Source organism: Cricetulus griseus, chromosome 2 (assembly GCF_003668045.3).
Source record: "Cricetulus griseus strain 17A/GY chromosome 2, alternate assembly CriGri-PICRH-1.0, whole genome shotgun sequence".
Lineage (NCBI taxonomy): Eukaryota > Metazoa > Chordata > Mammalia > Rodentia > Cricetidae > Cricetulus > Cricetulus griseus.
In genome coordinates, this window is record NC_048595.1 from 128,217,915 (window position 1) to 128,362,093 (window position 144,179).

Genomic DNA, 144,179 nt, shown 5'->3' on the forward strand with positions numbered 1-144,179 from the left:
GGCGTGAGCATTTGAAACTCCAAATCCCACACCCAGTGACACAGTTTCTCCAACAAGGCCACACTGACTACAATAAGACCACATCTCCTTATTCCTATCAAGTAGCACCACTCCCTAATGACCAAGTATTCAAATATGTGAACCAATGGAAGTAATTATTATTATTCAAACCACCACAATTGCTGTTATTAAAAAATTCAGAGATGTGGAGAAACTGAAAGCTTTGTGCCTTCTTGATAGAGATGAAAAAATGCAACTACAATAGAAGCATGGGTGTTGTTTCCTTGAAGAAGTATAAATAGAATGACTATACCATGTTGTAAAATACTATTTTAAGGTGTGTTACTTTTATGTTGCATTTTTAACTCTGTGAAGCTGTGATTCTTTGCCTAAAACACCTGATGGCCTAATGAAGAGCTGAATGGCTAATAGTGAGGCATGAGCAAGGATAGGCAGGGCTGACAGGCAGAGAGAATAAATAGAAGGAGAAATGAGGAAGAGAAGGAGCAATGAGAGAATAAGGAGAAGGAAGAGGACATCAGGGGTCAGCCACCCAGCCAGCCATGGAGTAAGAAGGAAGGTAGGATGTGCAGAAGTAAGTAAGATAAAAGGCCAGATGAAAAAAGTAGATGGTTAACTTAAGAAAAGCTGGCTAGCAACAAGCCAGGCTAAGGCCAGACATTTATGAGAAATAATAATCTCCATGTGTGATTTCTTTGGGATCTGGGTGGTGGGCCCCCCAAAAGTCCAAAAGCCAAAAGTTCAAAAACAGTAACAACAATAGCACCTCAGAAATAGAACTGCCATATTAGATAGAAATCAGCCTACTGGATATATTTAGAAGAACCAAAATTAGTATCTCAAAGGCATAGCTGCTCAGGTATTTAATAATGGCCCTCTTCTCAATGATGAAATTATATGGGATAATATTTGCTTATAAACAGATGAACAGACAAAATATTTACAAAGAGTATTACTTATCATAATAAGGAATTCCTGCCATTAAAAACAACATAGATGAACTCAAAGGGAATCATTGAGAAATTATCAAGTTCTAGAAGAGTAAATATTATATGACTATTTTTTGTTTTGAATTCATCATATATATGTATGAACTCATCATATATATGTATGAACTCATCATACATGTATATGAATGTTTTGCCCATATGTTTGCATATGAACAATATATATTCCTGGTACCTGTGGATAACAGAACAAGGCATTGGATCCCCTGGAACTGGAGCTATGGATGGTTTTGAGCCACCACATGGTTGCTGGGAATTGAGTCCTGTTCCTCTGAAAGAGCAACAAATGCTCTGAATTTTTGGGTCAATCTCTCCAGTCTCTCTGTTTGTCTTAAGTGTGTGTGTGTGTGTGTGTGTGTGTGTGTGTGTGTGTGTGTGTGTGTGTGTGTGTGTGTGTGTGCAGGTGCCCAAACAAACCAGAAGAGGGCATCAGACTACCTGGAGCTTGAATAACAGCAATTGTGAGCTGCCCAATTGTGTGCTGGGACCACTAAAATATCAGTTAGTGCTTTTAACCACTGAGCCATCTCTACAGTCCTGATGACTTCATTTTTATAAGAGATCGTTGTCAGCTTCCAACAATTCATTAGTGGCTGTGGTGGTTTGAATGAAAATGTCCCTATAGACTCATAGAGCATGGCACTATTAGGAGATATAACCTTGTTGGAGTACGTATGGCCTTGTTGGAGGAAGTGTGTCACTGGAGTGAGCTTTGAGATTTCAAAAGCTTAAGTCAAGCTCAGTGTCATTCCCTCTTCCTGCTGCCAGTGGATTCAGACATAGAACTCCAAGGTCCTTCTCCAGGACCGTGTCTGCCTGCATGCCTCCATGCTTTCCACTATAGTGATAATGGACTGAACCTCTGAACTGTAAGCCAGCCCTTTGTCACAATTTCCAGGGTCATGGTGTCTCTTCACAGCAATAGAAACCCTAACTAAGACAGGTGTTGTTACAAGCTAGGTGGGAAAGGGAATGGGAGTTGTTCAGTGGTTCTAACACTTCTGTTTCTGGAGATGAACTGTTTTAGGAATCTATTGTAGAGCATAATGCCTGTAGTTAATAATATACTACTTTTCAGGATTTAAAAGACTATATCTTTGTTAAGTGTTGTCCTAAGAAAATAAAGAAAAAGCATGGGGGCACAAAAATTCTGGGATGTGTTAGTGTGTTATCTTGAATGTGGTGATGGTAGAGAGTTTCAAGCTTATCAAATATGTATACATGAAATATGTAGTTTTCATAGCAGTTGTGCTCAAATAAAAGGTTAAATATGTTTTAATGAGATATGCTTCATTACATTATGCTTTATTTAGAGAAATATATGTTAAATTCTGGACGAAAAAAATCCAAATATAAAGCATGACAAGTACTAGCCTACACTGCATGAGAGGTAGATTTGATCTCTATTACCACATAAACCGATGTGGTAGTATACACCTATATATAATGTTCCCTTATATATATATCCATAGGTTGTTACATAGACCATGAAATTCTTAGTGTTTCTATTGCTTTGAAGAAACTCCATGACCCTGGCAACTCTGATAAAAGGAAACATCAAATTGGTGCTAGTTTAAAGTTCAGAGGTTTAGTAAATTATCATTATGGTGGGAAGAATGGTGGCTTGCAGGCAGACATAGTGCTGGAAAAGGAGCCAAGAGTTCTACATCTGGAATTTTGTCTCTTTGGAATTCTGGATCTTTGGAACATTCAAAGCCCCTATGTGAGACTCTGTTTCAACAAGTATAATGGGCAAAATTAAGAAAAACCCTTTTAGAAAAATTTCCTTTTCTCTCTTCCTTCTCTTTTTCTCTCCCATTATCCCTCCCTCCTTATTAAACACTGGGCACTATAGAAAGCATCACAACTGTATAGATACATAGGCAAAAACACTGGCATAATTTTTGTTTTTATAGCACTCATAGCTTTTATCTGCTTCTCCTCTTCCTGCTTTCCAATAAAGATCCATGGAATGAAACAACAGGAGGGACTATGCCTGTATGATTGAAAATTAAAAGGCTACACAATGGAGAGTCAGACTGACCCAGACATTGAAGAACAAATGACTTTTGATTATGTAGAATAAGAAAGAGAATTTCAGGCAACTAGCTCAGTATAGTGAACCATGGATTCAGGGCCCATCAGGAAATGACAAGGCATCAAAGAAGAGTAACTTGTTGATACCTTGATGTCAGATTGCCTGAAAATCATGGTACAAATCTGTAGGAAGGACTTGATTTGTTTGTTTGCTTGTTTTCTCCCCCAGAAGTGTGTAGGGACAACAAAAACCAATTGATAAAAATAACCTGGAATTAAATGCATGTGAATGCTCCAACCAGGCAACAAACTAGTACAAATTATTTCAACTCCAGAAGAAAGACTGATTTTAAATGTGGGTAGCAAATTCAGAATATTTTTCTAGATTGCCAAGAAAATGAATGGCTAATTCCTAGAGGAGCAAGTAAGATACTATGCTATCATGAATACTCATTTCCAACTCATATACAGTCGGAATGGTGGGTGGTGGGTTTAAGAAATGTTCTTTAAACTACTATTCCTTCCAGGTTGTTTCTTTTTTATTTTTTATTATTATTTTTACTTTAGAGGCACTCATATTTACATATCCATCCCCCCATTCCCTTGCCCTTCCATCCTACCATGTTCCCTACCAACCCATCCCTCACCGCCTCCCCAGGGATAGTGAGGCAATCCACGGGGGACCTTCAAAGTCCATCATATCATTTGGGGGAGGGACTAGGCCCTCCTTGCTGTATCTGGGCTGCAATAGTATCCGTCCATAGGGAATGGGCTCCCAAAGTCCATTTGTGCTCTAGGGATAAACATTGGCTCTACTGTTAGAGGTCCCATAGACTGTCTTGGCCTCCCAGCTGGCACCCACATTCAGAGGGCTTGGTTTGGCCCAAAGCTGGTTCTCCAGCTTTACAACTAGGGTCTCCATGCTATCACGAGGTCAGGTCAAGTGTTTCTCCAGCACCTCTTGGCTCCTTTGCTCATCCCTCTCCGCAACTGGATTCCAGGAGTATGGGTCAGTGATTAGCTGTGGGTGCCTGTTTTTGCTTCGAATTGCTACTGGATGAAGGCTCTAGGAATGGTAACCAAGGTAGACATCAACCTCATTATAGGGGAAGGGCATCAAAGGCATTCTCTGCACCATTGCTTAGATTCACATTTTCTCTATCCATTCATCAGTTGAGGGGCATCTAGGTTGCTTCCAGGTTCTGGCTATTACAAATAATGCTGCTATGAACATAGTTGAACATATGTCCTTATTGTATGAATGTGAAATCTTTGGAAATATGCCATATTTTCCAATTGCAGGATCTTGAGGTAGATTGATTCCCATTTTCCTGAGAAACTGCCTTACTGATTTCCAAAGTGGCTATATGAGTTGTCACTCCCACCAGTAATGGAGGAGTGTTCCTCTTTCTCTACATCCTCTGCAGCATAGACTGTCATTGGTGTTTTTGATTGTAGCCATTCTGACAGGAGTAAGATTGTATCACAGAGTTGGTTTGATTTGCATTTCCCTGATAGCTAAGGATGTTGAGCACTTTCTCAAGTGACTTTCAGCCATTTTGGGTTCCTCTGTTGAGAATCCTCTATTTAGTTCTGCACTCCAACTTTTAATTGCATTGTTTGGTGCTTTGGTGGCTAGCTTTTTTCCCATTCTGTGGGCTGGTGTTTTGTCTTACTGACTGTGTCCTTTGCCTTACAGAAGCTTCTTGGTTTCAGGAGGCCCCATTTATTAATTGTCACTCTCAATGTCTTTGCTACTGGTGTTATGTTCAAGAAGCCGTCTCCTATACCAACTCATTCTAGGGTACCACTTACCTTCTCCTCTGGGAGGTTCCGTGTGGCTGACTTTAAGTTGAGGTCTTTGATCCATTTGGACTTAAGTTTTGTGCAGGATGATAGATATGGATCTATCTGCAATCTTCTACATGTGTAAATCCAGTTATGCCAGCACCATTTGTTGAAGATGCTATCTTTTTCCATTGTATATATTTAGTTTCTTTGTCAAAGATTAGGTGTTCATAGGTATGTGGGTTATTATCAGGGTTTTCAATTGTATTCCATTGGTCAACCTGTCTACTTTTGTGCCAATACCAAGCTATTTTCAGGACTATGGCTCTATAATAAAGCTTCAAGTCAGGGATGGTTATGCCTCCAGAAATTCCTTTATTATACAGGGTTTTTTTGGCTATCTTGGGTTTTTTGTTTTTCCGTATTAAGTTGAGTACTATTCTTTCAAGGTCTGTGAAGAATTGTGTTGGGATTTTGATGGGAATTACATTGAATTTGTGCATTGCTTTTGGCAAGATTGCCATTTTTATTATGTTGATCCTACCTATCCAAGAGCAAGGGAGATCTTTCCATTTTCTGGTATCTTCTTTAATTTCTTTCTTTAAAGACTCAAAGTTCTTACTATACAGGTCTTTCAAGTGTTTAGTTAGCATTACCCCAAGATATTTTATATTGTTTGTTGCTATTGTAAAGGGTGATGTTTCTCTGACTTCTTTCTCAGCACATTTATCATGTTTATATACTAGGGCTACTGATTTTTTTTTTTGAGTTAATCTTGTATCCTGCCACTTTGTTTAAGGAGTTTATTAACTGTAGGAGTTTTTCAGGCCACTTATGTAAACTATCATATCATCTGCAAATAGTGAAAGTTTGACTTCTTCCTTTCCAATTTGTATCCCCGTGGTCTACTTTTGTTGTCTTATTGCTCTAGCTAGAACTTCAAGTACAATATTGAAGGGATATGGAAAGAGTGGGCAGCCTTGTCTTGTTCCTGATTTTAGAGTCATTGTGTTGAGTTTCTCTCTGTTTAGTTTCATGTTGGCTGTTGGTTTGCTGTATGTTGCTTTTATCATGTCTAGTTATGTTCCTGTTACTTCTTATCAGTGCAAGACCTTTATCATGAAGGGATGTTGGATTTTGTAGAAGGATTTTTCAGCATCTAGTGAGAAAATCATGTGTTTTTTCTTTTTCAGTTTGTTTATATGGTGGATTACACTGATGGATTTTCGAATGGTGATGCCTGCATTCCTGGGATGAAGCTTAATTGATCATGGTGGATGATTTCTCTATGAGTTCTTGGATTCAATTTGCCAGTATTTTGTGGAATATCTTTTTTTTTTTTTTGGTTTTACAAGACAAGTGTTCTCTGTGGCTTTAGAGGCTGTCTTGGAGCTAGCTTTTGTAGACCAGGCTTTTCTCAAACTCACAGAAATCTACCTGCCTCTGCCTCCTGAGTGGTGGAATTAAAGGCATGTGGCCACTTACTCCCAGATATTTGTTGGATATTTTTGCTTCCTTGTTCATGAGGGATGTTGGTCTGTAATTCTCTTTTTTAATTTTGCCTTTGTGTGGCTTGGGTACCAAGGTAATTGTAGCCTCATAAAAAGAGTTTGACAATATCCCTTCTGTTGCTAATGTGTGGAACAATTTGAGGAGTATTAGTATTAGCTCTTCTTTGAATGTCTGGTAGAATTCTGCACTGAGGCCATCTGGCCCTTGCCTTTTTTTGTTTGGAGACTTCTGATAATTGCTTCTATTTCCTTAGAGTTTATAGGTCTGTTTACGTTGCTTATCTGTTCTTGATTCAATTTTGGTAAGTGATATCTATCCAGAAAATTATCTATTTCCTGTAGATGTTCAAATTTTGTGGAGTACTGGTTTTCAAAGTATGACCTGATGATTCTCTGGATTTCCTTGGTGTCCATAGTTATGTCCCCCCAAATCAGAAATGTCTGATTTTGTTATTTAGCATGCTCTCTCTCTGCCTTTTGATTAGTTTGGATAAAGGTTTGTCTATCTTGTTGACGTTCTCGAAGAACCAACTCTTTGTTTCATTGAGTCTTTGAAGTGTTTTCCTAGTTTCTACTTTATTGATTTCAGCCCTCAGTTTGATTATTTTCTGGTGTCTACTCCTCCAGAGAGAGTTTGCTTCCTCTTGTTCTAGAGCTTTCAGTTGCACTGTAAATTCTCTAGTGTGAGTATTCTCCAATTTCTTCATGTGAGCACTTAGTGCTATGAACTTTCTTCTTAGTACTGCTTTCAAAGTGTCCCATAGGTTTGGGTATGTTGTGTTTTCATTCTCATTAAATTCTAGGAAGTCTTTAATTTCTTTTTTTTATTTTTTTCTTGACCCAGAAATGGTGCAATTGCACATTATTTAATTTCCATGAGGTTGTAAGGTTTCTGCAATTTGTATTGTTGTTGGATTCTAAGTTTAAAGCATGGTGGTCTGATAAGATACACAGGGGTATTCCAATTGTTTTGTATCTTTGTACGTTTGCTATGTTGTCGAGTATGTAGTCAGTTTTAGAGAAAGTTCCATGTGGTGCTGAGAAGAAGGTATATTCTTTTGTGTTTGGATGGAATGTTCTATAGATGTCTGTTAGTCCCAATTGGGTCATAACTTCTGTTAGTTCTTTTGGTTCTTTGCTAAGTTTCTGTCTTGTGGTCCTGTCTAGTGGTGAGAGTAGGGTGTTGAAGTCTCCTACTGTAAGTGTGTGATGTTTTATGTATGATTTGAGCTTTAGTAATATTTCTTTTACAAATGTGGGTACCTATGTATTTTGGACATAGATGTTCAGGATTGAGACTTCATCTTGATGGACTTTTCCTGTGATGAGTATGGAATGCCCTGTCCAGAACTGAGCTTCCAGGAACAACAAATAATCTCAATTTTTCACAAAAGTATTGTGCATTTTTCCATGGAGAGTGTCTGCTTGTACTAAGTTTTTCAGGGAGGTCTTGATTTACCAAAACTTAAGTACCAATTAACAAGTGAAAAAAGTGTTTGGCCTTGGTCTTTCCTATTTCAGACACAGTGGAAAGTAGGTCTTTGCTTGACTCTACAGCATGAAAACCATATGTGAAAAACTAGCTTTTAACTTAATGGAAAAATCAAGATGCAGTCAGCTTACCAACTCTAAGCCTTTCCCTCTAGCTGTGGAATGGATGATTCTAAATTCCACAGCAAAAACCTCTGGGAAAATTAGCTGTTATTTCAGGAAATATGGCAACTAAAATTACGTTTTTCTGATTATATTTTATATATATATATATATATAATTTATTATATATATAATTTTTTCAAGCAATCTGCATGTGAATTAAAGAATAAACAACATATATTAGCATATGGTAAACATTGTCCATCTTACCACTTTCCAGAGGAAAGGAAACAAGAAACACAGTTTGAAAGCATTAGCACATTTTATCATGGAGTCTGGGTGCCCACATTATCTCTGTTTTTGTTCTTGAAAACCAAGATGGCACACATTCTCTTTTGCACTTCCCTTATTAGCATCTGGTTGGAGTTTGATCTCTGCTCAGAATTCCAGATCCATGAGTGACTCATTAACTTCCCTTTATTCCAGGAATGTCTACATGTTTTCATTATAAATTCCCACGGTTTGCTTAACCTCCATAGCATGCTTATATTTTTTAGAGGGTGTTTTTTCTTCTTCTTTTGTATGTGGTAGCCTCAAAATGATAAACAGATAGAAATGTTGTCAAAATACCCATCTATCCTTTGAAAGAATGTCCTTGTACAAACTTTCTCTGTGATAACCATATGAGGCCCATTCTAATTTCCAACACTTACAACAACTTCTGAAACTCTAACTATTGGTGATCAGTTGTAGAGAAACATATTTTAAAAGAACTGGTCTGACATTACATATAATATTCACCATTTCATCTTGGTTTAATATATCAAGTTTTTTACATAGTTTTCCTATAATTTTGGCTGCTATCAAATCAATATTTTGTCAACTTTACAACCACTTCCCTTACATATTAAGTAGTAGAATGTTAAAAAGTTAAACAGCTTTTTTTTCTTTCAAAACTTTGGTAAACTATTTTACAAATGCCACAGAATGGCATACAGTGTTCATGTAATTTGAAGCATTCATTTGTAGCTATGCTAGTGTTCCTCTGGTGATCTGTACAGAAGCCTCTACTCCACAGAGGCTCTGAGAGCCCTGTCAGTTCTTCTTATTTCTTATCAATGAATTACACAGGCTATGAATCTAAACATCTTTCTTCTTCGGGTAAGAGCTGACTCCTGGGGCTAATGAATTTGTGTTACATGTAACCTACATTTAGAATGACCAGCCACAAATTATAGACACAATGCTGTTTGTAATGATCCCATGAGGAAAAGTACAAAGGAAGCCTGAGCCTCTCTCTTGCCAGAAAACAATGAAACACTCAAAACCTAATGGAGAAATGTCAAAGGTGACAGAAATCAGCCTGAAGAGATGTTCACCAGCCCAAATTGGGGTCATTTGAGAATGGATGAGACTCATGACTTAAATAATTGAAAAAACATAACAAATAAATTTTGAGTCTAAAGAAAAAAGGAACAAGAAAAACTTATTTACTTCATTGGAGCATTTTAAAAATTGGTAATGAAAGAGAAAAATAAGTCTCTATCATGATTATTTTCACACACACACACACACACACACATATATATATATATATATATATATATATATATACATATATATATATATATATTTGGGGAAAGTATATATGTATACACATTATAGGTCACATAGTAGTTCTAACTGAAAGGAATGATACAATTATAAAAAACTAACATTTTACAGCTTCAAATACAACAATGTATTCAGAAAGATCATTAGTGAATGCTAAAATCTTTAAGGGAATCCAGTTAGGACAGTGAATAATTCGTCCCTGACAAAGTGCTATGGGCTACATGCCAGCTGCAGTGGGAAACAGTACCTGTACAATGAGACTTCTGGTTCTTCTCACTCTAACGGAGAGATGGAATGCTGGGACAGAACGTATGCTATATGCACCCCAAAACAGGTGCTTATACACATTGTACAAATTACATATCCCATGCATTAAGCATTGTCTCAAATAATTTAACTAGATTGTAATCATTAATACAAATATCACCTACAACTTAAAGAAAATGAGTGGAAAATAAATTCAGTGACATTTGGAAATTTTTACCATATCTCATATGTGACATATTTTACAAGCCAGACAGCCTGGTTTGACTGTGTATAGCCATAGTGTGTCAAGGGGACTAGCAGGGGGAATATTTCAATGAAAGATACTAACAAAGGCAAAATATCCAAGTATAATATGCAAAATTTTATTAATCCTGGATGTTTAAGCAATAAAATGCATTTCAAAAACAAAGTTCCCAAACAATGTTTACAAATAGATGGGGTTTGAATACAGGCCACTATATGATAGCATGCAAGTGATACTAAGTTCTAATTTTGAAATGACAGACTGTAAAGGAAAATGCCCTCCTGTTTAGGAGGCATCTTCTGAAGTATCTTGATCTTCACTTGCTTGCATAGCACCCCCTTAACACTACACACACACACACACACACACACACACACACACACACACACGTGCACAAATACACATTTATAGCTGCATTTGCTAAATATGGTAGAAATTAACAATTAACTTTAAATGTTGGTCATATGTATACCATTGCTCATTTAAACATTTCAGTATTTTAAAATATTCAATATAAATCTGGAACAGAGAAAAATGGCATATGTGTTTTCTTTGTTTAATTTTGTGTATATGTAACTCAATCTCCAGAAATTCAACAAAAATGTTTGTTCAGAATTCCTTGTGTGTTCAAATGATGCTACTTTCTATTTGGTTTAGTGACCCCCAAAACAACTTGTGAAGCAAAGTAGGCTCATTTTGCATGGAAGCACCATTCCTTCCTCTAAAATTTGAAACGTATGAGCAGAATCAATGCACTGTCGCCAGTGTGATGGATGTTCTCAATACAATGAAGGAATTATAGACATATGTTGCAATCATAACTCCATAGGCTGCCATGGGATGAGAAAGAACAGGGCATGGCAGTGAAACTTGGGATGAAAGTAGAGATCAGAAATTCAAGAGCAGAGAAAAATTGTCAAAGGGTTATATATAAAGGGAATTCACAGAATGAGGAGCATAAGGAAGCAGAATGTATGGAAGCCATGTGGCAGAAGAATGTGCCAGATGGTGTAGGAAGGTGTCAGAGAAAGGGCAAGTATCCTGAAGAGATGATGAAGGCAACATCACATTGACGAGGACCAGGTGGAGGTCAGATGCAGCATGAGTGGGTGGCATTCCTATCACAAGATGATGGGAAGCCCAGAAACAATTCAAAGCTAGCAGGATGGTTAAAATAAAGGAATCAACTTGAACTGTTAAGTGTGTATGTTGCAGGGGGGCTGGGGTTGAAGTCATGAGAAGTCAAGTGATTCAAAGCCAGGTAAAATTGTAACAGTGAAAACAATATGAGCTTTGCAATCAGGTAAGTCTAATTTGAAATTTGTTGTCTAACTACCTGATCTTAGATCAATTACTTAGAATCTCAATTTTTCAAGCAATTATTTCAGAATTTTGAGGGAAACTTACAAGCAAATAAAATCAGTAAATAATGAACTTTCAGGTTTTAAAAAATATTTATTGTTTTATTTTATGTGCATAAATGTCTGTGTGTTATGTGAGCACCATATGAATGCAGTGCTTACAAATACCAGGCGAGGGCATCGGATTTCCTGGAACTGTGGTTACAGATGTGAGTTGCCATGTCGGAGCTGTTCCTGTACTCTGCAGGTATAGCAAATGCCCTGACCTGCTGAGCCTTTTCTCTAGCCTCAAACCTTCAGTTCTATTCACAGGCTATTCAAGAAGATGAAATAAAGTGATCACATTTGTTCACTTGATTTCTGCATATTATGATCCCATGAATATTATCATGATACAAAGACCTTCATCCGTTCAAGAATTTATTTTTCTTTTCTCATCAAAGCGAGAAATAGTTCAGTAAAGACCATGATTCCAATGGGGTAAAGTTTATTGACCTGATCCCATTCATCATTAGTTCATTCATTCATTCATTCATCCATCCATCCATCCATCCATCCATCCATCCAACAGACAACCCTTGAATACCTACAATTTATATAAGACAATATACTAGAACATTGGGCTTATTAGGATATATTATGTGGATAATATTATTATTATTAGAGTATATAATTAGGATATATTAGAGGAACAGTCCCTTATATAAAGTTTTATTTAGTTAATGCTTCAATAAATTTTGGGGTATGTTCTACATGGTTTTATTTAATACATGTTTTTAAATTGCAGGGTTTAAAAATTTAACTATTTTCATTTTGTGTGCATTGGTGTTTTGCCATGGGTATTGGGTCTCCTGGAACTGGAATTACAGACAGTTGTGAGCTGCCATCTGGGTGCTGAGAATTGAACCTGGGTCCCCTGGAAGAGCAGACAGTGCTCTTAACCACTGAACTTTCTCGCCAGCCCTTTTTAAATATCTTTTATGAAATCTTTTATGCCTTCCAAAAAGTATTCAGCATTTCCTTTGTCCCTCTTGTGTTTGATATAATTTAAGTGAAGAAAATTGGAGAAACTATGCTACAAAAATATAAATAAATAGAACAAGAAAGAAAGGAAGAAAGGAAGAAGGAGAGGGGAAGAAGAGGAGGAAGAGAGAGAGAAAGGAAGTAAAGAAGAAAGAAGAAAGTAAGAAAGAGAGAAAAGAAGAGAAAATGGAAGAAAAGGAAAGAAAAGAAAAGAAAAGAAAAGAAAGGAAAGGAAAGGAAAAGAAAAGAAAAGAAAAGAAAAGAAAAGAAAAGAAAAGAAAAGAAAAGAAAAGAAAAGAGGGCACATAACAGGCTGGAGAGGTAGCTTATAGGTTAAAAGAGCTTCCTGCTGTCCCAGAAGACTCAAGTTTAGTGTCCAGAATTCACATTATGGAGCTCAACATTGCCTATAATTCCAATTCCAGGGGATCCAACACCCTTTATTGGCCTCTGCAGGCACCCTACCCACATCACACACACACACACACACACACACACACACACACACACACACACACACACACACACACCACAATTAAAATACTTTTAAAGTTTTTTTTGTTCATTTATTGAAAAAGTTTTTTTTTCTCACATAATATATCCTAATTATGGTTTTCTTTTTCTCTACTCCTTTCAGTTCCTTCCCACCCCCACTCCTCATTAGAATCCACTTCATTTAAAAAAACAAACAGGTTTCTAAAGGATGGTAATAATTTTACTAATTTTAAAAGGCATGAAATGCATACATTATTTTAACATCATTCAGAATCTTAGCATCTGTTAAATACAGACTCACAAAATGGGCAAATTCTGGATTTTTCTACAAGAGTCTTAAGTAAAATTCAAAGAAAGGAGAAATCATGAAGGCAACCCAAAATGTCAGGTAGGAGCATGCACTTAGGACAAGCTTTCTGGGAAAATGGTATTGGAGGATTTTTGTAGACAGGTAAAATAGCAAGGTATTGAGAGGGTGCATTAGTTTCTTTAGCCCAAATTACCACCAAATGAGTGGTTTAAACAATAGCAAGTCATTTTCTCACCGTTCAGGATAGAAGTCTGAGAAAAGGGTGTTGGCAGGTTGGAGTCTTATGTAGGCTCTGGGTGCCTTTCTCTCAGCTTCCAGTAGTTACTGGCTATCTTTGTGATTCTTTGACTTATGTGTATATTATTTTAGTCTCTCTTGGCACTTGCACATGACTTATTTTGTAGTTTCTGGGTCTCTCTTACCCTTTTTATATAACCACCAGTACTCTTAGCAAGATGGCTTACATTCATTTTCTACTAAGTGGATCGGCAAAAAATGCCCTTTCCAACTAAGGCTCTGTTCTGAGGAGCTTCAGGTGAATTTGAGTTGTGGTCCAGGGTACACTTTAACACATTACATGTGTACTGGGAAGTCTTTAAATGAGAGGCAAAGGGTAATGAGAGCTGCTGTAATGGTGTGCTCTTTGGCTTGTCTGGAGAAGTTATAAAATATGGGAAGAGGGAGAGAAATGCAGCCTACAGAAACTCCTTACATCCAAAGGTAAAGTTTTGTTCATTTGTTTCGTGTTTTATGGCACTTATTTGAAGAATCTCTTTTCCTGTCCTGGAAGAATGAGTTGCAGCTTCCTTTATATTCTTGCCATGTTGGTCTTTGCCACTGTTATGGCACTCACCACAGTTTTAGTGTGCCTTAATGAATCCATATCCAGCTATGAAAGGTTGATTAATAAACTGGTATTTACTTCATTGTTTCCAAGTCCCAGCACAGTACTAGACACTATAATCATTCAGTGAGTTCTCACAGAAGGGAGAAAGGAGAGAGAGAGACAAGAAGGAAAGAACGAATGCAAAGGCAGAGGATGAGGTAGCTGGTTGCTCATTTGTTAGATTAGCACTGGATTGTGGAGAACAGTGAATGACAGATAGGGAATTTTATTATATAACAAAGTGGGCTCTGTATAGATTTCTGAACAGGAAAATATTAAATAACAACATGCTTTAAGGCAAAATACCTGATAGTGGCATTGCGTATGGGTTGAAAAAGAGACCTCAAAACAGAAATCAAATTTCTAAGTCCATGAAATGGAACAAAGACAGGAAGTGAGGACCTGGAAGAGGCCTGGAGTCATAGAAACAGGCAGACATGAAAGTCTGGGGCAACATTAATGAGCCTATTGTTTGGACTGTTGCTAACAACATTAATAGAAAACATTAGATAGAAAAAAGTAACTTTTATTTGGAAATGAGTATTTTGCCTTGGGATAACTAAGGTAGAAGGTTCCAGAATCCAGATTTTAACATCCATCTAGGTGCTTTGAATCACTTTGAAAGAATTAAGCTTGAAGTTTGGAATTCAAAGTGGTTGACAGACAGGAGGTTGTGTTGAGACTTCCCAGAATGAGGAGAAGGAAATTGCATGGAAAGAGAAGTTAAATGTCAGAATTTATTAGGGGAGTTAAAGAGGAACAACACTCAAAAGACTCAGAGGAGGGGGGCAGACAGTTTTGCCCATGTCCCCACTGCATAGAAAGGGATAGTTGTGTCCATAATTGTCTCCCTAATTCATCAATTACTGGTTAAATATTTCATTTTTTAATAAAATGGTAATTTCAAACAATGAAAAAAAACCCTGAAGATTGTTTCCCTCTATAACTTTTAAATATAGTCTTATGACTGACATGTTACTGGAAATAAGTCCTACCTACATTTATGTTACCACTTTTCAATCAATAAGATCACTGTCTTGTCTAAGGTCTATATATGTTGTAGAAGAATAGTTAAGAAGGTTGAAAATTCAATATAGCACCAAAGGACTACATGTGTTAGGAGGTAGACATCCAGAACTAGATCAGGTCCCTGAAAGCAAAGCAATCATGCACTAGAGCTCTGCATGTAGAGCCTTAGTTTGGATTTTCTTTCTTTTATAAACTCCTCATCCATGTTCTTACAAAGCTTTCTGACACTCAGCAAGAGAAGGAGATGGTATAATGGATTCATCAAAAGGATTCTGAAGACATAGTCTGTGAAGGAGAGGCACAATCCCAGCTTTTTTCTGTCTTGGCATAAGATGGCCATTAATCAGTAATACTGAGTAGTCCTGCTGAATCACTTCTGAGAATCCTTCACAATGTAGTATTTCAGGCTGTCAGTACCACCAATTGGGTAAGGATGAGTAACAGTTGGCATTAATAGTTTTATGAGGCCAAGGATTATATCCATAAACAGGAAGGACACCAGTAGAAATACTAGTTCCAGATTAACTTTTAAAGATCTCCTACTAAGAATATTGTGGGGCATAATTTCAATAAATAGATGTTTTGCAGATTTCTGGCTATCAGATGAGACCATATTCATGGTAACATGCCTGGCAGGCAAATCTGTAAGGCAGGAGTAAAAGGAGAAATCAAAGAGAAAGCATTGGTGGGCCAATAGTCATATTTAAGATAAAACTGATGCTAAAAGTTGAAAAAATGGGGGCTGGAGAAATGGCTTAGGCGTTAAGAGCACATACTGCTCTTCCAGACGTCCTGAGTTCAATTCCCAGCAACCCCATAGTGGCTCACAACCATCTGTAATGGGTTCTGATGCCCTCTTCTGGTCTGCAGGAATACATGCAGATCGAGTACTCATATACCTAAAATAATACAATATTTTTTAAAAAAATTAAAAATTGAAAAGTTAAATTGTCTTTAGGCAGAAAAGTATGAAATCCTGAGACAAGGGAGAGAAAGAAAAATAGATACAAATAGTTCTGAGTTTCCCATTTGCTTATGGTTCATGAATTAATATACTCCATTTTCAAGGTCACCAAAATCTGTCAATACATCTCGCCACATAGGGACTAGGAATTGGTTTTGATGTTCAAAAAACAGGCAAACCTATTTTTTAACTATGTTCCTTATGCTTTTTCTTTTAAGTAACCAACTCCATTTTGGTTTACTCTATAAATCATTTTGGTGCTGTTAAATGTTGTAGATGCTACTTAACTGCTTGCCAAGAAGTCACTTACCATGCATGTCCGTCCCCCTCTCCCTTCACCCAGTACAAATCAATGAATAAACAAAATCATGTTTCTGTTTCAGGTCTATTTATGTTGTAGAAGAGTAGTCTAGGAGGTTGAGAATTCCAGAAGGCACTGATGTTTCTTTTCTAAAACCTCTCATTTCCTTTTGACTAGACTCTGAGACTGTCAAATTCACTTCTGCTCTTATTGCCTCCCCTCCACTATGAGAAGGCATCTGAATGCTCTGTGTAACCATAGCTGGAGAGGTAGGGAGGCACAAATGCTCCCCTTTTTCTGAGTGTGATGTCAACTTTTCTCAGCTTCATCCAGTCACAGCTCCAATTGCTCTCTATGCCTAGACTTAATGGAAGAATTTAACAATCCAGTCTGCTATCCTGGTGTTTTCTAGTTGCTCATGGCTGGCTGTCAGCAGCTCATTTGGCAACCCGGTAGGAGAGGTTAATTAGCAGGGAGGGTTGAAGTGTGCTGCCCAGAGGGAGCAGGAGTGCTGTGCCCACTGAGCGCTTGGAAGACAAACAAAGAAGTTGGGAAGTATTTATTTTCTCAGTTGGGAAATCTTTTTCTCCATGGGGACTTGAGTTCAAACAGAGGCCAGCACCTTGTTGCCTCCACATGAGAGACACAGAATCAAAGTGCCCTGAAATTGAATGATAGTTAGAAAGGGTACCAGAGATTTGACTTACAGTCAGGAGACCAAAAAGGTTTTGTTGCTCTCCGTAGTAAACGGCTATTGATTGTTGCAAGGAAGGGCTTTCTGCTTCCAAGGGTTTAAGTTTCTTCCATCTTTTAACCTTTGAGAGACCCTTGCTGCTAGGAAATACTATGGAATTTATCACTTGTTTAATATAAAATGAATTATTTGAGATCTGTCATGTCAGCTCTTTCAAACTAGCTTTTACTGCCAAGGGCAAGGTGAAGGGTACATTATATAATGCAGATAAGTGGCCATCTTGAGAGGAGTCATGGGACAGCACTGGCGTGCTTGCTCGTGTGTTTTACCCTCACACTGATCAACTGGGCACCTGGACACCAGAAGCTCCCTGTGCAGTGCAAGAAGTCACCATGATGCTATTAATCTGGAAAGCGAGGGAGCAGTCTTCGACCCAGGCAGTATCAAGTAGGTTTGTAGTTGCAGATAAGCATGCCAGTGTAACTTCACAGTACTCTATGGAATGTGTCTGTGCCAGTGGTCTAGGCATGGCATTCACGATGCTGACAAGAAAGGTGCAGTAACTGTGGGTTATTCTTCTAACCCACAGCTTGATAGATAATTTTTTAATAAAATGATTGGATGTTTTATTCAGATTTCAAAAGTAATACTTAGCAATATACTAGTAATAATTTATTAGTTGAGCAGCTGAACTATGCCTCATGACTATATTTTAATAATTATTGTGGTAAGTATATGGTCTATTTATTTAATTTTTCCATTTATCCATGTTATCATTTTCATGCTTTAGTAGAATATGTACTAATTTTTTCAGGCTGTGCTTTTCTCAGACTTGCTATGTACAATGAACTTAAACTTGTATCATGAAATTGTGATCCTCCTGCCTCCTAAGTGCTGGGTTATAGGTTTATGTGGTTCTGGGGATGGAACTTGAGGCTTCATGAATGTTGGGAAAGCACTCTACCTACTGAACTGCATCCCTAGTCTTTCCCCAGTTTTCGAAACTCATTGAAATGCAATGTGTTACATTTCTTAATGGCATTGGGTATAGCTGTAATGTACAATGCTTAAGTCATTTTTATAATTAAAATGAGGTAGACTTCTACTCTGTGAACACAGACATTGGAATAGCTTTTCTTTACACCTGCTAGTTCTGTTTTTGTTTATGAAATGCTAAACTTAACATCCTAAGAATGGTTATGAAATTAGTGATCTGCTACTACACCTTGTGTTTCCTGGAGTAATGCCTGAGAAGTAGGTTGTCTATGTCTCACTAGTGGCGCTGCTTTCTCTGATCTCAACTAATAACATTCCCATATTTCAACCCTTTGCTTTCTCCTTCTGTTAGTCAGCTGGTGCACAATGTTTTGCTATGTCTAACTCGACCTTGTAGAGCTCAGTGGCTAGTTACCTCGCAGTGCCCCATTTAAAAATGGTTGCTAGATCAAATTGGACAGAATGAGCTATGTGGTTGGATAAATGAGGCCAGCTTAGGCTGAGGCTGATTTAATAGACTGAGAAGAATGCCTTTCGCCAAACTGTCTCCATGAAGATTTATTTTCCCATATCTTATTCTATTGTTTGTTTACTACCTTATCATTGAGCTCATCTACTTCCCTGGAAAGTTAGTAAACCAAAAGAAGATAAATGTACTATATGAAACTACTTATCAATAGAAAAATAATCATAACAACATTTAGAGATATTTAATATGTTCCAGGAAGCAGCTATGCTTTTGCTTTATATGTAGCACCTCACGGAGTCTCTGCTGGAGGGAAACTTACTGATTCTCCTCTCTGCACGAGGACATGTAATCAGAATGGTAAAGAGCTGGGTTAAACACCACACAGTGAGGTTTGAATGCACTGTCCCTTCTGTGCCTTGCCAGTCTCAAGCCCTTTACTTGCAACTGTCTGGATCGTGTGTCCACCTGCTCTTCAGTTCTTTCCTCCTCAATTCCTTGGAGAGAAAGCAAGGTGGGTCTGTGGATGAGACTGTGCTTCTCATTTCCATTAGTCTTATCAGTATGCATGCTGCCCTGCAGCCTCAACACCCACTGTGATCACAGGCAGGGTTTTCCTTCCTAGTATTGCTAAAGATTTGTTTCCCTCTGCAGACATTTTCTTATCCACTCAGCAACTCACAGAGCATCAAAAGATAACTATAGGACCCAGAAAAATGTACTAAAGTGTAGCATTCAGGAGGGAATGCAGCTAGAGATGGCAGAGAGCCAGTTCCCAAAGCAAAGAGGATCAAAGGAAATCTTTAATACCTGCTCAGGGCTGGCAAAGCCATAATTGTGTTGCTTATTTACTTTGTGCACTAGTGGCTCATATAAATTACAGGAGAGCTCATGTGATGTCCCCGGAGGTATATCAGTGCCTCTCAATATCCCCAGTTATTTCCACTGGAAGTAACAAAACTGTTGCAGTAACTATTAATACTACAAGGCATTACTGTTACTTCAGCTGGAAATGAGATGGAGGATTTAACTCACACCATCACACTGTCTTCAGGATCATTATATGGAATTCTGCTCACTCTTTGTCTTCATTATTAGCATTTAGAGACCCGAACAGTGTTGCTACATTTGTGAGTCTCCACTGCCTCACTGACTAGGCTTGCAATCACTTAGTAAACATAACTCAGGACAGGTTGCAGATGCTTTTAGAGAGATTTAATGGAAGAGGAACATTCACCCTGAGTATAGGTGGACTGTGTCATGGGATAGGGTCCCAGGCTGAAGAAAAACAGAGAAAGGAGAAAACCAGCATTCCTTCCTCTCTGCTTTCTGTCTGCCCACAGGTAAGGACTCACAGCCTTACACAACAGGCACCATAACACTGCTTACACACCAGCTATCATGAACACTGCCCATTAGCTATCCTTACCATATATTTGTGATAGCAACAAGAAATATTATTGATATTGTTGCCTCCACACAAGTACCTGTCTCAAAATAAATATTACTATATAAGTTTACCAAGCAATTATATTTTGGATCCCTTTTATTCAGTTACTCTGTAAGAACAGTGTCATATGGACAAATGTAAGCAATATGTGGTTGTTTTGTGCAGCAGATGAAAAACACAAGAACTCATTAACTACTATTTGACTCTCTGTGACATGACCAGCATCTTCTACATGCCATGTTGTTTGTAATTATATAACTCCACAAATCATGTTCCACTTCTCACTTTTTCCCAATAAAATACCTGAGAGACTCAATCACTTGCTGAAGATCACATAGCACATGGTAATATCAGCAGAAACTTACTCTGTCTGTAAAGTTCAATGTTATTCCATTGAAACCACAAACAACTGCCATTCCATTGTCTATGAAGCCTCTCTCTGCCATAGTAAACTATGAGTTGAATATGATCACTTGGTGTTTTTCATGTGGAATAATCATTTTTTAATTTTAACTTAAAGTATTGGACTTACACTCAGTTATAAATGGGACATCTTTATTAACCTTATCCCCATCACAGCTCAAAGAACAAAAGAGAAAGAAAAAAGAATGCAAAAGTCAGAGGATAGGGAAGAGTGATGTGAAATGCTATATTCTGGATATGACATGCTACTGCTCTCCAAGCTTAAAACAGTGGTAACTACTGTATGAGACCTACATAATATCAATCCAGACAAAGTTCTGGCACATGTGGGGAAGGTGTTCTTAGGGCTCCAACACTCACCTAGGAGATACCGGCAGTGAACAGCTGCTAGGGGAGGAAGAGTCTTCCCTCTTGGAGTATGGAAAGAAATGAACCTCTGGGCTGTGGAGGTAGGTCTGTGCTTTTAAGGCTTGCCATCAAAGTATGAGAGCTGGAGTTCACAATTCCCAGGATCCCAGTGAATTCTGGGTGTTGTATTAGCTTGCCTATAATTCCAGTTATTGGAAGGCAGAAACAAGGAATTCATAGAGCAAACTGGCTAGCCAGTCTACCCATATTTGTAACCTCTTCAGGAGAGACCCTGTCTCAATGCATAGTAAAATGAAGAGAGATCAAAGAAGACTCCTGTGTCAATCTTGGACCACCATATTCATATGTACTTACACACACACACACACACACACACACACACACACACACACACACACCACTTGTATAAACACTCATTTGAAGATTAATACACAAATATATATTATGTACATATAAATCATGCATTAAAAACACATTCTACAATTTACTGTTTGTATAGTCAAGCAACGGTCAAAGATATATTTTACAAGTGCACTTTGTTTAACTGGACTTCATAAATGTTAAAGTGCTTATGCTTAAACTTTGGGTATCAGCAACAAAGATCTGAGTTGGGAGTAGATCAACAATAAACTACACACAAATGAAAATAACCCAAGGGAAAAGAAACTATGAAAGTGTAAATAAAGGACATAGGGAAAGTTTAGAATTACTTTCTGTTTTATATCCATGGCCAGAGCCATTTTCCCTGAGGCCACAAGAAAAGAAATATTTATCATCTTTTCTGAAAACCCAGGATGCCACAAGAGACAGAGATGAGCAGATGCCCATGACTAAATCTCAAAGGAAATGTGTTATCAGTGAGAGTCTGTATTCACAACAAAGATGAGGGCAGATAAACTGATACTAAAAGCTGATTAATAGAAAGGTTACATGCAAACATCCATTTGATAGGACACGTAAAATATGATTTTAGGAGAAATTAATAAGCTGTCAACTAAGATGAGACAAAATACATAGACTTTAGGGAAGTAGGGAGGATTAGGTAGCAGATAGGGGAGAGGGCAAAGAATATGATTCAAATATATTGAATGGAAAACATATTTTATGAAAAACAGTTAATAAACTAATTAGTTTCATTCATATTTTGATGGCTAATTTTCTCTCCCAAAACCAGTTTGCTTTCATTTTATAATTTTGTTTATTATTAGTATGTGAGTACATGTTGTATGTGTGGGCTCATGTGCCCTATTATGTCTAGAGGTCAGAGGACAATGTTGTTGAGTTGGTTTGCTGCTTTCACCTTTATATGTTGTGTTAGTCAGGTTCTATAAATGAACAGAACTGATAGGGTGAGTAGACACACACATGCGTCACACAATACACATATACATAATAAAAGAGGATTTATTACACTGGCTTGCAGTCTCTGATCTGGGTAGTTCAACAATGACTGTCATAACAGAATGACTGGTAATCTGGCAGTCGCTCAGGCCACAAGACTAGGTATGTTCACAGTCCCAATAAGATGCTTGAGTCCTGGACAATTCCTGGAGATCTGATAGTTTCCGTATCTTCACTGAAATACTAAAAGGGTTGGATTTAATACCAAGTGCAGCTAAAAGACAGACAAACTTGCCAGTGACTGTGAGGGCAAGCACATAAAACCAAGTTTACTTCTTCCATGTCCTTTAGTGTGGGCTGCCACCAGATAGTGTAGCACACACTTAGAGTTGGACATCTTACTTGATCAGATTAAGAAAATTCCTCACAGTAACCAGCATTGTGAGTTTTAGTTGATTCCAGATGTAGTCAAGTTGACAACCAAGATTAGCCATCACATATGTGTACTGGGTACAGAATTCAAGTCATCAGGCTTATGGGGCAAGTGCTTTTGCATGTTAAACCATCTTTCTGACCATGGGAATTTGTATTCTAAGGAATAAAGTAATATATAGAATGGGGTCATGCCCTTTTATTCATGAAATGTGTATAATATAAGTAGGAATTTACCTTAATTACCTTAATTAGGTAATAAAATGTTACATTGTCTTCTACCTAACTAAGGTGTCTTAAAGCAGATGATAGTAACTAATACTTATTAAACACTTCATGGGCACTCAATGGTTCACTTACATTTCCTGCTACCCCCATTTGAATATTAATGGAGCCCCAAGATTCCTCTCTTTTATAACAGCCTTTTGAGCAAAGGCAGCTAGCAAGGCTAAGGTGAAGGCTGAGGCTAGCATGCCTCTGTGCATGTAAAGCAGCACATACCAGTCAATACCTGCCATTATAGCTTAATTCTCAGAAAAGTGAGTCAATGGCATCTAGTTGTCCTATTTTGAAAGTGGACACTACAGCATGTCAAAGACAAGAATGCAAGGCAGAGCAGAACTGGTATGTAAGTGCCTGATTCCTGACTGGGTCTCTGCCTCATGCTTACCCCTTTGCCCACCAGACACTGACGACTGTCGTATCTTCTCTGTGCCACACAGTGAATGAAATGATGATGAATACTTCCTATTCTTCAGTCTCCTAGGCTGGTGAAATATGGAAAGTCCCCCCAAAATGTGGGTACAAGAAGGTAGAAAGTCACATGGGCAAGAGAAATCAAGGTAAACAAGTGGCTTGAGAAAAAAGGACAAATGCCAGAAAGGAAACCAAAGTCACTAGATGCTCATGGATGAAGCAGATGCAATGTTTCATGATCCCTAAGTAACATGGCAGAAAAAGCAGTGTGAGAAAATAGGGCAGTAACTTGCATGCATCTAAAGAACCCTCAGCTGAAGAATGGATAGACAAAATGTGGTACACTTACACAATGGAGTACTACTCAGCAGAGAAAAACAATGGAATCTTGAAATTCGCAGGCAAATGGATGGAACTAGAAGAAACCATTCTGAGCAAGGTAAACAAGTCACAAAAAGCAAACATGGTATGTAATCACTCATATGTGGATTTTAGACATAGAGTAAAGGATTACCAGACTACAATCCACACTGCCAGAGAAGCTAGCAAACAAGGAGGACCCTGAAAGTGACATACATGGTCCCTTAGTGAAGGGGAAAGGGACAAGATCTCCTGAGCAAATTGGGAGCGTGGGGGGAGGGGAAAGAGAGCTAGGATAATCAGAAGGGGAGAAGAGGAGAGGTGAGGAGGACATGAGGGAGCAGAAAGTTTGAGTCAGGGAAAGAATATAAGAAAAAAAGAAAGGAGATACCATAGTAGAGGGAGACATTTTAGGTTTGAAGAGAAATCAGGCACTAGGGAAAAGTCTGGAGAGCTACAAAGATGACACCAACTAACAATCTAAGCAACAGAAGAGAGGCTACCTTAAATGCCTTCCCCTGATAATGAGATTTATGACTAACTTATATGCCATCCTAGAGCCTTCATCCAGCAACTGGTGAAAGTACAAGCAGACACCCACAACTAATCACTGCACTGAACTGGAATCCAATCACAGAGAAGGATGAGTGATGAGCAAAGGAGTCCACACCAGGCTGGTGAAACCCACAGAAACAGCTGACCTGAACAATGGGGAGCTCTTGGTCCCCCAGACTGATAGCTGGGAAACCAGCATGGGACTGATCCAGACCCCAGCAATGTGGGTGTCAGTGAGGAGACCTCGGAAATCTATGGGGTCTCCTGTAGTGGATCGGTACTTATCCCTAGCATATGAATGGACTTTGGGAGCCCATTCCACACAGAGGGTTACTTCCTGAGCCAAGACACATGGGAGTGAGCCTAGGCCCTATCCCAAAGGATATGACAGACTCTGAAGACCCCCATGGAAGGCCTCACCCTCCCTGGGGAGCAGAAAGAGTATGTGATAGGTAGGGTTTTAGTTGGGGGGGTGGTAGGTGAGGAAGGGAGGGAGAGGGAACTGAGATTGACATGTAACACAATCTTATTTCTAATTCAAATAAAAATGGAGAAAGAAAAAAAAGAACTTAGGTTTCTCTGCAGAGTTCAGCAGAATAGTGTAGGTGGAGTTTTTCATTGGGACCATCAGCTCCCCAATAACTACACAGAGACTTATTAATTATAAATGCTTAGCTGATAGCTTAGGCTTATTACTAACTAGCTCTTTCAACTTAAATTAACCTATGTATTTTATCAACACTCTACTACATGGCAGTACCTTCTTTCAGCATGGCATGTTCAATTTGCTTCTGGCTGCATCTGCCTACAACTCCACTCTTTTCTTCCCCACATTCTCTTTTTGTCCACAAGTCCCACCTAACTTATACCTGCCTAGCTATTGGCCATTTTGCTATTTATTAAACAAATGATAGTAACAAATATTCACAGTGTACAAAAAGATTGTTCCACTGCATAGTAGAGCTGTACTATAATTTCTCCTTAGGAAAATATATTTTACTGAAAATGTGGATAAATAATCACAAAGGAACACATGCAAAGCATCATAATACCACACAGATCACAAAAGTTTGTCCAGATGACAAAAGGTCAGTTTACAATACTAGCTACAAACAAAGTATGCCTTAATGTGTTTTCAAAAACCATAACTCCACTATATATGTGTATTTGTGCATGGGCATGGACTGTGATTTATATAATAAACTATTTTTTAAAAATCTTCAAACTTCTCTTAGTAGCAATTAGGAAACTATAACTGACAATATCTTTTCTAATTTTATTTTTAGCAATAAATCTTGAGTTTGTCAAGACTGACCCTAGATCCTGGTTCCTATCACTCTCACTGTGCAGTGTGGTACAACTTTAGGAAGGAGGTCTCATTTGTATGCAGTTTCACAGGGTCTAGCTCTTTGGGTATCTTTGGGTTTTTCCTTGATTTTTGTTGTTGTGGTTTTTACCATGGGTATTGGTGGCAAGCTATAGGGGCCATCTTTCCTGTGTCCAGTGGCAACATTTTCTAGCTGAGATGAGACTGAACATCTTTCTATAGGAAAATAGTGAAAATTCATAGGACATGAAATTCAGATCTACAGATCTCTAAGTACTATTTCTGAACTTATTGTTAAACCAATTGATCTAAGCCTACATTCAAATTTCATGCTAATATTGTGATTGACTTTATGCTTAAAATCAAAGTATTTCAAGTATATTTATATCACCATAATACTAACAATTAACATTAATATATTTTTGTGCAAATGATGCAGATATGAATAGTACAATATGTTCAGAGCTTTGGGATGCAATGTCAGCTACTCAACTCCACACAGTACAATCATAGCAGCCCTTACAAGTACTTGGAGAGATCTCATTAAACTCATTATGTCTGACTGTGCGTGGAATACTATGAACAGAACAGAGCAAATGAGAATTTATTCATGGTATTTTCAAGTATGAAATCTAAACCACCTTCCATAATGTCCACAGCCTTTTCATATAAAAAATAAAGACATTAAGAATTCCTGCTCCTCTTCCATCTCTTTCCGACGACCGACCCAGGAACTAGGTGAGTGAGTCTCTGCTCTTACCCAACTCCCGGCCAAAATATCACTCCATCATTCACCCCCACCACCACCACCCTGCGCCTGGCGGCTTGGAGTAGACACACCCAGGCAGGGAGGAGCTCCCTGCTCACTGAATCTGGTAGCACCCCTCTTCCATCCTTTCTGCCTACCGACCCAGGTGAGTGAGCCTCTGCCCTTACCCAAACCCCACCCTACCATCACTCACCCAGACCACCCCAGGCCTGCGCCCGCCTGCTTGGGGTAGACAGGCACAGACAAGGAGGAGCTCCCTGATTCTGGAAACACCCCACTCTTCCATCTCTTTCTGCCAACCGATCCACAAAGAGTGAGGAGACCACCAGGAGAGGCAAGACCATCCAGAGTTGTGGACATTGAATTCCTGGTACCCACACAATACTGGGTCACAAGAGGAGATAGAGAGACCCCACCTGCACTCACTAAAAGAAGATATGGGAAAAAGACAGAATAAGATTTCACTCAACAACAGAAAGACCAATATGACACCACCAGAATCTAGGGATTCCAGCAAGATCTGAAAAGCCCAACACAGAGCATGAAGATGAGATGGACCTCAAAAATTATTTCAGCAAGATGATAGAGACCTTTAAAGAGAAAACAAGAAAATCCCTTAAAGAAATAGAAGAAAAAGCAAACAAAAAATTACAGGAAATGGAGGAAAAGACAAACCAAAAAATTCAAGAAATAAACAAATCTCTTAAAGAATCTAAAGAAACCCAAGAAAAAACATCCAAACAAGTGAAGGAAGTTCTTGAAACAGTTCAAAGCATGAAAGCTGAAATAGACACAATAAAGAAAACACAGAATGAGGCGATGCTGGAAATGGAAAGGCTGGATAAACGATCAGGAACTAAAGATGTGAGTATAACCAATAGAATTCAAGAGATGGAAGAGAGAATCTCAGCTACTGAAGACTCGCTAGAGGATATACATTCATCAACCAAAGAAAACCTCAAGTCCAACAAATCACTAACACAAAATATCCAGGAAATATGGGACACCGTGAAACGACCAAACCTAAGAATAATAGGTGTAGAAGAAGGTGAAGAAACACTGCTCAAAGGTACAGAAAACATATTCAACAAAATCATAGAAGAAAACTTCTGCAACCTATAGAAGGATATGCCTATGAAAGTACAAGAATCTTACAGGACACCAAACAGACTGGACCACAAAAAGAAGTTCCCCCCGACACATAATAATTAAAACACCAAATCTACAGAATAAAGAGAAATTATTAAGAGCAGCAAAGGAAAAAGGCCAAGTAACATATAAAGGCAAACCAATCAGAATCACACCCGACTTCTCAATGGAAACTCTGAAATCTAGAAGGTCTTGGATAGATACCCTACAAGCACTAAAGGAGCATGGATGTCAACCCAGACTACTGTACCCAGCAAAACTTTCAATCACTATAGATGGAGAAAACAAGATATTCCATGACAAAAACAGATTTAAACAATACATATCCACAAATCCAGCACTACAGAAGGTTCTGGAAGGAAAACTCCAATCCAACGAACATAACTACACTCACAAATCACTGGCAATAGATAATCTAATTTTACCAAACACAAAAAGAAACAGGAGGGCGAAATCCACATGCAATGACACCACCAACAATAAATCCAAAACAAAGAAGAACCAATGAACAATGGACATTAATATCCCTAAATGTCAATGGTCTGAACTTACCCTTAAAAAGATATAGGGTAACAGAATGGATACGAAGACAGAATCCATCCTTCTGCTGTTTAAAGAAACACACCTCAATTTCAAAGACAGGCAATACCTCAGAGTAAAAGGATGGGAAAAAATTTTCCAATCAAATGGGATCAAGAAACAAGCTGGTGTAGCAATCCTAATATCTAACAAATTAGACTTTAAACTAAAAGCAATCAAAAGAGACGAAGAAGGGTATTTCATACTCATCACAGGAAAAGTCCATCAAGATGAAGTCTCAATCCTGAACAACTATGCCCCAAATACAAAAGCACCCACATTTGTAAAAGAAACATTAATAAAGCTCAAACCACACATAAAACCACACACTTATAGTAGGAGACTTCAACACCCCGCTTAAACCACTAGACAGGACCACAAGACAGAAACTTAACAAAGAAACCAAGGATCTGACAGAAGTTATGACCCAACTGGGTTTAACCGATATCAATAGAACATTCCATCCATAGAACATTCCATCCAAACACAAAAGAATATACCTTCTTCTCAGCACCACATGGAAACTTCTCAAAAATTGATCACATAGTTGGCAGCAAAGCAAACCTCCACAGTTACAAAAGAATTGAAATAACCCCCTGTATCTGATCAGACCACCATGCATTAAAGCTAGAATTCAACAGCAATACAAATTGCAGAAAACCTACATTCTCGTAGAAAATGAATAACACCCAACTGCACCATTCCTTGGTTGAGGAAGAAATAAAAAAAGAAATTAAAGACTTCCTAGAATTTAATGAGAATGTAGACACAACATACCCAAACTTATGGGTCACTCTGAAAGCAGTGCTAAGAGGGAAGTTCATAGCACTAAGTGCCAACATGAAGAAACTGGAGGAAAGTCACATTAGAGAATTGACAGAACAAGTGAAAGCTTTAGAGCAAAAAGAAGCAAACACACCAAGGAGGAGTAGATGCCAGGAAATAATCAACCTGAGAGCTGAAATCAACAAAGTAGAAACTAGGAAAACAGTACAAAGAATCAATGAAACAAAGAGTTGGTTCTTTGAGAAGATCAATAAGATAGACAAACCTCTAGCCAAACTAACCAAAAGGCAGAGAGAGAGCATGCTAATTAACAAAATCAGAAATGAAAAGGGGGATATAACAACGGACACTGAGGAAATCCAGAGAATCTTCAGGTCATACTTTGAAAACCTGTACTCCACAAAATTGGAAAATCTAAAGGAAATGGACAGCTTTCTGGATAAATATCACTTATCAAAATTAAATCAAGATCAGATAAACAGTTTAAATCGACCTATAACCCCTAATGAAATAGAAGCAGTCATCAAAAGCCTCCCAACCAAAAAAGGCCCAGTGCCAGATGGGTTCACTGCAGAATTCTACCAGAAATTCAAACAAGAGCTAATTCCAGTATTCCTCAAACTGTTCCACACAATAGAAGCAGATGGGATATTGCCAAACTCTTTCTATGAGGCTACAATCACTTTGATACCCAAGCCACACAAAGATATGACTAAGAAAGAGAACTATAGACTGATATCCCTCATGAACATCGATGCTAAAATACTCAATAAAATATTGGCAAATCGAATCCAAGAACATATCAGAAAAATCATCCACCATGATCAAGTAGGCTTCATCCCAGGGATGCAAGGATGGTTCAACATATGAAAATCCATCAATGTAATCCACTATATAAACAAACTGAAAAAGAAAAACCACATGATCATCTCACTAGATGCTGAAAAAGCCTTTGACAAAATCCAACATCCCTTCATGATAAAGATCTTGGAGAGAACAGGAATAACAGGAACATATCTAAACATGATAAACACAATATACACCAAACCAATAGCCAACATCAAAGTAAATGGAGAGAAACTCAAAGCGTTTCCTCTAAAATCAGGAACAAGACAAGGCTGTCCACTCTCTCCATATCTCTTCAATATTGTACTTGAAGTTCTGGTTAGAGCAATAAGACAAGAAAAGGGGATCAAAGGGATATAAATTGGAAAGGGTGAAGTCAAACTTTCACTATTTGCAAACAACATGATAGTCTACATTAGTGACCCGAAAAACTCTACCAGGGAACTCCTACGGCTGATAAACACCTTCAGCAAGGTAGCAGGATAGAAAATTAACTCAAAAAAATCAGTAGCCCTACTATATACAGATGAGAAATCCAATGAGAAAGAAATCAGGGAAACATCACCTTTCATAATATCCACAAGCAACATAAAATATCTTGAGGTAACACTAACCAAAAATGAAAGACCCATACAATAAGAACTTTGAGAGTCTAAAGAAAGAAATTAAAGAAGATACCAGAAAATGGAAAGATCTCCCATGCTCTTGGATAGGTAGAATTAACATAGTAAAAATGGCAATCCTGCCAAAAGCAATCTACAGATTCAATGCAATCCCTGTCAAAATCCCAACACAATTTTTCACAAACATTGAAAGAACAATACTCAACTTTATATGGAAAAATAAAAATCCCAGGATTGCCAAAACAACCCTTTCAATAAAGGATCTTCTGGAGGCATCACCATCCCTGACTTCAAGCTCTACTATAGAGCCATAGTTCTGAAAATAGCTTGGTATTGGCACAAAAATAAACAGATAGACCAATGGAATCGAATTGAAAACCCTGATATTGATCCACCCACCTGCGAATACCTTATTTTTGACAAAGGTGCTAAATCTATACAATGGAAAAAAGATAGCATCTTCAACAAATGGTCCTGGTACAATTGGATTCGGACATGCAGAAAATTGCAGATAGATCCATACCTGTCACCATGCACAAAACTTAAGTGCAAGCAAATGGATCAAAGATCTCAGCATAAATCCAGCCACACTGAATCTTCTAGAAGAGAAAGTGGGAATTACCCTTGAACAAATTGGCACAGGAAAGCCCTTCCTGAACATTACGCCAGTAGCACAGACATTGAGGTCTGCAATTAATAAATGAGACCTCCTGAAACTGAGAAGCTTCTGCAAGGCAAAGGAAATATTCAGTAGGACAAAACGACCACCCACAGAATAGGAAAAGATCTTCACCGATCCCACATCTGCCACAGGACTGATTTCCAAAATATATAAGGAGCTCAAGAAGCTAGCCACCAAAACACCAAACAATGAAATTAAAAGGGGGGGCAGAACTAAATAGAGAATTCTCAACAGAGGAATCTGAAATGGCTGAAAGACACTTAAGAAAGTGCTCAAAATCATTGGCCTTCAGAAAAATGCAACCCAAAACAACTCTGAGATACCACCTCACACCTGTCAGAATGGCTAAAATCAAAAATACCAATGACAATCTATGCTGGAGAGGATGTGGAGAAAAAGGAACACTCCTCCATTGCTGGTGGGAGTGTGAACTTGTAAGACCACTCTGGAAATCAGTATGGTGGTTGCTCAGAAAAATGGGAATCAGTCTACCTCAAGATCCAGCCATTCCTCTCTTGGGTATATACCCAAATATTGCATGTTCATACAACAAGGACATATGCTCAACCATGTTCATAGCAGCAGTGTTTGTAATAGCCAGAACCTGGAAGCAACCTAGATGCCCCTCAACTGAAGAATGGATTGAGAAAATGTGGTACATTTATACAATGGATTACTACTCAGCAGAAAAAAAGCAATGGAATCTTGAAATTGGCAAGCAAATGGATGGAACTAGAAGAAACCATCCTGAGTGAGGTAACCCAGTCACAAAAAGACAAACATGGTATGTACTCACTAATATATGAATTTTAGACATAGAGCAAAGGATTACCAGCCTATAATCCTCTTCACCAAGGAAACTAGGAAACATGAAGGACTCTAAGTGATAAATGGTCCCCAGGAATGGAAGTGGCATGAACTCCTGAACTAATTGGGAGCATGAGGGTAGGGGGGAAGGAGCTGCTACAATAAGAGCAAGAGAAGAGGAGTAGAGGAGAGGAAATGGAGGGGCAAAAATATTGAGTTGGGGGGAAGAAAAGAGGAGAGAGAGCAGGATGAGAGATACCATATCAGAGGGAGCCACTGTAGGTCCGAGAAGAGATCTGGAACCAGGGAGATCTCCAGAGACCTATAAGGATGACATGATCTGACAATCCAGGCAATGGTGGAGAGGGTAACCTAAAAGCCCTTCCCCTAAAATGAGATTGATGACTTCTCTTTATGCCATCCTAGAGCCCTCTTCCAGTGGCTGATGGAAGCAGAGACAGACATCCACAGATATACACTGAGCTGAAATCGGGAATTTAGTTGAAGAGAGGGAGGAATGAAGAGTGAAGGGGTCTGTACCAGGTTGGAGAAACCCACAGAAACAATTGGCCTGAACAAGGGAAAGCACGTCGATCCCAGATGCTGTTGGGGAGGCCAGTACAAGACTGATCCAGACCCCTGAACATGGATGTCAATAAGGAGGACTCTGCACTCCAGGGAGCCTCTGGTGGTGGATTAGTATTTTTCCCTGGTGCAAGAAGGGACTTTGAGAGCTCATCCCATGTGAAGGGTTACACTCTGGCCCTGGACACATGGGGAAGGGCCCAGGACAGCACAGGAAGATTTGGACTTTGCAGAGCCCCCGTTGAGGGCCCTACCCTGACTGGGGAGTGGTGGGTGGATGGGGTGGGGGGTAAGCTGGGAGTGGGGGAGGAGGGATGGGGGTGAGGGGAGAGAGAGGGAGAAGGGACTTACATGTGAAACAAGCTTGTTCCCTAATAGAACTAATAAATAAATTTAAAAAAGGATTCCTGCTCCATATATCCCATAGAATATATTGAATATCACTTGTGATAATAGGTGTTAAAGAGGACATGGAATAGAAGTTTTTATGGGCAAAGCTACTTGTCTTATAATTGAAGAAGGAAGTCCGTTTCTCTGAATAGGAAAGACTCCATATAGAGTTATGGATGGGGAAGGACCCAGTTTTATTTAAGGGACTGGCCACAGGGAGTTGATTATGTTATAGTGAGTATATTCGCAACACAAATTAGACTCCTCCTCTTCCTTTGTGAGAGGATGTGTTGAGAGACTGCAGCCAGCCTACCCAAGCCACAGTCACCCTGCCCCCAGTGCCCAGACCAGACCTCATTAGCATGGGCATGTGTGACAGGCACTTTCTCTTTGAGCCAAGTGACAAGCGTGCTTCAATGCCAAGACCAGGAGACACCAATGAGGAACAGCAAAGTCAGCCCCCTGAGCCAATAGGACTTTGGGGTGGGGTATAAAGACAGGTCTAACTTATTTAATAAACAAGTCTGTACCAGGCTGTGCCACTCATTGGACTCCCAGTGCCTGAGTCATCGGCGCTGCATCTTCTCATCCCCTCCCCCAAGGGGTGTCCAAGTAGGGTAACCCACAACAAGGATGTCCACAAGGGGGGGGGGGGAGGTGGACCTGGGACAACTGTGAAGTGAGTGTAATTAGAATGCATGATGTTGGCCCCTCTGCTACACCAGGGCAATAGAATAGAACAGGCCCTAGGTGCAGCCTTGGGAGATCTGACCCTAAGGAAATGAAAGCAGGAAAACTGGCTCTGCCCTTTGCTCCTTTGTGCAAGGGGTGAACTAGCCAGGGCAATGCTGGAGAGCTCACCCTGGTGGTAAGCACCAGGGATTGCTGGCAGGCTGACCAACCCTGCCATTACTGTGGCCTAGAACCAGAGTCACTTGTTGGTTCTCCCCAACATCTACCCCATCTGTGATCTGCTGGAACACTTGAAGGGAGCAAACCTTCAGACACAAACCAGCAGGATTTCCACTACACAGGGCAGCTGCAGGATAACCAAGAAGAATTCCAGTGAGAGCCCAGCATGTATTGCGTAGCAGAAAAACGAAAAGCCTGGAACCAGACCAATGACTCTGCAATGAACAATTGCAAGTTGTGGGGTCTGCACCAAGAGCAAGTCTAATGCATCTGGCGAAAGCCTGGAGATTTAAATGAAAGACAAGATGCCTGGACGTTTGTGCCAAGAGAAAGTGTGTGTGTCTCTGTCCGTCTCCTTTCCCATCTCTCCCAACATCTCACCCAACACCATACCCATACCCCACAAACACACGCACACAGGCACACACACATGCATATTCACACTGTGATTTTGTTATTATAAAAACATAAAAAATTTAAAGACCAAAAAAAGAATGCATGATGTAAAAATCCCAAATAATAAAAATATTGAGAAAAAGAGAATTTGGAACATCTCATGGGGTCTTTAGGCAATGCCTGTTGAATTACATGCATCACTGGAACTTTCGCACTCATTTTGGGGTATATTCCAGAAGACATGGAGAGTATTGGCATAGTAGGCTTCTCCACACATGAGGAAGGTTCTTCACGGGAGGTTGAGAATGTGGCCTTTGCTTTACATATTATTATGGCTACAGGGGAAACACTGAGTTTCCTGCATTCATCTCAACCATGCTCACTGGAAGAAAGGGTGGAGGCAGAATCCTCCTGAGTGCAGCCTCTGTAATCACACAACGATGTTTATTATATAATGGAGAACCGGCCTAACTTCCTTGGGCTTAAAATACCTCCTTAGCCCTGAGCTATCACTGAGTACTCTACAACAGAGTACTTTCATCTGAAAAACTAAAACAGCAGTATTTGTTATGGAGTCGAGAGCTACAAAGATTTCTTTATTTTCTTAAAATTTTTATTCTTTTAGAACCAATTGTTATTAGCTTTTTTTAAGAAAGCAAAAGGCTTGCAAATATTACCACCATTCATTTCATTGAATGAGACTTTCTCATCTCCCTATATACTTTTACTTTTCTCCATGTCTAGCACTCTAAACCTCACTACCTCTAAATGCTGTGATGAGGAAATCTCCAGTCCGAACTCAGCTTCCTCAAGACAACAGTCTCTTGCTGAAGCACCTCTGCTCTGGACTCCCCCTTTATTGTACTCTGTTCTGGCCCTCCTCTGCTACACTGTGTGTCTGGCAGTGCCAGCATCTGGGTAATCACAGGTCAGCCTGTGCAATTTGACCTGTGCCAGGCTTCAATGTATTCCTGAGAAGTAACAGGTAATTTGACCTAATTTGGCTTGAGCCTCTCCTGGGCTGAGATGAGATTACAAACTGAATATAATTACACATGATCATTTGGTACTTTTGACCTTACAGTCAGCTAGAGACTCAAGTTGGATCATCTCACCTATGAAATTTCCCCAAGGGCTTCCAGATAATGACTTTAAATGCTAATTACTACATGTAGTCAATGCTCTGATAAAATTGAGAACATTTTGATTTATGATGGATATTAAGCAAGAGCAAGAATGAAACCCAGTATATTTAGAGTATTTAAGTGTACTCTGAAGATTTGAACACAAAAAGAAAACTGCAGAGCACTTCTTTTTCTAGTAATTACGTTATTTTAGCTGGAAACTATGTTCCCCTTATTACTATCAATGATGCTACTGTTGGAATTGACCTAGTTCTGTCCAAATTGGCAATCTTAAAATTTTTTCTTCTTCAACTTGGCAGCACTTCTAGGTACAACCAAGGCAGGGCTGGCTCCCACACAGGACTTCTCAGGATTTGAGGAGTTCAAATGCTGAGCTACATCCAATTTAAAGGGCAATTCTAATCTATTGGTGGCCTTTGCTTAATCTAACTCAGCTGAAAGCACACCAAAGAGGAAGCAGGGGTAAAGGCTGAATGTTTCTCAGCTCATACTCACTGCACCCTAAAGCTGATTCAGTTAGATTATAAATTTTGATAGAAACAGAACGGAGTCTGGTGACATGAACTTGGGTAGGGAAGATTAAGTCAAACAAGATTTAGTAAAAACTCTATTATTTTGGCCTGTTTCCTGTTTTTATTCTTTCAACATGTCTATTTTTCAGCATCTATGAGGATGTTGAATATGACACTAATTCAGTATTAATTATAAGCTCTAACTGAATTCAGTGTATAGAACAGGATGAGTGCTTAGTATGTTCGAATATGTATAATGTGCTGTGATTCAGGAGAATGAGACTTGATTTTGGGTTTGATACAGCCTTAGGCAGTAAGTTATGTTTCAACCTTAAGGGCTGACTTCACTTGTAGACAAACAAGTGATGGAGGGCATTGATTAAAAGTTCTTAAACCTAAGGGAAGTGGGGAAAACAGGAGGAGTCGAAAGGAAGAGATGAAGTAATTGATGCCATTATAGTACTTATATATGAAATTCTCAAAAATGAATAATACACAAGTTAAGAAATGCTTCTCAAATCTTACTCTGTGGAACTGTCATATCCCATAAACTATTACCAAAACAATCAATTGACTGTCTTCTGTTCTTGATTTGTTTCTGCAATAAGGTCTCATTTTGTAGACCTGGTTGGCCTGAACTCCTATGTAGACCAGGGTGACTTCTGACTCATGAGATCGGAGGGCTTCTGTCTTCAGAGTGCTGGGATTAAAAGCAGGGTCTACCATTTATGGTTTGAACATCTGTTTTTAAAATATATTGATGAGTTTTAATAAATTGGTATGCAAATAAGTGAGTTATATAGTCATATTTTATCTAAATGAAGAAAACAACTAATATATACATGTTCAATTTAGAACATGGAAAATTTACATATTGAATGTCCAGTCAACTAGTAAGAGTTCTTATTAAGCTGCCCTTTGAAATAGAGAATTCCACTCCTGAAACATTTTGCAGGCCATGTAAGTAATTCAGTCTATGATTTTACATAATTAATTCTATGAAATTCAAGTGAAAAAAAAAAAACTTCTTAGCTGTTGTGAATAGAGCAACAATAAAGATAGATGTGTGTGTTTCTCTGCAGTCAGATACAAAGTCCTTTGGGATACCCAGATGTGACATACCTGGCATCACATGGTGTTCTATTTTTGTTTTTGAGAGACCTCCCAACTCTCAAAAATGGCTCTACTAGTTAACACTCCCACCAAGAATGAACAAGAGTTCCTCTTACCCATACCAGCATTGTTCATTACTTGTTATATCTGTTCTGACTGGAGTGATATAAAATCTTAAAGTAGTTTTAATCTGCATTTCCCTGATGGCTGAGGATGTTGAATACTTTTAGTTATTCACTAGCCATTTATATTTCTTCTCCCAGTCATTGCTAAATAAGCCTGTCTCTGTAGAGTGTGGTGGTGAATGCAGAGGCTATGGGTGCTTTAAGGTTCTGAGAATAAGTGGTGTCTGAATGCCCAGCCATAAATAAGACATTTATACATCCCTCCTAAGGCTCAGGAAACAGCATAGAAGAGAGAGCAGAAGGTAAGAGCAGGGGGATAGGAGAGGAGGCTTCAAAATGAACTCACAGCAGGTACTGTTATTTACACTGGGCCTGTAGGAAACAGGCCAGATAATCAGGAATGGATGGGAGAGTAGCTCATGGGGCCCCACTGTTCCCTTCAGAACTACTGGCTAAGGGGGATTCTATGGTATAGGGTCATTTTCTTCAGTTGTGTGCTCACTGGTGAGTCCACCCAGCTCCAGTGGATGCTTACAAACCCTTGGTCACACAGATGGCCCTGATTAAACTCCATGGGTTACAAAATAAAAGATGTGGGATGTGGGGAAAGGGTTTGTAAGGAGGATGGAGGGCTTGACAGGGCTAGAAATAGAAGAGCAAAGGTAGGGTGAAAGCAATTAGAATAGATTGTATACATATGTGAAATAGTCAAAGAACAAGTTTCACTTAATCTTAAAAGCACAAAAAGACAAAACAAAACAAAAACCCAAATAAAGAGTTCCCTAGCTTTCTCTTGATGTGTACTGTGTTTAGGAATACTGGAAGACATTTAAAACTCCACAACTCTAGGATCTTTCCCAGATGTGAAACAAATGTTCATTAAAGTTTTCCTGGATGTTTGTTTAATGATTTAGTCAGATAGAATGTATGTGACATGGTAATTCATGTAGTCAGAACTTCACAATTGGAAGTCTGAGATAAGCAAGCATTTCAAATGCTCTTTCTCCCAATAGTTTAAAAATACAAACCACTCAACACTGTTCTTATGAAGACTAGGCTTCAAGGTGGAGTTTATTTAAAGAACTCCCTAGACTTGCTGGATGAGAGGGGTTGCTGTCATTTTCCATATACAAATGAAGGACAAAGAGTAAAGAAAAGAATAAACTCTGCTTCAGTGAGGTTTAATACATGCAGCCAGTTACTTAACTACAGAAAAAATAATAAAATAAAATATAAAAATACAAAGAGGAAAGAAATTGTCACTGTATCTTGGTGAAAATTCTTTGAGAATGAAGTTAGTCTTTCTCTTAGGGACTATTTTCGTAAATCAATCTGTAGTTGAGTCCCTATGGAAAGTATATTTCATTTGTAAACTTTTAAAACGTCTTTTTGGTTGAAGACAAATGTAATTGGTTTTACAACACTGTTGTTTGATCTGATTAGATTATTGAATTATCCTTTTAAGACCACAATGATTTATTTGTTTCCCATGAAGAATTTATTTATTTTATTTTTGCTTATCCTTGTACTGTTTTTGAAGAGTGAAGAAAGCATGCAAGTGCATAAATCAACATTTCATTGAGACCGTGAGTTAAGTTGATAATGGAAGAATAGCCTGTTAATAATTAATAACAAAAAATAGAGAGATTTACAGGAAGACAAGATGAATTATATTATGCAGTAGCATATATCCAATCAGGTAAATGAATAAGAATTAGGTGTTGAGTCCCGCAATTTTAAAGAAATACGTATTTTTCTTTCCTATCATATAGGTTAACATTTGTCTTTGACATTTTTCACTGATCTTAAGGACATTAATTCCATTAAAATTTTTGGTTCTAAGGTCAAGGGAATCAAACTTGGTTTACCCTGCTATTTATTGAGATAAGTTAACTGTAGTATATATTGTTAAGGGCTTGGTGATATTATGCTTAGAGGAAAATTTTTAAATGGTAATATTTTCATTTTTCTGGAAAATAATTTCCCTTCCAAGGATTAAGTTTGTCATTTTAAAGCATTGTGAAATTGTTTCCCATGCAAACAAAATGTGTGATGTATATAACATTGGCATTGTAATGTGTGAGGCTACTACATGAAGGTTACTTTAACACAAGTACTACAATATTACATGACAGTTGACCTGGTAATAAAGGCACAGACAATTAAGTGGCTAATGGGAAGGGATCATGTTTGTTGAACAGAAGAATGGCTAACCTAACTTGATGTGTGTGTGAAGTATAAGAGCAGGAGAAATGACCACCCCATCCACAACAGCACACAATTAACAATGTCTGATTAGGTGTTTCTGGAATTTTCTATTTAATATTGTCATGTCACATCCTTTATGAGCAACTGGGATAATGTGAAGTGAAGATAGAAAAGCACTCATGTGCTTTGAAACAAAGACAATATTTTTGAGTTTAGACCTTTAGTTGTAAATGTGTATAATAGTGATTGCACCATGAGGAGATAATGAGATAGCTCCAGGAAGATGCCAGGTGATGCCTACTAAGTAACTCTTCAAGGAATATTGGCTCTGACCTTTCTCAGGAAAGCACAGATTTCCTAAGTGATGGAGTTATATTCATTGTTCATGTTTTCTTGTTTCTAAGTACAAATATACTAAGAATATAATGGCAAATCAAATAAACTACTCATTGCCTACCAACTCAAACAAATAGGTTTGTCTTCTATTTTCAAAATGTTGTTGTTATATATATGATAATACAATAATAATAGATAGTTTAGTGCAAGGTACTTGTAATTGTTTTAAATTTTTCTTAGGATGCGAGGATCCCTTAAAATACCTACATTCAAAGGTTTCCAAAGACATTGAGAAAACTATGATAAACATAAGTAAACAAAAACTGCTAATGCATTCATTTGTAAAGGCTCAGAGTTATGGAAAACATATTCCTGGGTAAGCTTGCATAGCTGTGAATACAGTTGCTAGGTGCTCTTTGGCAAAGGGACATTACGAGTTCCACAGTAGAAGAATTGGAGGACTGCCATTTTCTAGGGTAACATGGCACAGTAGAATTTGTTCTACAAAATATTTTAGTGGATAGTGTCACAGTCTTCCAAGTTCTAAATGATACCATGCTAGGTACTTTGTTGAGTTAGGATTTCCAATATCAGCAAGCAAAATAATTGCATTCACAGCTAGAGTTGTATAGGCCAGACATGGCTCTATGATGGAAGTAATATGATTTGAATGACTAGTCATTGACTAGGGTTCCCACCTGTTTTGACTTCCCTGGTACTCCTTTGTTGTTGTTTTGCAACACTAGGGTGTAAGCCTAAGATCATACTAAAGAAGCACTCTATGCCAGTCCAAACATACAGGTTTTAATAGTGAAACTCGTCCAATATTGGAACCTGCATCTCCCCATTCCCAGGCAAATCAAGATGACTGGACAATCTTCCTCACACTTCTGTCTAGATCCATCATCCAATATGACCACACACATTAAGTCTGCTTTATTCTATTCCACATTCGTTCTTCCACTGATATTCTCAGTATACACATCCATGGAAGGGGGCCATGAAAGACAGTGGTGTGTGGTTGCACTTATGAGTGTTGGTTAGTGTAATAGAACAAAGGAATTTATTCAGAATCTTGGAAAAGTGGGCTCTTGCCTACTTAAATTATCAGGAGAGTGACAGTCTGAGCCGTGCCTCATTTCTTAACCATTGGAAGAGAACTTCAGAAACACACTTAAGAATTGAAGATGGACATTTTTGTATGTTAGTGGGCAATGTGGCGTTTTACCTACATTGGTTTTTCACATCATAGATACACAATAAATTCAGCTCTCTGTAATTGTAACATTTAAATGCATTGCTGTGAAAGCTTATTATATGAGCTAACCTTGAGCAGTGTCCAAAGTTTCTGACTAAACATGCTGCCTATTGACATTTAGCTGCTTTAGTGACAAACTATCTTCTTGGACAAAGTCTGTGCATAATTTTTTGGCAAGAAGGGATAGAATTAGCTTAGAGATGGACCTTTGATCAAAACACATCTGGAGAAATTGTAGAGACTGGTGAGTAAACAAACGTCTGTTCTCAGATGTGGTGAGGGAGCTAATGAATCAGGCTTCCTGGTTACATAGTGATCAGATTCCATCTATCCTCTGAAGGCCATTAGGTGAATGCTGGTTTTATTGTCAACAAACTGGGCCCAAGTTTAGTTTCATACTGTTCTTTCCCAAAGATTGTTGTTATTCTCATATGTTTGTAATTTAATCATAAAGACTACCATTCATGAGACTTAATGGACTTACACAATTTTAGAAATGTTTACCGTGTAGCACTGGGCTATAGAAACCTGATTACAAGGTATCACAGAACTACTTAGTCAATCAATTATATCTAAATTGTATGAAGTTTAAAACTCCAAATTATTTTCAATTCATACCAATTGTTTCCAGCAATCTTGCTTTAAATACATAATTTTAACAGTTTTGTTGGAAGATTACCCACCTTCATACAATATTGAAGACACAATCTATAGACAACAGTCTCTTTAGTAGGGCTGTCATTCAGGAAAAAGAATGTATTTATTCAAGATGGCAACGCTCAGACATATCTGACTCAAATGTCAGTCATGTAAAATTCCCCTTTGGAAAAAACAGTGCTAGCTACCATCCAATATTCATGTTGCACTTTCCAAAATTCTGGGAAATCTGTGCAACATACAGAAAGAACAGGAAGTAGCAAGAGGCAAACTTTGCAAAGCAAAAAGACCACACATGAAATAGGCCATGAGAGAATCATTCACTTGTTTGCTCATTTTAAAACAATGTATTTATACACATATTTATTCAACACTTGGCTCAGAACAGGAAGTCAGGAAGATCAGTACATATTCTGCCCTGACTAGCTGATGTTCTAGTAGAAAAAACAAAATAATTTTAAAAGACAAACGGTAAAAGAAAATCAATTATTGTAAGAATTCTAAGATCCAGGAAATGCCCCTCTCCTCCAATCTTCTTTTTTGTTTCCCACATTTCTTTCTTTGCTCTCTCCCTTCCTTCTTTTTCCTTACTTTTGGAATATGTCCATGATTCTGTGGAATGTGTACTAAAATGAGCTTTAGTTTGTGATAGCAAAGTGTTTTTATATGCTAAAACATTCCAAGGGCTGAAGAGACTGTGGAGTTGATGAAGAGTGTGGACTGCTTTTACAGTAGCTTTGGATTCAGTTCTCAGCACCCAAGCCTTGTGGCTCACAACTAACTGTAACTACACCTCCAGGTTATCTTGCTCCTTAGGTAGCTGAACTCATACCTGCCTACCTACATAATTAAAACTATTAACAAAAGTCCAGAGATGGCTTAATACATAGAGTGCTCAGTTGGTAAAGTGTTTGTTGAGTTCAAGCCCCACAACTCACATTTTAAAACCAGGCATGATATAAAGTGTTGGTAATATTGTAAAGAAAAGACAATTCAATGGGTTCCTATGACTTGCTGGCCATCTAATTGGCAAGTACCAGGCCAGTGATGGATGCTCTCTCTGAAGAAAAAAAGGCTAGACAGATCACAGACAATAACTGATTTTGTTTTCTGACCTGCACATGCACACATCTTTAAGTACTGGCTCCTCCCCACATAAGCACACAACATCATGAGCAAAACTGGCATCATTGAAAATATTATTACAATTTAGACATATCAATTAGATAAGTTTGAAAATATTCCTCATGTAATGCATGGGCAAATATTCCCTCTTTTTCTTTCTCCATAAATGAAGGTATATACACACTGTTTTGTCTTTGCTTTTGACAACAATATATTGAAAGATTTAAGCATATTTAATTAATGGAATTTTAGTACATGAAAATTACTTTTTGCTCTATATGCTACCAATACTTTCTTAGCTTATCATCTGTGTTTCAACTTTATGTTTTTACCATTCAGAACTTGAAACATAATTTTTCAAGCTTATCAATTTCAATAGATTTTTCCTTTTGCAATTCTCCAAATAAATCCTTCTGTGTGTTCTTCAAAGGCATATATATTTTCCCCACAACTCTCCTCTTCCCCAGGTCAACACCCTCTCTGTTTCTTCATCAGAAAATAAAAGGCCTCCAAGAGACAGTAGCCAAACATGACAGACAATAAGACAAGACATAGGGGAAAAGGCCCAATAACAGCCAAAAGAGTGAGAGATACAGCCACTCCTGCTTTTAGAAGTCCCACAAAACACAAAGCTATGAGCCATAACATATGCATTGAGAAACAAATGCAGTCCCATGAAGGCTTCAGTCTCTGTGAGCCCTGCTTAGTTGATTCTGTGGGTCACATTCTCCTGGTGTCAAACATCCCCTCTGACTCCTACAATCTTTCTACCGCTATTCTCCAATCTGCTTCTGGAGGAAGCCCCTCTAAAGAAGAATGGCCAAGATACCAAGGGGTGAAGGGGTCCCTCCATATAGGGACCAGCTCTACCTCTCTGCATTCAATGAGCTGTGTGGATGTTGTCCCCAGCAATGGGCCCCACTGTCAGACACAACCTTCTGTCCTAGTATCATCCTGGGTAGTTTAGAGATCTCCAAGGGACCCCCCTCAGTCAACAAGTCAGGCTAATGTAGCCTTGTCCCACCACTCAAAGCCTTGCCTGACTACAAAGATTGCAAGGTCAGACTCTGCCTCCTCCATTGCTAGGAGTCCCACTTGGGTCACCTTCAAAGATTCCAGGAAGTTTCCACTCATATAAGTTTTCACATCCTCCACACAAGGGCTCCTCAGTTCCAGCTATCTCTCCATATACTCTCTGTGCCTTCATCCTTTTTATCAGCCACCACCTAATCCTTCCTGCTCCCATCCCCACCTGTCCCAGTCTATTTGCAAGATTTATTCTAATCCCCCCCAGGGAGATTCATGGGTCTCCCCTAGAGCTCTCCTCTTTACCTAACCTCTCTGAATCTGTGAAGAGTAGTTTAATTATTATTTATTTAACAGCTAATATCCACTTGTAAGTAAATATGTACCATATTTGTCCTTAAGGGTCTCCATTACCTCACTCGGAATGATTGTTTTCCTAGTTGCATCCATATCTATTTTTTTTAGTTCTTTATATATCTTGAATATTAGACCTCTCTTGGATGTAGAGTTGGTAGTGGAAGTTTTGCAAGTTTCATGATGTCATTTTTTGAATAGCTGAGTAAAACTACATTGTGTAAATGTACCACATTTTCTTTATCCATTCTTCAGTTGAGGAACATCTAGGTTGTTTCCAGTTCTTGGCTATTTTGAACAAAGCCTCAATGAACATAGCTGAGCAACTGACCTTCTGGTAGAATGGAACATTGTTTGGGTAAATGTCAAGAGTGATATAGCAGGGGCTTGAGGTAGAATGATCCTGAATTTTCTGAGGAGATGCCATACGGATTTCTATACTGTCTTCTACAAGTTTGAGAAATGACCTATTTCATTTAGATTTTCCAATTTGATGGAGTACAGGTTTTTAAAGTATGTCCTTATGATTCATTGATATGTCTTCCTTTTTGTTACTGATTTTATTAATTTGGATATTCTCTCTCAGTCTTTTAGGATGTTTGGATAAGGTCTTGTCTATCTTATTGATTTTCTCAAAGATCCAACTGTTCTATTGATTCATTGTATTTTGCTGTGTTTTAATTTTATTGATTTCAGCCCTTAATTTGATAATTTCTTGCCTTCTACTTCTCTTGGGTGTGCTTATTTCTTTTTATTCTTGATCTTTCAACTCTTAAGTTGTTAGTATAAGATCTCTCTAATTATTGTATGTAGTCATTTAATGCTATGAACTTTCCAACTAGCAGCTCTTTTACTGTGTCCCATAAATTTGGGAATGTTGTGTATTCATTTGCATTGAATTCTATACAGTGGTTAATTTCTTTCTTTATTTCTGTCTTGACCCATTTTTCATTGAGTAGAGAATTGTTCAGTGTCAATGAGTTTGTAACCTTTCTGTTGTTGTTGATATCCAGCTTTAATCTATGGTGGTCATATGGGATTCAGGGAGTTATTTCAAATTTCTCTTGTCTGTTGAGATTTTCTTTGTATCTAAGTATGTGGGCAATTTTAGAGAAAGTTTCATGAGGTCCTGAGAAGGAGGTATATTCTTTTGTGTTTGGGTGGAATGTTCTGTAAATATCTGTTAGGTTCATTTGATTTATAATGTCTGTTATCTTCATTATTTCTGTGTTTACTTTTTGTCTGGATTACTTGTTCATTGGTGAGAATGGGGTGTTGAAGTCTCCAACTCTCAGTGTTTGAGGGTCAATGTGTGTAGCAGCATTTCTTTTACAAAGGTGGGTGCCCTTGTATTTGGGACCTTGATGTTACAAATTGAAATGTCATCTTGGTGGATTTTTGCTTTGATGGGTATTTTGTGTTCTTCCCCATCTCTTTTGATTAATTTTGGTTTGAAGTCTATTTTTCAGATATTCAAATAGCTACAGCAGGTTTATTCTTATGTCCATTTAATTGAAATATATTTTTCACAACCCTTTACCCTTTATCTTGATGTTGAGGTGTGTTTCTTTTATGTAACAGAAGGATAGGTGTTGTTTTCATATCCATTATGTTAACCTATGTCTTTTTATTAGGAAATTGAGGACTTTGATATTAAGAGATTGTTAATTCCTGATATTTTTGTTGTTTGTGGTAGTAGTGGTGGTAATGAGGTCTATGTGTGTGTATGTGTGTCTGCTTCCCTTCTTTTGTTTTGCTTATATGCTATTGTTTATTTCCTGTGTTTTCTTAAGTGCATTTTATCACCTTGGCTTGAATTTTTCCTTCCAGCAACTTCTGTAGGTTGGATTTGTAGATAGATATTGTTTACAATTGGCTTTGCAATTGGATGCCTTATTTTCTCCATCTAAGGTGATTGAAGGTTTTTCTGCGTATAAATGTCTAGGATGTCATCTATGGTCATTTAGTCAGCACATCTATCCAAAGTCCTTCTGGCCTTTAGAGTCTCCATTGAGAAGTCAAGTGTAATTCTAATATGTCTGCTTGTATATGTTATTTTGCCTTTTTCCTTTGCAGCTTTCAACATTCTTTCTTCTGTATGTTTAGTGCTCCATTTAGTACCTATGGGCTGCCAAATAAAAACCACAGATCTAAGTATGAGATGCCTCGCCTCAAGTTGTTGGTTGTGATGTCCTGGAAATCCTTAAAACAAAATGATCTATTGTTATTGCTCTTGCTTTTTTACCAGAAACTGATGGTGGGACCCTACCATTGAAGACATCATATACTTTTCTCATAGAACATAGAACAAGTCAAGTTGGTACTGACCAGAAATTTCCCCTGCCCCATGGCCAGCTTTCCCAGTACTAGAAGGTTCTGGTTGACTACTAGCAGAATAATGTCATACACAATTTTACCTGGCTGTGAAACCACGAACTCTAATAAGTCTGAAATGGCAAGATATATACATGAGTACAATAGTGGCATGAATATTATGTGGGTAACTGACTGCTTTCTGACTGTATTATAGATTTAACTTTTAATTTTTAAATTAATTTTTCCATGTAGAATTTATTATGATTTAAGAATTAATTTTAATATAGTGACCAGTTACTAAACCCAGTGCCAATTTTGGGATTATAGATCACTCTTATCTCCATTGATATGAAATGGTAAGAATGAAAAAGTGAGAGGATATCTTTCTGAGACCACACAGCTAATAAGCATTGTATAACGACCATGCACTGCCTAGGCAATTGTGGTGATATATTATTCATGATTTATTAAAGCTTGTCTGAGAATTCAGAAAGCAAAGTCAGCCATAAGCTATAGAGGTCAGGCAGTGGTGATACACACTTTTAATCCCAGCAGCCACAGAATTAGTCAGTGGTGGTACACACTGACTACACAAAATTGATCCAGTCCTAAAAGAAAAAGCTCAAGTGATCTCAGCACCTGGGATCACACACCTTTAATTAAATCACTAAAGAGGTGGAGAAATGAGTGGTATGGTTGGGCAGAGAAAGGAATAAAAGGAGGAGCAGACAGGAACTGAGAGGTTTTTGCCTCTGAGGATTCATGGAGATAGGGTTGCTATTTGAGCTGGGTAGAAGTAAGATCTACTGGGTTGGCTGCTTTGCTTCTCTGATCTTCAACTTGAAGCCTGAACCCCAAAATCAAACTCTGGGTCTTTTATTATTCATGTTACAGGCAGTTAACCACAGTTTCTATACTCTTGAACCCTTGGTCGAAACTCAGCTTTTCCCTGAGAACATATTAAGTCTTTCTAAGTAATTACTGATCATTCTCCAATGGAGCAGATAGAAGAAAGTAGAATTTAGACTGGAGACTGAGATTACTTTGATACTTTTGTGAAAGTCCTGAAAGCTATCAGAGATAACACTGGCCAGATTTAGAGATTGGATCAATGTAGGAGACAAAAAAGAGAATTTAAGGATGACTCACATTTTTTATTTGTTGAATGAGTAGATAATATTGCCATCAACTGAGAGGTGATTGGAAGGATAATTATTTGTTAGACTTGAAAAAAAATGGGTGCATTATAGGCAATTTTATTTGACTTTAGAAACAAATGTAAGAGGAACTGAGGAACTAGACAGAACTTAGATGAATACCAGCAGTCAAAAACAATGGTTCACATGAACATAAGAAATTGGCAAATGTAGTGTCAACAAATTGCCCAATAGACTCAGATATAACCAAGGTAAATGATTTCAATAGGAACATATCATATAGATTGAGATTTGAATGTCATTGGTGATTTCAGTAAATTCAGCAGAGTAACGAGGAATCTAGATTACTGTTCAACTCTGAACAGAGAGGTAATGTTGAGGAAACAATAGAGAATTCATTTTCACAAAGCCTGGGAAAGGAATAAATGAATGGCAATTCAAGAAGAATGAGAGATCTGGAACTTTCTTAAAATGAGAAAGATATTTGATGATTGAAAAAAATAGCAGCTTGAGGTAATGAAAAAGATAACCTATTCTCACAAAAGGGAAGGGGGAAAGACTCAAAAAATATAGTATGGAAAGATTGGTTTCATCTTACAAGAAAAGTTGTATTGATGACTATAAGGTAGAAAAATGAGACTATAGCATAATTATTTAACTCAAAATTGATTAATTCACTTTTGATGTTCTTGATATTCATAATGAAATAGGAGAACTAATATATTGAGAATGAAATTCTGCTGTGGGGTCAGATGCTGGAAAAGAGCAGTGAAACCAAAAAAGGTGCCATCATTCCAACTAGGCAAAAGACTAGGTTAAAGGCATCTATCTTCAGTTCTGAAAACTTAGCTGACAAGAGACTGAATGTTTTTTATTCCAATTAATCTCATTGTCTCTTTTAGTATGAAAGATAAAGGCTGATATTATTTATTTTTGCATGTTTAGGGGGGATAAAGATGTACAAGAATCTATCATACCTGCAAGACAAATATTTTAGTAAAAGTATCAAGAAAAAAGGAAAGCAATAATGCTAAGCAAAAATATAGTAAAATATCAAGAATATTCCTCTTACTGTTATTTTCTGTTTACTGAACCTTGTTTTCCTTTGTGAGTAAGGGAATTCTAAATATCTCTGAAATTACTAGGAGAAATGAAATTCTGTTCCTCAGAAAGTGCGCCTTCTTCCTTTATTGCTCCTTTATTGCTTTTATTGTGTCTGGTAGGTGTTTTCTTATGAAATAATAAAAGAATAAGCTTACTAGTTTACTTAAGTAGTATTTTCTCCAAATTGATGTAGCCTTCTTGGGGTAATTCTCATCTGAGTGAATGTTTGGCACAATCAGGCTATTTGTTGCTGTCAGTATTTGAGTTACAGGGCTCTAGAGATGGCTCAGTGGCTAAGAACATTTTTTGCTCTTTCATAGGGACCCACATTTGGTTTCCAGCATACACATCAGACAGTTTACAACCATTGTTAGCTCCATCACAAGAGGATCTGATGCCTTCTTCCTCCTCAGGCACTTGCACTCATGTTCATATGCCCCCCCCACACACACACCACATACATCTACAAAATTTAAAATAATTTTAAGATTGTGGATTTTTTAAAAAATAGAGATTATAGTTGCTGAGGAACTCAGCAGAGACAAATGGCTCTTCCCAGTATGAACAGTCTATGATTGATTTGTGCTGTATGGTTACCTGCTTAGTACATCTTATTCCATCTCCTCATCTTGCTCAACCTTCCATTCATTGGTGATACTTACCTATATCAGTAAATGTAGATATAGTAGATACAGGTTTATGGTAAAAATGATCTTTGAAACACATCTAAGCTTCTATTGTATATTATACTGACAATCTTCATTGTTACAGATGTATGGTAAAATAACCAATGAAACACATTTAAGCTCCCATTGTCTATTGGACTAGTTAATCTTCATTGTCAGCTTGGCTGGATTTGGAAAACTTCAGAGCAATTTAATTAAGGAAGGAAGAACCACCCTGAAGGTGGGCAGAACCATACATGGGCTGGGATGTCAGAGTTAAAAAAGAAAGGAGCAAAAGAAGAAAGAGAGCCCCCACCCACATTTATATACCTTTTTGCCTGTTGAAGCTGAACACAGTGTGACCAGCATCCTCACACTCCTAAACCACTGTCACTGCCTGCCTCCCCCAAAATGATGGAATGCTCCCTCACATTGTGGGCCCCCCAAAAGAAAATCAATCAAACAAACAAAAAATATCACAACCTTCTATAAACTGTCTTTTTTCAAAGAGAGGCAATACATTCATTTAACACTGATAATTTCTTAATCTATGCAAGTTTCCCCTAAAGTACAGCCAGGTTTGAGAATGCCTTCCTAAGTTGTCCACACTGCCATGCAATCTCTTACATAGCCTTCCTGTGGTTTTATTGTTGCATTGCAGATGGAGTGAAAGCAAGCAACCATCCTCACTGAGCCACAACTTAATGACACTGTGTACTTATATTCTCAACTTATTGAGTCCACATTAACAGATAAGCTAATTAAGTTAATTCATTAATAAACTGTATCCATTCTAGTCTCTATTCACCACAGTTATGTAAAGGTTCTATCTTGACCATCCCCATTAATGACTTGGATGTCAATATGTTATTATTTGGCTGCTGTTCTACCCTATTAGATCTTTTCTGGTATCTTAGTTAGGGTTTCTGTTGCTGTGAAAAGACACCATGACCACAGCAACTCTTATAAAGGAATGTACTTAATTGGAGTGTCTCGCTTACACTCCAGAGGTTTAATCCACTATTGTCATGGTAGGAAACAAGCAGCATGCAGGCAGACATGATGCTGGAGAAGGAACTGACAGTTCTTACATCTTGACCCACAGGCAACAGGAAGTGGTCTGAACTACGCTTGCGTGTAGTAGACGCCAAAACCCATACTCACAGTTACACAGCCTCCAACAAGACCACACCTATTCCATCAAAGCCACACCTCCCAATAGTGCCACTCCCCATGAGCTTATGGGGGCCAATTACATCCAAACTATCTCATTTAACTCCCTGGCCCCCATCAACTTGTAACCTAATGCAAAATGTATTTAGTCTAACTTTAAAAGTTCCCACAGCCAATCACAGTCTGAAGACCAGAGTTCAAAGTTTCTTCTTAGATTCACACAATCACCTAACTATAATCTTTATAAAATAAAAATCGAAAGCAAATCATATACTTCCAACACATAATGGCACAGGATATACATTACCATTCCAAAATGTAGGGAAGGGAGCATACTGAGGAACAACTGGACCAAAGCAAAACCAAAAAGCAGCTGAGCAAACTCTAAAGTCTGTACTTCCATGTCTGATGTCAAAAAGCTCTTCAGATCTCCAACTCTTTTCATCTTTGTTGACAGAAACACACTTCTTTCTCTTGGGCTGGTTCCACTCCCTGTTAGCATCTTTTCTAGGCAGGTATCCCATAGTTCTGGCATCTACAACATCTTGGGGTCTCCAAGGCAATCCAGGCTTCTCCATCACAGATTCACACAGTGATCTCTCTGGATCTCCAATCAGGGACACCAGACACATACCTGGCCTCAGCAGCTTTCCTTGGTCTTAGAGGAATATTCCATATCACACACAGGAAGAAGAGAAAGAGCAAGAAGTTGGATGAGACTATAAACTGTCAAATTACTTCCTCCAGTAAGATGTACCTTCTAAACATTTATAATCTCCTGAGTCCAGAGTATGTAATTGTTTATCTACAATTTACGGCAAAGTACACCTTGGTCAGGCCTGGCTGGCTTAGTGCTTTGCACAGAGTTCACTGAACATGGCCACATCCATACATGTACATTTGGAGACAGCTGCTGACATGCAGACTTGGAAAAGGCAGAGTAGCTGTAACAGAAAATATCTTTGTTCTCCAGAACTATAGAACATTTAGTATGTGGCTATTTAGGGAAAGGTTGCTGAGTTCTGACTTCTCACATGGTTCTCTTTTCATATTTGTTGAGATACTGGATGTTTCCAGAAGCAATTCTTATCATTTCTTCCTTTACAGTCTCCTATACTCTCCTCCAAATGCTTCCAATTACTTCCTGTTTATGTTTGAAGTTCTCAAATCCCAAGTGCTTCCTTACATTTGCTCTTGTCTCCAAATCCACTGCCAATGCTGTAGTCAACTGGCTTTTGCCTTCACCTGTGCTGATTTTTATCTCAGCCTTTCTTGATGCCTGTAAACTTATCCTTCATACTGTGGCCAAAGTGGTGTTTTTAAAATATGGAATTCCTTTCCTCAACTCCCAGTGATGACTCTGAAGTAGCTCTGTTGGTTAGAATACAAACAGAATCTCCCACATGGTGTCTTGATTTATCTCACAATTGTATTATAATTTTGTCCTAGTTCACTTCTCTTATTACACACCTCAAAGTGGGTCACTTCTAATTTCCTCAGATTCTTCCAACCTCAGGGCCTTTGCACATCAACTGTGTGGAATATTTTCATGCTTTCCTTAATCCTTAGATTCCAAGCCATTAGTCTCCATCAAATAGGGCTCAAAAGTATTTAAACTTCCATAGATCCTCCTCTACTGTTCAGCATATTAAGAAAAAACTTGCTTAGTATTTACATCAGAATATGCCTTCTGCCCTAGGCTCTAAGTCTGAAAATATTTCACACAGAGACAACTCTTACATGAGGAGCTTCTTTGGGCAAAATCCATCAACATTTCAGGTTGGGGAATGAGTTGCAGAACATCTTTACTCAAGAGTTCCCTAGTGGTGTCTGTATTTGGATAAAACACATCCCCACTAATTATCATATGCTATTTTAATATAATGCCAGAGATCACCTTTTGCTTCTTTAATCCCAAGGGAAATATAGGTTAGACTTCTCATGTCTTGTCCCACTGTCATGAAAGAGAGATGCCCTCCACACACCTGTGTCCAAAGACTTCTGTTTGTGAAACATGGCAACTTGGTGCTAATGTGTGTGCTTCTGGAGCAAATGATATAGTCAAACATGAATCTTTTCAATCCCTCGAGAATTTGAAGGCCAAGAAGCACAGGGTTCCTGCCTTTCTGTCACCTTCCGGTAAAATGAAAAATTAAAATAACAAAGCATGGAGGGAAGCAGAAGAGGACACTGGTAGAATCAACATTAGAAAAGAAAAACCTTTTCTTCCTACTGACTGTGTTCTCAGATTTAGGTCTTGAGCAGAAAACTGTTTGGATAACAAATTTAAAGAATAATCCATTCTATCTATAAAAATGACCTTAACCGACATAGTAGTTTACCTCATTTTCAAACCTTTCATGATTAAGGGTTTTGTCTTTGATAATTCATTTTAGAGAATAACATCCCCCAAAGCCACACACTCTTGCTCTCATGTCTGTCATAATCCCTGGTTATATTTAATCTCATCTTTCCACCCAGCACAGAAAGGGGAACATCTGGGGACTTCCTTTCTCCTACAACCTTTCCTATGACTGAAGATGACTGAACAGCCTTTAGCCTTTCTCTTCACTGATCAGCTCAGCATTTCCATTCCTCCCTAGGGACCATTTGTTCCTGCACTTGTTTTTGTGTAGATTGTGCTTGCTTGTTATGGATACTTGGTATCCATTGGTTTTATTCAGGGTTTCCTTGTCTTGTTCAAGATGCAGTCTGAGGAATCACCCTCCACCCAGCAGACACACACGCAGATACACACACACAGACACACAAATACACACACACACACACACACACACACACACACACACACAAACACATACATACACAGACATACACACACAACACACAGACACACAAATACACACACACACACACACACACACACACACACACACACACACACACACACACTAAACGAGATAAACTGGGAGTGAAACATTCAAGTGTCAGGTAGTAGAAGTAAAGATGCTATTTTGGGGTTATTGACTTCAGAAAGCAAGCTAGTGTTGTTGAAACTAAAAACTAACCAGAGCACTTGGCTGTGTTCTGACAGGGCTGAGGATTTGCTTACTATTTAATCAACTGGTCACTGATGTAAAAGTGAAAAGATAGAGAAGTGGTGTCGACCAGTTTTCCACAAGCTCCAACAACAAGGGACCCGTGACTCTGGAAAGAACAAGGGAGACACTGAGAGAAAGAAGAATAGAATATAGGATTGATTACAGTTTGGAGAAAAATAACCTGTAGAAAACAAGAAATAAAGATGATTATACTATGAAATATACCCCTAAGAAGAGGAGAGGTAAGGAATGTAACTCAGTGGGTAAGTTCTTGCCTTGCTCGGTCATGATGATGAACATGAGTACCTGAATTTACTTCCTAATGTTCACATTAAATAAAATAAAAAGGCAAATGTGGTGGCACACACTTCTAATCCAGGCTTCCACAGTCAGAGTCAGGAGGATCCCTGGGGCTCACTAGCTAGCTACCAGTGAATCAGCCAGCTGCTGGACCCATTCAGAAACTATAAAATAATTTTCTTTTCAATTAAAATTTAAAAATTAAAAAATAAAAGAATATACAACCACAAAAAAGAAATTTAAAAAAGAATAAGATGGATGGCTTCTGAGGTTGACTTCTGACCTCCACATGCATGAAATGAGCACATACCTGCATGCGTACTGGGTCATACATATGCAGCCACACCCTTACACACACACACACACACACACACACACACACACACACACACACACAAATAAATTTAAGAGAGGGTTTTGAGACAAGGACTGAATTGTGGTACCTAACTGTAGTTAATTGGAATTGGGCCTGGAATGTTCCAGTAGCAAACTTCTGTGTTGCTATGGCTACATGACATGCTTTAGCTTCTCCTTAGCTTCTGATTTTACAAGCAATTCATTTAGGTTGCTAATTTCCTGACATTATTTTGATGGGAAAACCCCAAGCCCACATTTTCACCTCTATGTAATTATTTACTACACATTTATGGGCATCTGAATTTATGTATACATAACCAAATTTAGACATATATATACACATAATCTAAAATAATAGATATAATATTTTTTAAATATTCTACTTATTAGCTAGGTGGTGGTGGCACACAGCTTTAATCACAGCACTCAAGAAGCAGCGGCAGGCAGATCTCTGAGGTTAAGGCCAGCCTGGTCTACAGAGAGACTGCCAGGGCTACACAGAGAAACCCTGTCTGGAAAAAAATTCCACATATGAGAGAAAGTATGAGATACTTATGCATTTGTTTTTTTAAGTCTAGTTTATTAGGTTTTAAATATACATTCTTTTTCCCCCTGCAAATCATTGGTCTTTTTCTTTCCCTTTTCTTTCTTTTTTTCTTTCTTTTGAAATATGGTCTGACGATTTGTTATGTAGCACAGGCTACTTTAGCTTCAAGAATGTAATGCCACATCCATCACATTCCCTTCTTAATGGTTGAGTGTTAATCTATGTGTGTCTCTTCACACACACGTACACACACACACACACACACACCACCACCACCACCACCACCACCACCACCACCACCACCACCCACCCACCTCATATTTTCTTTGTCCATCTGTAGATAGGAACCCAGACTGATTCCAAAACTTAGCTATTATGAGTAGAGCCACAGGATAAACAGTATGTCTGGTGTATGTTGATTCCCTTGGGTGCATAGCCCGGAGTTATGGAACTGCATTGTACAATGGTGCTGCTTGCTTTATTCTTAAGGAGCTTCATACTAACTTCCAAAATGACTGTACTAATCTATCTTCCCACCTACAGTGTCTAAGGTTTCCTTTTATCACTATTTCAGGGCACGTGCTGAGTTTTTAAGTGTTCCAGGTTTAAATTGTTGTATTGTTTTTCACAACCTAACATACACATGGTTTCAGTCAGTTTACAACTGTGATTTTTTTCTCTTTGAGCATCTATTATTATATTTGCAATATGTCTTTTATACCTTCTATTTCTTTGTAATTCATGAATTTCTTTTATAAAACAATCAGATGTCTCATAAACTCATGAAAATATATCAATATTCTAGATTCCCCCAGTTGGTTTCCCTGCCCCAAGTACAATCTGCTATGTGAACTACAGCTCATAGTGGCTATCTCCTTCAAAGTTAATTTTTTATGGGAGATATCAAACCAGAAAATATAATTTGGAGTAAAGTAGAAGCAAGTCTATTTTCTTAAGCTAGATTTTAATTAGTCAAATGGGACATGTTAATGCTTTTCATTGGCAGCTCAAAAAGGGAACAAAAACACCAAGGCTTTTAGCTGGCAAATGATTCTATAGCAGTTCTAACTTCCAGGAATACAGGGTGGTGTGCCCTTTCATTTTAATGTTTTTTGGGCAGAAGTATCAGAAGAGAAAGAAAAACATGATGACAGGCTAAATGTTCCTCACACAGAGAGCAGCACATACATCACAAAGATGCTAAAGGCTGGAGTACCAGGCTTAACAGCATTGCTTTGAGCACAGTTGCTTATCAATGAAGCGTGTATGCAGTCTAATTAACATAATTGGAACGACTATAATTACACTATCATTTTGTTTGCTTTAGCACATTCTGTTGAGGTATATGGGTAGCAATATTTGCTATTGAAATATTGCCCTCTTGGTGCATGCTCCCTGGTTAACCATTATGTTTATTCTACTGTCCTTGTGGTGCTGCCCTGGCACTCAAAGGTGAGGGAAGTGTTAAGTCCTTGTATTCCTTGTAGAAGTAGAAGAAAAAGCACAATGAAGCTAATGAGGATCTCACAGCAACCACTGAGATCCAAGAGTGTGGGTAGTGTCAAAATCACACAATGGAAAAAAATCACCTTCCCCAGTCCAAAGCACTCAGTCTAATAAAATGATGAAGGAAATTGATTTCGAGCAGATGCACTCCTCAGAGCTGGTTTTGCTCCGTTTTAAACAATCAAAACAAGTTAGTTACTATTTTGGGAAACCAAGAATACAGTTCTTCAGGCCCAGTGGGGCTTGCACTGAAATGCCCATTAATAAACAGCAAAAGCTCCTGTTTGCTGTGACCTTCGCAAGTGAGGATATAGTCAGAGTTGGAAAATGTCCCTCACTATTCCTGCTCCTCACCCTTGCTTTCAGACAAACCAAAGATATTTTTCTGTCATGTCTCCTCAAAGCCAGGCAGGATATGAGAACCTCACATCACCAAGACCTTGTATAGTCACCACTTTCTATCTTCAGAGGAGACAGAGCAGAAGGCTAGATTTTCAGAATCGGTTTTACAGCACAGAAGAGGTTACACAGGTGTTTCTGTCTTTGAAGCATCCCTTTTCTCATGTTGTTCCCAGAGAGAAGGTAAGGGCTCAAATATTCCGGTTGGTTTCCTACTGGAGGCGTCAAGCCAAGGCAAGCAGCTGCTGGTGTCACATTCACAGCCAATGAGTGTAATATCTGGGTTTTCATAACCACTCGTTTAAAGAGCACAAACAGAACACAGTATAAAGATCAATAAAACAGGGGGAGGTGTGCTCTGTGCCCTCTCATCCCACTGAGCTCTCTGAATGACTCCACAGCCTCCTGCTTACATTTCCTGAGCTTCCTGTTAGGCACCAAAAGTCACTGAAAGAGCTGCTAATGTGTGCACTCTGCCTTAAAGGTATGTCACATGCTTTCCACCCGGGGTTCAGTGTGTGGATCTTAATCTTCTACCAGATGTTTTTATTTACTAGTTGTTATTTAAAATAGCTTGTAGGGTTCTATTTCATTCTGATCTCATTCCATTTGGAAGTCTTTAAGTGCATGCAACAACATGTGTATTCTTGAAGCCCAGACTCAGCAGCATAATCATGGCTGTGAAAGTGTCTTGTGAAAGCCACACAAAACCAGTTGACTGCACAAACATGTTGAACACTATTTCACAGTATTCCTAAGTCTCAGATACAATGGGGGATATTCCAATGGGGAAGGAGCACTGTGGATGTTGTCAGGACCTGGTCCAAATGCCCTTTTCCTTTTATATGTCTATTCCAGCATCTCCAAAAGCAGGTAGCTAATAGCTTGCAGTTTCCTGCTTCCCTAGAGGATTTCCATAAGCTGAATTAAACAGGAGTGTTCTTTCTGAAGGTTATGCACACACACCAGGGCAGTTTGCTGTCAATAACTGGGCAACAGGAGAATATAAAAAACTGGCCCCCTCTCCAGGTTCCTGTTGGATCAGCTCATAACTGAACACAGTTTGGGTGATATTCTTTCTTAAATCTTTCATCTGCCTTATTTCAATTCCCTCAAAATCATTCATTTAAGAATATTTATTGACACACCCATATCCTGTTTTGTGTGTTGTGAATGCAAGGGAAGCTTGCAGGGATATCTAATTAATCAACTACAAGAGCACCAAGTCTACAAATGAATAAAATACAGTCTATGCTATGAAATGAGGAAGACACTGGCACTGGGGAATTTGGTCTTTAGGTATTTTTGCTGTGTAGCCTTGGCCATAAACTGTTCTGCCTCAATTTCATCCATCCATGATAGTGACATTACATGTTACCATACCTAATTATTGCTTTTATAGTTGATTAACAAGTACACAAATAGTTGGAATACTTGATGGCTGTCATGAGGTCATAATCTAGTCACCAAGAGTGCTGACTCTGCAGTTGATGCCTGAATTTCAATTTAGGTCCCCTGGGTCATATGTGGTATAAGGAGTGAACCAACTCCTACATGTTGTCTTTTGATTTCTCCATGGTTGCTCATGCCTGTACACACACACACACACACACACACACACACACACACACACACACACTGTACTTTGAGAATTGAAAATACACAATTAAAGTTGATCCCTACCTCAAAATGTAAACCAGTTCTAGAAGTTATATAACTAGATAGTAAATGCAGAACATGAAAATCTATGCAAGTTAACTTGGGATGACTATTTTGTCACTGTGGAAATTTCACAATAGTGTCTCAGGTTGACTGGATGCAAAATAAATTATTGTTATTCTGAATCCCATTCAGATGGAGACACTCAATTCATCAGTACCCTGTTATAAGGTTGTTGGGGCCACAGAAGGTGAGATGTTTGAGACACACATGTATATATTTCCATAGCACTTTTATGCAGAACATGTGAATGTGTACAATCAACAATCATGAGTGCAAAAACTCAGAGGTCAATAGAAGAAACAGACAAGGCTTAAACAAGCACTTCCCTGTGGGGAAGCTAAACATCAGACTTCAAAAGAAGGGTTTAGTCTCATTCAGAACAGCATGAAAAATTCAGAAGCAACATTAACTTCCACTGCCCCCCTACCAGATGACTAAAGTTAAAAAGACTGATGATACCAGTCCTTGTGAGATGTGGAGCAATTAGACACTTATGTAAAGTTTCAGGGAATGTTAATTAGCATAATTAGTTCTGAAATCCATTTGCATACTTTCTGCCCCAGCAATTTCTTCCCTGAATATATATACCTAATAGAAACGTACACAAATTTGCTCCACAATTACTACCCAACAACATCCTCAGCAGCACTAGTCATTAATGGCTGCAGAAGAAAGTCGTGAAATGCTCTTGAACAGAAGAATACATGCAAAATAGTGGAATCATCAAACAAACTATTACACAACAATGACAAGAAACATCTCTTCGTACAGCAGCACAGGTGAACTTTGTGAGCATCACACTGAGTGTAAGATGAGAGTTGAGAGCAGTGCTTACTGGACAGACTGGCTCTAGAACTCAAACCTAAAAGAAACAAATCTATGGTGTTAGAAGTTAAGAGAATGCTCATATGGGAAAGAGCGGGGTTTCTGGGGAGCTGAGAAGTCTACTTTCTTGACAGATATTGATGATATTTAGCAGTGCAAATTTCTATGTGTATTTTTTCCAGTAAATGTTTATTTTGGGGAAAGTAAGCATATCAAAAAGTAGGCTATACTATTGTGCTTTGTAACCATATGTGCATATACCTATGCCAGGAGATGGGTTCTTTACATCCTCCCTCCCTCCCTTCCTTCTTTCCTCTCTTCCCCATTTTCTAACTCATCTACAACATACATAAGTTGATAATAAAATAATTTTCTTCATAACAACAACATCAATAAAAGACAAAAAGGAAAATGAAAGTAGAAGATGGAAGATCAAAGGGGGGCTTTCCTTTTTAAGATCCGTATCTGGTGTCTTTGTGAACAACACATAAAGAGTTGGGGAGCAGTAGAGGTGGCCTAAAGACCTTCAGTATAGTCTGCTGTTCTTTCGACTTAAGCAATCCCTTCATCCATTAGCACTTCAGGACAGATTTAAGTTTCATTATGCAGTTTGCCAGATTCAGCAACAGACAAAACTGTTGTGTTTATTTGTTTGCTCTTCTTTATGAATGTGGCCAGCATCCCCCAGTTGCACCTTTGAGAAGTAGCCTGGGACAGGGATAAAAGTAAATGCCCAACAACAACCTAAAACCAGCCCCAATCACTAGTGTTTTCCTTTGTTGACAGCATATGCATCAGTCACTTCAGCACAATGCCCAAGTCCCTTGAGACATAGCATCCACTTTCTTTTCTGCTCCTGTTTTCTGTCATTAATATATGCCCTTTTTCCTGCTGTGGTTGTGTTGAGATTCTTGCAGCACCTTGTGTATTGTGAGCAACGCCCTCCCACCCCCCGTTTCTACATAGCAAAATTTTCGTGCTGTTTTAGGTTTCATCTCTAATAACAGCAGTTTGGGGAAAGTTATATAAATTCTCCTATTATAACAGCCATCATGTCTCTAGGTGCTATTTTTTTAACAGTGAGAACTACATTTATACACCAGAAATCAGGCTTGATATCAATATCACGAATCTTCCAGACTATCTATTCTGTGTCTATGATTATGCCTCTGTATCAGGCAAGAAACTGCCCCAGCTTGCATAGCCAGTAAGTTCATGAGCCAGAATCTGACCTAGATCCGATAACTCAGAGCAAAAATCGTTGCACAGGTCTGACTCCACACTCTGTATTCATGCTGGTGTCTCCACAGCAGGCATGGCAATCACCTGCTTGGGCTGGTGAATTGGTTCAGTAGATAGTGGTGCTTAGTGGCCAAGCCTGACAGCTGAGTTCAATCCCTGGATCTCATGTGGAGGTAGATGGAAAACACTATTACCCCAGCCCTGCCTTTTGACCTCTATTCAAATGAAGTGGCTTCCATTCTCCTACATCATACACACATGTACACATAATAAGAATACATTTTTTAAAGTCCAAAAAGAAATTTATCTATTCTAAATAGTTATACATGCCCCACAGTGCTTAATTTCAATTGATTTCATAACAGGAACCAATAACATGGGTATCACTTTGTCTCTTGTGAATTTAAGTTTTGCAGTTCTATCCTAGGCTGCCTCCAGTGTAGCTGTGCTGGGGAAAGAACCTCTCTAGAGGTAATTAAGGTAAATTTGGTCTTCACATGAACCCTTGGCTATCATGACTCGTCCTGCAATATATGCAGCAGCCTAGGACACAGATATGCATACAAATAAGATCCAGGAAGATGTTTAGAAAAGGTGGTGACATACAGGCAAAGAAGGTCTCACAAAAGAACAACCCCTCCAATGATTTTAATGTCCAGCCCTCAGACACCCAATGAAATAGATTTCTGATGTGTAAGCTTCCACCATGTAATGTTCTGCTCAGAAGGGCCTTGCACACAAGTGTGGTTGCCACAGCCAAGTTGCTCTTTTATGTACCTCATCTGAGCTACTTTCTTTTCTTGTCTGAGTTGCTTTGCACTTCTGGATTTATGTTGACCACTCGTTACTCTTTGTAACCAACAGCTTCCAACCTCTGTTACATTTGAATTTTTATTTACAATTTCTGTTTTCCTGTATATAGTCCATTGTAATTCATCTAATGCTGATCTCTGACCAGTTTTACATTTTCTTCCTTCTTTCCTCTCTCTCTCTCTCTCTCTCTCTCTCTCTCTCTCTCTCTCTCTCTCTCTCTCTCTCTCTCTCTCCCACATCTTTCTCTTATGAGCACTCTTTCAGACTTGGCAAACCACTTTTGCCTTGTGATTTTTTTCTTTTGTTCAAGATGGCTGTCTAGTGACTAGCCACATGGCTCAGTAGGTAAAGTCACCACCAAGCTTGATGACCAGTTTAATGCCCAGAACCTGCATAGTAAAAGGAGAGAACCAACTCCTGAATGTTTTTCTCTGGCCCCACACACAAACCTTGGCATACCTGTGCTCACATACATACACATATACACAGAATAAATAGGTCTGGAGAGATGGCTCTGTCCTCAAGAGAGCTTGCTGCTTTTGCAAAGGATCAATGTTCACATCCTAGCATGCATGTGAGAAGGCTCACAGCCTGTAACTCCAGCTTTAGGGATTGCAATGCCCTCTGCAGGCATCCTCATGCATATACACACAACACACACAAATAAATAAAAATAAAAGCTAACAAAAAGCTAAATCAAAATAGAAGCATTTCTGAAAGACTTCAGTATTGACTGGGCTTGACAGGTTTAGTAACAGTATATATCCATTGTTTACTTGAAGTTCAAAACTTGCCAGGTATTTTGTAAGTTATGTGACAGCCCACTGTCTGATTCTTTACTGATCACCAAAGCCATCAGAGCCTTTATGGAGATAAGATACTTAAGAAATGGGGAGCAAGTTAACATGAAGCTTTAAAAAAGAATATTAGTATTCAGAGCAAGACATTGCATTCAAGTTGTGGTTTTCCCATAACTTTCCATATAATAGAACAAATTAGTCTACTACTGAGACTCTTTCCTAATCTGGCAACTTTCAGTGTACAGAGGGTCAAATACTACCCTCTATGCTAGAGAAGATGTAATCCCATTCTGTTTATACATGTCCAAGAAAATCCTGTGACATTTTTGGCTCTTTGTTATGCTTGAAATCTTTCAACATTCCTCCTTCAACTAGAACTGAAGCCATGTCAAAATGCTCCATCCACCCAACCCCCTCCCATGGAATTCCGAGGCCCAGTTTTGTCCATATTCATTCCTTCAGTATGAGACATTGGAAACATGTTTGGAAACCATTTACAACCACCACCACTCCCTTGTAACTCTACTTGATACTCCAGCTTTGGCATCATCTACAAACAATCCTCCTGGAAAAAGAGGCCAAATTGTTTACCAATTTAATAAAGTTCTCCTGTAAATAAGCCGTTTGTGCTTTGCTTGTGCTCTGTTGTTTTATTCAAAGACTGAATCAATACTATGTTTTGTGACTCTGTTTAAAGCAGACACGGTTAAGAACACTAATGGAGACAGCATGGCCATACAGCAGTTGCCCGGGCTTGGTAGATGTCGATTAACTCCCCAATGTTCCTTTTAGACAGATGTTCCCCAAGAATCTTGCCAGAACACATGCATGTTCTGTTAGCAGTGAAGAAGTTAAATACAAAGCCACTTCCTTCTTTCCCTGAATGCATGCCTGAAAATCAGAAACCATAATTGAATGCATATGTGCCATTTTTCACAATATGTTAGGCTGGTGGTTCTAATTATTATCACATGTACCACATTTGATCTGGTAGAACATGTGAAAATGTTTATACACTTTTACATTATGGTTTTACAACACATATAAACATTTAGGTACAAAAGGATTATAAATTTTGTTAAAGGCATTGAATTACTGTCAAAAAAGAGAGAAACTTTAGCAATTATGCCTGTTCTTTTTGCAAACCTTTTGTCATAGGGAAAGCTGAAAAAGTAAAACTGCAGGAGAGCTCACATTAGAGAAATGAGGCTGAAATGCATCTAATAAATAGAGTGCGTTATGTTGAAGCAGGGTGTAAGGAGTCTACAGCAACCTGAGAACTCAGAGCCTAGGTCTGGTCTTCATCTGTCTCTTGCCCCATGCAGAAAAGAAGAAAAGTGGAGTTAAGAGACAGAGGCGTTGGCCAGTGTTGGAGGTAAGCTGTCCCTGGTGACTATTGAGAAGTCACGCTGGCCCAGTCACTTTGCACACACATATTCTGATCTCTTTAACAATCGGGTTCTCTCATTACAGATGAGGGAAACACTTCAGATGCTTTAGGAAATTGTGCCGATGTTTTCCCGTTGATTGAATGCAGAAGCTGGGGTGCTGGCCAAATCCATGTCGATGGGTAAAAACCCTTTACTCTGCATCCAGAAGATGAGGATGGGCTTTGTCTGAGCTGTTCTTCTGAAGTGTCAGTGGGAAGACTGAAATCCTTACCCACTGACACATCTGAATCAGGACTGATACCTACTCTGTATTGCTCACTGGAGAGAACAATATATGTGAATCAATGCTTCAGCAAATACGCCTGGCATCAACTCATTAACTGTCAAAACAAGGAAGGCCGTGGAAGGGCATCTGGCCCATTTTCTTCATTTTAAAGATGAGGGATCTGAGGTCAACTACCTCTGTGACTCGGGACCAACAGCAACAAGAATTTGGGAACACTGCCCTCTGGCAGCCTGAAGGAATTGGGCAAACGTAGCTAGAGAGCTGTTAGCAATCTCTGAACAGTAGATAATGTGTCCTCTTACACTGTAGTCAATGGGCATGAGCTGGTTAGACAGCCCGTGGCTACTGCAGAATTAGGAAGATATTTCCCCAGATGTGTAAGTATCTAGATCACCCAGACAATTAGGGCCATTTCTTCTAATGTCTTTTTTTGTCTAATGCAGACCAGTTAATCAATCTCAAACTGCTCCAGCTATGGTTAGCTATTTCCTACCTAATTGGAAGAGCTGGAGTGCCCATGGGAGGGAGCCTCTCCAATCCCCACTTGGGGCTGCAGATGAGTTCTGTGGTTGGAATGAAGTTAAGATGCCCTGAAGTCTAGACACAGAGGCTCACTTTTAAAGGTAGAATAAGAAGCCATGGAAGAGGGATAGTTATAAAAGCACAGCTCAGGGGTCTGATGGACTAATAATTCGTGGAAGTGACTGCCCTAGTGCTCCCTTCTGACTTCAACTATTAGAGGTTCCCACTGATTTATAGAACCATGGGAGTAGTGATTGGCTTCCTTCCTTCCTTCCTTCTGCCAATTCTTCTAAACTGTTTGAAGGTGAAAATATCGGATCTTATTTCCTTCATTTCTGGCTGTGGAGATCATAACTGCTCATTATAGCTGCAAACAGCTTTTACAAAATCACATTTTTGAGAGATTTTTAAAATACTAAATAGTTGAGCACTGACAGAGTATGGTACAAAGATGGAAGAACCGTGGCAGGTAGTAGAAAGTTAGCCATTAAATCCAACTTCCAAACTCCTATTCCACATTTGGATGGTTGTTTAGGATGAAGTGTAATGGATGTGCTTAGGACAGGATCTCACAAGGACTGAAACTTACAAAGCAGAGAAGATCTGTAATAGACTGTCCAATCACAATGATGAATAGTCGGAAGTCTTAATTAGACTGTTCTCCAGACTGTCAGTCCCATAATCTGCTTTTGTTATTTCCTTATCAAAACATCCCATAAATAGTGATGGGAAGATACTTAAAAAATAGGACACAAGAAATCTCTCTCTCTCTCTTCCTCTTGCTCCTACTCTCTGCTCTGAAGCCACCAAGTGATCCCAGCAAGACAGGACAATTCCGTTGGAGTCCTCCATAAGATAAGTCTTATGATTATGGTTGATACTTAAGACAGAGATAGCAGATAAGAAATCCTAGTCATTGGCCAACAGCATTGCAATTAATATAAGACTCTGTGTGTTATTTTGGGCAGCTACATGGCAGGCGGTTGATGGAAAGATGTACCGTTACAGTCACTGGCATGTGTACTGAAGTGATTCCTGAAGACTTTCCTCATTTAGAAACCATGCCATTGTCAGCATGGACTGCTGGTGCCTTGGAACCTCCCAGAATCTATTCTACAGAGAAAAACACCAGTTCTCTCAATTTACAAATTGGGAAACCAAGCATAGAAAAGTGAGATGATTTCTAAAAAGGTACAGTGCTAGTCAGGGTAGAACAATAGAATCTGATTTCCAAGTTATGCTTCACAATTTAATTGTTAATGTGTATGCAATTCTGTACTTCTGAGGAAACACAAAGCTGAATACAGTTGTGTCTTTATTCTACAGTAGCAAAAAGCACACAGGGATAATCTAGGGAATTTGATGGGCTTCAAGTCAGGAAACAGGAGAATGAACAAAAGAGCAGAACGAGGACTCTCAGAACACTGCCTGGGCAAAGAACTTCTGCAAAGGCTACATTGGGCTCCCTGTATCATCTACTATAAAATTGCAACACTTTGGACCAGAGGTGTGATTACCTGCAGAGGGATTCCAGTGTTTTGACTCACAGTCCCTTTCCATTGTCTCCATGCAACCAAACATAAAATTTAGTTAATAGAACCACAATAAATCTAGTTTATTTATCTCACTTGAAAATAAAAGATTGAACAGTGGCTCACATCAATCTATGGGTGGATTATTTTAAAAATCATCCTTAGATAAGCAAAGGCTGCTCTTTGTGGGGATGAGCATGAAGAAATTGGTGCACTTTATAACTAATACAGGCCAGAAGAAAGAGAAAATCCCCAAGTTATTGCCAACATCTTCCTTTTAAATATAATTATGCCAAGAAAACCTTAGGGTTACTAAAAGAGAGCACAGCATTGAATGAAATGAATTCTTAAATTATAGAGAAAGAGGAAATTTTGGAATAGAAAATAGATACAACATCAAATTCTTGGTTTATGATAAAAACGGTGTTGTGGTGTCTTTTAGTGGCTTACTGAATATAACAGCCAATAAGCTTTGTAAAGCAGAAGCTAGACTAAATTTTTGTAATAAGAATTAGAAGAGCCAGGTAAAGGAACACTCACTGAAAGATGAGTCAAGGGGACCAGGTTCAGTTTACTTAATAGGTTATGTGTTTAGGCTGCTGGTTTCTGTATTCAGTCACTGAACAGTTCATATGTTCAGCAGAGTCAGAAAACACAATGCTTCTATACTTCTGAAAATTGTTCCTGAAAACAGTTATTTGAACAAAGTGTCTTAAAAATTCAGATTCAAGTGAAGACTAGAATACTCTGGACACAAAGGCAAGGGATAGGGGTAAGCAATGAAGACAATTAAAGAGTGCATACTAGGGTTTTTTGATATGCTTATAAAACATAATGCAAATGTGAAAATGGTGTTTGAAGACTAAATATAAAACTAATGGTAACATCATTTAAATGAGATCTCAACATACATGTTGTAAATGCTACATGTCAATGGATACACACACTCATTAGCTTAAGTATCTGCTTCTCCAGATATCTTGAGTTGAATCCTTACTTTACCATTTAGCTTTGTGTGAGCATAGACGAGCAGCTTTACAATATCTATCTACATATGCACATCCTTGCACCTACATGTATGTTTTACGTACCTACAAAATCCAATAAAATTATTTTCAAAAGTAGTTCTCATTATTATGTAAACACAACTTTTCTCTCTTACATAATACATTCCTTGACTTACTAAAACTCATAAGCTGGGTATTTATTACTTTGATAGAAAAAAATCTCACTAAGTACAAAAAACAGACACTAAATGATATGACAGACTTTGAAGATCCCCCCATGGAAGGTCCCACCCTTCCTGGGGAGTAGAAAGGGGATAGGATAGGGGGCCAGTAGGGGGCATGGGAAAAGGGGAGAGAGAAGAAACTGGGATTGACATGTAAAACCAGATTGTTTTTAATATAAAGAAAAAAAGAGACACTAAAATTAAAATTATAATGCTTGCTGAAAGTCCAATCTACAAGGTTAAGACCTATGTTGTCTTCTAGTTGGATTTGTGTTATTAATTCTATTATCCCATTTGATGTTGAGATACAGATTGGAATTTCAACATTGCATCATTAGAATTACTGACCCAGCTGAATATGCTTTTAGTTACTGACATCACGAAAATGTAGTGTAAGGGCTGCTGGGAACATGGGCAGCATGATAACCTCCTTCAGCATGTTTTCTGTTGTGTTCTTGTCCACCATGGTCACATTACCCTGAGAAAGTTAGGCATCTTCTGTACACGTAGTGGCATCTTGTTCTGCCAATAAATTTGAGGTCCTGGCCTCAGGGTGTGGCATTGGTGTGCAGACATGATCCGTTATATGGAAGAGGAGGGGCTTTGCTCTCTCGTGGGTTGTGGTCTGAGCATCCTGCATCTCAGAATTCTGTGTCTGCATGGGCAAAAGACCATGGCAGCTACTTACCTTCATTGTGTGAGTTTTCCCCAAAGAAATATGTTATTCTTCATTCAAGGGTTCATGGACCTACTTTACCATGCCTTCAGTTTCCTGTTGTGTTCTTGTCCACCCTGGTCACATTTCCAGGATAAAATGGACAACTTTTGTGCCTATTGCATTTCTAACTTGTAAACTCTAAGGGATAGTAGTAGTTTTGGATTGAGCATCCAAAACTCCAAAATCTAAAATGCAAAATGTTCCAAGTTCCAAAACATTTGGGCCACAACATCATGCCACTGTGGAAAATGCCATACCTAACCTCACAGTCTAAATGTAGACATACCAAAAATACCATAGAAATTATCCTCTGTCTCTAAGCATAAGACAACATGTATGAAATATAAAGAATTTTATGTTTTCCTTGGATGCCACCCAAAATATTGTATATGCAAATATTCTATAACTCAAAACTGGGAAAACTTCTTGTCTCAAGAATTTCAAGTTACAATATAGGTTAGCTGTGAGAAAGCAGCCAGCTGGTCAGTGATGAGTAAGTGGAAGGTTGGGAAAGCTGCATCTTGCTTGCTTTCAGAGTTAGAACTGGCTGACCCCATTGCCTCCATCTGGGGCCCGAGGCTTAAGACTCCTGCCATGTCTTCATCTTCTTGACTAGACTAACATCATATCAGTACTTCTACTGACATCAGGGTTCTTCCACTAATCCAAGAATTGTTTATCTGGAGATCTTAGAAGATCTACACATGACATTTGTATCTACTGTGTTCTGACCTGAAAGTTTTCATTCAGCACCACATCCATGCTTTATGAATGAAATGGGGAGGAGTATATGATCTTCACTGTAGTTCCCAGAGTCATGTCATACAGACAACACCCACTCAGATTTCATTAAAACTCCTATAGTAGTAATAGATACTCTATGCATAGTGAATGGATCCATGAAAAAATGGAAGATGAGCTGTACTTGTGTCTAGATCCTTTGGGATTTGTTTTGTAGTTATGTTGGGAATATTCACATTTCTTATCCATTACTTGGCTGTTTAGTTCTTTGTGTTTCTTTCCCTCTTGCCCAAATAGAAACGAGTCTGAATACTAATTGCTGGCTAATGCTAGGCTACCAGGAGAGTCAATTAATTTAAACAGCAATCATAAGCCTGGCATTATGAAGTTGATTTTTATATCACTTTTGTGTTGCTATTCTTGTAATAAGTTGGGTGTACAACCTGTAGGTCCTCATCTGACAGCCCAGTGAAACACAAACTTCCGGACTGTATCAGTTGAAGACTTCAGGGTGTTTTTCACTTAGCGATCACTAAGCCAATCACTTCTCTTCTTTGTTCTTCTGTGTTGTTGGTGTTTTCTACTCTTTACTCTTTGGGGGGTCTGCCACACAGCCCTCAAATAAATTGCATGCAGAGGCTTATTCTTACTTATGAATGCCTGGCCTTAGCTTGGCTTATTTCTAGCCAGCTTTTCTTAACTTAAATTATCCCATCTATCTTTTGCCTCTGAACTTTTACATTTCTCTGTGTCTGCATATCTTTTCTTTCTTTCTTATTCCATGTCTGGCTGTGTGGGTAGGTGACTGGCCCCTTCTTTTCTCACTCCTTCATCCTCTTTTGCTTCCTGATCTCTCTTTTTCTCCTTCTATTTATTCTCCCTTCCTGCCAGCCCCTCCTGTCCTTTCTCCCACCTTGCTATTGACTGTTCAGCTCTTTATGAGACCAATCGGGTGTTTTAGACCAGAAAAGTAACACAGATTCACTGAGTTGAACAAATGCAACATAGAAAATGCAGCACATCTTTACATCATTAAAATAAATATTTCTCAGCATAAACAAATGTAACACATCTTAAAATAATATTTCATTACACTTTTGTCTTTCCAAGATGAACAAACTCGCAAGAAAAATTAAATCAGAATAGAACTAGAAAAGGACATGGCCATTTTTCTCACATTAGAAGCTGAAGACTACTATGACTCATCATTTTTATTTTCTTTGTCCTTTTTTTTAATTCTTTTTATTTCATTTTACATCCCAACCACAGTTCTCCCTCCCACCCTTTCTACAACACTCCCTCGCCTCCTCCTGCCCCCTCAACCCCCCCATCCCACCCCAGTCCACTCTTCCTCATGGGTAAGGGCTCCCATGAGGAGTCCACATAGTCTGGCACAATGCATTAAGACTGAGCATGGCATCCCACCACAGGAAATGGGCTCCAACAAGATAACTCATGTACCATGGTCTGACTGTCATGAACCCCCCTGATAGTCCAAGTTTTACAACTGTTTCCCACATATAGAAGGCCTAGTTTGGTCCCCTGAAATCTTCACAGGTAGGTATAGAGTACTTGAGTTTCCATGAGTTTCATTTAGCTGTCTCTGTAGATTTCTCCATCATGATCTTGACCTCCTTTTTTCATATGTTCCCTCCTCCCTCTCTTCAACTAGATTCCTGGAGCTCAGCTTGGTGCTTGGTTGTGAATCTCTGCATTTGGTTCCATCAATTACTGGATGAGGGCTCTATGATGATAGTTGGGGTATCCATCAATCTGATTGCAGAGGTAGCCCAGTTTAGCACCCTCTCTACTATTGCTAGGAGTCTTAGCTTGGGTCATCCTTGTGGATTCTTGGGAGTTACCCTAGCACCAGGTTTCTCCCTAAGCTCATAGTGGCTCTCTCTATTAAGATATCTTTTCATTGCACTTCCACTGACAAACATGGTATGCACTCATAAGTGAATATTGGGTATAAATCAAAGAATAATCAAACTAAAATTCCACAGCTCCAGAGAAGCTCGGTAACAAGGATACATGGATCACTCTGGGAAGGTAAATTAGCTGTTATCTACAGGGCCAACTGGGGATGGGGCTGTGGTAAGGGGAAGAATGGGGGGGATGAGAACACAAGGGAATGAGATGGCTATTACTGATCTTGAACACATAGTAATCACAAAACTTATACATTATATTTAAAAAGAATGTATTTTCTGTGAGTGGTAGTACACACCTTTAATCCCAGAACTTGGGAGGCAGAGGCAGGTAGATCTCTAAATTCAAGTCCAGCTTGGTCTACATAGCAAGTTCCAGAATAGTCAAGGGTACACAGAAAAACCTTGTCTCAAAATAAATAAATAAATAAATGCATTTCGTATCAAGGGCCTGCTTGATCAGATCTAAAATTCCACTATCTTTAAGAAGCACACAGTCCTTAGAACATTGCTCACCATATGTGTTCACAGCATTATATCAATTGCTTTGAAAAATGGTGAAATTTGCAATCAGCAACTAAATATTCTTCAAGGACGTCCTCACAAGAAGAAACCATATTTCCAAAGCTGAAACAGATGTGCAACTACTTGAGGTACAGCTCCTTGAGGCTTTTTCTGTACTGCGCAGTATCACCCAGATGTTGCTACCCAAAGGCCTCCAATGGCTTCCATACTTTAGCTAACATAATGCAAGAATGACTGGGTTTCTTAGTTCATCAGGGCAGCACAAATGTAGCAGAAAATGCAATCACACAGCATGGTGGCCGGTTACTTGTCTCTGCTTTCACCTAGATAATAAATAGAATCATGTCATCTGACTAAGGATGGGACTCTTGTGCCCCATTTATTTTTTGTCACACTCTGCTGTCACACAGTTAGTCAAATGGACAGAAGTTAACCTCAACCTCTTCTTCCTCCAGAAGTTTTTCTGTTTCATACGTTTTAACTTCACCCAGTATATGTTATACAAGTCGCTACTAAAGACTACAAACCTTAATGGTTGGAAGGCCACTGCTGAACTAGATGAATTAAATTGTAGACAGACGAACATCAAAAATTTCATGAGATTGCTTCTTTTGAATATGTTTTATTAGGCAAGACTATCAAATGAGGATTGCATCAAAGGCAGTGCTACCTACAAAGGAGAAAGGACTTTGCTTCCAACATATGCTTCACAGCTGAGCCATTCCCTCAATTTTGAGAAGCATTTCATGTTGTGCTCTCTCTCTTGCTCTCTTCTTTGGCCTCAAGTCCAAACAGATTTGAAGATACCTTCGATATCTTCCAAGCTTGAGATTCAGACACCCTCCAAGACATGAAATTGAACATGGTAAAGTATTAGTATGAGATAATGTCTCTGCATAACCAAGAACCCCAAACCACACATATCCAGGGGAGGGGGAGCATTTATTTTTGTTTCTGGGAAAGCACCTGGGAGCATTGTGTGAACTCCCCTAAAAAAATTCCTTCCTTCTCATCTTGCAAAGTGAACAGGTGAGAAAGGAAATGCAAAAAAATGGAAGAAGATGGAGGATTTTTTAAAATTGGCAGAACAAAACATGAAGATTCAGTGGTGTTGATAGATAGAGAGAGGAATGTCACAGTAAAAGGAACAGCGGTTAGCTGTTAACAGCAATTTTTATGGTGGGTGTGCATCTGTGTTAATTCCATTGAAGTACATAGAGCTTTTTGGAGGATGAAAAGGTTAAGGTTAGTGTCTGTGTGTTCTGCTAACCATATGTCACTGGTTTCCAACTAAAATAACTACCTCAGTGTTTCATGCACTCAGGAAGAGAGGAGGTAGAGAGGAAAGAAGAACATATGTGGATTTGCTCTTTCATGAGGTTTTTTGATGATCCTTTATTGGACAATTTTGAATCTGATTTTTCCAAGTTTCCTTTCGATCTCAACAACAGTTATCTTAGGCTTTGTCATCTAATGGGCAGCAAATGAGCACACAAAAACACTTGCAATGAAATTTCATGAATTCACAATTCAGGTCCTTTTGTGTAGCACATTAGTTCTTCTAGTTTCTCCTTTGCACCATTACATCTCCAGTTTTCATGAGAAGGTCCCAGTTCATGAATCTGCCTAGAATGTGGTAGCCATGGGGTTTTAGGATGAAATACCACTGCACTGGTGATGTGTCAAGCATTCTCCACACTCTTGCAGACATAAGAAAGTCTGTTTATTGATCATGGCTGTTTTTTCAGGAATGCAGGCATAATCTTGCTCTTCAGATCCTTACAGTTGTGAGTTCTATTCTTTCCTACGAACTTGGAGTTGTTGCTGTTTTGTTTTGTTTGCCTAGATCCTTCTTTAGGTCTTTTTCTATAGCATAATTGGTCACATATTTTAGAAACACTAATGAAATAGAGTTGTATCAGCCATAGTGAGAATAAATATTGATGAACATACTGTTAAGTTTTTTTGCTACATTCCCTAAAATTCATTTGTTTCCAAAAAACTGAAGTTAGAAGTATATTCATGTTTCAGACAATGTTATTTAAATTTATGATCATATCAAATTACCCACTGTTAATATTTCTCATTTTCCTGTTTTCTCTGAAATATTCCTCAGCACTCCTACATCAGTAACTTATCTTTTAACATAACTAAGGAAAACCATAACCATAACTATCTGTCATCAAAGACCCCAGAAGGATATAATATAAATTCTAAAATTGACAGAGACATGTTGCTGCCAGAAAAGTCACCCAAAATTCTTCTGTAATGTTGGGGCATCCATCTTCAGCCTATAGGCCCAGGGAGTCTGACAGAATTTTAATGAAGCAGGAATCTTGAAGGACCATCCTATCCCTTGGCAAGTTCAATAGTCACTTTCTTTTGTAACCCGCTTGTCCACTTTGAGGTACATAGCTAAATTCTGCCTATTCATTGGCTGAAACAGCTTTATTCATCAACCAATAAAAGCAACACATATTTGTGGCACACAAAAGGACCTCCCACATCAATGGAGTATGTGCATCAAGAGACATGATACACAGCAGGGGGAATGTGTATCAAGAGTCATGATACACAGGAGAAGGAGTGCAGCATCCCAGACTGTCGAGGTAGATTTTGCTCATACATTGTTGCTCACTCATCTCCGTTTTTGGCTACACACCAGTGCTTTGCTTTAGCACATGTAGTTGACAAGATGCAGAGAAAGATTATAAACCCCAGATCCTGGTTTGTCTGTTTTATTTTTTTTCTTTCCTTTTTTTTTTTGTTTTCTAATTCCTTTGTTTAAATTAGAAACAAGCTGGTTTTACATGTCAATCCCAGTTCTCTCTCCCTACCCTCCTCCTCTGCCTTCCCCATCCCATCCACTTTCTGCTTCTCAGGGAGGGGAGGCCTTTCATGGGGGATCTTCAATGTCAGTCATATCATTTGGATCAGGGCACACATTCTCCCCTGTATGTTTAAGCTGAGAGAGTATCCCTCTATGTGAAGTGGGATCCCAAAGTTCATTCGTGTACTTTACACAAATGCTGATCTACTGCCAGAGGCCCCATAGATTGCCAAAACCTCCAAATTGGCGCTCACAATCAGGGGGTCTAGTACAGACCTATACTGTTTTCCCAGATATAAGTCGGGGGTCCATGAGCTCCCCTTTTTCAGCTACCTGTTACTCTGGGTCTCTCCAGCCTGGTCTTGACCTCTTTGCTCTTCACTCCTCCCTCTCTGCAACTGGTTTCCTGGAATTCAGTTCAGTATTTAGCTGTGGGTGTGTGCTTGTGCTTGATCAGCTACTGGATGAAGGCTATAGGTAGTCATCAATCTCATTATTGGAGAAGGACATTTAAGGTAGCCTCTCAACTATTGCTTAGATTGTTAGTTGGGTCATAATTGTAGATCTCTGGACATTTCCCTACTGCCAGATTTCTCTTTAAATCTATAATGTCTCCTTCTGTTATGGTATCTCTTTTCTTGCTCCCCTCTATTCTTCCTCTGACTTGATCTTCCTGATCCTTCATGTCCTACTCTCCCCCACCCACTCTTCTCCCCTTCTCTTCTCCTAACTCCCACTCCCCTACCCCATGCTCCCAATTAGCTCAGGATATCTTGTCCCTGACCCCTTCTCCGGGGAAACATTTATGTCTCTCTTAGGGTCCTGCTTGTCTCCTAGCTTCTCTGGCTGTGTGGATTGTAGGCTAGTACTCTTTTGCTCTATATCTAAAATCCATTTATGAGTGAGTACATACCATTTTTGTCCTTTTGTGACTGGGTTACCTCACTCAGAATGGTTCCATTAATTTGCCTGGGAATTTCAAGACTCCATTGTTTTTTTGTTGTTGTTGTTTTGTTTTTTGTTTTGTTTTGTTTTGTTTTTCCAATGAGTAGTACTCCATTGTGTAAATGTATCACATTTTGTTTATCCATTCTTCAGTTTTAGGGGCATCAAGGTTGCTTCCAGGTTCTGGCTATTACAAATAATGCTGTTATGAACATAATTGAACAGTTGTCTTGTTGTATGAATGTGCATCCTTTGGATATATACTTAAGAGTGGAATTGCTGGATCTTGTGGTAGACTGATTCCCATTTTCCTGAGGAAACCCATACTGATTTCCAAAGTGGCTATATGAGTTGGCACTCCCACAAGCAGTGGAGGAGTGTTCCCTCTTCTCCAGATCCTCTCCAGCATAAACTGTCATCTGTACTTTTGATTTTAGTCATTCTGACAGGAGTAAGATAGTATCTCAGAGTTGTTTTGATTTGCATTTCCCTGACAGCTAAGGATTTTGAGCACTTTCTTACATGTCTTTCAGCCATTTTAGATTCCTCTATTGAGAATTCTCTATTTAGTTCTGTACGCCACCTTTTAATTGGATTATTTGGTGATTTGGTGACTAGCTTCTTGAGTTCTTTGTATATTTTGGAAATCAGCCCTCTGTCAGATGAGAGGTGGGTGAATATCTTTTCCCATTCTGGGGCTATTGTTTGTCTTGTTGACTGTGTCCTTTGTCTTACAGAAGCTTCTCAGTTTCAGGAGGTCCCATTTATTAATTTTCAATCTCAAAGTCTGTGCTACTGCTGTTATGTTCATGAAGCGGTCTCCTGTACAAATTCGTTCAAGGGTACCTCCTACTTTCCCCTCTAAGAGGTTCCATGTGGCAGGGGTTTACCTTGAGGTCTTTGATTTATTTGGACTTAAATTTTGTGTATGGAGATAGATATGGATCTATCTGCAGTCTTCTACAAGCCAGCATCCAGTTATGCCAGAAACATTTGTTGAAGATGCTTTCTTTTTCCATTGGATAATTTTAGCTTCTTTGTCAATAATCAGGTGTTCATAGGTGTATGGGTCCATATTAGGGCCTTCAATTCAATTCCATTGGTCTACATTTCTATTTTTGTGCCAATACCAAGTTGTTTTCAGGACTATAGCTCTGTAGTAGAGCCTGAAGTAAGGGTGATGCCTCTGGAAGTTCCCTTAATGTACAGGGATGAGACCAATGTCTCATCGGTATATAGTAGGGCTACAGATTTTTTTGAGTAAATCTTGTATCCTGCCACTTTGCTGAAGGTGTTTATCAGCTGTAGGAGTTCCCTGGTAGAGTTTTTTGGATCATATCATCTGCAAATAGTGAAAGTTTGACTTTTTTCCAGTTTCTATCTCCTCGATATCCTTTTGAATTAGCTCGATATCCAGCTAGAATTAGTAGCGCAATATTCAAGTATAATATTGAAGAAATATGGAGAGAGTGGACAGGCTTGTCTTGTTCCTGATTTTAGAGGAATCTATTGAGTTTCTCTCAATTTATTTTGATGTTGATTATTGGTTTGCTGTATATTGTTTTGTTATGTTTAGGGATGTTCCTGTTATCTCTGATCTCTCCAGGATCTTTATCATGAAGGAGTGTTGAATTTTGTCAGACTTTTTCAGCATCTAGTGAGATGTTCATGTGATTTTTCTTTTTCAATTTGTTTATATGGTGGATTACACTGATGGATTCTTTTATGTTGAAGCATTCCTGCATCCCTGAGATGAAGTCTACCTGATCATGGGGGATGATTTTTCTGATGTGTTCTTGGATTCAATTTGCCAGTGTTTTGTTGAGTGTTTTTTGCATCAATCTTCATGAGGGATATTGGTATGTAGTTCTCTTTCTTAGTTGTGTCTTTATATGACTTTGATACTAAGGTTATTGAAGCCTTGTTAAAAAAAAAAAAAACAGTTTGGCAGTGACCCTTCTGCTTTTATTGTGTGGAATACTTTGAGGAGAATTGGTATTATCTGTTCTTTGAATTTCTGGTAGAAATCTGCACTGAAACCATCTGGCCCTGGGCTATTTTTTTTTTGTTGTTTGGGAGACTTTTGATGACTGCTTCTATTTCATTAGGGGCTATGAGTCTATTTAAATTGCTTATATGTTCTTGATTTAATTTTGGTAAGTAAAATCTATTCAAAAATTGCCCATTTCCTTGAGATTTTCAAATTTTGTGGAGTACAGATTTTCAAAGTATGACCTGATGATTCTCTGGATTTCCTCAGTTTCTGTTATTACATCCCCCTTTTTCATTTCTGGTTTTGCTGATTTGCGTGTTCACTCTTTGCCTTTTTGTAAATTTGGGTAAAGGTGTGTCTACCTTGTTATTTTCTCAAAGAACCAACTCTTCCTTACATTGAATCTTTGTGTTATTTTACTAGATTCTATTTTATTGATTTCAGCCCCCAATTTGATTATTTCCTGGTGTCTACTCCTCTGTGGTGAGTTTGTTTCTTTTTGTTCTAGAGCTTTCAGTTGTGCTGTTAATTCTCTGGTGTGACTATTCTCCAATTTCTTCATGTGGGCACTTAGTGCTATGAACTTTCCTCTTAGCTGCTTTCAAAGTGTCCTATAAGTTGTGTCTTCATTCTTATTGAATCCTAGGAAGTCTTTGGTTTCTTTTTTTATTTCTTCCTTGACCCAAGAATAGTGCAATTGGGCATTGTCCAATTTCCTTTAGTTTGTAAGTTTTCTGCAATTTTTGTTGTTGTTGAATTCTAACTTTAAAGTATGGTGGTCTGATAAGATACAGGGATTCATTCCAATGTTTTTGTATCTGTTGAGGTTGGCTATGCTGCCAATTGTGTGGTAAATTTTAGAGAAGATTCCATGTGGAGCTGAGAAGAAGTTATATTCTTTTGTGTTTGGATGGAATGTTCTGTAGATGTCTATTAAACCCAATTGGGTCATAACTGCTACTAGTTCCTTTGTTTCTTTGTTAATTTTCTCTCTGGCTGTCCTGTCTAGTGGTGAGGGTGTGGTGTTGAAGTCTCCCACTATAAGGTTTTATGTGTGATTTGTGTTTTAGTAATGTTTCTTTTAAGAATGTGGATGCCTTTGTATTTGGGGCATAGATGTTCAGATTTGAGACTTCATCTTGATGGATGTCTCCTGTTTTGAATATGAAAGACCTCCTTTGTCTATTTTGATTATTTTTAGTTTAAAGTCTAATTTGCTAGATAGTAAGATTGATACAGCAGCTTGTTTCTTGGGTCCATTTGATTGGAAAATCTTATACCAACCCTTTACTTGGTACCATCTGTCTTTGAAGTTGAGGTATGTTTCTTTTATGCAGCAGAAGGATTCTGTCTTTGTATCCATTCTGTTAGCCTGTGTCTTTTTATAGGCAAGTTAATACCATTAATTTTGAAGGATATTAATGAGCATTGATGTTCATTCTTGTTTGTTTTGGATTTGTTGGTGGTAGTGGTATTGTGTGTGGATTTCCACCCCTTTTTTTCTTTTGGTTGTTGGTAAAGTGGAATTATCTATTGCCTATATTTTTGTGGGTGTGGTTGACTTCCTTGGGTTTGAGTTTTCCTTCCAGAACTTACTGTGTGGCTGCATTAGTGGATATGTATTGTTTAAATCTGGTTTTGTCATGGAATATATTGTTTTCTCCATCTATAGTGATTGAAAACTTTGCTGGGTATAGTAGTCTGGACTGGCATCCATGGTCTCTTATTGTTGGTAGAAGAGCTATCCAGGACCTTCTGGCTTTCAGAGTTTCCATGGAAAAGTGTTGGGGAATGTACTGTGTATGTTCATCTTATTGATTGTTGAATAAAATACTGTTTGGCCAATGAGACAGCAAGTTAGACAGGACTAGGAGTCAAAGAGGATTCTGGGAAATGTAGTAGAGAAGTGGTGATCCAGGCCGGAAGTGACATAGCAAGGAGACTCATATTTAAACAAAGGAAACAGAAAGTGTCCCCTTTTCCCCTTCCTCCTCCAGCAGCACCATGTGAGCCACTGGCAAGAGAGGGTGCCAGCAAAAGGCATCCTCTATAAGATAAGTCTTATAACATATATAGGTTTATGATAATTGATACTGCGCTAACAGTTGCGAATCCTAGTCATTGGCCAAGCAGCATTTGAACCTAATACAAGTTTCTGTGTATTAATTTGGGCCCTAACTTGGGCAGGCAGCTGGCATAAAGCGCACATGTGGCGGTGGGGCTCGGCGGCTTTTGGCAGAAAGATTTATCGTAAAAGAGAAGTCAGGTGTAATTCTGATAGGTTTGCCTTTATATGTTACTTAGCCTTTTTCCTTTGCTGCTCTTAATATTCTTTTTTATTCTGTATGTTTGGGGTTTTGATTATTATGTGGTAAGGGGACATTTTTGTGGTCTACTCTATTTGATGTTCTGTAAACTTCTTTTACTTTCATTGGCATGTCTTTCTTTAGGTTGGGAAAGTTTTCTTCCATGATTTTGTTGAATATGTTTTCTGCACCTTTGATGTGGGTTTCTTCATCTTCTTCTAATCCTATCATTTTTAGGTTTGGTCTTTTCACAGTATCCCATATTTCCTGGATAGTTAGTCTTAGGGTTTTGTTGGACTTAACATTTTCTTTGGTCGATTAATCCGTTTCTCCTAGTGTATCTTCAATGCCTGAGAGTCTCTCTTCCATCTCTTGAATTCTGTTGATTATTCTTGCATCTGTAGTTCCTGATTGTTAATTCCAGCATTCCCTCAGATTGTGAGTTTTTTCCATTGTCTCTATTTCAACTTTCAAACCTTGCACTGTTTAATTGTTTCTTGCAGCTTTTGGTTTGTCTTTTTCTCCATTTCTTGAATTTTGTGTTTGTTTTTTCTTCCATTTCTTTAAAGGATTTTCTCATTTCCTCTTTTAGGGTCTCTATCATCTTCATGAAGTTGTTTTTAAGGTCATTCTCTTCTGCTTCATCTGTGTTGGAATGTCCAGGTCTTTCTGGTGTGGAGTCCCTAGACTCTGGTGGCATCATATTGTTTTTTCTGTTGTTAAATGTGTTCTTATATTGTTGTCTTCTATTCCTTCTTGCAGTGGGTGCAAGTGGGCTCTCTTCATCTCCTGGTGGGTACAGGTCCAAGGTTCTCTTCCAGTGGGTGCAAGTAGGTCCAATACTCTGATGGGTCTCATGGTGTTTGCAGGCAGGTCTGAGACACTCCCTGTCCCCTGAGTGGGGACAAGAGTAGCACAGGAATATCAGCAGATTCAGGGTTGCTTGGTCCCCTAGAGGTGAGTCAACCTACCTGCAGTTCCCAGGAGAAGAGATTGAAGAGTAGACAAGCAGAAGTCGAGGCAGGGGGAGGGGGGGCACGCTCACCTCTCTCCCGAGTTGTTTTGTCTACTTTAAAACTTTCTTTCTTACCTGCACTTCTATACTGTGATGTAACTTTGTTAAAGAAATAAAAAACTTCCTCTTATATTCATTTTACCAGAGGGAAAAAAAAAACAGTTGAGTCAGATTTAATAAAGTCTACAAATATAAAGAACTTTAAAATCTCAATATATATTGAGTTTCAGTATAATAAAAAATTAATCCATTTTGAATATTTTCACTAGATCTCCACCAACTTATTTAGTGAGTTTTATTGAAATTAAGAGACCAGCTCTTGATGAAAATGGAAGAAAGTTGGTACTAAGGTCAGTACTTTTCACTGGATTCTTATCCGAAGTGGTCTCACCTTAGTTCATTATCATTTCTTTCAGGTTCTGGCTGTATAGCAATGCATTTGACTTTTCCAGGGCTGTTCAATCCTGTTCATATTGCTATTCATTAGACATCAAAATACCTTAGAAACAGGCTGATTTTTTTCTGAAATAAGTTACAAAAGACTAGCAATGTTTTTCACACTTAGTTGGAAAAAATTGCTTTGCAGCTGGGATACTGTCTTCTAATTTTTAACAAAAAACGCACACACAGGGAAAATGCTGATACATTTTTACTGTACCTAGAGTAATGGTCTTTCAGAGATGCTTCAACTATTATTTTCAGTAAAGTTAAGAAATGAATAGCTACTGCACTGTTACTTGTAATTCAGAGCTAGCTGATTTAAAAAAGAAAAGACATGTGGCATCCGGAAAATGTAATTAATTTGATGGTATAAGCCTTCATAAATTATCAAGAATTCCCAGTAGCAGGCATGAAAAACTTGGAGAGAACATGAGCTGCCTTTAAATTGCTTCGTTTCCTCACAACCAGAAATATGTTAAGGTGGTTGCACCTCTCTTCATAAAAAGGATGCTCAAAATGTTGTCTCCCCTAATGGTCAATTCCACCTTTAAATAAGGTGATAGAGATTTAGTGTCACACATAAGCATTAGCGGCTCCAGGCTGTCATTCTTCTCGCTAATGAACTGCAGCTTACGGAAATTAATTATTGGGGAAAGGTTGCTATTAGCCTCACCAGGAGTGAAGTCCCCCAGCTTACACATCCAGCAGGAAGAAGAAGGAAGTGCAAAGGGTCCTGGGACTCCAGTTCCCAAAACACTCCTCTTTTTGTGCTCATTCTGCCAGGCTCAAGCCACAGGGACAAAAATGACAGTTGGATGAAATTTTAAATATCTACAAGAAAAGGCAGTGCAAGAAAGACAGACAATGTGGCAGCTAGAAGAATCCCCAGGGAAGCCAGGGCTCTATGTTCTGCTTCAGGGTCTCTGGGAAACCATGAATCTAAATCAAGTATTTATGTGTTATTTCTAAAATATATAGATAGCTGGCCTTTCAGACATTTCTAGACATAAGTTACTTAATTAACATAATGTGTAGGATAAATCTAACTTCTAAAATAATAAATAGCTGAGATTTATATTATGCAAATTACTTAAGTGAAACTGAAGGTATTCTCTATTATCCTTTGTTATTCTGCCATGGGAAACAAATGAAGAAACAAACAAACAAAAACAAGTTATTCATTGTCAGCCTAAATTTTCTGCCCTTTTTCTGCAATTTATATGGAAGTTTTTAATGCCTGCATGAAATTTTGAAGTCCGTTTTATTTTATTTTAAGTTAATTAGTGTGTTGGGGAGTGGTTTATTCCACAGTGTCTGTGGTGTGGTCAGAAAACAACTTTGTGGAATCAGTTCCATCCATCTACCTTTGTATAGGTTCTGCGAATGGAACTGAGGAATCAGCTATATTCAGTAGGCCATCTAGTAGGCCATGTTGCTGTCACTGAAGTCTTTTTATTCTTATGATTTTTTTCATTATGAAATAAGACATTTGTGTTGTGAGGTATTAGACAATTAGAAGAATAAGTTATGTCACTTTGGCCAAAATCATCAAGGTCACAAGAAATTATTTTAAGAACCATCCAAAGCATGTTCTGGGTACAGAGATAAGCTGTGGGGATAGTATTGCCTGCATCAGAGATGGAATTTGAGGCTTCCCAAGTTAAACTGGTCAGTAGTAGTGCAATTGCCTAAGGCTGATTTACAGGAAGTTTTACAAAAACATCCTTATCCTCTAGTTTACTAGGGTTGACAGGAAACAGAAGATCTGAGGTCCACGTTTTCTCAACAAGCATGCTGAGGTAAAGAACACTAATATTAACACTTTGGCTACTGGGCTGCTTAGATGGCTGAGTGAATAAAGTCCTAGCTATGGAAGTTTGAGGAAAATTTAAATTCTCACAATCAATTTAAAAGCTGGACAGCCCCCCTGTGACAGCCCAGAAGAGGCAGGGATTCCTAGAGGCAAACTGACTAGTGAGACTAGCTGGAATCCACAGGTTCTGGGTTTAGTGAGAGAACCCACCTCTGTAAACAAAAAGAACAGTTGAGGAAGATAACAGACATAGACTTGAGTCCTCCACACTCACTCACACATGCATGTACCCCCCCAACACACACACACACACACACACACACACACACAGGTGTGTGTGTAAATACATATGGATATCACACACATGAAAAAAAATCTGTTATTGACGTAGTCCTGACTTACTGGTGACATCAGAGTGGAAGAGGAATTGTAAAACTCTGAAAATGCTTATTGAATGGCCTCATAAAAATGCTATAATCATTGGCACCTGAGTATTGAATGAAACAATTTGGTTGTGTATTTACTTAATTTCAACATATACTGAATTGGATAGCAACAACTTCTGAAACACATTGCACATTTAAATAACAAAAAAATGAAGACACCCAACTGTAAGAGTTACTTCCTCTGTGAAAATAAGTTAAGATGATGGCAATGTGTTATACCTCTGCTGTCAGTCATCCTGGCTTACTGTGAGCAGCAGATCTGTGACTTTGGACAGAAATACCTGCTGTTCCTCAGACTGTGCCAGGCTGCTGACACTGTGATCAGCAGTGGCTCACTGGTGGACCAGCTTTAGACACACATGCAGGAAACCACAACCAGTTATCTTTATCAGAGGGATGGAACTATCTCCCAAGTATTTATCTATCTGCTATCTATCATTTATCTATCCATCATCTGAATGTCTCTATTTCTCTGCAATCTGTCTCCATCATCTATATTATTTATCATCTGCCTCTATTATCTATCATCTATCATCATCTATCCATTTTGTCTTCTCTCGGTGTCTCCATGTCTCTGTCTCCCATTCTGTCTGTCTGTCTGTCTCTGTCTCTTTTACAAACACACACACACACATACACACACACACACTGTCTCTGTCTCTGTCTCTGTCTCTGTCTCTCTCTCTCTCTCTCTCTCCTCTCTCTCTCTTCTCACACACACACACACACAACACAACACACCACACACACACGCACACACGCACGCACGCACGCACGCACGCACACACAGTGGACCCAGCTATATCCAGCTAACTTTGTCTCACAAATGTTTCTTATCCACAATTGTCAGTCATAGCACCCCCAGTTGCCAGAATAAGCCAGCAAGATACTGATGTCATACAAGCTTTCTTCATTTTATACATATAAATTCAACTTCCTTTCTTTTTCTTAGAAAAAAAAAAGAATACCCATTGGAAGTGGGGAAGAAATAATAAAATAGCATCTAAAAAGCAGGAAATAAGGGACTCTTCCCAGATTTGGTGAGAAATGTAAATGTAAAAAAAAAAAGCCATTTTATCCAGTGTTGAAGGAAGGAGCTATTTATAAATTATTCTAAAACCACATTGACCTTAACAGAAACATGTTTAAATAGAAAAGAAAAATATTTGAAAAGGAGTTATTGGTATACTTTTAAAATCTGTGCAAACAACAAACCAGTTAAAGAGATTGCCTAAATGTCTCAGTTTAGTAAGATACAGGACTAGGTTTGATTTCCTATCTTTTCAAATAACTAATTTGAAACTGGATGTGAATAGAAGATAACACATGAATTTCTCAGATACAAACAACAGGAGCTATATTTGGGAGTGTGGATTCAGATAGCCCCAGGATGGGATTAGGGAATACGAGTCTAAGATGCTGAACTCACAGATGAAGATGACAATGATGTTCAAGGAGGCAAAAACATGCTTTCCAAACTCACATTCATAAAACTGATATGTGAAATGATAATTTGGATAGGTTGACTCTGTAGAAGCACCTGAACCCTGCATTTCTCAGAAGACCATGATGCTGCTGTGCCTGACCTTGACGGTCTGGATCTTTTTCTGTTGTAGGCACCAGAAGAGAGAAAAAATAAATAAAACTTCAGTATTTCCTTTCCCACCTAGGGTTTCAGGCTGTATCTCTTGACTCTCCCCACCCCTCTGTTTTATACCTGCTCTCGAAGTTGTACCAGCATTATGTCCCCACCCCTCATATCATACCTCCATTCTTGTTTGAGCTTTCTTGGGATTAGCCACAAATAAGCAAGTCTCTTAAGAATTAGTGGGCAACTTGTCTCTGATGATTTTACAGGTGAGCTGAAGAGGGGATTTACATGGGAAACACTTCAGCAAACTGCTCCAGCAATCTTCCTCTAATCTCTCCACCCTGCTCACTGGTGTCATTGGTTCCCTGTTTGTTGTCTCAGATTATCAGTGGCATACTCAAATGGGCAAGTGTCCCCCTTCTTCTAAAGGTAACCCCTCGGTGCTCACCCACTGTTCCTTTTTAGATAAAATTAAAAGTGCATCTGTTTAGTGTGGGGATGTGTAGGTGTCATGTGCACAGCATGGCATACATGTGGAAGTCAGAGTACAATTCAGAGGAGCTCTCTCCTTCCACCTTGTGGAACCGGAGAATGAAACTCGGGTTGCCAGGCTTGGTAGCAAATACTTTTCCTAAGGAACCATTTAACAGGACCTCCCCACTTTTCTCAAGTAGCCTCATGTAGAGAGCTTATGCTCTCTGTCTAACTCTGGACATATGTTGGAGGTGCAGTTAGCGAGACCAACCTATTCTGGAAGATGATTACTATCTGGCTGTTTGTTGCCAATCATCCTTCCTCTGCTTCTGCCTGTCTGGCATGAAACATTAGGGGTCATGCGTTTGTGTCAGTGCTGACTGTTATACTCTCCCTAATCATGCAACAGTGCTTATATATTATTACATTAAAATAAGTGTCTTGAAAGGGTGGGCTCGGGGATAGAGCTTTCTTCCTATTGTACACACTAGCTCTGGGTTCTATCCCTAGAACAAAAAAAGTTTACAAAGAAGACTTGTGACTGTGTTGCTGTGAGTTGGGAGTGGGGTTCCACATGCAAGCGCTTATCTTTACTTCTTACAGTATTCTTGGAGCATTTTAAAACAAAACAAACTGTAAGAAAATATTTATTATTCACATGTATTCAAATAGACGAATCTGCCTTGAACTGCATTACCTTCACAGTATTTGTGCCTGCTCTCCATTTGTTGTGTAGTTAGCGCCTTAACAGCAAGCGGTTACTTCTAGTTTAATTCCAGTTCTTCGTGCGTGCTGGAATAGTGCCAACAACATCACCGATGGCAGATGCTTGTTGAATGTGTGAGAACAACTCCTGAGATGGGGTTAAAACCAAGCTTCAGCCATGCCTGCATCTTTCTATTAGGTCAATAACACAACCAGCGTCCACCCTACAGTGGCAAGCCATTCTGTGCTCCAGAAACACGGCAGGACAGGTAAAGATTTTCCTTCTGATGGCTCAGTAGTTGTCGCTTCTACTCCCAAGTGGAAGAAGGGTGAGTCACAAAGTGACCAGGCTCCCTCCACATTGATTTGCAGTCTGCAGCAGCCCAGCTCTTTCCCGATGATGGCAGGTGCCACAACTGCTTCCCTGCTCGGTGGGAGGTGTTGTCCTGATGCCCAGGACCTCAGAGACATCAGCAGTGCAGAAGGAGAGCTGGCTCTCCCCACACAGGTTTAACTGATTAAGCCTCGAGTCCCCACAGCGCAGTGAGAGAAAGGCCCCTGGGACCCACCGCAGCCAACTTTCTCATTTATAGGTTTCCTTTTCTGTGATGCTTGACATTTTTAAGGCCGTCCTGGCAAACACTCTAGGATGCTAGCCTCCAGAGGAGAGAGTTGTATTAAACAGCTGTAATAGGCAAAGTGTAGAGAATCCTGCCCCGCACGTAGTCTTGCTTTATCCTCTCCATGTCCCCTTCATGGGAAGCACAGACCATTCCCCACCCCTGTGAAAGAAACTGGAGCATATACAGATCAAATGTGCTTCTGATTAAATAAAATTAAAACCCAGCTGTTCTGATTTTCTGTTAAAGACATTCTCATTCTAAAACTTGGAAATGAAAGGAGATTTGTTTCGTATCAATGATAACATTTTTGAGGACTTACATATGTAAGTCACAATGTAAGATGCCAGGCACCATTTTTAAATGGAACTCTGTGGATCTGGTGTGGTTCTTTCCCGAATTCTTATTTCATATTGTTAAGCTTGGTCTTAAGGAAGTCATATTTGGATGCCCGGTTGGAAGAAGTGTGGGGTTTGTTTTCTTGTTCCTTTACTTCCCCCAAAGACGTTGGATTTATTATTGGCTTTAATCATTGGTCTGTAGGATTTTTTTTCCATTTTAATTCTGAGAAATACCGAAAAGCATTATGACTGAAATTACCAATTTATAGATCTTTAAAATTTTATTACAGCATGTTTTTACTTTTAAAATGTATTTACATAGTACAAAGACATGAAGAGGGGCAAAGAATAGTCTCTACATAAAAGGAAATTGAACAACACACCATATCTTAAAACAAATTTCAGTTACTAATGGTGCTTTGTCTTATTTTTTTAAAGTTGTTCTTGCTTTAATAATTCTCGAACGTTGAAATAGTTCTATTTTTATTTATCAGTTTCTCCTCATTTTCCAGATGGACCTGGGAGTTAATATTAATTTTTATCCACTGAAAAGTACAGAAACAAGTAGAAGTCAAAATAAATGGAATTGGATGTCTAGCTCCTATACAGAGCCAGCTGAGCATCAAGTGCATCTCCCTCCAGTGAGCCTTTAACCACTTCCAAGATCAGTCATGGTTTTGCATCACGGGCAAAGAAGCACTCATTGGTTCTCTGTGTAGATATTAAAAATAACTGCAATGTATTTGTTAGTAATTTTCCATCAAATCATCCAGTACTCCATACATGTAAATGCCAGTCCCCTCATCGACCTACAAAGAAAGGCTCCTCCTTTTGAATACTCTGAAGAAATGTCACTTAAGCACTCAGGACTATCTTGCTTAAGTTTACTGTTCTAACTTTCCAGCTTGCCAATCAAACAGGCCTCTAAGTTCACTTTGTGCAGTCACCCCTGCCTCACGTAGGCTTCTGCCCCTGGTAGTGTGAAAACTGACTCTTTGGTGAGTATCTCTGATCTGTTACCTGCTAATTTCACTGTCCAATCTTCCTTGTGTGTTTGTCTTGCCAGCGTCTCATCACCAATGCACCTACATGCACCTGTAGTCATTCTTTTTTTTTTTCTTGGAAATATTGCATTGAATCATCACAGGTTTTGTATATATAACAGGAACAAGAAATGATATCAGAATTTAACTCCAAAAAGAACATTAAAAACATAAAAGGAGGCCAGGTCTCATGTTTTGTAGAAGCAACATTTGCTGCTTGGGAATTTTCCTAGATATCCTCTCACTAAAGTAGCTGACCTTCCTTCCCCTGGACACATGGACCCACAAAAGTATTCTGTCTGAGGGACCTAGAACATCACAGTCTTTTAAAACCAAGTATGGAAAATACTAATGGAAGAGTTTTCTATTAACTTTGGGTGTTTGTAAATTTGTTATGGAAACCAAATCACAGTGATAAACATGTGGTGAACATAGCAAAAAGGACAGGTTTCACAGAAACAGCAAAGGCAGACAGATGTGATTGCTGGGGTGCTTAAAGCAGTGGTGAGATCCATGCAGCAGGAGATTAAGTCCCAAGAAAATCATTACTATATTTTTAAAGCAATCATCAAAAATAACAAAAGATACTCATTCCTAGTGACTCATACAAATCAGCCTGAAGAAAAGTCACAATTCCAATCCAGTCAGACTTCCTGGGAGGCCTTGGGCAATCCTTCACGGATTTCTAAAGATCAATATTTAAGCAGCTTCAAGAAAACAAATATAGAGATTTTTCTTCTCTTTCCTATTTGTGAAATCACCACAGGCCTCATAGAACAAAGTAGGAAATAAAAAGAAAAATCATTTCCCAACATGAAGAGAAAATAAGGCAATGGGTAGGGGAGGTTGGAGAGAGATTTTTATAGATCATACCAGTAAGTTTTACTGATTTTCAGAGCTATTTCTTAAGTGATTTAAAAGTAAATCTCTAACTCAAATGGCCTTGCTATGAGCCTCTACCTAAAATGTCTCCTACAGCTGATAATGCTGTTTTGGTGTTACAGAGCCTTCAGGAGGTAGGGACCAGGGAGAAGAATATAGCGCAACATTGTCTACTTATGCTTCCCCTGCCATGATGGAACCAGTCACTTCATGCTCCATAGCACACAGAACCACTCCTGTGTGCATGCTGTTCTCCAGCATAATGGGTTTAATACCTCAAACCTTGAGGCAAAATATATCTTGCCTCCTCCTTAAACTGCTTCTGCTAGGTATTTTGTCACCACAATGAGAAAATTCATTAATATGTGTCTTGTCACTAACTCTCCAGGGATTGGAACCATAGGTACAATTTTTATGTGCAGGGTCAAGAAATGAGAGCGGTTGGTCCCATCTGAGTCAAGGGTCCTCCCAGGAACCACACATCCACAGCTCCCTCAGAACGAAAATTCTCACATCTCCAGAATTCACCAAGGCAAACTAGTGTGAATAAAAATCCACAAAGATTGAGAATTTTTGTACTTCAAATGATCCTCCAACTTATGGCTTTTTTCCTACTATGAATTATGGATTCTTATATCCCCCCACCACACAATGCTACTTATCAACTGGCAGAACGATCCAGAGGCCTACAAAATGTAATTTGAAGAAGAAACCCCTCAGGTGGTAACCACCCTCATCCTCACTGCTTGTGAACCATCTACTTGGATGCTTACCCTAAGCTCTAGTATGCTTGTCTGTTTCTCATTATTCCTTCCCAGCATGATATATATCCCACTTGAATGATTCTATCCATTTTTATGACTAGAGATGGCTATTCAATTGTCTAGCAAGTATCTCTTACCCAAATGCAACTATTTATCTTCAATTAGATATTATTGTTTTTGGTAGACACACAGGTCCACCAATCTCAGCACATTCAAAATTAACCTAGCATATTTTTCTGTAAATAAGAGAAGATTATTGAAAGGTACTCATATAAAAAGGCATAAAAAAGTACATGGACCCCCCACAGAGACAAATATAATACAGAGTCAACATGTGAACTAGAAAGCTGGGGGTCAGGCTTTTTCCTCTAAGGGGTGAAGATTCTTTATGTCTTGTCAGGCTACCAATCCTTGTTTTCCAAGGGAAACAAGTTCTATGGGAACTTCAAATTGGGCTTCATATTGATCTTACTCTCATATTTAACAGTCTATTTGACTATAGTAATAATAAATAAAACTGTGAGGGATGAAGGACAAAAGTGACCCAGAATAAGGCTCCCAAGAGAACACAGGTCCCACAACCCATGACTAGAAACTGAGGAAACTGACAGTACACTTGAGCTAACCCAAAGTAAGGCACACAGAGAACCACATGAGACAGTGGCAGAGGTAGCAACCATCCTGAAAAGAGGTTCTGAGCCTTGGATAGCTACTGCAGAGAGCCATAGAGTCAGTGACTTTGAATACCAATTTCACCTCCACACTCATGAGTTTTTCCCTCTCATAAATGGCTTTTTCCACTCATAAATGCCTCAAATGCCTCCACTAAAAGAAGAAACATTATCTGGTAGTACAGATCAAAGTGGAGAGAATAAATGACTTTTGAGTGTTCAAATCCTAATAGAACACCTACAACCCAATCTCAATGACCTTGAAAAGGGGCAGAAAAGCTGTAAAAAGGGAAAGAACTGAGAAGACTGCTACAAAATGTATTGTCTTCTGGACAAGGCAAGGATGTCATTCCAATGAACTTTCAAAAATATGGTTGCCACATAAGACCAAGCTAGTCAATATTCCACTATATATCAAGCCCAAATGGATCAAAGACCTCAACATAAATCCAGCCACACTGAACCTCTTAGAAGAGAAAGTGAGAAATACCCTTGAACAAATTGGTACAAGAGACTACTTCCTGAACATAACACCAGTAGCACAGACACTGAGATCCACAATTAATAAATGGAACCTCCTGAAACTAAGAAGCTTCTGTAAGGCAAAGGACACAGTCAACAAGACAAAGCGACAGCCCACAGATTGGGAAAAGATATTCACCAATCCCACAACCGACAGAGGGCTGATTTCCAAAATTTATAAAGAACTTAAGAAGGTAGTCTCCAAAACAACAAATAATCCAATTGAAAAGTGGGGTACAGAACTAAATAGACAATTCTCAATAGAGGAATCTAAAATGCCTGAAAGACACATAAGAAAGTGTTCAACATCCTTAGGCATCAGGGAAATGCAAATCAAAACAACTCTGAGATACCATCTTACACCAGCCAGAATGACTAAAAACACTAATGACAGTTTATGCTGGAGAGGTTGTGGGAAAAGGGGAACACTCCTCCACTGCTGTTGGGAGTGCCAACTCGAACAGCCACTTTGGAAATCTGTATGGCGATTCCTCAGGAAAATGGGAATCAGTCTACCACAAGATCCAGCAATTCCACTCTTATGCATATACCCAAAAGAAGCACATTCATACAACAAGGACATCTGTTCAATGATGTTCATAGCAGCATTATTTGTAATAGCCAGAACCTGGAAGCAACCTAGTTGCCCCTCAACTGAAGAATGGATAAAGAAAATGTGGTACATTTACACAATGGAGTACTACTCGGGGGGGGGGGGGGAGAAAGGCAATGGAATCCCTGAGCCTAGACACAAGGGGGTTGGCCTAGTCCCTATCCCAAAGAATATGACAGATTTGAAGACCCTCATAGAAGGCCTCATCCTTCCTGGGGAGCAGAAAGGGTATGGGGTGGGTAGGGCATTACTTGAGGGCCATGGGAGGAGGGGAAGGCAAAGGACCTGGGATTGACATGTAAAATAATTTTCATTGTAATGGAAAAAAAAAAGGCCTCACAAGAGCCTTCAAGTTGGCTTCTGAGTGAGAGAAAGTCAGTGTTTTGCAGGGGCATGTCTTCTGAGAGGTTGCCCATGCATTAGTAGTCAGTACTACATCCAAGTACATATGAGTAACACTAATTGAACTGAGTAGGATACAACCAGACACAGATATAGGCACATGCACATGCACTTGCACACACATCTATAGAGAAAGAGGACATAAATTTGAGAGGACAGTATTTAAGAAAGGGGACATGTGAGGAGTTAAAGTGACAGTGTTGAATACTGCAAAAAATGCATTGTATGTACTTAGAAAGTTCTCAAAAATGATAAAATTCTTTTTAAGAGAAACTCAAACAATAAACTAGCTCCAGATAAACAAGTCCAGACATAGACACAAAAATCAAGACAAGCCAAAGACCAGGTCTCCAAAACCTACTAATACACTAGTAAGGGACACCAATAAGAACTTGAAAATAAAACTCAGATAATGAATTCAAAAGAATAATTATTACCACGTTAAAACAGTCAAAGAAGTTATGAGTATATGTCAAGAGAACAAAATCACAGAACTTTATGAAATGACAACATCCATTTAAGACATGATTATAGAATTCAGTAAAGAGAATATCTAAAGAAGAGCCAAACTGAATAAAAAAAACACAATAAGTAAAATACAGATTCAGTGGAAAACCTCAATGATTAAATGGATCACGTGGAAAATGGTGTCAGTAATTGAAGACAAAATAGAGGAACTGGATCACTTAATAAAAGTCAAAGATAGTTTTTTTAAAAGTATGAACACATAGGAGAAATTTTTGATACCTCAAAAAAGACAAAATCTTCAACTTATGGACATAGGAAGTAAAAAGCACCATACCAAAGCATAGATAATAATTTCAATAAAATTCGTAGATGAAAATTTCCAAAGCTTAGAGAAAGAGATGTCCAGGCTGGTATAGGAATCCTGCAGAACACCAAAATGACAGTGTCAGAAAAGAACTCCCTACAGACTAGTGTAGTTAAAACACTAAAAACAAAATTTAAAAAGATAAAAAATTAAAAGCCTTAAATATGTCTATTTCCGTTATCTTGGTTACTTAATAATTTTTTTTCCTTTCTGTGTTTTTTTTTCTTCTAGCTTCTAACTCAATGACCATGAATAACTAAGATGCATTTCTTGACACACTAAATTGCAGTCAGTTTTACTGTGGTGAAAGTGTCTTTGCTTCATTAGCACCCTTGGCTACCTCAAAAGTTAGCAATATGTTTCATGATGGCAATAGTTCATGTGATTTTCTAAGACTATCTGTGTCAAGTCTATAGTTATATTAATTCAGTCAAGCACAATATGCCATATTCTTTTTGTATAATGAAATTGAGGCTGTGGAAAATTCCCAATTTACAGTTTCTTGATAGAGCATTAGATATTCTGAATAAACAGAAATGAAAGTTCTAAACACACATACAAAAACACTGGAAATACAGAATAAATCATGGGTGCTGTAAAGTAAGAAGAAAAATGGTTCAAGTCATTTATAAAGATGGGCCTAATCAGAATCATGTATGATTATTTTATAGAAAAATTTCAAGTCATACACACCTGGAAATTACATATTCCAACATCTGAAAGCCTATAAATGCCAAGCCTAAGAGTTATAACCAGAAAAACTAACTATTAAAATTGAAAGATAAATAAAAATCTGTTAGGGGGCCTTGTATGGTGCTTAACACCTCTAATTCCATCAATTTAGATGAAGAGATAAGTAAATATCTATGAATGCTAAGCCAACCTGGTTTACATAGTGAATTTCAGGCCACCCAAGGGTACACTGAGACCCTGTCTCAAAAAAACAAACAAAAGAATTTCCAGGATAATGATGAACTAAAGGGCAGGAAAATGATAAACTAAAGGAATTGGAGGCAGGGCAGTATTTCAAGACAGGGTTCTCTGTGTAGCTTTGGTTGTCCTGGAAATCGATCTGTAGACCTGGCTAGCCTTGAACTCAGTTCAGGGAGACCAGCCTATTTCTGCCTCCTAAGTGCTAGGATTAAAGATGTGTGCCACTACTGTCTGGCTGACTAAAGAATTTATGAACACCAGTCCAGCTGTAAGGAAGATACTGGGAGAAACACTTCAGACTACAAACATACTGAAGAGGCCACAGGGATAAGTAAAAAATACCAAGACAGTTAATCAAGTGTCCTAAGAAAAGAGCTCAAAATCAAGAACATAACAGGGATTAATATATTTTTCAATAATAATGTTGAAAAGTAATGGACTCAATTACCCAATTTAAAAAGTATAGACTAGCAAATTAACCAGAAAAAGAGGAAATGAGTCAGAACATCTAAATTAACAAAATTAGAGATTAAAAAAGGAGAAAGTACAACATAAACAATGATTTTTTTTTAAAAAAAGAAATACCTTAAATGCCAATATTCTACTACCCTGAGTAAATAAGACAAGAGAAGGAAAGAAAGGGATATAAATAGGAAAATAATTCAAAGTGCTCCTGTTTGTACATGGTATGTTTTGTACATGAGACCCTAAAGATGCCACCTAAACACCCCTAGAACTGACCAACACTTCCATCTAAGTTTCCATCTAAGTTGCACATTAAAAAATGAACACAAATATCAGTAGCCTTCCTGTTTATCAGTGACAAACATACTGAAAAATAAACCAAGAAAACAATTCAATTCACAATATCCAGAAAAACAAACAAACAAACAAACAAACAAAAACTTGGAATTAGTCTAATCAAGGAAACAAAAGACAAGCACGATAAAAATTTTAAGACATTGAAAAAAAGATATTGAGGAAGGAGAGTAGAGGATGTAAAGACTTCATATATTCATTGATTGGAAGAATTAATATTCTAAAAATAACCATGTTATCAAAAGCAACCTATATACTCAATGCAATTCCAATAAAAATTCCAGGGCATTCTTCATAAACAGAAATAACCTCAAAGTTCACAAGGAATAACAAAAGACCTTTGGTAGCCAAAGCACTTTTGAGGAAAATGGATACAACTAGAGGTATCACCAAACCTGATTTCAAATTACACTACAGAAGGATAGCAATAAAACAGGGTGACACTGGTACAAAAACATACACATAGATTAATGGAATAGAATAGGGGATAGAAATTCATGCAACCGCAACTACATGATTTTTTATTTATTTTAAAGAAATAAAGGACCAAAAATATACATTGAAGAAAAGACAGCATCTTCAACAAAACCTGGAATTCAAAATGGAGAAAAATGAAACTAGATCCTTATCTACCACCCTGCACACCAAATCATTCAAGGACTTTAACCTGACACTGATTGCAGAAAAATTAAGGATTATCCTTAAATTTAGAATTATCCTTAGGTAAGGACTTTCTGACTAGGACTGTGATAACACAGGAAATAAGGCCAACAATTGACAAATGGGATAGCATGAAACTAAAATGCTTCTGTACAGCAAAGAAAATGATCAACCAAGTGAAAAGCAGCCCACAAAATGGTAGAAAATCATTCCCAGATTTTCATATGGCAAAGGACAAAGGATTAGTATCTAGAACATACAGAGAAGTAAAATAAAGAAAAAGAAATTGAAGAACCCAAAACATCAAGAAAAAAACAATCTAATAAAAATGGTCTATAGAACTGAGCAGAAATATCTCAAAAGAATGGGCACAAATGACCAGGAAACACGTGGAGAATTTCAACATTACTGGCTATCAGAGATATACAGACTTAAGCTACCTTAGGATTCCATCTCACCCTAGTCAGGATGGCTGTCATCAGACGCACAAAGGAGAATACATGCTAGAGTAGATGTGGGGAAAGAGAAACCTTTATACCTTTGGTGGCAGTGGAAAACAATTCCAGGTATTACAAAAATAAAAAACCTGGAAATAAATGTTTATGTATCACTCCTGTATGTATACCTAAAGAATTTCATATCTTTCCTACCAGGAGATACTTGCATATCCATGTCCATTGCTGCTCTAGTCACAATAATTATGAAATAGGATCAGCATAAATATCTATCCACTAAAGAACAGAAAAGGAAAATGTGATTTGTTTGTACAATGGCGTTATTAAACTGTAAATAAAATTTTACTAATGAAATTTGCAGGCAAATGAAAGGAACTAGAAAAGGAATGCTGAGTGAGGTACTACCCAAGGCCCCAAGGTGAAACACCACATATTGTTATTAATATTTGGGTCTTAGCTTCAAATCTTTTGTTTTATGAGTTCAAGTTGGAACAAATGTGAAAGCTAGGAAGTTATAAAGGAGCCATTTGAGGGTATATTAAGAGAGGGGAGTTAACAGCATATTGATAAAATGAAAGTGGGGCATGGGAATATGAGGGAGAGGATAAGCAGAGTATGATGGGCTTCTGGATAGGGGAAGATGGGTATGGGTCAACAAAAACTAAAGAAGCATTTGAAAAAGCTTTATGAAATTTCACTATTTGTAAGCTAATTAAAAATATAAGCTTACAAATGAAAATGAAGGACTGTGAACCATGATACCCTACATGGGTGGAAAATGCTTCTCCTTGAAGACATGGGTTATTAAATGGAAATCTCAGTGCCAGGAGTGGTGTATCTCCCTATAGGAGTGGTATACCTCCCCACAGGAGTAGTATATCTCCCTACAGGAGTGGTATATCCCCCTACAGTTATTGGTTGTGGAGGCTGTAAAGGTTTTCAAAATAACACAGGCTTTTGCCATTGATTTTGGTTTACTTCTAGAACTAGAAGAATAAACAAACAATGACAACAAACATTGCCAGGTGGTGGTGGTGACAGTAGTAGTGGCCATGCACATCTTTAATCCCAGCATTCAGGAGTCAGAAGCAGGCAGATCTATGAGTTTGAGGCCAACCTGGTCTCAAAAGTGAGCTCCAGGACAAAAAGTGCTACACAGAAAAACCCTGTCTCAAAAAAAAAAAAAAGAAAGAAGGAAGGAAGGGAGGGAGTGAGGGAGGAAGGGAAGAGGGAGGGAAGGAGGACGGGAGGAAGGAAGGAAAAAAGGAAAGAAAGAAATGAAAAGACACATTTTGTTGCATCACACAGCACTGACCTGGAAACATCCTCATACTGGATAGTTTTCATCATGCAGGAAGTGGTCATACAGGCCACTAAAGAAGAAATGGCATCAATGGATATAAACCCAGAACGTTAATTTAATGACCAGACAGACAAAATACATCCATAGGCTCAGTGACATAATTGGGGGCTATTGCGTAGGAGCAAACTTATGCCTGGTACTGTGGACCCGCTCAGAAGCTTATCACTGTGGATGTCACAGGCCTCAGTAGAGGAACCTACTCTGATGTTTTACTAAATAGACATGACAAACTGTCTCCAAAATATTATGTTCCTGCTCTTAATTAGTGCTGCTCTCAGCCTGAGTCAAAGAATATTCTTTTACAGTGGGCAGCAGTCAAAGCAGAGGGTCATAATTGGTCAGAGTGATGAGAAGAAGCAAACAGTGAATGTGCAGATGTAAACTGGGCAGATAAATTAACCTCCACAAGGCTTAGGAACTTGAAGAAGAAGGAGTGGTAAAATATAAGAGCCAAATTTGGGATGAATGTATGAAATGCTGTTCCCTGGCAATTACATTCCTGAAGTCACAGTAGCTATGCTAACTTTCACTGAACCTCACAAGATCAGGTCAGTCAGTAATTTCAGTATGGACAAGAGCTGGAATCATGTGGCTAAATCTCTAAGGAGCCATTGGCAATTGTGGACTACTGGGAAGGGGGAATCATTCCTTGGGGATGTGGCACCTGGTACATTGCCTACTTCCATGCAGGTAGCACTAATTAAACCTTCAGTAGGATATACATACATCGTACATACATAAATATATGGATAGGTGTTGTCTTGGATGGTTTTATGTCAACTCAACACAAGATAAACTCACCTGAGAAGTGGGAGCCTCAAAACGCCCCCATAAGATCAGGCTAAAGGCAAGCCTTTAGGACATTTTCTTAACTATCAATTGATGAGGAGAGCCCAACCCATTGTGGGTGTGTCCTCCCTGGGATAATGGTCCTGAGTTTATAAGAAAGCAGGCTGAGCAAGCCAGTAAGCAGCTTGGCCTCTGCATCAGCTCCCACCTCCTGGTTTCTGCTTGTTTGTGTTCCTTCCTTCAGTGATGAATAGTAATGTGAAGTGCAAGCCAATAAACCCTTTCCTCTCCAACTTGCTTTTGGTCAGGGTGTTTTGTCACAGCACGAGGAACCCTAACTAAAAGAGAGATAGTTGGGAGGTTTGAGAGATAAGGAGTTAGGTGAGACTGGATAGGATGAAGATGTGTTTTATGTATAAAACTGTCAAAGAATAAATAAATATTATTTATCAAAAACTCAATTTAGTCATCCTCTACAGAAAATTCTGCTATGCTACATTACAGAAGTAACAAGATAAAATTGGCTAATTCAGCAAAACACTGAGTTCTCTGAGTTCCTTACTTCCACCTTTTCACTTAGTCATCCTTTCTCAGCTCTTAGGCTCACCATTCTCATCATCAATTATAAGGCTGCAGCAACTCCAGACAGACGGAAAGAAGAAAGATTCTAGTTTGTTTCCTTTCAAAAGTGGGGAAATTTTCTGAAAACAAACTCAACTTAATTTTACCATACATTCAGTTAAATCTGGTTTATTTTTCCATCTCCAAACCAAAAGGAGTACATTTGATAATACTTAACCTATGATAAGGAATCCTAGGGTCTCTTGGGTCTCTTGGGTATAGCCCTGGATCTCAATGAACAATCTGAAGTTCTTACTTGGATCCTTACTGTCTTCTGTCCTTATTTCCTGCTGTTTATTTTGTTCACTATAATTAAATCAAAAAAATTTTTAATCTGACAAGCAAGTTTTCCTCTGGATTTTGCTTATACTTTCCCATATTTCATTCAGACCTCTTCTCAAATATCATTTCTTCAAATATTTCTCTGTTTCCCTATCTAATCTGAAAATAACACCCTGACACATTCTGCTCTCATTTTCATGGTGTTCACCACTAGCAGGCATTATAGTGTTATGTGCTTTTCCATCTAATTTTCCACTGGATGGTAACTCCAAGCCAGGGTTTTCTTCCTTACTCTTCTGTCAAAATTCATCAGAACTTGGAAACTTTCATGGCATACAATTAGTGTTCACTGTGTATTTTTTTAAAAAAAAACTAAATCTCAATTTCAAATTATTAGCTAAAATGGATAGGTGGTTCCTGACAGTCGAGAAAATTATAGTGGAGTAAGACGTGCTTTATCTGTGGGTGACCATGTGCCCTGCTTTATTCTAGATAGTTTCTGTTGGAATATACTATTCCATTTTTTTTAAATTAAATGATTATCAATCATCTTAACACACTGTGCATCCTATTTCAGAGTCCACACACATTGGTGTTTATAATCCTGTTAACAACACGAGCAGTAAGTCTCTTCATCCTCCTTTAAGAGGGAAGGAATTGAAGTACAAAGACATTAAAAAATATCACATTACAGTAGAGTGATGAGTCAGTAACCTTAGCCCTTATGCTGGGCCCTGAAAGGGCTATCTGCCATGGCTTAATGACTTTCTCCTCCATATCAATCCAACAAACTCTTGGTAAAACCTCAAATTCATTACCATGCTATGCAAGGACTTTTATAATCTATATTTGCTCCTTATTCTAGTGTCTTATTTCACCATAGCAACCTGCCTTCACCTTTTATAAAACTTTTATAGAATCAACTTCTTTTTATTGTTTGCCTTTTGGAGTTTTTGTTTGTTTGTTTGCTGAGACAGTGTCTCTCTAGGTACCTCTGGCTGTCCTATAATATCACTATGTAGACCAGGCTAGCCTTGAACTCACCGAAGTTCTGCTTCTGCTTCCTGAGAAATGGGATTAAAGGTGTATACCACCAAGCCCAGCCTTTTAAAAAAGCTTTCTTTTCCTAAACAATATATGCTTTTCTCGGGTCTACATCCTTTTGCTTACAAAATTCCTTCTATCTACCTCTTCCAGGTTCTTATCTGTTCTTATCTCCTTCCTATTTCCATAGTACCCTATATCAAAACACATTACTTCTACTCTTGAAAGCAGAGTTTAAATCTTGGTCATTTTTGATACTTTTTATAAGGAAATGTGATTAAAATAAAACAGGGGAAGGAGAAAATTATAATTACAGGGTCAAATGTTCAGAGAAAGATATTCTCCATTGGACTATGATAAAATAGAAATAGATATTTACTCTCTATGATAGGTTTCAGTAAACCATGACCTACAGGTTACATCTATCCTGGACCTATTTTATTATTGAAACTTTATCCTTATCCATATAACCAGGTTCAGTCATCTATGCACAGTTGATGACTTCTTTCAGGCTACAATTTCAGATCTAAGCAGTTGTGACAGAGACCATATGTTCCACAATACTGAAAATAGTATCTGGCCCTGTGCAGGTGAAACTTGGTGACTCTAGCTTTGCAGTATAATGTTTAGTGAGTGTCATACAAGTCCCATTTGTTGTCCTCCTCTAGCATCTGTCAATCTGTGCTTGCTACCACTGGGTAAGTATGGGCATTCCTACAGGAAAGGAGAATAGATGAAATTCAATGTCAAACCATTACACTTGCTTCCATTCAAGGATGACAAATTTATTTCTAGACCTCAAGAAGCTAATTTGTACCTATTCTATTTTCAGGTTTGAGACCTGGATGAAACTAGGACACAGATGTGTGAGAACCTAACCCCAAACCCATAAGTTGCATTTGGAATTATTCTTTTTACTGATGAAGACCTTGGCCTTCTGTGTGCTTCACGATGACATTGGATAAGGAAGGATGACCTTCTTCACCCGTTACTCATAGCACAAGTTCTGGTTTGAGCTCTCCACTGTACCCCCTAAGCTCACCTAAGAGGGAAACCATAGGATCAACTTATTTTGCAAAAAAAAAAGCCAGCCATCTTCAAAGAGCAGATTCTAAGTCTCACCTAATGCCAAGAGAGTGAGGAGGGGCAATGATAGTCTAATCTAGAGTTTTAGGGAGGATGGTGCTGGAAGAAAAAAAGATGGTGACTATATGCACATCTTTATATCCATGAATTAACAAAATAAACTTCTACAGTTTCCATGGGGGGAAAACTGAACTCTTACTTTGTTCTCTGAAGTCTTGGTGTCAACATTTTTTAACAAAAATAAGTTTCCTCAGTGGACTCTTGTCATCCTAATGTGGAGAGTACACCTAAGGTACTTGGTGTACTATTAAAATAGCAATCTATTTGTGGGGAGATGTCTTTTGCAGAAGGAAATTGAACCATTCACTCCAACCTCTGCCATCATCCCTATGCATTTTCCCAGATCATAGAACAAAACAGGACTGGAGTTGGCATGCCAACAGAGTTTGTTCACTTTCAGTCCCATAGACATTTGTGTTTTGTGTGCAGTAACATCTGGACATACGTGGGCAATGCTAGCAGGCCTTTACAAAAGCAGATGTTGTGTGAACCATTTTGCACTACTCACCAGTAAAATGGGCAGGCAAGCAGAACAGTGCTGTTCTTTGCCTGGCATTTGGCAAGGAAAAGAAAACAAATGCATTTCTGACATCTGTTCCTGTTCTTTGCAGCTTAGCTACACCAACCAAGCGGACCTGACCAGGCACAATTGGCAATTATTGACAGCCCCTGACAAGGAAGCTGATCAGGCACAGTTGACAATTATTGACAGACCCTGACAAGCAGGCCAGAAAAAACTAATAGAAACAAGGAGCAAATAAATCATAGTCATCAGGTACTTTGAAAGAAAAGCTAAAAGGACAACTTTTTTAAACTTGGGGATGTTTTAGCAAATTTATTCAGTGCACCATAAATAACTTTGTTCTTCATTTTCTCTTCCCATGAGTCATTAGGAGCAGGCTGAAAAGTTAAATCCTTCATATTGTGAAATAATACAGCTATAATTTATTGAGGACTTGGCCTGATACTGTATCTCTAAATCCATGACAGACAGTTTCTTTTCCTCTGTGTAAGGAGGAGTCTGGGATAGTACACAGGAGGACATGATCAAGAAAATGATCTTATGTCAGAAGTAGAGTAAGAAAGCAGCCTTCACCTGACTTTTCCAGCTAACACATTGTTCCATTGTCATCCTATACATAATTATGTGTACCTTTTGAGAGTTACGGTCTAGGAAATAAAAGCTGAGACTTGGAGCCAGAAACTCAAATTTCCTCTGAGTAATTTCAGCCTCAGGATTCGGTTTAGTGATTGAACTTTGAAACTTGAGTTCCTTTTTCTATAAATGAAGAGTAAAATTGATTTAGTTAAGTATTTGTGTGATTTAAATGAAGAAAAATAATATATATACATATGTATATATTAATATCTATAAACATAATATTTACATCCATATTAATATAACTATATATATGCATATATATATATATAGCCATAAAACATCTTGCATATAACAAAGTTATCTGCTTCCCTTCCATTCTTTGAGGAATCATGCCTTGTGAATTCAGCTCAAATTACCATACAAAGACAGATCGTGGTGACTAATCCTTCAGGATACAACTTTAAAAAGCTGTCTTAAGCTGCCAAGTTTGATAGAAAATGTTTCAGTTACAAATATAAGTTTGTTACTGCTCAGATCATGCATCTTGGCATTGATTACAATACCAAGCTTACCACTTACCAGCATCTTGACACTATTGTTCCAAGGTGGGTCAGAATTTCCAAACCTTCATTCTCAATGAAAAAGATTAAGACAAAGGACCAGGGCAAGAGACAGAACTCAATATTCTGACAAAGAAACCACTACAACTTTGAAAGAATACATCCAGCATTTATTCCTTTTGTGGAAAGTAATCTCCATCACATGCTTTTTTCCTTCTGGCTTACTTATAATCCCTTAGGGACTTCCAGATATATTCATGTTTTAAACATAATTCCATTTATCAAATAAGCATTAACTCATTATCCATTGACATGTGACAAAATTCCAATACCTGACATTCTAAGAAATAATTCTTTAAGGTCAATATCTGTGACCAGTTTGGTCAAGCAGGAAGAGAAAGTCCTAGGAGTGAGGCTCACCAAGTTCAAATTTACCCTTCAAGTTCCTCTTGTCTGTTGAGAAACACTTCTAAAGTATCTCCCTTGTCTGTGATGACACCTGGGATGACTACTAAGAGCAATCAAGACACAATAGTAAATTTTCCCTCAGCAAGGTTACATTTGCTAATGTGAACAATGTTTGAAAGAACACAAATCCAATCAGAATTAATGTATGTAAGGAGACTAATGTGGTTTAAACATGAACCATCTCCCACAGACCTGTGTGTTTTAACACTAGGTCCCCAATTGATGGCACTGTTTTATAAGGTTGTGGTGCCTGTGGGGAGTGGGTGGAGTCATACTGGAGGAAGTAGGTTACTGTGGGCAGGACTTGATGTTTTATAAGTCACTCTACTTTGTCAATTCTCTGACATCAGCTACAGTGAAGCCCACTGTCACTATGCCCTCTCCTCCACAGTGGGTTATATCCATTCAAGCTGTGAACCAAATAAATCCTTCTAAAGAATTTTAAAGTAATTTAAAAGTTACTTCTTGAATGGATGGAGAAAATACGGTACATTTACACAATGGAGTATTAGTCAGCAGAAAAAAAAAATGAAATCTTGAAATTCACAGGCGAATGGATGGAACTTGAAGAAAACATCCTGAGTGAAGTAAACCAATTACAGAAAGATAAGCATGGTATGTACTCACCCATATATGGGTAGTAGACGTAGAGCAAAGGACTACCAGTCTACAATCCACACCACCAGAGAAACTGGGAAATAAGGAAGACCCCAAGAGGAAAAAAAAAAAAAAAAAAAACATGGTTCACCAAAGAATGGGAAAGGGACAAAAAGCCCTGAGCAAACTGGGAGCACGGGAGGTAGGAAAAAGAGAAGAGGAGAAGAGGAGGTGGGAAGAGAACAAACAAGACTGAGACAGGGAAGGAATAGAGGAAAGCAAGAAAGGAGATACCTTGATAGAGGGAGTCAATATAGGTTTAGAGAGAGATCTGGCACTAGGAAATATTCATGGATCCACAGGGATGACCCAACTAAGAATCTAGGCAGCAGTGGAGATGTTGCCTTTGATGCCCTTCCCCTATGAGATTGATGACTATCTTAGTTGCCATCCTAAAGCCTTTATCCAGTAGCTGATCAAAGAAAAAGCAGGCATCCATAGCTAAACACTGAGCCATCCTCCCAGAATCCAGTAGAGAGGGAGAAGGGTAAGCAAAGGAGCCACAACCATGCTGGAGAAACCCACAGAAACAGTTGACCTGACCTAGTGAGGGCACAGAGACTCTAGTCATAAAACTGGGGAACCAGCATTGGACCAAACCAAGCCCTCTGAATGTGGGTGCCAGCTAGGAGGCCTGGGAAGTCTATGGAACCTCTAATAGTGGAGCCAGTGTTTATTCCTAGTGCACAAATGGACTTTGGGAGCCCATTCCTTATGGAGGGCTATTGCAGCCCAGCTACACAAAAGAGGGCCTAGACCCTCTCCCAAATGATGTGACAGACTTTGATGATCCCCTGTGGAAGGCCTCACTATCCTTGGGGAGTTGGTTGGGGGTTCGGTTGGGGTCATAGGAGGATGGGAGGAGGAGGATTGAAATGTAAAATAAGATTGTTTCTAAAATAAAAATAAAAAACAAAATAAATTATAGCAAAAAAATTGCTTCTCATCACATATTTGGTAACAAAAAATGAGAAAAATAATCAACTTTTATGAAATATTAACTGGTTCCTTTATATTTGCATTCCCACCATTTTTTTCCTCATAGCAAGGTAGTCAGTTAATTGATTAGGTATTTAGAATTGAGTTTTCAGTGGGATGCTGCTAGGATTAAAATTAACATCTCAGGAAACAAGACCAAGATATCCAGAACTGAACTTGTAAACTATTTGAAGCTAGAAAACATAAACTATCTCATTACCATAGCAATCTGAAAATATTTTCTTCTTTCTAAAAGCCATGGAATTTTATTCCCATAAACTTGTATTTCTTAAAAGAAACTCGATATTTAAGATATATTTGAGAAGATATATCAGTATAGCTGAGAAGAAAGAGACCACCGAAGGCCTACTTTTACATCTACCAAATATTCACAGGCAGTTCTATGTTTTTAATGTAGAAAAGAATCCATGGATCTTGGAGATAAATTTCATCGATCACTATATCTGTATTATTTGTCTAATATGTGATCTGTTAGGAAATTCTATTACTTTATTTTTTTAAGGACATAATAATTAGTTCTTACTATGAAACAGACTATCCCACTCGGCAATTTTGTTCATATATCCCTATTCAGGCCAGACCTACCAAGGACTATGTTTCTACTCCATGCAGTATCATCTGGGTAATAAGGGGCTACAGATAATTTGACATGTGGTACTTCAGTCACCTGAGGGCTTACAACTCATATGCAGAGGTGGTGGCTATGGAATGTGTACATTGGTCCTCGTCTACATAAGTCACTGTCATACGATACTTGAGTTTCCTGATGGTGTAGGTGTTGTGCTACAAGAGCAAGTTCTCCCATAAAACTCTGTTAAGGAGAACACATTTTAAATGGGAGCACTAGATATCACCCCCTATAGTGCCTGCTATTGTCAGGAGTTTGCCTACATACAAAACATAGGGAAAAAAATCTCATTTCTCCATGGGAGAAATGATCCAGTTCCATAACAAGAGGAGGACCTGAGGTGAGAGATATTACTAGGATCCTTACTGCAATCTACCACAGTGGTAAAATATAGCATTAAGATATAAGGCCTATAAGATATTTATATGCCTTTATATATGATTTTATAAATTTCAACAAAATTCTCAAATAGCAAATACATTAAAACTCAGCATTAAGCTCAGTGTCTAATTCTGCATCTTTGGCTTTTGAAGGTATTTTGAAAAATCACACAGTTGTGTTAGTGCACTATCAGGCAATCTGGACAGTGGTTGAAGTACTCTTTGTTGCCATTGCCTTGAATTATAAACATTCACAAGGGGAACTTGGCTGGTGGGGGGAGGAAGGAAGTCTACTGCTTGGACTGGAATGACGCTGAGTAGAAAGCTCTTGTCTATATGTGTGAAACCCAAGTTCCAATTCAGAAAAGATAATGTTAAATAGACTATGATTATTTAATGAAGATACCTTATATCTAAAATCTTTTTGCCTAACATCTCTCTTTACTGAATCCTTTTTGTTAAAGAAATAAGGTCATAAAGCAAGGATTAGAGAAATTGTCTTCTTGAGAAGCTATTACTGTATTATTCATGATGATTTATGTGAAGGCTACCCACTTATTGACAACCAAATCTGCAATTATCAAGAAACCTACTGTTAAATCTGTGAGATGGTTGGTTCAGTGGGTGAAGATTCTTGTTGTCAGGACCAATGACCTGAATTTGATGACCTAAGAACCCACAGAGTGGAAGAAAAGAATGAATCCATACAAATTATCCTCTGACTTCCAACACACACACACACACACACACACACACACACACACACACACACACACAGATGAATTAACCAAGACCCAACTTGGCAAGTTAACATTGCAATTATTAGTTTGCAGCCAAATGGTCTCAACTCTGATCAAAGGACTCACATATCAGACCAGTTGGGAGAAACAGAAAGCTCTGGCAGAAACTTGCACCAAATGTCTCCAGTGCTTCCCCAAATGTTGTGGCGAGCCTACAAAAAGAACTTCCTAGATGTTTGTCTTCCCATCAAAAAGCTGTTATTATAATTCTCAGTGCCAAATATTCAAGGAAAATAAACCACCAAAATTATTTATAATTCCACAATTTCCTAACTCCAAGATACTTAACATCACAAAGACTCAAAAATCTGTTTACCTCCAAGTTTCATTTTGGCATTGATCTATTAAACAAGAAACTGAGAAAAATCATTGAGAATTCCAGAAGAAATGAAGTGCATTATTGAACTGTCAGTAAAACTGCCAGGCATATTTTTCTAATTTGTGGGAAAAAGAAAAATAAATGTAGTAAACAGAGTTTTCATTACTTTCCTTAAACTGTTGCTTTTGCTTATGGCAAAGCTACCACAGGGAATTAGAAAGTTGGAGAGAGAGACTGAAGATTCTGATTAAACAGCAACTGCTTCCCAGCTATGTTTAACCACCTTTCCCAGTTACTATTTCTGTCATAGCCATTTCTACAGTAATAAAATCAGTGTTGGGTTTTCTGTTCCCGTCAACAGAAATATAGACCTAGAAGTTTATGTTGGACCCTGGAGATCACTTTTGATCTTGAAAAAAATGCATTTTAAACTTTATGGGGAGAAAACCCCTTTCTATTAAATGCTATGTGCATGTTATAGAGTTTAAATAGCTGGACACAATTACCAGTTGAAACATAACACTGTATTTCACCAAAGATGATAAGACAATTAAGGTAATTAATCCGTATAAATATTTTAAATCACCAGATTGAAGATGCCAACTAAATGAACAGATTGGTGTGTACTGAGAATGTAGACCTGAAATACAGAAACCTTGGGAAGTACAGAACCTCTAATGATATGCAATCTCTTCATTCCTCAACTAAATAACTTCAGATTGGTATCTGTACCTCTAGGACAAATTGAAGATGCTAGATGAAGGCCTTGAACTCCATCATTTTTACAAATGGGGCAGTGTGAAAAATGTCAGTGACTATGGGTCTTGGCAAGCAGCTGAGGAATGTACACTTCTGCCAGAAGAGGGATATGCTAGCTGGTGAGGCTGGTTTCAGGGATTGGGTTCATTTGCATGACAGGGCCTCTGAAATCCTCCAATAGGAGAACTTTAGAATGAGGGTAGCACATTTGCTATTTGAAGTTTACTGTGGTTCAGAAATGTGGGTACAGCTTCCTTGAGGCCTCTGCTTCAGAACTTCCTGCAAAGCTTCACTCTATGTATCAGCCAGGGATGGGTTTCATTTGAAGGCTCAAGAGATGACACATCTGTTCCTGAGACCATGAGTCATCCACAGAGCTGGTTCCTTATGGCCTTAGTGTTTTGCTGACCAAAACCTATTGCAGTTTCTCAAGATGTGGGCCTCTCCATGTAATTTGCTATAACAGCAGGTGTTATAGCCCAAGCCAAGAAAATAAGTTTAACTGGGAAGATGACAATCATGATATATTTACAGCCTCAGCGTGGAAACAACATCCCATAACTGTTGCTGCGTTCCATGGTCCAGAAGCAGTCCTAGCTAGGGAGAAGGCAGTTATATGTAGAATCAATGCCAAGAGGTAGGGATTTAGGGGGGCTATCTTGTCTTTCCACCTCAGAGTGGTTGTGACAGTGGGACTGGTATTGGAGCAGTGTATTTTGTCTCTCTGGGAGATTAATTTCTGCATCCATTTTCAAGGTCTAGGCTAAATCTTCAGCAAGCAAAAGGGAAGAGACTTTACTTAGAAGGATTCATAGAAAGTCTACAGGAGTGGCATTCTCTCTATACATAGACACGAATGGGAACAAATATGGGCACCTTCTTCCCACATGTCAAACAGCATCGCTTTGTCATTACCAAGCATGCATTTGCTGTAGTAACAGCAGGTGTTATAGCATTGCTCCTTCAAGAGGGAAATATGGGAAGGCTAGGAGACCTGTCTGTCTGTCTGTCTCTCACCCTCCTCCCCAGCAGTGTGTGTGTGTGTGTGTGTGTGTGTGTGTGTGTGTGTGTGTGTGTGTGTGTGTGTGTGTGCATATGTGCCTATGAATGTCCGCATGTGTCTCACTGAGGAGAAAGAAGTGAAAGGTGAGAAGAAGGTTCCCTCTGTGCTTCTGTTCTCCTGTGAAAGAAAGTGTTAAACATTTGGGAAATGTCTGATTCGGCTGCAGCTTTGTGCATGCTGGCTCTGTAATTAAATGGTTTTTCTTTTAAGAAATGTATATGGTCTGTTTAGCAATTCCTCTATGTCGTTACTCTCCTTTATTCCTCTGACTCAGTGAACAAACTTGCCAGAGGCTTTAGCATTCTAATTTATATGCAAAAATAATAAGAAAAGCCAAATATAAGCTAATTCTCCAAGTTTCACAGCAGAAGACTCGTGGGATGGTGTTTGGGGAGGGCTGTTAATCAGACCATGCCCAAAGATAGGTCTGGAACAATACTTATGGTATTCTCACATTATTTTAAATGAGTAAGTGGGTATCAGCATATTAATTCTAAATTTAGAGAAGAATTTTCTGGCCACTGAAGTGTGTTTATCTATCCATGCACATCCTAATATGCAAAGAAGCTCTAAGTATTGATGACTGTCAAGTCACAGTAGGCTGAAGAAGAATAATGTAGCAAAGAAAACAGACAGGTGGAGGGAAAGCAAGAACAATGTGAAGGAACTGTTTTTAAAAATAAACCTTATCAGATTTTGTCTGAGAAATATACCCCAGGCACTGTTACAAAGTGTTCACACATTTTCTTTCTTCTGAACAATGTACCTCAAATTCTTCCTGGAAAGAAGGGAAGCCAACAGGAAGGCACAATCTTAGGCTTTGTCTACTGAATTGGCCTTACAATTTCCTTAGCAAATAGTTTTATAATGAGCTTACAATGGGCTATTTTCTCTGAAAATCTACAGATGTGAGGACCGTATTTCAGTACCACCTTATGTCTAATATTTATGGGAACAGGACAGACTAAAGGATTAAAATGTCTAAACGTGATCACACATTTGTGTCTGCGGGCAAGACTCGAGAACAGTTGCTAATATCAAAAACGAGATAAAATATGTTCTAAATTTATCTTATCAGCACCGTCTTTCAACACAATGAGAGTCGCTTAACACCATCACATTGTTTTTCAGCCAGTTAAAACAAGTCTGAAGAGACACAGATTCATTCAGAAGCCATGGCTTAGAATATGGAATGTTGCCAAATGCAAGTGTTCATTCACCTGGGAACCGTATTTGACTCACATTATGATGAGGTTGAAAAAAAGGACAATGTTCACATCAATTTACAAATCATACTTAAAAGACCTCAGATGGAAACTATATATTTTTCCAATATCCATATATAAATTAATATGTGCCATCTGGGTTACATCTGGCAACATAAAAATGTTGTCTTATGAGCATTAAAGGTGTGAGAAGCATCAGGCAGCTCGGAGTTGATTTGGCACACTTGCTCCCAAAGGATGAGATTATTTAAGACTAACCTAGACAGTAAATAGAAGTTTAAGGATTCATTTCAAAATACACAACTTTATAAAAATACAGATTGGCTACATTAATATGATGAAACACACAGATCACATTCTACAACATAAAATTATAGATAGTAAAAACAAATTTTAAAATATACAATCTGTATTTGGATCTTTCAACCAAGAATGAGTTGTGATGGATGAGGGGTTTAACTCAACAGCATAGTGCTTATTCGGCACACATACCCTTGAGTATGATTACAAGTAGTAACATGAAAGAAAGAATGCATTCTACCCAACTTAGAAATACAATATAATATGATGATCAGAAATTATGATTCTTCAAAATTGGGAAACTGGGATTTGGTCTTCTATCTTTCTGTTTTGGGGTCTTTGTTCTACATCTTATAAGTTCAAAGCTAATTCTATAGTTTGAATCTTAAATCTCGATCTAAGGCTGATATTGTAAAAGCTTTTATCCACAAGGGGGATGGTGCCGAAATGCCACAGAGCCTTCAGGAAGTATAGTCTATATAACCTTCTTCTCAGGGATCATGGGTCATTACAGAAACAAGGGTAGAAAAATAACAGCCATAGGTTACAAGGATGACAAGGAAACGCAGTCATCCACACACAGCAGGGTGGCTGCACATATGAACTTACAGCAGCTGTGATAGTATGAAGAGTACTTGTGTGTGCACAAACCTGACTGAAGCCCAGTGTGGAGAAGGGAGGTGGGTATGAAGGTCACTCTTACTCCAAGAACAATAGGTAAGGATTAATAACTTCTAGGAGAGAGTTACAATCTATTTTCATAAAATAAAAAATATAAAAAGAAATGTGTCATTGATAACCATAATCAGAGCGGTAGTATTTTATCTTATTAGGAATTTGTAAATGTCTCTACTAACTAAACTTTGATCAACTAAGTGATCTGGAAAAAATAATAAAACAAAGGGCACTGGGAAATAAAAGTATATAGCCCCTGGTAAGTTAACCATGCCCCAGTGGAGAGTCACATATGGCATATATGGGCAGCAAATATTGCATTCAATGGTCTTTTTAAAAAAGGACATAAACTTGAGTGGCTGGGAAAGGGGAAGTGGATCTAAGAGGAGTAGAGGAAAGGGTGTAAATGCCATCAAAACAGGTTTCTGAAATTGACAAAGAATTAATAAAAACATATTAGCAACAGCTACAAATACAGTCAAGTGGGAAATATCTAGATTATTGATGGCATGACATTGTATGGGATTAAAGACTCTTTTCCCTCTTTCTTTCGTCTGAAGGGCAGAGGGTGAATGGGTTTATAGTGTGGTCTTTCCCTGACATGATGTCATGCCTACAGTAATTGACCATGAACAGAAACACTAAAATCCTAAGCAAAGTTAAAACTTTCTACATCACTGGGGATGGAAACCAAGACTTATGCACTCTGGGAGAATGTTCTACCGCTGATGCATGTCGCAAATCTTTAACACCTTTCTCCTAATACGTTTACTATCTTGGGTATTTGTCAAAGTAACAGAAAATTGACTAATACATCAGCTAATATTAAGTATATCATGAACATCAACTAAAAGCTTCAATGTTATTTGTTCCTTTTAATATACTAACACCAAATTTAAGAAAGGTGTTTGACACTCCACACAATGGACCCCATACTCGATATTGCTTGGGGGACCAAAAACCAGAATCTAGATAGCTCAGAGACCTAGGGTAAAACCAAATACTACTGGTGAAAAAAGAAAAAGACCGTAACAATAAAATAATCCTAATGACATTCTGCTGTACTCATAGATCAGTGCCTTGCTCAGCCATCATCAGAGAGGCTTCCTCCTCCTGCATGTGGGAACAAATACAGAGACCAACAGACAGACAATAATCTGAGAGAGGGAGACCTCTGAACACTCAGTCTTAAATGGGATGTCTCCATCAAATCCCTCCCATCAGAGCTCACAGAACCTTGAAGAAGAGGGAGTAAAAGGGATGAGGGAGACAGAGGAGATGGAAGAAACCAGGAAAACAAGGCCCTCTAAAGCAGAGGTTCAAAGCTCATATGAACTCACAGAGACTAAAGTAGCAATCACAAGGCTTACACTGGTCTGAGCTAGATCCTATCCATATATGCTATAGCTTTCAGCTTTACCCTTTTATAGGACTTTTGAATATGTAAACAAGTGGGTATCTGATTCTTGTGCCTTCTCTTGGGGATCTTTTATTTTTCTTTTTGCTTGACTTGTCCAACTTCAATATGATGCTTTTCATTTTATCTTATTATATTCTATTTTGTTATGTTTTTCAAAAAATAAATAAAATAAAAAGAAAGTGTTTTGTGGGCTGGCTACTCCTCATTATTGCTTTAGAAACATTGTTCACAAAGTTTGTCCTTAATTTCCCATTGTGTTATGTTTGTTAAAAAAGTATTTGAGCTAAAAATGGACATGCATAAGCAAGTAAGGTTTTTCTTTACAAAACACAATCAACAAATAAATAAAATAAGAGACAAATAAGCATTCATTTTGATATATAAAGAAGAATTGACACATGATGTTAAAACATTGTACTTCTCTCGTAGTTGATGAAATTATTCTATACTAGAATATAGATGGACTCTAGCAACTATAACTGAGTTTTTCATTGGAAACATTTATACTTCAGAATTGGCAAAATTATGAGAAAAGCAATATAAGAAGGTTTAGGTTATGTTTAGTTCCTCAATAACATAGAATAAAAAGAGTAAAATCTGCCTACTACTATATGCCTTAGTATCAGTGTTGGGATGTGACTAGGGGTAGCCAGCTGAGCATTATCAATGAGAGTCAAAGAGCAAAAGGCAAAAGGCTCCAGGGCTGAAGAAGCAAAGCTCCTTGGACCCCATGAATTGAGAGATCTGATTGCATTTTTGGGACTCTAGAAGGATTCTCATGACAATGCAGAATATTGAGTCAAGGCACAAATTCCCACACACTCTCCCTTCACTTCTGTCACTTCCGTTTTCTTTATTCAAGTTAAGTCAGGCCAAGGCAAACATCAAGGGAAATAACAAAGGAGAACATAGAGAATCCTGGAAGTCTGTGGCAGCTGGGTAGAATGTTGTACCCAGTAGCCTCTGTGAGGGTAGTATGTGTGTAGAGGTGTGTATATGCCACATGCTTTCTTTCCTTTTTTTCCTTACCATGAGCTGCTAGTGAAAAAAAAAAAAAAGGAATTGGGCTAGCCACTGAGAGTGCAGCCCTAATTGGTATATGATGTGCACAAGGCCAAAGCATCAGGAAAATTAATACCCAGTAATGGATCACCTTGACAACACAGCCAGAGGGTTCCCACTGGACCTTGAAGGCTGGCAGGAATAGGCAAAAGTGATCATAATCTCAAATCTGTAACAGCCACACTGCCTTAGTTAGCTGAGTCTTGAGAGGTGCTGTCTTCTAAGACAGAAGCCCATGAACTAGGTGTGGGCCCCTAGTGAAGATGATCCCTTCAATAGGCAGTACTCTCTGCACTGTTAGGCATCATGTGAGTTGATCTGCCACTGACCTTGCTGTACATGTTGCTTGGACCCATCTGACCCCATGCTCTTTCTGAAGTATGCCAGATATGCTTGCTCTGCCCAGGGAATCAGGAATTTGCACTTTCGGTGATTTCAGCAAGATAACACAGATCCCAGGTTTCACAGCTCCCCAAAGGAAGCCCATCAGGCAACTACCCACACACAAACAACTTGGAGGAAAAACCCCAAACTGGGGAATAAGATAGAAGCCCACTTGGATCATAGAACCAAATTAAAACCATCTGAAAAGAGTGGGAGACATAGATTCTCTTTGTCTAAGTCCTTCCTTTCCCAAAAGGCAGCCTAGTAAACTAGAGAAGTTGCTCCAGGGCCTGCAGTTCTGTGTACAGTAAGAAGAGTCAGATAAAATAGCATTCAGATGTGCTTCCTTGGTAGCCCCTCCTATTCTGTCTTATAGAGAACTTTGGAGGTAACAGAAGTGCTAAACAAGCTAGGGCTGACAGAACAAAGAAAAGAAATAAGACTTTTGACGGTGGCTTTGTTTTTGCCAGTTGTGACGTCCAAGCAGGTACCATCCAAATGCATAGCTTACCAGAAAAGCCAAATGTGATGTTTCTAGTAGAAGCATGGTAGGAAGATTAACCTGGCTGGTTTAGGCTGCCAACTATTGGGAAAGGAAAGGTAAGTGAACCAGTTTGTGTTTAGACAACACAGCACTGATATAGATAACTGATATGAACCAGTTAAAATGTGTCTGAAATCAACATGGAGGAGATCATGAATCAGGTGACCAGGGCTGACACCAGGTACTTGGAGAACTCAAATTACATTGGGGATGTAGTTTGTTATGTCACTATTTTTTGGAAGAATGGCTTTTGTGTAGGTTTTATATAAAAATGTCCTTTAAGTGAGAAGCCTTGAGCCTTTGTCTGAGCCTTAGTCACAGTCCCTTGTGTTCACCTTTATCAGCTTGCCTGTGTCTATGTTATCTGTACATCTGTGTGCCTGGCCCCATATGGCCTGTGTGCTGGTCTCATGTGTGCATCTTTTATGTGTTGGTGGATGCTTGCTGCCTGCTGGCATCTGTCTCCTAGAAGTCTATGTGAAAATCTTCCCCCGGGGTGAATATATATGTCTCACTTGTTCAACACTCCTTGCAATCTCCTCAACATCCTGCCCTCCTGGGACCCTCCTCCCTTTCTGGCATCAGACCTTGAACTTCACACCAGTCTCCATATCTAGCATCCCAGGAGTATACTTCAAGGCTCTGAGACAAACAGAAATTCTGGCCAAACCACATTTCTATGGAACACAGTAGCTGTATATGTCTGGTCTAAATGGGTGCTTGGCCCAAAATCAGGCCATTGAAAGACCCTCTCAGGAAGAGAAATGTTGGTGACAGTAAATTTCTTCAGAGCAAAGGCACTGGAGTTGCCCCAACCAGTAGGCAAATTAGTTGAAGCCAGTCCCAGAGTCCATTCTGGGGTTCAAGTTGGACAGGGGTGACATGTTTTTTGCACTTCCCAGACATTAGAGCCTATAACATTTTTATCTAGATTCAAAACAGTACCTTGACCTTGGCAGCACATCCCAAAACACCACTTAGATTAATGGTTCTCAATCTGTGGGTCAAGACCCCTTCGGGGGTCACATATCAGATAGCCTGCATATGAGATATTTAGACTACAATTCATAACAGTAGCAAAATTACAGTTATGAAGTAGCAACAAAAAAATAATTTTTTATGCTTGGGTATCACCATAACCTGAGGATCTGTATTAAAGGGTCCCAGAATTAGGAAGGTTGAGAACCACTGACTTAGATGAAGAGACAAACTTCAATCATGAATTTCTGCTGAAGGAGGAATCTCCAGGCTCATCTGCTATGAGAAGCAGTACCACCTACCCCATATTCCACCTAAAGCCCTGCAACCTGCAGAATCCCTGTACTGCACAGCTAAGGGGCACAAACCTTGCCTGATCTCCTCAGCACCCCATGTAATTGTGAAGGCCAGTCAGGGGAGGCAGTAGACCCTATCCAGAGAGGCAGTATACTCCCGCCACAGAGGCAGTAGACCCCAGTCACAGAGGCAGTAGACCCCAACCATAAAGGCAGTAGATCCCAGCGAGCAGCCTTACATAACTAAGAGCAAAGCCAGCAGTTCAGCTAATTAGAAATTGAAAAAAATTTCCTGTATTGTGTCTATAATCTGGCACCTCTGGAATCACAACTTAGACTAGTAAAGGTCCCTGTCAATCACAACCAATGAGAGATAGTTCTCTCCTCCAAAGACACTAATGCAAGAATGCAAGGATTATGAAAAGTCAGGAACTGATAAGACCACCCAGAGAAAACTGCAAAGCCCTACCATAAAATGACAAAACAAAACAAAACAAAAAAACAACAAACCCTTGGAAGAACCACAGGAAATGTGCTGAGTTAATTACAGGAATATAAGGTATGAGAAGTGAGATATGAAACACATCACAGGATAAGATGAAAAGATACCCCGCCCTACCCCCCCCAAAAAAAACAAATCAATATAAGAAGAAATTTGAGTGAAAAAGAATATAGTTCACTGAAGAATTCCATAGACAATTCTAGCATAGATTCAAGCAAGTGGAGTGTTCTGTGAGCACAGAAAGAATGCACAAAAGAAATAATGACAGAGAGTGAAGAAAGGCTAAAGAGTTACAGCGCATCACCAGGAGAACTATTTGAGAAAGGCAGCAGGGCTACAGAACACAGCTGCAGCTTACCAATAAGAGCACTCCTAGCAGAAGCATGGTGACATCACTGTGGTTTTGTTCTCAGTGGTGCTGAACATCATTAATGTTGACTCTTGTACTTGCTTTGTGTTATTTAAGAAATGTGTATCATCTTTTTCCCTGCTTTTAACCCGGGTTCTTTGTTTTCCTTTTACTGGTTTTTTTTTTTGGCTCCTTGTTTATTCTGGATATCAGCATCTGAACAAATGTAGGCATATAAATATTTATCGCACAATATCCCTAACACTTGACTTTGTCAATTGCCAAGCATTGCTGCTATATTTCACTGAAATGTGTAAAATATTTGTGAAAGAAATTAAAGAAGACAAACAAATGGGAAGATGTTCTGTGCTCATGGATTAAAAAATTTAATATTGCTAAAAATATCTTTGCCAACAAATAAATCTACAGATTACAAATCTAATATAATCCTTGCTAGTATCCTAATGCCAATTTTCTCAGAAATATTTAAGAAATTGAAATTGATATCAATCACAAAAAAAAACCTGAGTAGATAATGTGATCTTAAGCAAAAAGAAGAGCTGCAATTATCACATTGCTTGGTTTCAAACTATATTACACAATTATAGTCATTAGATAGCATAAACAATAGATACAAGGACTGGTGCAACCAGTGTGAGCCAGCACACTTATCCATTTCCAACACAAGTATCAAGAACACATCGTGAGAAAAGGGTAGTCTCTTCAGAAATAATGCCTAGAAAACACAAAGAGACTTGGCTCAGCTGGGTGAATGACATCCATGGGGCCAGACTGGGTTCTCACATTCCCAGTCAGCTGAAGGCATCCATAGGCCTGGCCAGCACCATTATGATGAGTAGATGTGTAGTGGAGAAACGGGAGAGAAAGAGAAACAGAGCACACACACACAGTTCGTGTGCTGTGAAAAGTGGTGAAACTGAAGAAGCGAAGGTGGTGAAGAGTTGGCTGATGTGGGTGGCCTGCTTGCAACCCAGGGCCAGGGTGATATCCAGGCCCAGGCTGCTGCCAGGGGGCCATTCCTGAGTCCTTAGATCTACTGCAACCAGGTTTTGTGTTGACATCTATGACCCATGTTGCCACCAAAGGCCACAAGAATGGCAGGGGTCTGGGCCACCACCTGTTGCCATGTTGGTGAACCAGGGCCATGCTACCTCAAAGTGACATGTCAGACTTCCTTGACTCCCCATGGGAAACCTTACCCTCTCTGAGGATTGGATAGGGGGTGAGGAAATGAGGGAAGTGGGTGTAGCAGGAGGAGGGGAGGGAATGGGAACTGGGATTGGTATGCAAAATGAGAAAAGGAGTTTTAAAATAAAAAAGATTAAAAAAGAATTATGTCATGTGTATTAAAAAAAGAAAGAAAGCATGAATGTTTTGGATGCCCATTTCACAACACAAATAAATATACACTAGGAAAAGCTTGAAACTATAAAAATACCCAAAGGAAACAGCGAGGGAATATTGCAGAGATTTGATCTGGACAGTGATTATTTTGAATTTGACCACAAATCCTCAGACAACAAAAGTAACAATAGGTAAGTAGGACTGCATCAAATAACATAGCTCTGAACATTATAAGAAACAACAACAACAACAACAAAAACTTAAAAAAAAAAAAAGCCAGGCGTTGGTGGCACACGCCTTTAATCCCAGCACATGGGAGGCAGAGGCAGGCGGATCTCTGTGAGTTCGAGACCAGCCTGATCTACAAGAGCTAGTTCCAGGACAGCCTCCAAAGCCACAGAGAAACCCTGTCTCGAAAAACCAAAAAGAAAAAAAGAAAAAAAAAGAAAGAAAGAAAAAAAGAAACAACAGGCTGATAAACAGACAACATATTACTTAGGAAGAGATATGTGTGAATCATTTTGCTGATGAGACATTAACATCATCTTATATACAGAAGTACACAGGCAATGCAATGGAAATAAAGCAAATTAATTGAATCAATATGGAGAAATGATCTAGATAGCTATTTCTCGAAAGAAGACCCACAAATGGACATTAGGTATGTTAAAATCTATCCAATACTAATCATTAGAAAAATGTATATTAAAACCACAATGTGAGGGTATCCCTAGAGTTCTTTAAATTCTCTGTGTTTAACTCCCAGCATGAATACTTATCAAAATAGCTATCACTAAAAATGAAAACTAAAGCATGTATTGGTGATATTATTTTTAAAGGGGGAACTGGTATAAGTGCTAGTGAGAAAAATTAGTTATAAAACAAGACTCATCATAAGATCAAGCAATCTTACATTTAAGCATATAGCCAATGACTACGAAATCAGCACATTAAAATCACTATCGATATGAAACCAACCAATGACAAAAATAAACATCAACCATAACTTAGATGCCCAATGTAATTCCATTCTGCCTTTTTTTATCATTTTTTAAGAAAATTTCCTGTAGCAAGCTTTCTCCTCAGGACCAGCAGCCAGCAAATAACAACATGGAGACTTGTTATTAATTATGAAAGCTAAGTCATCTCTAAGGCTTTTTTTTCTAACAAGCTCTTATAACTTAATTAACTGTTTCTATTAATCTAAATTCTATCACATGGTTCACTTACTTTTCCTCTGTCCCATATGTTGGATTTGTTCCAGGTCCCATTGGCATCTAGCTAGCAACTCCACCTTTCTTTTTCCCAGAATTCAGTCTCTGCCTGAAGTCCCTCCTATGCCTCTTGACTAGCTACTGGATATTCAGCTTTTTATTACACCAATCACAGCAATACAACTTTACAAAGTCCACCAATATCCCACAGCAGTTTTCCTTTGGGACAGCAGAAAGGGAGCTAAAGGATACAACACTGAGTAAAATATATTAGGTCCAAAAGCAAAGGTACCATATGATATTACTATATATGGATCTAAAAGAATTTAAATGAGAAGCAAAGATTAGAATTGTGATTATCAGTCTCTGGAACAACTGGAAAGTGGAAAAAACAGTTAGCTAAAGCACAGATACTTTCAGTCAGAAAAGAGGAGTACCTGGAGTGTGTTGTGTGTCTGAAATCAATAATTTATTATGGATTTCAAAATTTCTAAGAGTAAGTCTAAAATGCTCTTAATAACAAAGTAAGCATATGAAATAATAAATAAGTTATCTCAATTTAATATTTTGTATCGTATACCTATAACATCTCTGTGAAACCTATAAATAACATACTATCATAGTTTACAATGGTAACAAATTAACAGTATATAAGCAAACAATAAATAAAATGTACTACCTCCCACTCTTACCTAGTTGGTGATATTAGAGTTTTCTTGCCAGTTGACATGAAATAATAAATTTTGTTCTACACTGGAATATATAAGAAGCAGGTATGCTTTTTCATATTCTTGTCTTCCCCTTAAGATACCAGATACCAAGTCCCTACATGATTGAGTCATAAGATGGAAAGAGCTTGGTCACCTAAATGGCCACTTGAGGAAAAGCTGCTCACTAATCATAGTCCTCACTGAACTATGTGATAGTCCCAAATGTTTCCAGATGTGATGGCACCAAGTAGGACTTTAATAAAGACTGAGGTGTGTATGGCTTACCAGAACTTTGTCTTGGGGCAAAAGACAGGCACATCCACAGCACACTTACTGAAACTTGCTTCTTATCCCATGGGATCTAGCACTGTCCCATGAAATCTCCATGTAGTCTACACTTGCAGGGTAAAAGTTATAGAGAGCAATATTTACTCTTCTTATGATAATGCATAGAAAAGAGCCAGTCCCATTCTCTGAAAAAAATCTTTGTCTCCTAATTTAAAAGTGTACTTTGACATTTTGTGATGGTTTGAAAGAAAATGGCCCCCAAAGAGAGGATCTCTATTAGGAGATGTAGCTTTGTTGGAGGAAGTGTATCACTGTTGGGTGGGCTTTGAGGTCTTTTTCTCAAGATTCCCTTAATGTGACAATAAACTTCCTGCTATCTTCTGTTCAAGATGTAGCAAGGACATTAGGAGAACTTTTCTGTGAAACTACAGCTTATAAAGTCTACACATCAACATTCTTTTCCCACAGATTGTTTAGACGAGTCTCAGCAACATTAACATTGGCATCCTTCCTCGCCTTCTGGACTGACCTCTACATCTATTTGACATTGACTTCTTTAAAAATCCTAAGCCCTGGGATCAGAAATCTTCCATGACAATGTCGTTGAGTCTCTTGTATCTTTAAACTGACTTTAGTTGTCACTGCCTTCAATTGACTGCATGCTTATCTAATAAAATGTGTCTAAGAAAAGCCAAATACATTTTATTCTAAAATGTCTGGAGTAGTAATTACCTGCCCTCAACACTCTCTTTTTCACTTTTTTAATTTAAATTAAATTAGAAACAAGTTGCTTTTACATGTCAATCCCAGTCCCCTCTCCTTCCTCTCCTCCCCTGCCCCCCACCAGCCTCCCTATCCTATCTGCTTTTGGGGGGGATCTTCAAAGTCTGTCACATCATTTGGAGCAGCCCTCCCCCTGTGTGTCTAGGCTGAGAGAGTATCCTACATGGATTGGGTTCCCAAAGTCCATTTGCATACTAGGAATAAATAGTGATCCACTACCAGAGGCTGCATAGATTAGCCAGACCTCCAAACTGACATCCTCCTTCATGGAACAGACCTATTCTGGATACCCAGCTTTTAGTCTGGGGTTCATGAGCTCCCCTAGTTCAAGTCAGATGTTTCTGTGGGTTTATCCTGGTTATGCCTGGTCTTGACACCTTTGCTCATCACTCCTCCCTCTCTGCAACTGGATTCCAGAGTTCATATCAGTGTTTAGCTGTGGGTGTCTGCTTTTGCTTCCATCAGCTACTTGATGAAGGCTCTGGGATGGCATATAAAGTAGTCATCAAACTCATAGTCAGAGAAGGGCATTTAAAGTATCCTTCTCCACTGTTTCTTATATTGTTAATTGGGGTCAACCTTATAGATCACTGGACATTTCCCCAGTGCCAGATTTCTTTTTAAACCTATAATGGCTCCGTCTATTGTGGTATCTATTTTCTTGCTCTCCTCTATTCTTCCCCTGACTTGATCTTCCTGCCCTCCTCTCCCCTCCTCTTCGCCCCTTCTCTTTCTCCTAACTCCCTTTCCCCTACCCCATGCTCCCATTAGCTCAGTAGATCTTGTCTCTTTTCCCTTCTCTGGGGGACCATGTAAGTCTCTGTTAGAGTCCTCCTTGTTCCCTAGCTTCTCTGGTGGTATGGATTGTAGTCTGATACTCCTTTGCTCTATATCTAAAACCCATTTATGAGTAGAGTACACACCATTTTTGTCTTTTTGTGACTGGGTTACCTCATTCAGGATGGTTTCTTCTTGTTCCATCCATTTGCCTGTGAATTTCAAGACTCCATTTTTTTCCCACCCAGTAGTACTCCATTGTGTAAATGTATCACATTTTCTCTATCCATTCTTCAGTTGAGGAGCATCTAGGTTGCTTCCAGGTTCTGGCTATTACAAATAATACTGCTATGAACATAGTTGAACAAATGTCCTTGTTGTGTGAATGTGCATCTTTTGCGTACATGCCTAAGAGTGGAATTGCTGGATCTTGTGGTAGACTGATTCCCATTTTCCTGAGGAGTTGCCATACTGATTTCCAAAGTGGCTGTTTGAGTTTGCACTCCCACCAGCAGTGGAGGAGTGTTCCCCTTTCTCTACATCCTCTCCAGCATAAAATGTCATTGATATTTTTTATTTTAGTCATTCTGACAGGAGTAAAATGGTATCCCAGCGTTTTTTTGATTTGTATTTCCCTGATGGCTAAGTATGATGAGCACTTTCTCATTTGTCTTTCAGCCATTTTAGATTCCTCTTTTGAGAATTGACTATCTAGTTCTGTAACCCACTTTTTAATTGCATTATTTGGTGATTTGGGGACTAGATTCTTGAGTTCTTTGTATATTTTGGAAATCAGCCCTCTGTCAGATGTGAGGAAGCCCCATTCTGTGGGCTGCCATTTTGTCTTGTTGAGTGTGTCCTTTGCCTTACAAAAGCTTCTCGGTTTCAGGAGTTGCCATTTATTCATTGTTGATCTCAATGTCTGTGCTACTGGTGTTATGTTCAGGAAGTGGGCTCCTATACCAATTTATACCTACCTTCTCTTCTAAGAGGTACAGTGTGGCTGGATTTATGTTGAGGTCTTTGATCCATTTGGACTTAAGTTTTGTGCATGGCTATAGATATGGAACTATCTGCAATCTTCTACAAGCCAGCATGCAGTTTGCCAGCACCATGTGTTGAAGATGCCTTCTTTTTTTTTCATTGGATAATTTTAGCTTCTTTGTCAAAAATCAGGGTTAATATCAGGGTTTTCAATTTTATTCCATTGGCCTACCTATTTTCGTGCCAATACCCAGCTGTTTTAGGAACTATAGCTCTATAATAGAACATGAAGTCAGGGATGGTGATGCCTCCAGAAGTTCCTTTATTGTACAGTGTTGTTTTGGCTATCCTGGGTCTTTTGTTATTCCATATAAAGTTGAGAATTGTTCTTTCAAGGTCTGTGAAGAATTGTGCTGGGTTTTTGATAGGGATTGCATTGAATCTATAGATTGCTTTTGGCAAGATTGCCATTTTACTATGTTGATCCTACCTATCCAAGAGCATGGGAGATCTTTCCATTTTGTGGTATCTTCTTTCATTTCTTTCTTTAAAGACTCAAAGTTCTTTTGATACTGGTGTTTCAGTTTCTTGGTTATTGTTACCCCACGGTATTTTATATTGTTTGTGGCTATTAGGGAGATGTTTCTATGATTTCTTTCTCAGCCCATTTATCTTCTGTGTAGAGTAGGGCTACTATTTTTTTAATTAATCTTGTATCCTGTCACTTTGCTGAAAGTATTAATCAACTGTAGGAGTTCCCTGGTAGAATTTTTGGGTCACTTATGTAAACTATCATATCATCTGCAAATAGTGAAAATTTGACTTCTTCATTTCCAATTTGTATCCCATTTATCTCTGTTTGTTGTCTTATTGCGGTAGCTAGAACATCAAATACAATATTGAAGAGATACTGAGAAAATGGACAGACAGCCTTGTCTTGTTCCTGATTTTAGAGGAATCATGTTGATTTTCTTTCCATTTAGTTTGATGTTAGCCGTTGGTTTGCTGTATATTGCTTTTTATTATGTTTAGGTATGTTCCTGCTATTCCTGATCTCTCCAAAATCTTTATCATGAAAAAATCATCCACCTTGATCAAGTTGGCTTCATCAGAGTGATGCAGGGATGGTTCAACATATAAAAATCCATCAATGTAATCCACCATATAAACAAGCTGAGAAAGAAAAATCACATAATCATCTCACTAGATGCTGAAAAAGCTTTGACAAAATCTTCTACATTCTTAAATGTTGACTTCTTTGAGAAGTGTGTTTTCTCATTCAGGTTAGCAACTATGTGATAGTCAATCAAATCTCTCTGAAGCTATACATCATACATTTCCTCCAGAAGGGTTGTAGAGACATATAAGTGATTAAAAAAAATAAAACTTTTTGGGCTTTGCCTTTAAAATCCCTGTGCTCAGAACACTCCTCCATTGCTATTGGGGTGAAAACTTGTATATCCACAATGGTAATCAATGTGACAGTTCCTCAGAAAGTTGTGAATTGATCTACCTCAAAACCACTCTTGGGCATATACCCAAAGGTCGCTGGATCCTACAACAAGGACCCTTGTTCAACTATGTTGATAGCAACTTTATTTAATATATGGACAATCTGGAAACAACCTATATATTCCTCAATTGAAGAATGGATAAAGAAAACGAGGTGCATTTACACAAATGGAGTATTACTTAGTTGTTATAAATTACAGCATGCAATTAGAAGATAAATGAATGGAGCTAGAAACAAGAATTCTGAGTGAGATAACTCAGACCCAGAAAATCAAACTTTCTTATAAGTGGATATTAGTTATTAAGTAAGTCATAATCATGCAAGCTGGGCGGTGGTGGCACACGCCTTTAATCCCAGCACTCAGGAGGCAGAGGCAGGTGGATCTCTGTGAGTTCGAGACCAGCCTGGTCTACAAGAGCTAGTTCCAGGACAGCCTCCAAAACCACAGAGAAACCGTGTCCCAAAAAACAAACAAACAAACAAAAATCATAATCATGCTACAATCCATAGACCCAGAGAGGCTAGGTAAACAAAGAGGGCTCTGAGGCAGGGGAATGCTTGAATCTCCCTGGAAAAGGAAAATAATAGATTTCATGGCTGAACTGGGGGATGGCAGAGGGAGGGATAAGATGAGGATTGTGTGGGGGATATTGTACAGGGAAAACAACTGAAGTTGGGAGGCATTTGGTGAATAGCGTAGAAAGCTAGTGCAGTGGAACTTCTTGGAATCTATCAGGGTAACCCTAGTGAGGACTTCTAGTAATAGAAGATATGGAGTCTGAACTGGCCTTCTTTTGTATCCAAGCAAAGCTTCCAGCAGTAGGACTGTGCTTATTTGGTTAAATTGTTGACCACGGGGACCCATGGAAATCCCTAACCAACCCAGAATGATTCTAGAACAGAGGGTAGCTCGCTAAAACCTGACAGCAGGGCCCCATTGCTGAGTAAAATTCAACACAGCTCTAAAGTGGGAAATTACAAATACGGAGCCAGGTAGAAATATAAGGGTATTTAATAGGGAAAAGCCTTACTTACAGAGCGACCTAGCCAGCCAGCGTGGCAGCAGTCTGTACAGCAAGCCAAAAGGGAAAAACGAAAGTGAACCCAGCCAACTGAAACTCTTACTCTACATCACCCTGACCATGCCCTTGAAGGTGTGGTCAGGCAGACCTGTAGCCAGCCCCTAAGCAGGCGTGGATACAGGTTCTTCTACACAGCTCATTGAATGTAGAGAGGTCTAGGGGGTGCCTGAATGGAGACTTCACTGCTATGTTCTAATCTCTTTGGTGTGGGGAGATACTCTAAAAGCTATAGAAAGAAAAAACTGGACACTAACCCAGCGACAAAGCCCACAACCTCTAATCTGCCCTGCCTAAAAGATGTGCTGGGGCAATGGTGGTGCAGAACTTAAGCCAACCAATGTTTGGTTTAACTTGGGGGCATACCACAAGAGGGAGCCCATGCCCTACACTTCCTGTGTGTCCAGGAATTAGATAATGGATAGAACCAAACACAACTGGCAATAATAATAGTAATTAAAAATTAATAATGAATTAATTCCTAACGATATCCTCCTATACTCATAGATTGTTGCCTTGGCCTTGTTCATTCATTATCAGAGAGGCTTCCTCCAGCAGCAGATGGGAACAGGTACAGAGAACTATGGCCAGATATTATGCTCAAAGAGTCTAAATTGGAGTTCTTTATTGGGCCCTCCTCTCAGACATCAGGAACTCTGTGGAAAAGGAGGTAGAAAAGACTGTAGGAGTCAGAGGGGATGGAGGATATTGGGAGACCATGCCCCAACAAATCAACTAAGCAGGGCTCATATGGGCTCACAGAGACAGAAGCAACAAGCATGAGGCCTGCATGGATCTGTATCAGGTCTTCTGTATATGTTATGGCTGTTAGCTTGATGTTGTTATAGAATTCCTAATAGTGGGAGCACTTGTATCGCTGACTCTTTTGCCTGCTCTTGGGACTCTTTTCCCCCTTTTGGGTTGCCTTTCCAGCCTTGATACAAGGGCTTTCGCCTTGTCTTAATGTATCTTCTTTGTTGTGTTTGCCTGTTGTCTTTTGGCTGCCTGCTCTTTTCTAAAGAGGAAATGGGTAGGTAGACTAAGTTTGGGGGAGAGGGGAAATGGAGGGAAGGCTAAGAAGAGTGGAGGGAGTGGAAACTGCGGTTGGGATGTATTGCATGAGAGAAGAATCTGTTCTCAATAAAAAATAAAAATAAATTAAAAATTAAAACCAAAATCCTTGTTCTCTGGACACTGAAGTCTATAGAGAAACAAGGAATCAGGATCATATGCTAACTGCCCAGGCTGTAGTACTAAGTGTAAATGTTCAGTTAGGATAGTGAGAATGTGGGGTTCAGATAATGAAAGACACTTGGATTTGGTGTTGGAGTTCAAATATTTAGAGTTGGATAAAGAAGGTAATGTTTCTAAGTTCTTATGTACAAGGAAAGTAGTATTGGTAACACTGATAAAAACCACAGTGCCTGCTACCCTAGTATTCTCATTACAGCATCTAAAGTCTTTCCACACACTTTTGGAATAGGAAGTTAATTAAATATCAGTACTAGGGATTGTTCACATTGTCTGCATGATTAACCTAATTTTAAGCTTTGCTGACCTTTTGAAATGGGATAAAGTTCTTTATTTTGTAATGGGGAGTAATTGCCTCTTATAATCTCTGAATATATCAGGTATGAAACTAAAATCCAGAAGGGATATATATATATATATATATATGTATATATATTATATATATATATATATATATATATATATTATATATATGCAGGTACCAGGATGATAATGAGTGTGCAGGTTTTATCTATCATCTATTTTCTTTCTTCATTTCTATCTTTCTTTCTCTTTCTCTTTATCTCTTTCTTTCTGAAAACACATACTCATTATTAAGCATAAGAATATGTGAAATTAATATATTAAAATCAATGAAATAACAGTGTTTTTCTCCATTTTTAGAATGTTGTGTTTTATTTTTATCCCATTCAGAGACCTTAGCCATTGAACCGACTTTAATGGGAAAAAAAAAACAAAGTAAATAAAGCAGGCACCCAAATATACATACTAAAGCATTTTGAATATTCAGTTTACAGGTAATAATGGCCTGAGCAGAGGGTAGAAATCAGCTGGTATGATGCTAGCCTACCATGCAGAGTTCTTGATTGGATTCTTGGTACCACATAAACTGGGTATGATGGAATGTGCCTATAATTCCATCACTTGAGTAGTGGACCAAAAGTTCAAGATCATCTTTAACTACATAGGCCAGTTAGGGATACATGAATTTGAGGATAAATTAATGAGGCAGGATAGAATGGCAGGGAAATTTTGGGGAATGTGAGATGGTGAACAAAAAAACCCTTGCCCTGGAGTCCAATAGAAGTACTTGCCACAGTGAGGTAAGAACTACAGCATAATTACCAACTTCTCTTTTCACCTTAAACTTCCAATTTTCTAGAGATCTTACCATGTTCTAATTTATAGTAAAGTCCATGTACTAACTCCTTGTGTAACACTGTTGCTCCTGGCTTCACCTCATCAGATTTAATTAGATCAAAGGAGGCTCTGGACCTGCTCACACAAGTCCCTTCTCAAAGGGACAAAAGCAAAAAGGATTTTAAGCAATCTCTGGAGATGTAATTTGAGAGCCATCAAAACAGCATATGCTGAGACAATCGCTCCTCTCACTGAGGATTCTTTGCATGTGGGTTTGCCTTACAACCCTGACTTTTTCAGAAACCCACACTCATACTGCCAGGGGTGCCTTGCCTTCTTCTCAACTCTTGTGCTTAAGCTTATTTAAAATACTTTTAATAAAGTCTCTGATTCTGGACTATGAATCCTGATTTTGAGACCTAAGTGATGTCTCCAAAATTCTGGGGAACTCCTGAGTCTGCTGAGGGTGGGGATGGGAAGATGAATCTTTGTCCCTTCACTGGGGACACTAACAAAGAAGAAGAAACTTGTACTAATAATTAAGTAACTTACAACAATAGTTATAACTATGATGAGGATTATTAACTTGTTGATTAATATCAACACATTTTAAGGGGGTCAGGAGAAGAAACTGAATGAAGCTAACAAATTTTTTATACAAGTAAGCTGCAATTTTCCTTATTCCATATCTTCACACACACACACACACACACACACACACACACACACACACACACACACACACACACACTCATGGTGTGTAAATTAGTTCCAAATGTATCTTCACTATAAGGGAACTTCATTGATGCACTTGTCTAAATGTTTGTTAGGAGCCTTGGACTGCTTTAAATAGGCACTACCTACTACTCTACATTAAAGGACCTGAAAAAAGCAAGTCTAGTCTTTGTGGACTAGAAGCCTCAGCACACAGAGGAAAGTAATTTTCCATGAGAAAAGGCCATACGTCCATAAGGACAGGAAGTTCTCCCTCAAACACTCTCCTACTGATCACAGAAGACTAACAGCAAAAGATTGGCCACCAATAAAACAGTACTCACTGAGATGTGAAATTATCTTTAAAAATGTTAATTGTCTTCAGTGACATCACAGCTCCCTTTCTTCTTCCTGTATTCATGAGTATGATATATGCAGTTCTACAAATGGGGTTGGAGAATAGGCTTGAAGATATCAGTTGAAACCAACCTAGGCCCAACCAAAACTTCCTGACTTTGTTTTCTCACAGAACCATTTAGGAATCTTCCTAGACAGTGCCTAGAACTTTCAAGTGTCCCGGAGGAGGTGTGTAAACACAGAAAAGAGCTATGGTGGACTCACCCTTTCTTCAGACAGGCAGCATTTTTTTTTTGTAGAGTCTCAGCTAGGTACTATGTGCCTTGCTAAGTCAGGAAATATGTAAACTAGCCACACAAGGCTGCTGGACTCAAGGAGCTAATGGTTTTTGTGTCCTTTCTACTGAATTTGGTTTTGCAAGGTCAGATTGCTACAAACTTAAGCAAATTAATCTGAAGAAAGATATGGCAGCCCGACATTCCACACAAGACAAAGTGGTACCATGCAACATAAATGTCCTAATCCCAGCATACCAACACTATCAAGGATCACGCATGAATAGCCACCAGCCACAGGCACATTTATGACAACTGTTCAAGCATTCTGCATGCTGCTGTACACTGAAAGAGAGCTCAAAGGATAGACCTTCAAGTGCACTACACAGTTGTACAAACACTACCTCAGACAGGTAAAGATTCCCATTCAGTGGTGCCTTCACTCACCCATAGGCTTTGCTTTTGTTCCCACATCATCTACATGGCATTTCTTATGCAAATATCCTTATTAGGAAATAGGGCATAACTTTAAGACTGATCCAGTTTCCTTCTCTGCCCATAACTGGTAGCTTTTGACTTCCGACTGCAAACTCTCTTCCCCATCCACATGTCACACCACCCTCCCATCGCCATGAAATAGAGTCTCTGAGCACATGAATGTCAAAACAATGTGCTAATGTGGAATCCAGCCACCCAAGTTTGCTCTGAGCATAGCTCTTGCAAAATCCAATCTATTTTATCACTCTGTCTTCACACTGGGTTTAGCAGCTTCATAATTCCACACCTCTGTCAACGAGACCCTCATTATGCAGGCTTCTAAACATTTTACTTGAAGAAAGAATAAACAACATATTTAGTACTAATGAGGTGAGATATTGCTTTTATATTTGCATTACTGTTTAATGATTGTGATGGCTCTGGCACTCTGAGCTGGGGGAGCCTGGCTTGATTGATGTGGTTTTGCAGCAAACAGCTCTTGCAGACAGCCAGCCACTTGCACAGAGCACTGAGTCACATGGTTTGAATGTGTGACTTTAGAACTATGGTAAAAAATGGCATACTCTCTTTCCACTTCCCAGAGAAGGTACATAGGCTATATTGCCACTCACTTAGTTTATGTTTCACCATTAATATTGAAAAGGAAGTGTTCAACAACCAATAGAATCCCGTCATAACATTTTGCCCAGGATTTTCCTCCCATTTGCTTCATGATGGTTGTAAGACAGCAATTTTAATTGCTGTCTCTGACCCGTGTTCATCCTAATTCTTCCTGCTTTGACATATCTTTCAAAGACCATTAACTTAAAAACACATTGTATCTTCTTGTAAAATAAAGGTATAAAGTCAGCAGCTTTGGTTCTCTCATTGATGGGGAGTTGAAATCAGGGTACTTCTTACAAAATGACCACAGGATGGGTCAAATACAAAGGAAAAATGAACCAAATGCAACTTTTGTGGCTAGTGGGGTAGAATAAATCTCCACTGTGACACTCATTAGCTTTGCAGGCTTGAGCTACTTAATTAACTGAATGTGTTCTTCACCTGTGAGTGACTATTTAAACTACTAACTTCCTGAGTTTCAAAGATTACCAAGGTAATGTTTATAAGATGTGATGCTGCAGGGTCTAGGGCATGTTTTGTACTTAGTACAAATTTGCTATGATTACTATTAAAGCATTCATGGCCCAGAGAACCAACTGAGCACACAGGTGGTTATCATGCACTGAAAATATGAGCAGTACTAGAGTTGAGTTCACAAACTAAAGGAATACATTTTCCTTTTCCTCCTTGAACCTTGACAGCAAAAGACATTCTCCATTCAAACCTAAATTTGTAGCATGGGGGTATTCCAAATCATTTCCATGCCAGTGGAGAAAGACTTCCATTTTGAGAGGCAATTCTCAAACAAGTGAGACAGTGATGATCATGCAACATGCTGAAGTTTTAGTCCCTAGGCCATGATATAAGTAATACTAGCATCTCTTAGTTTCTTATCCTAAGAAGATTGCGATAGACTGCAATAAGCCTGGATCAACTCTAAGGACACCTGCTGGGTTTAGCAGCTTAAATAATGAATATTGGTCTTATGAGCAATAATGTATTTGTTTCTTTCATAAATGTGTGCTGTGTGATGTCAACATCATTATATCACCTCCTCAGAGGGCAGAGCCTCAAGGGCACCCCATACACATTTGCAGATTTCTTAGTTACACTTCCTTAAAAGAGCTCTGAAGATATAATGTATCTAAATATCTTAGTAAAGTGCTAGGAATTGCATAAGAGACAGAGTTGACAACGAATTATTTGAGTTTCTGATTTTTTTCAGGGCCTTGATCCATGCTAACCAAACATTCTAACACTGAATAGCATCCTCAGTCCTGAAATATTTTAATGCTACATGGATAAGACTTATTAAGTTTGACTAAATAAGATATCAGACTCCATATTTTTAAAATAAAAATACATTTTCATTCATGTCTAATAAGTTCAAAGTTCATCATTTGTCTAGACTCTTTTAGTTTTCATTTGTGAAACAAATATATTCTACTAGGTAATATTACAAAACAAAAGAGGTTCATCAACAAAACTGGAATAGAACAAACTTTATTACTGACTTTTATCTTGGTTAGCCCTTCTATAATTTCTTTTCCTCAGATTTGTCTGTATATATATATAAATTTTGGCAAGGTATTATAAAGCATACTCTGGCTTGATTTTTAAATCACTGATACAAATCAAACAAGAATGTTTAGAGAAGGCTGGGTCTGTCTGTTCACAGGGACATCCTGTGACATTGCATTCCCCCAGAACGTGGTGTGGAGAGAAAACAGAAAGTAAAAAGAAGGTTTGAGATTAGGTGGGTGAATGTCGACAGATGCCTATGGCTGAAAGAAGAAACAGAAGAGTTTTGAGGCCGCCCAAATTCTCCCTGACAAAGAATGTCGCATGTCATTTGCTTTCCATAAATAACTGTTTATAGGTGAGCTTTAAAGTTTTATAACTCCAAGGAAATGCCAAGTTTAATGTTTCATATTACAGGATACACAGTGAATTGCTCCATTAAAGTAAAGATTGGCTAGAGATTTGAAGTTCTGAGAGTCTGTTTCATTATGTTTTGGTATTTAGCAGTTACACTGTGGTGAAAATAGGGCAAAACAAACCTTTCATAAGGAGAGACTTAAATAAAAATTTTGATGCTCAAAGCTATAATTATGAAGAATTAAGTGGGTATTTGAGCTTGGGTGCTTATGGAGAATTATTTCATTTGTGCTTAGTTAAATGCATGCAATTTGTTGTGATTATAACCAACATGGTTGGCATCCTATAAAGTAGAAATAGGGATTGAAGGACCACTTCATTTGAATTTAAATCTTTCCTACATCGGTGCCAACTGCCTTTAAAGAAAGGTCAAGAATAAAAGACTGCTAATGTTATATTGTGCTAAAAACACATCTTGGATATTTACTCACTTTGTAGAATTCACAGTTTCTCCTCCGTAATGTTAACAAGTTGCAATGATAGAATATAAGCTTCCTTAATAAAACACCGTGTGTGTGACTACAAAGTATAATGAGACCTTAGAAATCAACCTTTCTGAGAAATAATTCCTTCCAAGTCCACTAGCTTCAGTGCATGACATTTCATGAGGCATCTTCCTGCTCTTTCTGAGGCTTCATTGCAGGAAACATGTGACTCTCGTGAGCAGAGTACCAGCACAGCTCTTACACAGAATGTTTTCCTTCTTATATTGCAATGTTGATAAATAGAGGTACTCACTGGTTTAATGTCTCAGTTCTCCATCCCAATGCCCACTCTGAAACAATAAGTCCTTCCACCAAGCCACCCGAGCCCAGCTGCCAGGTGAGCACTTTCTGCCAGGCCACCCAAGTTCCGCCCGCTGCCATGTTATGGTCCCAAGTAACATACAGAGACTTATATTAGGTACAAATGCTGCTTGGCCAATGACTGGGATTTCTCATCTGCTAGCTCAGTCTTAATTATCATAAATCTATATATTTTATAAGAATTATCTTATTGAATGCCAGCGGAAGCGTCCTGTCTTCCCGGGCTCACAATGTGACTCTGCGCTTTCTCCTGTCTGTCCCAGAATCCTCCTTGACTCCTAGTCCCACCTCTCTTGTTTTCCTATTGGCTAACAGTACTTTATTTATTAACCAATAAGACAATCATATACACAGAAGGACCTCCCCCATCACCACTCTTTTCATGTTTGTGCTTCTCTGGCCTCTTTTATTCTGTTTACAAACAGTGCCTAACAAGGCTTACTTAAACATGTCAAAATTCCAATCCGAGTTTGAGATGCACACATTTATAGCTCCCACTTTCTCTATAATTCTTTAAATAATTGGGTAGATACACATGAATACCCATTGCATTTTGCTTTTTTGTAGAAAATAACCAAATGGTGAAAGGGTCATCAAGAAGTGACAGGTTTCCACAGAAGTTAATATGAAGTCTGTTTTCTATAGATGAATAGAGTTGCATAAGATAAATGATAAGGATGCTACTGACATGTCAGGAGTCTACAGCAATCTTTTCACTACACTAAATGCATTATGATTGTATTTCCACTTTATCTCTGAAGACCTTCTAGGATTAGGAAAAGTGTCTACCCAGAAAACATTTCAAAAATCTGAATATGATCCAGCTGTGGTAGCTCACATGTATAAGCCTAGCATTCAAGAGGCTGAGGCAGGAGGACTGCTACAAGTGTGTAGCCAGTCTGGACTACATAGTGGGCTCCAATGGCCAACCTAGGATGTAGAGTGTGGCCATTAGTTAAAAAACAAAAGAAAACAGCAATAATATGGAGCTGTGTGTGTGTGTGTGTGTGTTACTATTGTTTTAACATTAATACACACCAATAGACAGTTTTAGGTTAAAGTTTAAGACTATATGGAACTGAGTATATAAACACTATGCACAATTAAATGCTAGGTTTTTCTTTTCAGTTATCTCCTCTATCTCCCTGCCTTGATGTGCCAATACTTTTCTGATATGCAAAGGTGGTTGTTAAGGGGGTGGCTAGTTATCTCTATAGTAACAATTGATAGGAGCCTGGACTGGAGATGAAATGGAAGATTGCTACTTCAGGCATTAGTAACTAACCCAAAGCCACTGGAAAGCATCATAATTTGAATCTTAGCATCATTGAATCTAACACAAGCAACAAGAAAAAAATTGTTTTCACTGAGACAAGGGTTCAGTGAAACTAAGTAAAATGGGACCAGGGAGACTAACATTATTAAGACAGAGTGAGAATGTCTTCAGGTATGTATTCATGTTGCTGACATCACTTAGTACCTTAAACTATAGCTACTGTTTCTTATAAACAATTACAGTATTTCATATCCATCACCCAGCATAAATAAAAGTTAGAAATACAAAGATCTTTGAATGATCTATCTGGAATTAGAAGAGTAGGATGATCATAGGAAAGTAAATAATGAGCCATAGGAATATGTAATTTCCTGCCTGTGTATTAGATTCCTCCAGAAAAGCAGGCTTTCTTATTGTTTGCTGTCAGTGAGTTTTAAAATATATTAATTCCTGGGCTCCATCTTACTTGCTTAGAATATAAGAAAGGTGGTCTTAGAAACTATTTATTTCCAAGGTTTCTAAGTGGCCCAGAAGTACAGACAAAACTAACAATCCCTGCCCAAGTCTCCCAGTCCTTGATGTCAAATGGAACTTTTAATAAAAAGTAGAAGCAAATCAGACTGAATCTTTTAAGAACAGATATTATAAAATGATATTAAATTTCTACTCATGGAAAATTATCTTTATTGCAACTCAACAACAACAACAGCAAAAGACTTATTGAAAGGTTAGTCTGGGACAAGTCATGGTCCCAAAGCTTCAGGCACAAGGCAAAATCAAATGAGTCTTTCTGCCCTGTCTCTAAGAGAACACCCCTCCTCTTTACCTGTGAGGCAATAAAAGGTTAATAGATACCTCAAGGCTAGTTGGGGAATCCTCAAGACTTCTTCATTAGCACCCATTCTGGTCTTCCCCAGGCTTTCCCTGTTTAATCATGATGTTCCACGAGGGCACCTAAAGACATAAGAGGCTTAACTCTAACACCTCCTCTTATTGTACTATTCTTAGATTCTTCTATTGCCTTTGGTTGTTGTGGTTCCTTCTGACTTTTCTTACTTTGGCTCTTTTGGTAAAATTGTGATGTTTGGAAAATAATGTCTTTGATAATGTTAGTCCGTTAGTAAAACCAGAGAATGGCAGTTCTTACATAGTAACACTTCAACTTGCAAAATTTTGGCAAACCTGGGCAGGAAAAGCAGCATTTTTTTTTTTTTCAGTTAAATTTAAATTGAATTTTTCTTTTTTTAAATCTTTTCAGATTTTTTATTTAAATTAGAAACAATCTTATTTCACATGTCAATCCCAATTCCCTCTCCCTCCCCTACTCCCTCGCACCTCCCCCCCTTCAAATCCCTATCCCACCCCCTTGATGCTCCCCAGTGAGGGTGAGGCCTTCCATGGGGGACCTTCAATGTCTATCATATCATTTGGAGCAGGGCCTAGGCCCTCTCTGGTGTGTCTAGGCTGAGAGAGTATCTCTTTATGTGGAATGGGCTCCCAAAATCCCATTCGCATACTAGGGATAAATACTGATCCACTTCCAGAGGCCCCATACATTGTCCAGGCCTCCTAACTGTTATAAATAAATAAACAAATAAATAAATGCAGTATTTTATATATTGCAGTAATGCAGGAGTTTATTTAACTGAATCCTAGCTGCTAAACATATGCTGGCAGGGTGTGTGTGGTGGGGTATAGAAACAGTGTCCCTTGTGGTTTCTTAGAGCTAGTGAACCAGAGGATCAGAATGGGGAAGTCACAGACAACAAGGAACCTACCTTTTCACTGTCAGAAGAGCCTTTAAGATGAGTCTAAAAGAATGTGTAAAGGTAGAAAGAACCCCTTCTTCAGAGGCAGTTTTCAACAGGATTTTCTAGATACTACTTCAAGCCATGTATACTAAATATTACTTTCAGCAAAAGAAGGGAAGGAAGGAAGGAAGGAAGGAAGGAAGGAAGGAAGGAAGGAAGGAAGGAAGGAAGGAGAAAGTGAACTCAATCAGAAACCCCAATATGCTTATGCCTTTGTCTCTTCAAGCCTAAAAATCTATCAAAGTTCATAAATTGAATTTAATTAGCTTATAATAGAGAAAAGGAAACTCACCTAAAGACACAGATTTTTTGCAAGATAGCCAAGGTGTGGCTAAGACCTTAAAGTTTTCTTTTGCTGTAGATTTACCTAAACATTTTAAAATTTAATGGCATGCTTTTCATGATATTATTTTAATGATACTTTATTCTATAAAACCATAATCATGGGTGTACCTACAATAGCCATCAAAATTCCCAAAGCAAGTGGCCTTAGGAGAGAGAGAAAGTAGTATCGAAAACAGATAAGCAGCAATCAATGATGGATGAGCACTTTTAGTCTCGGGAGAAAAATAGGTGTCATCTGTCTCTAAAGATTAACAGGTACCCTTTAATTTATTTTGAAAACCGGGTGACTAGTTGTATAACTCCATCACATCTCCCTAAAAGTATTTGTGTTCTTTGTGGACTCAGTATGGGGCATCTCAATCTTTCTAACATCCCTCTTTAATTACACAGCAGGCTATTGTGTGCTTCTCATCCACAGGACCTCAAGTATTACCACCATTGTGCTGCACACAGTATGAGGCCTCTCCATTTCTTCAAAATAGCTTTCTCATAGAAATTCCTCTGTAGACTAATGGTTTCACTACAGATTGCCTTCCTCAAGTGGAAACACTGCAGTTAGGCTGTGAAGCATTTTCTTCTCTTTTCCTAAGCCACAGTCCTTTCCTCTGCAGGGAAATCCAAGAAGAAAAAAAAAAACAAAACCCAAGAAAAACAGAAGCAAACACTGTACTTTTGTTATACAGGTGGTATCTTGTTCCTTTAAGGAAAGCCTTAATATGCATTAATCTCTCATATATCAGAAATTCAAAATAATTTTTTATTTTGGTATGATTTTTTTCCCCAGCTTTTACTCCTTGAAAAGCCTTATCATGTTTGATAAACAACAGCTCTTCTAGGATTCTCGTTATTCATGCCTGAATTTGTATTTAGCCTTACTGATGTTTGGAAACAAGTCTGAGTCCTTATTTTTTATCAAAAAATCATAGCAAGGAAACACTTTAAAAAAAAAAAAAAAGCTTGTAACAATCTGGCCTAAAAAAATAGGAAGCCATTTTCAAATTTTTACTCAAATCAATACTGTACATAACCTCAATCTATTATCAAGAAAGACATTGCCCTGTTAGAATAATGTAAAGTAATAATGTTCATATCTTTTATTTGTTCCTTTCCTTTTGTCACTAACCATCAACTCCTGCAAGACAATAGCTACAAATGCTCTCAGGTGATACAGCACATGCAGGACTTTGTGACTTCAGAAATGCATGTGTGCCGAAAGGAATGGCAAGTTCAATAAAATGGTGACATCACCACAGAATGGGTGCCATGAGAGAGACAAGAGAGCTGCATGCTTTACCTGCTTAGGTGGACCACGGAAGATTCTCTTTCTCCACTTATTCACAATGAGCAGCCCCACCCATCATCAACAATACAGTGAACATGGTGGCTGTAAATGGTAGACAGCTTGCTTAAGCAGATACCATGCTTGTTTTTCTATGGAAGAAAATTACCTTTCCTCTAGGGAAGTACAAGGTGAAAAAACATGGGTGCCACCATCCATCTCCTGGGGTCGCTGTGTGCCGGATATAAATAGCTCAAGGCTGCTGTCCTATCCATCTAGGTGCAGTACAATCAGGTAACTAACTGTCAGCTCAGTTAGCATCCTGCTAGTTATCCCTACAGCTGTGGGAGAAGGAAGACAGGTCATGTTCATCAAATGGAATCTCAATATTATTTTTTAGAGTAGGTAAGTTTATCTTCAAACAGTTGTTTTTTTCCTAGATCATTTCCACTGTTGTTTAACATACACATTTCCATCCACCTGCCTCAGAAATCCCAGAATTTTCCTTTAGAAACAGGCTTTTAGGTCTCTCAAATTCATATGAAGATACAAATGGACTGCTTCTGCATAAATGAGCGTTATCAGTAATAATAAGAAATTACTACTAATAATAACTCAGTTTTTGCATATTTTATACTTTGCAATACATTTTTTATTTAGTTTCCAATTTGCTCCTGCCTAAGGTTCTGGAGTCATACAGATATCATAATTTATATTTTACTAGTGGTGTAAATTATCATTTAATCAGAGCCACAAAAGAAGCAAATGTAGTTACCATCATTTAGTCACTTAGTCGACTGACTTGAAATTCATACTTAGCATATAGATGTTTGTGAAAGGGCAGCAATCCATTTTGTCCTGAGGAAGATGTCTGGATGTTTCTCTAGTACTTTAGATACTAAACCACAAAAACAATCACTAATTGTGCCTTACATTTGTCTAGCTGCTGGCTATATTACCAGAGTCATATACACTTTCTGATAATCTTTCCCTTTTATCCCAAGCCTACTATTTGCCATTCAAAGAGCATTGTGCCAGGAAGAAGAAGAGAAAAAATAACCCACAGGAAACCAACATTTAAATTCAAGACTAGAGCATGATTTGGAAGAATTAAGGATGCCAAGCGGTATCTGCTGATACCCCTGCTGTCACTCAATAACTTTCTCAGGATCTTGCTCCAGCAGTAAAAAAACAAGTGTCTGAGGTTAGCCAAAGAAGGACCAAGGATGATATGGAATGTCAGAGCTTTCAGTGCACGGGCGACAGTTTAGCTAGTACTTACGTTGGACTCCCTTAAGACACATATGGAGCATTCAGCCTATGAATGAAGCATGTGTGATCTTCGGGGAGAGCCGGCCAAAGCGTTAAAGTGCATGGATTTTAGATAAGTCAGTGTGAACATGTGGCGCTGTGTGAACAAAATGTGATAGTGCCTATCAGAATGAGCCTATATCATATTCCAATTTGACACATTTAGCAAAGCTTTCAGTGCAGGGTTTGCTGCTGATGGAATTGTGTTCACAATTGTTTCATTGTAGCTTGTTCCTGATTTTAAAAGCAAGGACATGTCTTCTTCCCACCCAGAAAGATCTAAAGAAATGCTATGGCCTTTAGTGGCTAGGATTCATTTGTTCTACACTCGAAGCTAAAAACTGCAACCTATGGAATTCCTAGCCAATATTATAATTTATATAGACAACATTTTGTTTTTACTTCCAATCATAAGTCCTGGACCTGACAGTTAATATTTGAGCTGCAACAACACACTGCTCAATGACAATCCTTTGCTCAAATGAAATAAAGAGGATATTGTGTGTATGAGTTTAATAGTACTTTTGTTTGTATAAGTTGATTTAAATAAATGTTTATGCCAGTATTTTTTATTTATTTGGATGATAGTCTCAACCTGTAATTTATGTCAATATAATTATTCACTATATTTATCAATGATCATTTTTAAGCCAGGGTGCCTTAGAACTTAGTTCACTAGAAATGAAAATGTGGAACAAAACATTGGGTTAGAAAAACTTGAACAAAGAAAATAAGTGAATGATGGATCACTACATTGTTATAAAAGACAGAACCAACGAAGGATAGTGCCTTGACCTGGCTGAGTGCTCAGGCATCTTGTCCCTAAACCCCAGAAGACTTCCTGAGAATTTACAAATCACATACAGGGATCTTTTCTTCCTGTAGGAATTGAGGGAGCATCTACGTGTGTACTCCTCTCTCCTCAGTCAGAGGTCTGTCCTTTGGAATGCTTTCCATTTGCACTTCAATGAGTGTTTGATGGGCATCCTAGCCCAGCAACTGTGGCAGCAGAAGCCATCACAGAAGGCCTTGGGATAAGAGGGTTGTTGGAATTCACCTGCATGAACCCGCTGGGGTTAAAGTAAAGACAGTTAGTTGCTCTGTTGCTGTGACAGGAATATAAGGCAGTATAACGAAGTTCCTGATACATGGGAGCCCTATGATTTATGAATGAGTTAGAATCTGAAAGTTCATTGGCAAGTCTGTCCATTGAATATTCTTCTCCTCACATGAGCTATTTCTCTACATCCTCACTTATGTATACATAAAATGTTCTTGGGGTAACATTTGGAGGTCCATTTAACTCATGTAGATAAAAATATCAACATATTTGCAACTAAAATATGTATTGAAAAGATGCTAGCATACCTGCATAACATATACTATATTAGGTAAAGATGCAATTTAAGATCTTGAAGCTGTTGGGAAACTAGTAAATTAATCCCAACAGCCATACCAGGCTGGGCTCTGAAATTCACTTTTGCTAGCATATTGGTAATATCAGATCAGTTTTGGCAGTGAGAAAAGAAAGACATCAGATAAAGATCATGAGATTGAGTATGGGTAAAGATGACACTTTCCTAAATTTCTTTTTTTATCCATCTACATCACAGTCCTGGTTATTGCCCATTGTTGGGTTACATACATTGTTTTTACATTGTTCCTTCTCTGGTTACAGTGCTGAAGTCAAGCTCTACATGTCAGCCTCACCAAGACTGTGCATAAGATCTCCAGACCAGAATGCTGTGAATTGGTAGTGAATTCTTTATCTTTTATTCATTATTCTGAAATCATTATTTAAATGTGAAGAGGAAAATGGCATATATCACCTAGTTATGATACATGTATACTACATTTATAAATCAGGGTTTTTTTAATTAAAGAGGGAGTACATCTATTTTTATGATAGCCAGATTTTATTGTGTCTATTTTACTTTTATTTGTAGAATAAAAAAATCACTAAGCAAATCTAGTTGAAGTTCCTCTTTTAAAATAAATACTCTGAGAGTTGATTTTCCAGGCACAGTTAACTCACAGGGAAATCTATCTCTTTAGCATTTTGACCCCATGTGCAAAGAGAAAATGAATATGCAATAAAAGCTATAACAAGTAATGAAAGAATGATGCCAGCAAAAATGGTGAAATGAGGAACTCTTAAAATATATGTCTCAATAAAGAAAACAAAACCCTGGAGATATTTTGAGAACAAACTCTTCTCAGAACTCTAGAATTTAAGGAAAGTCATTCAGCAGCCCAGATAAGGGTATGTCATAGAAGGATATGGTGCTATCTTCCCCTACAAAGGGTCTATAGTTAGAGGTTAGACTAGGCAACAAAGACTGATTCCATGTCAACACACAAAGCATGCAAACAAGCAAAACAAATAAAAAACAAAATAAAACTATATATCATGCAAACCCACATGGAAATTTGTCAAAACAGAAAAGATTGGAGTATTTATCTTACCATGATTGTATCCCATGCCTGTAGCTCAGTGTTGGCCTACAGAGAGATAGCTGGGCTTTCAATGGGAGGAGGTGGTAAAAGCTATTATTGCTATTAGATCTGCCCTATTGAAACCACCTTTCAGGTAAAAGGAAAGCTTGCCATATAATAATTCAAATCAACAACAGCAAAAATTGTGGCAAAAGCTAGCCATTTGGGTAAGAAACTGCCCTTACCTTGAGATTTGACAGAATGCTGTCCAAAATGGACAAGCAGGGTACAAAGAAAGGTGACTGCCAAACTTTGTCAAGACAAGGAAGGACAGTCCTTCAAAATTCCTGCTTCACAAAAATATCTGTCAGATAGTCTAGGTCTATTGGCCAATGTCTGCTTCAATGTTATGAAAGTACCTAGAGTGACTATCTATGCAGCCATCTGTTTATGTCATCTCTTACTTTTGGAAGTCACTTGCTCTGCTCTTCCTGTTTACTCAGGTAATATTATATCCATCAGGTCTTTAATGGGGTTAAAGACTAGATAGTTACAGTTATGATTTTCCCTAATCATGTTAAAAAGTAACTTAGGTATGAAACCATGGATGCTTCAGGAGATGACAGCTGATGGAATATTTTTTCTATTTTGCCAAATACAAATGGACTGGATATTGTAACTGCAATTCTTTTTTTCTTTTTAAAATTTATTTACTTAGTCTGGTGTTAATGGTGCACGCCTTTAATCCCAGCACTCAGGAGGCAGAGGCAGGCAGATCTTTATGAGTTTGAGGCCAGCATGGTCTACAGAGCAAATTCCAGGACAGGCTCCAAAACAATACAGAGAAACCCTATCTCAAAGAAAACCCCAAAATTATTTATTTATTTATTATGCTAGTAGTCTATTTACATGTATGCCTGCACTGCAGGCCAGAAGAGGGCACTAGATCTCATTATAGAAGATTGCAAGCCACCATGTATATGGTGGGAATTGAACTCAGGGCCTCTGGAAAAGCAGCCAGTGCTCTTAACCTCTGAGCCATCTCGCTCTAATTCTTACTTGATAACTTGTTTTGTTGTATATAATTTTGCTATGCTAAAGATAAAACCTTCCTTTTTAATTAGACAAAAGGGAGAAATGTAGAATATCCCTTTATACTGTATGAATATATGTCACCATGATTAGGTTAATGAAGTAGCTGACTGGCCAATAGCTGGACAGGTAGAAGTTAGGCAGGACTTACAGACAAAAGAAGAGCATGAAGAAAAGAGGAGGAGTCTGAGTTCACAAGGAGATTCAGAGAGGACAGAAAAGGTATTAAGACACATGGTAGAGCACAGAAAAGAAATATAAATTAATTTAAAATGTAAGAGTTAGTTAGCAACAACCCTGAGCCATTGACTGATCATTTACAATTAATATTAAGCCTCTGTGTGGTTATTTGTGTAATGACAGGTGGTAGATGGAAAACTCCACCTACAAAAATTAGAACATTGCTAAAATAAGTAAATAAGTAAATTACAGTATGTTTTGCTTTTAAGTCCTCCTTTTACCATCTCATTTAAAAGACACTGTTGTAAAACAGTAATTATAGATCTATGTTGATAGGCACTTGGTGTGTAAAGATATAATTTTGGAAAATAAAATAGAAATGGAAGGATAGGACACAGGAACAAATTAGTTTGTACCAATGTAGACTAAATTGTTACAAATTAAACTGTCAAGGTAAAGAGCTGAGGGGATAATTCAGACATTAAAATGTCTTGCAAGCATGAAGAGACAAGTTCAAAGCCCAGAACCAGTGTAAAAATGCCAGGCATGGTAGTACATGTTTGTAAAATCTCACTGCCAAGGAGGTAGATACAGAAGTATATGAATTGTGATGGCTGTAATATCCATACTCCCACTTCATAATTGATAACCACTAAAAACATCTGCATCAATTAGTCTTCCAGTCAGTTTAATGGCAACAGCAGCACCAAAGGGTCAACTTCTCCAAATATGATCATAGTTTTTTTTTTCTAATTCAAAACAGCAGCAATCACACCAATCTAGAATAAGCAGTCACATAGCATCAGCCCTTGCTGCTGCCTCTCCATGTGCTTCTATAAAAGCAACAAAATCAATCAACCATAGATAGAAACTGTGAACCAAAAAGATCTTCTCTCCTTATAAGTTACTTTACCTGAGATAATTTGCCATGGTGTTAGGATGCTAGTAATGTCCACAATAGACAACTTCATAGACACACGAAACAGCATTGATTTCCATGGCTGAGAGGAAGGAGGGAATGGGGTATAATTGACTAGTAGGCTTCTGATTTTTCCAGGTTAATTTTTTAAAATTATTAGTAATTACAATACCATTGGCTCTACAACATTCATCTCAAGTACTAAATAAGAGAATGCACACTTTGAAATGATTAATGAATACCATATTAAATAAATTCTCCCTTTTCTGCTGCCTCTCATCCTCTCATTCTCTTGCTGTGTCTGATGCTGGTGATCACATTGGGATCTTCCATCTTTTCAGTATGACTCAGATATACCTTCAGCCCTCAATCAAATACCTTAGATTACTAGAGAAAATATAAACTACTTATTTTTAAGTTCTCATCAAGACTCAGATTGTACTAAGTTGCAATACAATAAACTGAAATATTTTGTAAGTAAAATAAATTTTGTACTCCTTAATTTTGCAGCTAAAACATCTATCTTTTGTAGGAAAGAAATGAATTAGAAGATTCAATGAAAATCTCTCTAGTGCTGCTACTTGAAGAGAAAGAAAAAGTGGGCTCTGCTGTTAGCATACGGAAACTGGGGTATTACTTTGAATTAAACAAATGTAAACATTTTTATCTCTAATCATTGGATTCTCAGAAATAATGGACTAACTATAGCTTCCAGTTATATCCATTTAAATTCAAATCTGTGGCTAAAATCAAAACTCTTTCAAGTGAATTAGATAGAAACACAAATTTATGTCTCTATCTGTGCAACTGGAGGTAGAGCTTCTCAGTGTAATTAAATCCCTCATCATTTGGAGCCATTCTAAGAATGCACTAATTGTTCCCATGCTGGAAAGTTTCAGGCGATAAATCAAGCAGGGATGCTTCCTTTAGTATGATTACAAGTCACTTGAGCATAAACATGCTTTCTCTCAAGTTTCTGTGGTTGACATACCACACTCTTTTAAACCTAACTCAAGTGAAAGGCATGGTACATCCTTCAGGTTGTACTTTTTTCAAGGTGTTTGGAGATGTAGGATGAAATAATGTCAATAATATAAATACATTAAGCTGGTAATGTCTAATAGTAACCATTTTCAAAACCATGGGCTCATTCATTAATTTGCATAACTAACTTACTTATCAATCACTATCTTTGGTGAAACACTGCTAATGTTTAAAATCCCCTGCTTTTAAGAAGATATCAGTATCTCATTGGATAGAGAGAATACAGTTAATGACAATTTAATGTATCAAGTGCAATGGTAAAGCTACTCTTTGATGATGATCCAGAGGCATGACTCTTGTCCTGGACAACACAACAGGGAAGGCTTCTATAGCCCCTGCTTTTCTCTTTCCTGGGACTGAGTAGAGTATCTGACAAGTAACTTAAGAGAGAAAAAGCTTACTTCAGCTCATTGCCAGAGGAAATATAGTCTATTATAGAGAAGGCATGGCAACAGTTAATTCCATATGGGAAGGAACTGGCAGTGAAGATGAGTCAGGAAGCAAGGCTGAGATATAAACTTCAAGGTCCATCTCTCAGTTATCCACTATCT